Raw genomic sequence first — 144179 nt, forward strand, 5'->3', positions numbered from 1 at the left:
CAACAGCTATGTACAGGGTTGGACACATGCAGGGGAATGCATGTGTGTGCGTGTGTGCGTGTGTGCGTGGGTGCGTGTGTGTGTGTGTGTGTGTGTGTGTGTGTGTGTGTGTGTGTGTGTGTGTGTGTGAGCGTGAGCGTGCGTGTGACAAGATGGCGACGTCACAATCAGTGGAAATTGTAACCAAAATCAGTCACATTCAGATATTACAATACTGCTGACAATGTAGGGCATTACTACAGGCTTGGAGGAAGGCCTACAGCGCTTGGGTTAGGGTTAGGGCTGAAAAGACCAACCAGTTCTCATTTATGCATAGGCTATCATTCATACAACCCTGGAGATTTTTTTTTTGTATCTTTATGTTTCTTGGTTTTTGGATTTTATGTCAGCATGAAATAGTCCATTCAATCAGAATCTGTTTTTTTTAGCCAATGCAAGCATACAAAGAATGTGTCCTGGTGTTTGCTCACAAAAAACTCAACACAGAAGAATAAAAATAGCAAGGTAAGGTAATAAAAATAATAATAATGAAATAAACAAAGTAATGTTAAAACTGAAATTTTAAAATCTATTTACAGAATGGAATAATAAAAATAAATGGGATATAAAACTTGAAATGAAATATTGACTGTACAAAGGAAACAGTGTTATCAAACAAACAAAATGAAATGAAAATGAAATGCACATTGTCACACTGCCTCACCAAAAATGTTATCAAATTGCATTTTAATGCCAAAGCTATCTTAAAATATTGCATTTTCCACTGAGAATAAAATGAATGGCAGCCATTTTGTTTGTTTGAGCAGACAGAAACTTCAGTCACATGACGTGGACACAGGCCAATAGAAAAGAATGGGCCAAAAAAACGTATGCATCTCATACTCTTAGAGCTGTTATTGTGAAACTAATATGTTTTGTGCTGTGGATCAACATAGCTATTACACATTTTGATGTAAAACTGGGTTACATCATCCTGCTGCCAGAAATACTCACTAGGACACATGTGGATTAATCCACCGCCGAAAATAGTCCCCAACAAATGCCAGACCAACACATAGTTGGTTTGAGTCTTTTCATACATTTGACAAGAAGAAAAATACAGAATATCACCAGCCTTATCCTTTAAATGGAAAAAAAAATAAAAAATCACTGTAACTGTCAGACTGTTATATACTCTCATGAGTACAATTACCTTCTGTTTTATGACCTAATCATACTGGTTCATCTAAAGAATATTAATGGTGACTGTGCTGATTCACTCACTGTTAATCCCTCAAACTGTCTGAGAAATCAACTCATCCCCTCCACCAGTGCAGGTTCCTGCTTATTTGCATGGGTTTGAGCTCATGCTTTGCATTTCATATTGTTTCCCCTGACTGACTTACCCTGCCAAGGCCTTTCCTTCCCTGTTCTTATTATCCACTCTCTCACTCTGGGTCTCTCCCTCATTATGAAGTGTTAGAAAGTTGCTGAAGTGAGAAATGAGCCTGCAAAACCTTGTTGTCCTAATTAAACTTTGACATGAAGAATGACAAGAAGCAATGAAGGGGAAACAATAGCAGACTGTGTATGAGTGCAAGTCTGGAACAAGCAAACAGCTTTGTCCCCAAGAACAAAAGCATTTGTTTGCATGTGTTCAATTCCATTCAACTTCACCAGGCCTAGGTGCAAAAACTAACTTTGCAAAGAACATCACAACTCATAACACCTTTGCACCGTTGATGAACAGTCTGCAGTCAGTCCAAATAGGCCAACAGGAGCAGATCAAATCTCTTGTGTTGTAATGTAAATATTTTGCAGGAGAATGAATTCACTCTCATTACTTTCATTGCCTGGACTGAAAGACACAGCCAAATAACTCAGGTGTGAAATTATACTCTTGACTCTCCCTTTGCTATCTGTGATATCTCACACACATATGCATACCCACACAGCAGCTCATGAATGCATGCTCACTCTGTCAACCCACCAGTCTTAATGAAAAAAAATTAAAATGCATTTAATCATCATTGTAATGACAGAAGTAATGGTGAGCAGTTGCTGGATCACAACTTTGCTTACTATATAGGAAAAATGTAACAGCAGGTAAACCCAGCTGTGCCTCATGGCCACTCTTCCACACTACTCACATAGTATTAGTAAATACAATACATGTTTCAGGATGTTTCCAAGCTGCTACAAGAACAAGATTCCCCTCAGATAAGGACCCTTGTTATTTTGATAGGGGCGGAGTTGGGCTTTCCTCAACTGCTGTGTGAGGAGGGAGGAACTCCACATTCTTATAAAAAGCCAGTAGATGGGCTGACACTGTTTAGTAGACGGAGCTGACAGACTGGCTGTGGACTGTACTGCTGACCTAGAATGGCACAAAATGGAACAGAGAATGGAGTGGCCGATGGGATCCCAGCTATGCCTTTTCCCCAGCCTATCAAAGTCCAGGAGATCAGGCACACCAAGGTAAGGGTGCACTACATAGATACCAAATTCAACTGTTGCGGGTAGGGTTTTTATTCACCATGACAGTCAAAGCATTTCACTCTCATTGAGCTTTTTAACTTTGGTGATAGTGTAAATCAGGTGTCAATTGAGGCAAAACCAAAGCTATAGGTGTCTGCTGTCAAACATATAAGAGATTATAATACATGTCTGCAAACACTTTCCACTTTCCACAGATTTTTATAAACAATGAATGGCACACATCCAGCAGAGGAAGGAAATTTCCAACTTTCAACCCAGCAACAGGTGTCAAAATCTGTGATGTGGACGAAGCAGACAAAGTAAGAAGACATCAATTGCAGCTGTGCATGCTGTATTTTGTTATACAATATTATTTATATGACATACTTAAATGTAGGCCTTCATACTGTACCACTGGATAATCAAGACTTTAAATTATTTTGCCCCCCATTTGCTTTGACTCTAAATCCATTCAATCCAATCCAAACAATTGCCAAATTTCATTCAAATATCTGTTGATTTCAGGTGTTTGTGTCTATATGAAGAAATGTCTAATCTAATACAGCAGGCATAAGAACTTAATCAAATAGACACAGTCTTTTTGCCAAATCTATATGCCAAGTCTATATATTATCCACAAAGTGTTGTTTTAGCTCCACAAAATATCTTTGACAATAGAGTTCACACTGCTTTCTACTGCCCATGTAAATAAATAAAGGTAACATGGGAACCGAAATATTTCAAAATAAATGTAGGCTACTATTAATATTACTCCTCTTACCCCTTCTGTTAATATAATAAAGAAAAACAGCTGGTAGAATTTTTAAAACCTTTTGTCATACACGAGACCTTGCCCTGTGTCCTGGTATGTCCTGCTTTATTCTAATTTTTGTTTGTGCAGGAAGATGTGGACAAGGCGGTGGAGGCAGCCAAGGCAGCCAAGCAGAGAGGCTCTCCGTGGCAGAGAATGGATGCGTCCAGCCGGGGCAAAATGTTGCACAAGCTGGCTGACTTGATGGAGAGGGATCGGCTCCTGCTGGCGGTGGGCTCATTCCCCTTATTTTCTATTCGTTACCCACACTAGGGCATAGCTCTAATTAATGATTCTCTTGTAGAATTCCCAACTCCATTTAAAATGTAGTGGAATGCTGTTATCTGCAGACAACTGCTGCATAAATAGGCCTACGTGGAATAACTTGATTTAGGACACTTTTCTGAATTGTACAGATATAACAATACCATTCAATTCCGAATACAGTGCATCAATTTTATTTAAATAAAATTTAAAGTAGTCCTTATTTTTTCCTTGAAAATAGACATTGTGATGGTACAGTTCAAGAATTACAGGAGGATTTTAAATGGTGATTTGAAAGGAAGTGCTGCTGCTGCTGCTGCTGTTATCATCCTGTGGCTCAGTGGAATTATCTAGAAGACAAATTAGACAATCAGAAATATTATTAATTATGGGGTATGATATATATGAGGGCTATGGACTCATTAGTTTTACTTCAAATGAGGGGTTAGAGTATCTTAATGAAGAAATTCCAAAACTTAACTTCCTGACAAAGTAAGATAGGTCACCAAAATACCAGACTGACTACAGAGAAAATTGCCCTGTTCACTGATTTCCAGAAGCAGAAAAATGATAATTATTCAATATCACGTCATTACGAGTAAAAAATCTTGCAAGACCCCTCCCAGACATGTTTTAAGACAAATAACAATATTCTGCTTTGAAAAATGGTTTGTGTCTGATATGTTTTTTCACAAAAGAAGTTCACACAAGATATCTCCTACTTCACTGAAAAGTCCATTGTCAGTGTGTGTACTGAAGGCTTCAAGTTTCTCATCACACTTGTGAAAGTTACATACTGGATTAAAATTGGCTCCAAACTAGCTGTGATGTCAAAAATCATGCTTGCAGGTACTTGTCTTAAACTCAGATTTAAGGTGAGCTCAGAGAAACTTTCCAGCAGAAGAACGTGAACACAAACTCTGCACACACATCATTCTGCACAGTGAAGAGAACAACATCACAGTGATGGAACAATAAGTAAAACACATTTTTGAGTGGAGGAGGACTTTAAGTAAAAGTACAAGCAAATGTACAAAAGTCAAAGTATTCATTATGCAGGGACTGCACAATGAGTAATACGCCTGCATAATACCCCTGGATAGCCCCTGTCAGAGATTAAGTATGTTATTTTATTATATTTGATTATTATTAGTGATACATACATTTATAATCGGCCTTTTAATGTTGTATCTGCTCTAAGTGGAGCTGGTTGTAAACATTTTACTGTAGGGTTGTTTACTTTACGTTATTTTACTGTATAACAATGCATCATATTTCATATGGTTATCATTGATTTTCTTTCAATCTTGACCTTCAGAGTAACTATAGCTTTCAGATATATGTGGTGGAATAGAAATATAAAGTGTCAGAAAATGGAAATTTCCAAGTAAAGTACAAGAACATTAGTACTTCCTGTGTCTGTTCTTGACAAACACTGGGCATTAAGATATTCTCTTTGTGACCAGTCCCCGCAATACACGAGTAACTTATGCTATGTTTCAACTGACTGCAGTTTCTTTTTGTAGTGTTGGTTGTTATTTAGATATTATTCATAACAAGATATCTCAGTCATAAAAGCTGCTTTCATGAGCAGTAAACTTTGGGATTTTCCTGCAGCAGAAAAATGCCCATGTGCTGTCATGATATTGACTTATTTATATCGGAGATTGGCCTATATTATTTCATGACATCATGACACTGTGACACCACCCTAATCTCTCTCTCTTTCTCTTTGTAATGATTGCTGGATGTTATGTTCCCTCTCTGTCAGATATTGTTTGGAATGAAATCCCCATTGCTGTGCCTTTTCACTCTGTTTAGCTGCCAGCTTGCATTAAGACTTAGATCTGTAAACGAATCCTTACAGATGTGAGTGAAGTAATAATGCAAGATTGCATGTGACTGCTAATTGCAAACATGCTCTGGTAAGGTAGTGTGCAGGGTATGGCTAATTACACTAAACTCTCAGCTATGTTTGAGGAAATAAGGACCAGATTCAGACCATTTAAAGGTACAGTGAGGTGGTACAGTGGTGTCAGTGTCTGCAAGAGCTGCAGACCTTCACTTCTTTTTTATTTTCTGTTTTATAATAAAAGTAACTCAAGTAAATATGGAATAGATGTTGGAGAGGAGAAGGGTACGCAATACAGTGTCAATCATGTTTGACACATTCATAAATTATCATTATTATGGCTTAATATAGTCAATTGTAAACTCAGTTTTACATGCCTGGTGTATTGCATTATTTAGCGTATTGTATTTATTAAGATAATGTACATTGCAAAGGACCATTGTGGCTGACATCCCACTGCACCACCCTTGGCTCCACACAGAAATGACCTCGCCAGCTATTTCTACCTCATACAACTCACTCCCTTGTAAGGCCCTAGATTAATTCACCATTATTGTAGTTATTATTATATCTAGAACCAACCAAGTATAACATAATATTAAATCCCTTTAATATTGTATAACAGAGAAATACAACAGCTTGTAAATTGATGGCAACCCACACTCTGCAAGAAGAGGCCTGGAAGGTACCAGGGATTACAGAATCAGAATCAGAAGAATTTACAACAGAAGAAAAATGTAAGATATAAAATATAGAATATGTTCTGGTGAGAGGAGCAGCTACTGATTGAATTTTAAATATTAAATAGAAGAGAATAGGCTGAATGTACAGAGTATTGACCAGGAATAAACAGTATAGGGAATATTCATTATTTATAATAACACTAATACAAGTTGCGTTAATGTAACGCACCATGTAGGATCAAAGATGATGTGCAAATGAGAGATTGTGGTGCATTACGTTAAAATAACATGCAATGTCCTTGGGGGGCATAAAGTCCATGTCAGTGGGGGTCACAGGCCTTGTTGATGAGATTGGCTGCAGACAGAAAGAAACTGTTCTTGTGGCGTGAGGTTTTGGTCTTGATAAACGTCAGCATCTTGCCAGAGGGGAGTGTTATGTCTGGGGTGGGAGGGGTCGGCCATGATCCTTTCCTGCTGTCCTGGAGGCATGTAGGTCTTGGAGGGATGACACGAGGGATGATATGCTGCAGTCCACTTTTGTCCTTGACACTAGTGTACCAGACACTAGCAGTGTACCAGATGGTGATGTAGGAGGTGAGGATGGACTCAATGATGGCGGTGTAGAAGCGCACAATTATTGACTTTGACTGGTTGAACTTATTCAGCTGCTGCAGGAAGTACATCCTGAGCATTCTTGGTGAGGTTTCTAATGTTCTGCTCTCACTTGAGGTCCCGGCTGATGATGGTTCCCAGGGAGAGGAAGGACTCCACAGTGTCAACTAGGGAGTCACACAGGGTGATGGGGGCAGGTGGGGCTGCACTCCCTCTGAAATCCACAACCATCTCCACTGTCTTTAGAGTGTTGAGCTCCAATTTCTGTTGTCTGCACCAAGTTACCAGATGGTCACAGGGGACAGGGATGATGGTCTTAAAACAGGCTGGTACGTGGCATATCTCGAGTGAGGTGTTAAAAATTTCTGTGAACACCAGAGACAGCTGATTGGCACAGTGCTTCAGGGTGGAGGGAGAGACAGAGTCTGGTCTGGCTGCTTCGTGGGGGCTCTGTCTCTTGAACAGCCTGTTGACGTCACTCTCCAGGATGGAGATATAGATATTTATTTAAGGATTACTCCAGTTTAATAGAATGTTTAACATTTCTATCAGTTGTGATAACATGAGATAAGATACAAGTTGTAATAAACTATAATTACCCTTTCAGTCAAAGCTATAATTGGGCTTCTTTCAGGGGGCCTGAACACCTCAGCATCATTTACAGTTCCTGTAACAATCCCTTAGAGTACTCAGTATTTTGCCCAGATTTCAACTTAAATTGTAAAAAAGTCAAGAAAAGTGTTTTGAACTGTGCTAGTTTTGCTGTTCCTTTAGACTCTGGAGACTCTGGACACAGGGAAGCCCTTCCTGCAGTCCGTCTTCATTGACCTGGATGGTAGCATCAAAACCCTTCGTTACTACGCTGGCTGGACTGATAAGATCCATGGCAAAAGTCTGCCTGTAGGTGAGTGACACTTTTTTATTAGGAATTCTAATTTTTTATAATGCTGTTATACTAATTTTACAGTAATTTGAGAGCACAAATTAGTTATTTGTTCTCCCAAATTACTTAATTCAAGCCATCACAAATGAATTAATTTGTGTTCACAAATTACTTTCAAGTTGATGTAACAGCAGGAAGTGAAATTAAAAGCTGTTGTTTCCTTCCAGTCAGGTAGGGAGGAGCACCCCGAGTGTTTTGGTATTGTGGCACATATAATTGCTTATAATTCAGTTATTCATTCAATCATAAATTAGAGAGCATGAATTAATCATTTGTGCATATGAATTAATAATTTGTGCTTACAAATTAATAATTTTTGCACACTGTCTGAGCGCCATAAAAAAATAACATCTCACATGTCTCCTCAGGGGCTCACATAACCTGTGCACCATTAGGAAACATGTTAATTACTATAGAGCCAAGCCAGTGACTTGGCCTGGATCAGGACTGCACACAGCCCTGAGCAGTATCTCATCCAGCCTCTTAATACCTCCCCACTCTTGTCTGATCCTACTTTGTGTCTCCTCTACCTCTGCAGATCAGAATTTAGACAAAACTGCCTGCCTTTTCCTCCTGATTAGATCCCAGTAGAGTGGAGAGAGACAAAGGGCATGGCAGGACAAAAGGAAGAGGAAGAGGCTGAGATAGTAATCAGTGAAGTGTAACAGTCTATGAGGATTAACAATCAGTGTCGGCTCAACGCCTCACCAAGCTATGAGCCACTCAGGCAGTAATCCACAGGTTTATACCAGAGCACTCTCACTACCAGTCACCAAGATGAGACAGATAACCGAGTTGTAGTCTGATATAAAAACGGTTGTAGGATACACACTGTGAAATGCAGACTGGAATTTTAAACACATTGTAGTGGTAGAGACTGTATAGTCTGTGTAACGGGGGACTATATTAACCTCACAGTTTATAATGCCCCCCTTAAGTTTCTTTTATATTGCTGATGATAGTGACAGCCTACAGTCTCTGCGTTGTGTTATGATGATGATGGTGGACTAACAGCTGACAGTTAGTAACGTAAGTTGACTCCAACGAAGACACCCAGACAGGTCCGATGTCGATTCAGTGATGACTGTTTATTGCTTACATGCACCTCGGAATCTGGGGGATACAAGCCCGGTCTCAGTAAAACAATTTAATATAAATAAAATCATAATCAAAGGAAACTTAACAATACAAATATATGATTTCTGTGACAAAGCTTAATAACTGTTAAATAACAAATTACATGGCCGACGGTCTAACCTTGACCAGGATCAAAGACTTACTATATTACAAATTACATAAAAGACACTATTAATACAGATGAATCAGTACACATAGATAATCAATAGTCAATATAGTCAATATAGTCAATATAGTAATAATTAGTAATTAATTCTCTCTCAGATCAGCTATACATTAATATTTACAGGTTTCCATTTAACAGTCACACACTCACCTGGGGGATACAAGCCCGGTTTGACTTGTTCCCCCGGTGATGCGCTTTATAGCTTCATCATTACCTTGGATACTGTGTAGGCAAGTATTAAATATGAAATATATATAAATAGATAACAGCATAAAATATGAAAATAACACAAATATGTGCACCTTACAACTATTAAATAAAGGTAAAATTACTGACAAAATTATATTCTATATTACAAGACTTTACTATTAGACACAGTGACCATTTAAAGCTCAGCTGATGTATTTAATATAACATGCAAAAGGCATATGTTACATCTGCTAGCATCATCAGATGCAGATGAAGCCAAAGTAACCTTTTTTCCGCACACACTGTTGTGTAGTGGGAACTTCAGTAATGGTCAAAACCTTATCCTTTTTCCATTTGAATATACCTGGCATGTTTCCACCACCTCATGCCTGCTATATATAGCAGAGATACAGATAATGTGACAGTAACTACGGATCCTGGACAGATTTCTCCCTTGTAAATTCAAAATAACAACAAATGCAATCAAGTATAAAACTGCTTTTTTGGTCAGCACTGTCTGTCATTGACAACAACTCGGTCAGTAGACACAGTGAGGCAAACATGGCTGGGCAAATAAACCAAAAGTGTCTGCAATGCTAGATAACACGAGAGGAAGAAGAAACAGTTTCATTTTCATTTTATTCATTCTTCTTTCCAGAAATTGAAATGTATGCATGTAGTATGTATGTATGCATATATGTATGCATATTTGTTGCCTTGAAAGCAGCTGAGTCACTTGTACTGCAGATGTAACAAGTGGTTGCTTGGCTACTTTAATTTTATGTATTACAGAAAATGAAAACATTAGCTTATCTGCCTAGCTGACTTTCCCAGGTCAAACCAGTCATGGTGTGTAAACAGTCTGCCCACCCTCAAAGCCCATGCCATGATCAGAAATAAGTGCAATAGTTCGCAGTTGTTTAGTTTATTTAATATTATAAAAAAAATGCTACATATTAAACATTTCCATAACAATTACCAACATTATCATCAATAAAATCACAGTCAAAAAGCCAAATTTTTTTTTTTTTTTTACATACAAACTATAACTCGGATGATCATCTTACAAAAGTTTCCCATCAGCTATATATTTGACTTTTTTTAAAATTGTGATGGTTACTCTTTATTTTAAAGTGCAAAGGTAACTTATTCCATTTCTAACACCACAAAACCTGAAGACACAGGTACCCATGTCAGCAAGCACAGGTCAGCAGCATTAGCCCTGCTCTGGTGGGCATGAGGTCTTTCAAGGATAATGCTGGTGATTTTCTATATTTTTTTCTTATTGTCAACAAATCTCATATTTGGACCCAAAACAACAATGAACTGATCTACTAAAAAGTATTGTGTATCCAAAACCTGGTATATCTTATTCTTCTGTGTCATAGAGTGCTGTTGTTGTCCAAAAACAATTAAAAACACATCAATGAACCACACCACTGCACTGGGTGACATGTTCCTTTGCCCCTGAAGAGTGTGATTCTGTGATTCAACTCGCAAGTTATCATGGTAGCAACTGTTTTATTGTTATTGCAATGTAAACAGCAAAAACAGTGTTCACATTACAAAGTAATCTGGCAAGAATGTGTGGTTGCATATATTTGACTGGCCGGCGCAGCATCTTGGTAGATGACATCAAATCCCCTACTGCATCAATGCACTGCCCTCATTCAAATGAATGAGAGGGCTGCATTTTTTAATGTTGGTCTGAACACTGCAGTAGACATGACATGACAAAAGGCTCCAATTAGATGGCTTTTTTTAAGGAGTCACAAGCCAAAAATGTTGGGAACCACTGGTTTAATATTTAACAGCTTTTATGAGCTCATTTATGTTTTTTTATGTAAAATCTGAAAAGTAACTAACTGTGCCTGTCAATTAAGTGTAGTGCCGTAAAAAGTATCATACTTCCCCCTGAATTGTAGTGAATATAAGTATAAAGTGGCACAAAATGGAAATCCTCAAATAAAGTACAAATACTGTACTTAAAGGACCGGTGTGTAAGATTTAGGCAAATCTATTGACAGAAATGGAATATTTCACAGCGACCGTAGGTTCTCCTACATGCTTGGAAGGTGCGGGTGAGGGAAGGGGTATTGGTTGCAATCTGCAACCTCACCACTAGACGCCACTAAATCCTACACACTGCTCCTTCAAGTACGGTACTTAAGTAAACTTTCTTAGTTACTTTCCACCACTGTTCAGTGCTGATGAGCACAAACCCATTGCTGTCAGCTTCTTACAATCACTGTGGTCAATAGTCTCACATGCTTTTTGTTGGTCAATTAGAATCATTCCTCTTAATTTTCCAAAATTAACGTATCTTTTCATTCATTTAAATGTTTTATTTGAACCAGTACTCTTTCTTTCCATTCAATTTTACTTTACTTTATACAAACTCAGAAAACAGTGTTTCATAGCTATGCCCATTACAATATAACTCCATCAGAACTGTAGAATATATTAATGCCTTGAGTTCAGCTCTGCCTTTGATATGAGTTTACAGAGGCTGACATGCATTTTGCCAGAGTATCATTGTGTGTCAGTTTGGAATGAGGAGTGTTAGTATAGTAGAGCTACCATTGGCCTGAGGCTGCTCGTCTGACTGTAAGAATCTTGTGTTACACACTGATTTCTCCCCCCAGCATGTTTTGTACGACGACCTTCCCCACTAACTTCCCCGCTGAATGAATGTAACCTTCAGTAAGCTGTGACTGAAAATGCACTCGCCCAGTGACTCAAAGATAAAGGCAGCTGGAGATGAGTTCTGTCGTGGAGGAATCTCCCAGTGTGTGATTAGACACACAGGAAACTGGAGAAGGTCAGGGTGCAGATTGGGAGGCCAGGTTTGACCAGTTATCTGTTGAGCCTATGACATGTACGCTAAACCTTGACACGTGTACATGTAGTGTTGGCAGGACTTTCTAAAAGACTGAAAGTGAACAGCTTTACAGTGCAACTGAAATATGTCTAAGTCTGTCTGATTTACATTATTATCACATAAAGGGTAAAATGGGATCTGGCAATGATTTAAGGGAAACTGTTTTAGACATTACTTTGATTAATAAAATGCCCAAATTGTGGCTTAAAGCCTACTTTCCCAAACAGCCATCCAAATATTTTTGAAAAGGTCATTAGCCCTGTAAAGCCCAAATATAGAAATAAATGAGCAAAAAAAAATTTCACCTTTCTGATGTTGTTGTCAGAGGCCTCTGATGCAGAAATTAAAGGGTTTTCACATTTTTTATGTTTTAGTAAGTTTTTAGGGAAATGTTGTAATATTGCAATGTTGGCCCTAGTTGGGAGCAGAAATTCTATATTTGTATTCAATTCAATTCAATTTATATAGCACCAAATCACAACAAAAGTCATCTCAGGGCACTTTTCACATAGAACAGGTCTAGACCATAATCTTAAATTTACAGAGACCAAACAGTTCCCCCATGAGCAAGCACTTGGTAATAATGGTAAGGGAAAACTCCCCTTTAACAGGAAGAAACCTCAAGCAGAACCCAGCTCTAGGTGGGCGGCCATCCGTTTTGACCAGCTGGGTTGAGAGAGAACGGGACGGACAACAGAGAAGCAGAACAACAACAGTAACAACAACAACAATAGATACATGACTAGCAACATAAACAGCAGCAACGGCTGGAGAAGGACATCCCCACGGCCAAGGGCCAGAGCCCAGTCCCTGGGGTTTCCTGCGGATGAGAAAGCACAAAGGACTCTGGGGAAGAAGTCAAGTTACATGCAGTAATGATATATGAAAACATACAGATGGAGAGGAGGAGAGAGGAGCTCAGTGCATCATGGGAAGTCCCCTGGCAGTCTAGGTCTATAACAGCATAACTAAGGGCTGGTCCAAGGCGAGCTTGGTTGGCTCTAACTATAAGCTTCATCAAAAAGGAAAGTTTTAAGCCTACACTTAAATGTAGAGAGTCTGTACCCTGGACCAAATCTGGAAGATGGTTCCACAAGGGAGCTGAAGGATCTGCCTCCCATTCTACTTTTGGAGACTGTGGGGACCACAAGTAAGCCTGCATTCTGGGAACACAGTGTTCTAGTGGGGTAATAGGGTACTATGAGCTCTTTAAGATATGATGATGCCTGACCATTAAGAGTTTTGTAGGTGAGGAGAAGGATTTTAAATTCAATTCTTGATTTTTTTGGAAGCCAATGCAGTGAAGCTAAGATGGGAGAAATATGATCTCTTTTTCTAGTTTTTGTCAGTACACGTGCAGCTGCATTCTGGAGCAGCTGGAGAGTCCTTAGAGACTTGTTAGGGCAGTCTGATAATAATGAGTTGCAATAATCAAGCCTAGAAGTAACAAATGCATGGACTATTTTTTCTGTATCTTGTTGAGAGAGGATGTGCCTGATTTTTGCAATATTACGTAAGTGAAAAAAGGCAGTCCTTGAAATGTATTTTATGTGGGAGTTAAAGGACATATGCTGATCAAAAATAACTCCCAGATTCCTTACAGTGATGCTGGAGGCCAGGGCAATGTCATCCAGAGTAGCTATATCATTATATAATGTGTTTCTAAGGTGTTTAGGGCCAAGCACAATAATACTCAGTTTTGTCTGAGTTTAGTAGCAGAAAATTGCAGGTCATCCAGGTCTTTGTCCTTAAGGCATGCTTGGAGTTTAGTTAACTGGTTGGTTTCATCTGGCTTCATTGATAAATATATGTGTTTCCGAATAATTTTGCCCAAAGGAAGCATATACACAGTGAATAGTATTGGTCCAAGAACAGAACCTTGTGGAACTCTGTGTCTAACTTTTGCCTTCATGGAGGATTCATCATCAACATGTACAAACTGAAATCAATCTGATAAATAGGACTTAAGCTTAATCAGGCTCAGCTTAATGCAGTTCCTTTAATACCAATTAAATGTTCCAGTCTCTGTAATAAGATGTGATGATTAACTGTGTCAAATGTGGCACTGAGATCTAACAAGACAAGTACAGAGAGAAGTCCTTTGTCCGATGCAGTCAGGAGGTCATTTGTGACCTTCACCAGTGTTGTCTCTGTGCCATGATGCGCTCTAAATCCTGACTGAAAATCTTCAAATCAACTATTGTTATGTAGAAAGTCACATAACTGACTAGCAACTGCTTTCACAAAGATCTGGGAGAGAAATGGAAGGTTAGATATAGGTCTATAGTTGGCTAAGACACCTGAAGAGTAGGCTTCTTAAGAAGAGGTTCAGTTACAGCTACTTTAAAGGACTGTGCTACATAGCCTGTTACTAAAGACAGATTGATCATATCTAGTAAAGAAGTGCTAATTCAGGGTAAGACTTCCTTAAGCAGCCTAGTTGGGAAGGGGTCTAAGAGACAGGTTGATGGTTGGGATGAAGAAATTGTTGAAGTTAATTCAAAAAGGTCAATTGGAGAAAAACAGTCCAAATATATGTCAGGTTTCACAATTGCTTCTAAGATTCCTCTGTTTGTGGATAAACTGGTGCCTGTTAAGGGCAGAAGGTGTCGAATTTTATCTCTAATAGTTAGAGTTTTATCATTAAAGAAGCTCATGAAGTCATTACTACCGAGAACCACTGGAATACATAGATTGTGTGATTAGACACACAGGAAACTGGAGAAGGTCAGGGTGCAGATTGGGAGGCCAGGTTTGATCAGTTATCTGCTGAGCCTATGACATGTACGTTAAACCTTGACACGTGTACAGGTAGTGTTGGCAGGACTTTCTAAAAGACTGAAAGTGAACAGCTTTACAGTGCAACTGAAATATGTCTAAGTCTGTCTGATTTACATTATTATCACATAAAGGGTAAAATGGGACCTGTCAATGATTTAAGGGAAACTGTTTTAGGCATTACTTTGATTAATAAAATGCCCAAATTGTGGCTTAAAGCCTACTTTCCCAAACAGCCATGCAAATATTTTTGAAAAGGTCATTAGCCCTGTAAAGCCCAAATATAGAAATAAATGAGCAAAAAAAAAATTCACCTTTCTGATGTTGTTGTCGGAGGCCTCTGATGCTGAATTTAAAGGGTTTTCTTTAAATTAAATTTTTTATGTTTTAGTAAGTTTTTAGGGAAATGTTGTAATATTGCAATGTTGGCCCTAGTTGGGAGCTATAGATGCTATGCTATAGATCAATAGAGTTATGACTCTTTGTCAGCTTGGCCAAAGTACTGAAAAGAAACCTATGGCTGTTTTTATTTTCCTCTATTAATGATGAGTAATAGGCAGCTCTGGCATTACAGAGGGTCTATATGTTTCAAGACTATCTTGCCAGGCTAAGCAAGATTCCTCTAGTTTTCACCAAATCCTTTCCAATTTTTGCAATGTTTGCTTTAGTTTGCGGGTTTGGGAGCTAAACCATGGAGCTAACTTCTTATGTTTTATTATTTTCCTTTTTAAGGGGCTGACTGCAATGAGCCTGCAGCACTATCAACAAGATTTTCAATTTGGGGGGGACTAAAATTAGCATGGGAGTCGTCTGTAGTATTGATACATCAATACTACATCATCTGCCTCTTCATCACTCACATAAGTATTGTCTGATTCCATTTCAGAATCACTCTCTCCATTTTGGATGGCAACAATCACATCCTGCACGCTGTATAGAAGATCTCTCTTTGCTGGTTGCATTCATAAATGGAAAAAGTAAAAACAAATAATAATAAATATATATGTATTAAAAACACATATAAGTTGGTGCATCCCCCCAGAACATTTACATCCCTACATTCAGAACCATTCTCACCTGTCCCTGAACAGTGCAACAACCATCCCCCAAAACATTCCAGAACATTCATAACCTGTTTCTAACTAATGCAATAGACAGCTATTTGGGCAAACAAACAAAGCCAAGTAAAAAGCCCTGGATCAATTAAATGTATTTTTCAATTGGTAAGATACAGACACAGTTTCAAATACTGCTACAGATAGAGTTTCAAATACTGCAACCAGAGACAATTTAATCAGTTATTCAACTCTAATCTGAACTCAAAATTTTAACAGAGAAAACAAATTTAGAACTTCGCAACAGTGAATCATCAAAGACATTATATTTCTATTAGTATTTTTTTCCATAAGTGAACATGTGAGAAGCGCAATGTCCACATGTAATGTGTAAGGTGCACATGCTATTTTGACTACCAACCTCACCTACAGATGTAGAATTGCAACATAAACATAACAAGCTCAAAATCAAATTTGATGAATGTATTCCACAAAAACTAAGTTATAACTAAAATGTTCTAGACACTGTAATAGTCACAAAAAATATAAATTAATGAATAATTTAATGAATAAATTAATAAGAAATATTAATAATAATTAATAATTAAAGCTGCAAGCAGTGATGATTTGGCCCTCATGCCCTTGCGTGCGTCGTGTCGGGCGCAGTCGAAGTGCTTCAGTCAGTTTGATCACACACTAGTGTAGATGACACACACTGATTTTGAAGTCGTTATGATGAATTCTGTAGGAGGAGTTCGTTAAAATACAAGGTATGCGAAATGGCCAAAAAAACGTGAAAAATGACCACTTTTATCAAGATGGCCGACTTCCTGTAGGACTTACAATATGGCTCCAAGAGGCTTTTTTGTGCATCTTGACATGATACATAAGCCTCCCGAATTTCATTTTCCTAGGTTAATCTGGAAGGCGGGGCTACAATTTTGAAATTTTCAAGGGGGCGCTGTTGAGCCATATTGTCATGTCTATGCAAATGACCTATCCAGGATTTTAACTGGTGTCGCTCCAGACATGTGTGCCAAGTTTTGTGACTGTCAACCCATGCCTTGTCCCTAAAATACAGCATCGTATTTCATGGCGAAGGATGTGTCGCCATGGCAACGGCGTTTGGTCATGGGTCATGTCCTGCTAAATGTAGCATCACCAAGGTCTTACATCTTAGCTGAGTCAATTTCAGATGCATCGGCCAAATTTCCTAGGAGTAATACAACAAAGAACGACGCATGATACTTCCTGTTGCCAGTAGGTGGCGCTATGACTGTCACTAAATATGGGCCTGACAATGTGTTCAGACCGGGACTCTTAACAAGCATATGAAATTTGGAAAAGATCAGACCATGTGGAGTCAAGTTATAAGGCTTTGAAATTTCATGGCGAGACATCGAAATTCGCCGCGTCGTCATGGCAACACCTTTCGACAAAAAGTCACCAACTTCATAATATACGATCTCCAAGGTCTTTAGGCTATTCTGAGTAAATTTGAGGTGGATCCCATCACCGTGCCACCCACAGAGCGTCAAAGTGTAAAACATGTAACTTCCTGTTGCCAGCAGGTGGCGCTATGACTTAGATCCAATATTGACACATGGATGTGTTCAGGACGGGACTCTTTCCAAGCACAAAAGGTTTGGGTCTCTTAGGATCGTGCATGCCGGAGTTATGGCCGTTTGAATTTTCACGGCGAAGGATCGAAATTCGCCGCCCAACCACACCCCCTCGGCAATGTCGAAAACTCACCGTTTCGACATTGCCACGGCCACACGCTTCAATGATAACTAAATCTTTTGATAACTTTTGATCACACACTAGTGTAGATGACACACATTGATTTTGAAGTTGTTACGATGAATTCTGTAGGAGGAGTTCGTTAAAATACATGGTATGAGAAATGGCCAAAAAAACGCGAAAAATGACCACTTTTTTCAAGATGGCCGACTTCCTGTAGGACTTACAATATAGCTCCAAGAGGCTTTTTTGTGCATCTTGACATGATACATATGCCTCGTGAATTTCATTTCGCGCTGGTCAGCGCTCGGGCCCTAATAATTTCTTTGGAAACAAGAGGGCTTCGCGCTGGTCAGCGATTGGGCCCTAATTAAAGCCGCAAGCAGCGTTGAACGGGCCTTCGCGCCCTTGCGCATGTCGGGCCGCGGCGCAATTGAAGGGCCTCTGTGACGGGCATGTAGATGTCTTCAGACCCGGGCTGTTTTCAGACAGTGCAAGGAGATAAACATCACTTCCTTCGTCCACTATTTTGCCCGCTGTTGGGGCTGCTTTACTGAAATTTCATAGGGGGTGCTATTCAGCCAGTTTGCATCACTGATGGAATATTGTCATGTACACGTGTTCAGGCCAGGAGTCTTATCAAACATGTAAAGTTTGGTGCAGACTGGAGCATGTACATTAAACTTATAGCAACTTCCTCTGTCATGGCGAAATATTAAATCTCAACAGTGTAAGGATGAGAATTTTCTGCAGGGTGAGACATGGCTGCCTTCCTCACACCTGTGTCATAAAAATCATGCAAGTTTTGCGCCCATTCACTTGAATTTCAATTAGTAAATTAGTCTATTTTTAGGAATGTAAAGACTTTTAACTAGGGATGCACGACATTGGATTTTTGCCGATATCCGATATGCTGATATTTCCAAATCATTGTGGCCGATTGCCGATGCCAATATATGCACATATTTTTACCAGCTGGCTGAGGAGGCAAGCACAGATTATACTATGATCAAGAAAGACAATATATGAAGGAAGAATTTAGGAAGACTGGAGTTCAGTAGCTCAGCATTGAAGTTCTTCCCTCATATAGGCCATAGTCTTTCTTGATCATTAGTACTGTTCTGCCTTATTAGTTTGTTAATTTGTCAGCAGTTTGTATTTTGTTTAGCACCATCTTCTGGTGAGTTTTATGGCAGTACTTTGCGGCACATGAGGTGTGTCTCTAGCTGATGACATCATCAATGTGCAGCAGGGGCAGTACTTCATGTTAGAGCCAGGAAAAGCACATGCTCCATCTGCACATCTTGAGCTTTGAAAGCATCGTCGGTATGTTATAACAGAGTTTGGGTTCATCATTTGTTTATATATAAGTATATTGTCACAATTGTATATATTTTGTATGGTATGTGTGAAGTTTGGAAATCTGGAAAATGTGTTCATGTCAGCCACATGTTCTGGCTAGCTTTAATGGAGGAAATATACATGATATACATTACAGCCGTAATATGCTTCCTGTAGCATATCTTTTAGCACATTTAGGAGTTATTTGTAAGGTTTAATATAGTTATTATTTCTGATTTAGACTACTGATTTTATCTTTCTTATAACAAGATTTTTGACTCTTTGTTGATTGTATGTTTTTTCTTTGCCAGTTTTACCCTACTGCCAGTTGCCACATTAAAGAGCATCGGATTCATCGCTGTCTGTGTGGTAATTGGGGATAGAGTTATCTGCCTGTCAATTCATGCAAGGCGTGTAAAGAGGACAGGACAGTAAAACAACGCTTTCTGGAATAAAAAGGGCAAGTCTTGCTCCAAGATGTCAGACAAAAAATCATCAGGCTCTCAGTCATTACGGACAAGGTCTCAAGTCTCAGGTTTATCTTCATCGAAGAGATCACATGGCTCTGCCACTCGTGCAGCTGCAGCATTAGCTCGTGCAGAGGCAGAAGCTGCCAAAACAGAAGCAGCATTTGTGGAAAAGGAAAGCCAAATCAAAATGGAACAAGCACACTTCGAGGCATCAGTAAAGGTGGAGACAACGCGTTTAGAGGTGTCACTGGATGCTCTTAAATCGGAGAAAAGAGCCGCAGCAGCGGTGGCTAAAGCCTAAGCATTAGAGGCTGCCATAGATGAAAGTGAGGACCTCAGCTCCAAAATCAATCTGCAAAGCCATGATCCAGTGGAACGCACAAAAGCATATGTGGCAGCGCACGCAAAGCACACCACCTCTCAGTCTACACCTGCATTAGAAGGAGCTTCAACTGACAGTTTTGTCAACCAGGCACTGTTGTACAGCACACATCCATAGCTACTATACAGTCTCATGTTCAAGATGAGAAACCTACTCACGACCATCATCCTCAGGTGCGTACTTCCTTAGCTGGAAGTCAAGAAGGGCACACCAAAGCCCACATTTCACAAACTTCAGACAGAAAACCCCAGAAACTGTGGAGTCCTAAAAGAGACATGGATTACAAGGCTTACACAGAGATGTGTGACCAAAATCATCTTCATCCTCCACTTCAACAGTGCACAGGGGCTAAACAGGGTAATCCCTCTGAGAGTCAGAGCATGTCAGACTTCGTCAGGTTTTTCGCGAGACGTGAACTTATGACGTCAGGGCTTCTGCAGTTCAGTGATCGTCCTGAGAGTTACAGGGCGTGGAGAGCATCATTCCTGAACGCCATATGAGGTCTAAACCTTACAGATAGTGAAGAGATGGACCTCTTGTTGAAGTGGCTAGGTGCTGAGTCATCTGAACACGTGAGAAGGATAAGGCTTGGGACAGGCTTGATGAGTGCTATGGGTCGCCGGAGGTGATTGAGAATTCACTGTTTCAGAGAGTGGATAGCTTTCCTAAGATATCTAACAGGGATCACAGAAAGCTGCGAGAGCTAGGTGACCTGTTATTGGAGCTTGAAGCTGCCAAATCTGATGGGGATCTACCAGGACTCGCCTACTTAGACACAGCCCGGGGTATCAACCCAATGGTGCATAAGCTGCCCTATAATCTGCAAGAGAAATGGCTCTCACATGGCTCTAAGTTCAAGGAAGAGTATAAAGTTCCTTTCCCACCGTTTGGCTACTTTGTGGATTTCAATTGCCAGCAAGCCAAGATGCGAAATGATCCCAGCTTCTCTTTCCTCCCCAGTGGCAATGACCCTCCACTGTTGAGAAAATCAGTCCCTAAGTACAGTGGTCAGAGGTCTCCTATCATCGTGCACAAGACTGAATTGTCTTCTCATACTTCTTCTCTTACACTATGTGCAGGAGTAAAGTGGATCCTTCAAAGCAATGCCCTGTACACAACAAACACATCCCCTCCAAAAGTGCCATGGATTTAGGGAGAAATCCATTGAGCACAGGAAAGCACTGTTAAAGCAATATGGCATCTGCTATAAATGCTGTGCTTCATCAGCACATCTAGCCAAAAACTGTGACAACAACATAAAGTGTACTGAATGTGGAACCAAAAGCCATATCTCAGCCCTGCACCCAGGACCTGCACCTTGGTCCTCAGAGGGCCAAACCTCTGCACATGCGCATGGCTGGGAGAAAGGAAACAATAGTGAAGAAGCTACCATTTCCTCAAGCTGTACTCAGGTCTGCGGTGGAGATCTCACTGAAAGGTCCTGCACAAAGATTAGTCTTGTCAAAGTCTACCCTTCTGGCCAGCCAGAAAAGGCTATACAGTTATATGCTATATTGGATGATCAGAGCAATCGGTCATCAGTAAGGTCTGAGTTCTTTGACCTCTTCAACATCAAAGGTCATGACTCCCCTTACTCCCTCAAGACATGTGCTGGTGTTGTTGAGACAGCAGGCAGAAGAGCTCATGGTTTTCAGGTGGAATCCATTGACGGGAAGGTTGTGCTCTCTTTACCAACACTGATAGAGTGTAACACCATTCCAAATAATCGCTCTGAAATTCCCACGCCGGAAGCAGCACTGCACACACACATCTGAAGACTCTGGTGCAAAAGATCCCAAAACTTGACCCTCAGGCTCCTATCATGATTCTGCTAGGCAGAGACATCATAAGGATCCACAAGGTCTGGAAACAGATAAATGGGCCACATGACTCCCCCTATGCTCAAAAACTGGACTTGGGATGGGTAATTGTTGGCAATATCTGTTTAGGAGATGTCCATAAGCCAGCTACTGTGAACACCTACTACAACAACACCCTGGAAAATGGTTACTTCTCTGTCTTCAAGCCATGCCCTAATCACTGTGTCGTGAAGGAAAGTGGTACAGCAGCAAGGCGCACGGGCTTCCTCTACCTGCCTATGTGGATGGTCCCACATGTGAGGACCATGGAGAGCACCTGGGATGTAGTGTCTTTCAACAGACAAAGAATGATGATAAGATAGGCCCTTCGATTGAGGATATGCTCTTTCAACAGTTGGGTCGCTCCTCTTCCATTCAGCGAGCCACGACCTTGTCTTCCAAATAACAGGTCGCTAGCAGCAGACCGTCAGTTTTCACTATGCCGCTCCTTTAACAAGAAACCTGAGATGAAGGAACATTTCATCTCATTCATGGAGAAGATATTTCATGGTGGACATGCAGAGGTAGCGCCTCCCCTTGAGGAAAATGAAGAATGTTGGTACCTCCCCTCCTTTGGGGTGTATCATCGAGTTTGACACTGTCACCTTCTATACAGACAGCAAAGTAGTTTTAGGCTACATTTAAAATGAGAAGCAGAGATTCTACGTTTATGTCAACAATTGGAACCAAAGAATCAGGAGAGGAACACAGCCACAACAAAGGCGTTACGTGTCCACTGAACACAACCTTGCGGACCATGCCACAAGGTTCATCTCTGCAGCCCACCTGGTTTACTGGGCCTGTGTTCTTATCTCAGCTGGAGAAAGTTCTTTACAAAAAATCTATCTTTGAACTACTGGACCCAGAACAGGATAAGGACATTCGCCCACAAATGACAGTGCTTGCCACCACCCATGAAAGTCATCTAGGCTCGCAGCACTTTGAGCGCTTTTCGACCTGGAAGGTTCTTCTTCGTGGCATATCTCGTCTCAGACATATTGCATGCCTCTTCAAGAAGACTTAAAAAGATCCAGCGAAAAGCTGTAAGGGATGGCATCATTGCGAGACACCGTATATGGTAGAGGAACTTACTCAGAGCAGAAATGTCATCATTCGGTCTGTGCAGCAGGAAATGTATGCTGAAGAAATACAGTGCATCAGGAGCCAAAGAGATATCCCCAAGGACAGTTCTCTGTGGAAGTTAGAACCATTTATTGATGGGGATGGCCTACTGAGAGTTGGAGGATGCATACGGGAATCTAAGTTGGGATATGAAGAGAAAAGGCCTCTAATCATTCCTGGACGGAATCATGTTGCATCCCTTCTTGTGCAACATTACCATGTTGAGTCACAACATCAAGGACACCATTTTACCGAGGGTGCTCTTCGCTCAGCTAGTTACTGGATTGTGGGTGCCAAAAGGTGTGTAAGCAGTTACATCTTCAAGTGCATCATTTGCCGTAAGCTTCGGGGGTTTTGTGAGGTCCAGAAAATGGCTGACTTACCTCTTGATAGGCTCAGCATGGAACCACCTTTCACACATGTTGGTGTTGATGTATTTGGACCCTGGACTATCTCAGCACATCGTACAAGGGGTACATCTCGAGGTCATAGAGTCCATGGACAGCTCAAGTTTTATAAATGCTCTGAGACGGTTCCTCGCAATCCGTGGGCCAGTCAAATACATCCGTTCTGACCGGGGAACAAATTTCATTGGAGCATGCAAGGACCTAGAGATCTCCTCAAATGTGGACGGAGATGCGGTGAAGAGATACCTTGCAGAAAAGGGCTGCACCTGGACATTCAACCCACCTCATTCCTCTGATGTGGGAGGAGCATGGGAGAGGATGATTGGCATCACCCGCAAAATCCTTGACTCGATGCTTCTCCAGTCAAGGCCTTCCAGGCTCACTCATGAGGTGCTCACCACTTTTATGGCTGAAGTGATGGCCATCGTGAACAACAGACCTCTGGTGCCTCTGTCCACAGATGCCAGTGATCCATTTATTCTCACTCCTGCCACACTGCTGACACAGTAGTGTGGCTCTCATCCCATTATTCCAGGTGAGTTTGACAGCAAAGACCTGTACAAGAGACAGTGGCAGCAAGTGCAAAGCCTTGCTAATACCTTCTGGGACAGATGGCGTAAACAGTACTTGTGTACCCTGCAGTCACGGAAGAAATGGACATCCAGTAGGCCAAACATTGTACCTGGATCCAAGGTGCTCATGAGAGATAACCAAGTAAAAAGAAATGACTGGCCTTTAGGAGTGATAACTCAAGTATATCTCAGCAAAGACGGAAGAGTCCGTAAGGTTGAGGTTAGGATCAATGCACGGAATGGAACAAAGCTGTTCCTCAGACCTGTGACTGAAGTAATCCTGCTACTCTCCCCTGACAGCTAGGAGAGTGTGACTTTCTCCCCAGAGGTGAACTTTGAAAACATTTGTGGTATCTGGGGATACCAGGCGGGGAGTGTTCTGCCTTATTAGTTTGGTAATTTGTCAGCAGTTTGTATTTTGTTTAGCACCATCTGCTGGTGAGTTTTATGGGACTAGTTTGCAGCACATGAGGTGTATCTCTATGACATCATCAATATGCAGCAGGGGAAGTACTCCATGTTAGACCCAGGAAAAGCACATGCTCCATCTGGATATCTTGAGCTCTGAAAGCATAGTTGGTATGTTATAACAGAGTTTGGGTTCATCATTTGTTTATATATAAGTGTATTGTCACAATTTGTATATATTTTGTATGGTATGTGTGAAGTTTGAAAATCTGGATAATGTGTTCATGTCAGCCACATGTTCTGGCGAGCTTTAATTGAGGAAATGTACATGATATACATTACAGCCGTAACATGCTTCCTGTAGCATATCTTTTAGCACATTCAGGAGTTATTTTTAAGGTTTAATATGTTATTATTTCTGATTTAGACAACTGATTTTATTTTTCTTATAACAAGATTTTTGACTCTTTGTTGATTGTATGTTTTTTCTTTGTCAGTTTTACTCTACTGCCAGTTGCCACATTAAAGAGCATCAACTGGATTCATCGCTGTCTGTGTGGTAATTGGGGATGGACTTATCTGCCTTTTATGCCTTTTATTTACGCAAGGCGTGTAAAGAGGACAGGACAAGTACAATATATGATTGCATGTGTAACAGTCTCCTCAGCCAAGTGGGAAAAAATATGTGCATATATGAACATTGGCAATTGGCAAAAATGACAGTCAAAAAGAAATCGTGTTAAATAATCGTGATCCAATATTGAACATGATAATTGTGATTATGATTTTTGCCATAATTGAGCACCCCTAAAAACAACATGAATTGTGATTTACACACACACACACACACACAAAGAGTTTAAATATGTATGTGATAAATTGTAAATATGTATGTAATGAATTGTTTTCTTTAAGAAACTGTTACTTGAACATTTTTCAGTGTGCTCCTAAAGTTATATGTGTGCTCCTAATTTTTGTCATTTAGGAGCACGTACTCCTTCAAAAAAAAGTAAGGATTTAACACTGCTGTCAGATGTGTAGAAACACTAAGTAACTGGAGTGTGGCGCAGTCCAAGGGTTTCTGTCACCGGCATGTAGATGTTTTCAGACCTGGGTTGACAGGTCTTACTTTACCCATCGCCCCCTCCCATTCTCTCTCTCTCCCTCTCACTTGGAGAGAAGAATGTCACTCTTCTTGTGAAATATCCTCATAAATCCCATGACTTTGGCCAAATCCTACATAAAAATCACATTTTTTTTGTAGGAATTTTCGTCGCGAATCCATTGATACAGATTTGAAAGTGGTCGGACTTAAAGTTTAGACGTCAGACGCGCCAGTTTGGCACAAAGTCCATGCCCAGAGATTGCCTCCCCATCGGTTGACATTGTAAGGTGCAATGTGGCACTCCAAATTTCGGGGCTTACAAAATCGAAACCCTTCGAGTTATTACAAAGTTTTTAATAACTTTTGTTCAGCACAGTGTGATAAGTCATGTATTAAAGGTTGAAGCCAATACCATTAAAGCCCAAGGAGGAGACAGTGTTTATTCAAGGTCCAAAATTGGCACGAAGTCATACTTTGATGAGCACACTGTAGACTTCCTATCGGATTTAGGTCAGGGGTGTCAGCGTGTGATTTGTAGGTCTTGATGAGACGAATAATTGAGTTTTAGTTCGTTCTCTCTATGACTACCCTCTCTGTTTTCAAGCCATGCCCTAATCACTATGTCGTGAAGGAAAAGTGGTACAGCAGCAAGGCCCCAGGTCTTCCTCTATCTGCCTATGTGGATGGTCCCAACTGTGAGGACTATGGAGAGCACCTGGGATGTAGCGTCTTTCAACAGACAAAGAATGATGATAAGATGGGCCCTTCGGTTGAGGATATGCTCTTTCTAAAGACCATGGAGAAGGGAGTCTATAAAAATGAGGACAACAGTTGGGTCGCTCCTTTTCCATTCAGAGAGCCACGACCTCGTCTTCCAAATAACAGGTCGCTAGCAGCAGACCGTCTGTTTTCACTACGCCGCTCCTTTAACAAGAAACCTGAGATAAAGGAGCATTTCATCTCATTCATGGAGAAGATATTTCACGGTGGTCATGCAGAGGTAGTGCCTCCCTTTGAGGAAAATGAAGAATGTTGGTACCTCCCCTCCGTTGGGGAGGTACCAACCAATTATTTGAGATTTCCTTAGTACGAAGACAACAACCTGGAAAATGACATCACAGAATATTGCATGAAAGTGCACGTCTTCGAAAATAATCCATCACCAGCTGTCGCCATCCACTGTCTCAGACGGGCTGCTGAGGCAGGGGAAAAAGAGTTTGGTGATGACACAAGGCAGTTCGTTGATAGAGACTTTTATGTTGATTGATGGGCTAGAGTCCCTACCCACTCCGGAGGCTGCTATCGACTTGCTCAAAAGAACATGGAACATGCTGGCATGTTCCTACCTGAGACTACATAAAATAGCCTCAAACAGCAGAGATGTTATGGAGGCTTTTCCCATTGAGGACCGCGCCAACGACCTTAAAGATCTGGATCTTGGCATTGACTCACTACCCATTCAGCATAGTCTTGGACTCTGCTGGGACTTGAAGACAGACACGTTCCTGTTCTAGGTGGCGGAAGAAAGGAAACCCTTTACTCGCCGGGGAGTGTTATCAACAGTGAACAGCTTGTACGATCCATTAGGATTCGTAGCACCTGTCACCATACAAGGCAAGGCCTTACTGAGAGAACTCTCAATGGAAACAAGTGATTGGGATGCTCCGTTACCACCAAACAAAGAGAAACAGTGGGAAAAGTGGAGAGAATCCTTGAAAGAGCTTCAGCACCTCAAGATGCCAAGGCCATATACAGGTGTGTCTCCTACAGAGGCCCAGCACAAAGAACTCTGTCTTTTCAGATGCTTCGGAACAGGCAATAGCTGCAGTTGCCTATTCAAAAATCTCAGATGCAGAGGGGAACTGCCACACGGGCTTTGTATTAGGCAAGGCAAGATGGGCTCCACGTCCAGAACAAACCATACTTCGGTTAGAGTTGTGCGCTGCAGTGATGGCTGTGGACATGGCAGAGATTTTAACCTCTGAGACTGACATCAAGTTTGACACTGTCACCTTCTATACGACAGCAAAGTAGTTTTAGGCTACATTTACAATGAGAAGCGGAGATTCTACGTTTATGTCAACAATTGGATCCAAAGAATCAGGAGAGGAACACAGCCACAACAATGGCGTTATGTGTCCACTGAACACAACTTTGCAGACCATGCCACAAGGTTCATCTCTGCAGCCCATCTGAAAGACACCACCTGGTTTACTGGGCCTGTGTTCTTATCTCAGCCAGAGAAAGTTCTTCACAAAAAATGAACTCCTGGACCCAGAACAGGATAAGGACATTCGCCCACAAGTGACAGTGCTTGCCACCACCCTTGAAAGTCATCTTGTCACATATTGCATGCCTCTTCAAGAAGACTTAAAAAGATCCAGCGAAAAGCTGTAAGGGATGGCATCATTGCGAGACACCGTATATGGTAGGGGAACTTACTCAGAGCAGAAATGTCATCATTCGGTCTGTGCAGCAGGAAACGTATGCTGAAGAAATACAGTGCATCAGGAGCCAAAGAGATATCCCCAAGGACAGTTCTCTGTGGAAGTTAGAACCATTTATTGATGGGGATGGCCTACTGAGAGTTGGAGGACGCATACAGGAATCTAAGTTGGGATATGAAGAGAAAAAGCCTCTAATCATTCCTGGACGGAATCATGTTGCATCCCTTCTTGTGCAACATTACCATGTTGAGTCACAACATCAAGGACGCCATTTTACCGAGGGTTCTCTTCGCTCAGCTGGTTACTGGATTGTGGGTGCCAAAAGGTGTGTAAGCAGTTTCATCTTCAAGTGCATCACTTGCTGTAAGCTTCGGGGACTTGTGAGGTCCAGAAAATGGCTGACTCACCTCCTGATATGCTCAGCATGGAACCACCTTTCACACATGTTGGTGTTGATGTATTTGGACCCTGGACCATCTCAGCACGTCGTACAAGGGGTGGCCATGCTGAGAGTAAGAGATGGGCCGCCTTATTTGCCTGTTTTAGCATCAGAGCTATCCATCTTGAGGTCATAGAGTCCATGGATAGCTCAAGTTTTATAAATGCTCTGAGACGGTTCCTCGTAATCCGTGGGCCAGTCAAACACATCTGTTCTGACCGGGGAACAAATTTCATTGGAGCATGCAAGGACATAGGGATCTACAGGTTTGAAAGTGGTCGGAATTAAAGTTTAGACGTCAGACGCCCCAGTTTGGCACAAAGTCCATGCCCAGAGATTGCCTCCCCATCGGTTGACATTCAATCAATCAATCAATCAATCAATCAATTTTTATTTATATAGCGCCATATCACAACAGAAGTCATCTCAAGGCACTTTTCACATAGAGCAGGTCAAGACCGTACTCTTTAATATACAGAGACCCAACAATTCAACAATTCCCCCATGAGCAAGCACTCGGCAACAGCGGTAAGGAAAAACTCCCCTTTAACGGGTAGAAACCTTAAGCAGACCCCGGCTCTTGGTGGGCGGCCATCTGCTTTGACCGGTTGGGTTGAGAGAGAGAAAGAGAGAGGAAAAGGGGGAGGGGGGACAGGAGAGCAACAATCACAACAAGTATAAGCATCAATAGACAGGGAAGGATGCCATCAGGACTGTGAAGGACCGCAAAGGTTCGGCCCGGGACTCAGGTTTTCCTGTGAGATGAGAAAGCACAAAAAACTCAGAGGAAGAAGCAAAGTTAGTGACATGCATTGATGTTACATGAATGCATACAGATGGAGAGGAGGAGGAGGAGAGAGGAGCTCAGTGCATCATGGGAAGTCCCCCAGCAGTCTAGGCCTATAGCAGCATAACTAAGGGCTGATCCAAGTTGAGCCTGGTCGGCCCTAACTATAAGCTTTATCAAAAAGGAAAGTTTTAAGCCTACTCTTAAACATAGAGAGGGTGTCTGCACCCCGGACTGAATCCGGTAGATGGTTCCATAGAAGAGGAGCCTGATAGCTGAAGGCTCTGCCTCCCATTCTACTTTTAAAGACTGTAGGGACCACCAGTAAGCCTGCATACTGGGAGCGCAGTGTTCTAGTGGGATAATACGGTATTATGAGCTCTTCAAGATATGATGGTGCCTGACCATTAAGGGCTTTGTAAGTTAGGAGAAGGATTTTAAATTCTATTCTAGATTTTACAGGAAGCCAATGTAGTGAAGCTAAAATGGGAGAAATGTGGTCTCTTTTTCTAGTTTTAGTCAATACACGTGCAGCTGCATTCTGGACCAGCTGGAGAGTCTTTAGAGACTTGTTAGGGCAGCCTGATAATAAGGAATTGCAATAATCCAGCCTAGAAGTAACAAATGCGTGAACTAGTTTTTCTGCATCTTTTAGGGACAGGATGTGCCTGATTTTTGTGATATTACGTAAGTGAAAAAAGGCAGTCCTTGAGATTTGATTTATGTGGGAGTTAAAGGACATATCCTGATCAAAGATAACTCCCAGATTCCTTACGGTGGTGCTGGAGGCCAGGGTAATGCCATCCAGAGTAGCTATATCATTTGATAATGTGTTTCTAAGGTGTTTAGGGCCAAGCACAATAACTTCAGTTTTATCTGAATTTAGTAGTAGAAAATTGCAGGTCATCCAGGTCTGTATGTCGTTAAGGCATGTTTGGAGTTTGTTTAACTGATTGGGTTCATCTGGCTTCACTGATAAATATAATTGGGTGTCATCTGCGTAACAATGAAAATTTATGGAGTGTTTCCTAATAATATCACCTAAAGGAAGCATATATAAGGTGAATAGAATTGGTCCAAGTACAGAACCTTGTGGAACTCCGTGTCTAACTTTTGCCTTCACGGAGGATTCATCATTAATATGTACAAACTGAAATCGGTCTGATAAATAGGACTTAAACCAGCTTAATGCAGTTCCCTTAATGCCAATTAAATGTTCCAGTCTCTGCAAAAGGATTTGATGGTCAATTGTGTCGAATGCAGCACTAAGATCTAACAGGACAAGTATAGAGACAAATCCTTTGTCCGATGCAGTTAGGAGGTCATTTGTGACTTTCACCAGTGCTGTCTCTGTGCTATGATGCGCTCTAAATCCTGACTGAAAATCCTCAAATAAACTATTGTTATGTAGAAAGTCACATAACTGATTAGAGACTGCTTTCTCAAGGATCTTGGATAGAAATGGAGGTTAGATATAGGTCTATAATTGGCTAAAACACCTGAATCAAGAGTAGGCTTCTTAAGAAGAGGTTTAATTACAGCTACTTTAAAGGACTGTGCTAGTAAAGAGGTGCTCACTAAGGGTAAGGCTTCCTTAAGCAACCTAGTTGGGATGGGATCTAAGAGACAGGTTGATGGTTTAGCTGAACAAATCATTGAAGTTAGTTCAGACAAGTCTACTGGAGAAAAACAGTCCAAATATATGTCAGGATTTACTGCCGTTACCAAGGTTCCTGTGTTTGGGGAGAGAATGGTGCCTGTTGAGGGCAGGAGGTGGTTAATTTTGTCTCTAATAGTTAGAATTTTATCATTAAAGAAGCTCATAAAGTCGTTACTACTGAGAGCTATAGGAATACATGGATCAGTAGAGTTATGACTCTTTGTCAGCCTGGCCAAAGTGCTGAAAAGGAACCTAGGGCAGTTTTTATTCTCTTCTATAAATGCTGAGTAATAGGCGGCTCTGGCATTACAGAGGGCCTTCCTATATGTTTTAAGACTATCTTGCCAGACTAAGCGAGATTCTTCTACTTTGGTGGAACGCCAAATCCTTTCCAATTTTCGCGATGTTTGCTTTAATTTGCGGGTTTGGGAGTTATACCATGGAGCTAACCTCTTATGTTTTATTATCTTCTTTTTTAAGGGGGCGATGGAGTCGAGTGTTTGTCTTAGTGAGCCTGCAGCACTATCAATAAGATTATCAATTTGGGAGGGACTAAAGTTAACATAAGAGTCCTCTGTAGTATTGAGACATGGCAGTGATATCAGTACTGATGGAATTGCTTCCTTAAATTTATCTACAACACTATCAGAGAGACATCTAGTGAGGACATGGTGTATAATCCAGTAATAGGAATTCAAAAGTTATTAAAAAATGATCTGATAAAATAGGATTTTGTGGAAAAATTATTAAATGTTCAATTTCAATCCCATAAGGTCTAGGGTGTGGTTAAGGCGGTGAGTGGGATTATTTACACACTGAGAGAAGCCAATTGAGTCTAATAATGAGATAAATGCAGTGCTGAGACTGTCATTATCAACATCCACATGAATATTAAAATCACCTACTATAATTACTTTATCTGTACTAAGGACTAAATACGACAAAAACTCTGAGAATTCAGATAGGAATTCAGAGTACGGGCCAGGAGGACGATACACTATAACAAATAGAACTGGCTGTAAAGTTTTCCAGGTTGGCTGAGAGAGACTAAGAACAAGGCTTTCGAATGAGTTATAATTAAATTTAGGTCTAGGGTTGATGATTAGGCTTGAGTTGAAAATGGCTGCAACTCCTCCTCCTCGGCCAGTGTCTCGAGGAATATGAGTATTAATATGACTGGGGGGAGTGGATTCATTAAGGCTGACATATTCTTCATGACACAGCCAAGTTTCAGTGAGACAAAATAAATCAATATGATGATCTGAAATTAAATCGTTTACTAAAACAGCTTTAGATGAAAGAGATCTAATGTTCAAGAGTCCACATTTAATTATCTTATTTTGTTGTACTATTGCAGTAGTGGTTTTAATTTTTACTAGATTTTCATGAATGACTCTTCTTTTGTTTACTTTGGATTTAATTGATTTATGTGGTCGGGGGACAGACACAGTCTCTGTGGTTTTGGGTGGGTAACTGCTCTAATGGAAGCGCAGAGAAGCGTGTAGGACTGCAGCTCTGCCTCCTGGTCTCAACTCTGGGTTGTCATGGTTTTGTTTTACTAATAAACTTGGCCATATTTCTGGATATGAGAGCAGCTCCATCCAAAGTGGGATGTATGCCGTCTCTCCTAATCAGACCAGGTCTTCCCCAGAAAGTCTGCCAATTATCTATGAAGCCCACATCGTTTGCTGGACACCACCTCGACAACCAGCGGTTGAATTGTGACATGTGGCTATACATGTCATCACTGGTGAGATTAGGCAGCGGTCCAGAGAAAATTACGGAGTCCAACATAGTTTTTGCAAATGTACACACCGACTCAACATTAATTTTGGTGATCTCCGATTGGCGTAATCGGGAGTCGTTGCCGCCGACATGGATGACAATCGTACCATATTTACGTTTATTCTTAGCCAGCAGTTTTAAATTTGACTCAATGTCGCCCGCTCTGGCCCCAAGAATACATTTAACTATAGCTGCTGGTGTCGCTAACTTCACGTTTCTGACTATGGAGCTGCCAATAATCAGAGTTTGTTTCTCAGCGGGTGTGTCGCTGAGTGGGGAGAACCTGTTAGAAACATGAACTGGTTGGTGGTGAACCGTGGGCTTCTGCTTAGGGCTATGCTTCCTTCAGACAGTCACCCAGCCGCCCTGGCTTCCCGGCTGCTCGGGAGCTACCGGGGGAGTGGGAGCTACACTAGGTCGGCCCGCACCGTATACTAGGGGCTGGCTAACTATATTAGCAGCTGATTGTTTTTCCATGGTGCGGAGCCGCGCTTCCAATTCACTAAGCCTTGCCTCCAGTGCTGCAAATAAACTACACTTATTACACTTACCACTATCACTAAAGGAGGCAGAGGAATAACTAAACATTTGACACACCGAGCAAGAGAGAGCAGGAGAACGAGAGGGAGAGAGAGAAACCATCGCTAACTGCTTAGTTTAAGTTAGCTGCTAGTGCTAGCTGCAGAGCTAAAGTGACTAACAACTTGTGCGATTAGCGAGAAAAGTCGCTAAGAGAAAAGCACTGAGAGTGCTTGTGTAAAACTAGCGAAAGTTTAAATATACAGCAGATATTAATCCACAGTAATGTGATATATATAGGAAAATCAACTGAGATGAGAGCAGCAACAACGCTATCAGTAGACACAGTCGGCAACCGGAAATGATACAATACGCTTACCGTAGCACGTCAGCACGTCAGTGTAAGGTGCAATGTGGCACTCCAACTTTCGGGGCTTACAAAATCTAAACCGTTCGAGTTATTACAAAGTTTTTAATAACTTTTGTTCAGCACAGTGTGATAAGTCATGTATTAAAGGTTGAAGCCAATACCATTAAAGCCCTAGGAGGAGATAGTGTTTATTCAAGGTGTAAAATTGGCACAAAGTCATACTTTGATGAGCACACTGTAGACTTCCTGTTGGATTTAGGTCAGTGGTGTCAGCGTATGATTTGTAGGGCTTGATGAGACGAATAATTGAGTTTTGGTTCGTTCTCTCTATGACTACCCTCTCTGTCTTCAAGCCATGCCCTAATCACTATGTCGTGAAGGAAAAGTGGTACAGCAGCAAGGCCCCAGGTCTTCCTCTACCTGCCTAAGTGGATGGTCCCAACTGTGAGGACTATGGAGAGCACCTGGGATGTAGCGTCTTTCAACAGACAAAGAATGATGATAAGATGGGCCCTTCGGTTGAGGATATGCTCTTTCTAAAGACCATGGAGAAGGGAGTCTATAAAAATGAGGACAACAGTTGGGTCGCTCCTCTTCCATTCAGAGAGCCATGACCTCGTCTTCCAAATAACAGGTCGCTAGCAGCAGACCGTCTGTTTTCACTACGCCGCTCCTTTAACAAGAAACCTGAGATGAAGGAGCATTTCATCTCATTCATGGAGAAGATATTTCACGGTGGTCATGCAGAGGTAGTGCCTCCCCTTGGGGAAAATGAAGAATGTTGGTACCTCCCCTCCGTTGGAGTGTATCACCCAAGGAAACCAAGCCAGATTCGGGTGGTCTTTGATTCAAGTGCTCAACACAAGGGAGTCTCATTGAATCAGATCCTCCTGACTGGCCCAGACCTCAACAATAGTCTTCTTGGGGTACTTATCCGCTTCTGCAAAGACTCCATTGCCATCACAGCGGACATACAACAGATGTTCCACTGTTTTGTTGTCAAGCAAGAAGACAGAAATTATTTGAGATTTCCTTAGTACGAAGACAACAACCTGGAAAATGACATCACAGAATATTGCATGAAAGTGCACGTCTTCGAAAATAATCCATCACCAGCTGTTGCCATCCACTGTCTCAGACGGGCTGCTGAGGAAGGGGAAAAAGAGTTTGGTGATGACGCAAGGCAGTTCTTTGATAGAGACTTTTATGTTGATGATGGGCTAGAGTCCTTACCCACTCCAGAGGCTGCTATCGACTTGCTCAAAAGAACACGGAACATGCTGGCATGTTCCTACCTGAGACTACATAAAATAGCCTCAAACAGCAGAGATGTTATGGAGGCTTTTCCCATTGAGGACCGTGCCAACGACCTTAAAGATCTGGATCTTGGCATTGACTCACTACCCATTCAGCGTAGTCTTGGACTCTGCTGGGACTTGAAGACAGACACGTTCCTGTTCTAGGTGGCGGAAGAAAGGAAACCCTTTACTCGCCGGGGAGTGTTATCAACAGTGAACAGCTTGTACGATCCATTAGGATTCGTAGCACCTGTCACCATACAAGGCAAGGCCTTACTGAGAGAACTCTCAATGGAAACAAGTGATTGGGATGCTCCGTTACCACCAAACAAAGAGAAACAGTGGGAAAAGTGGAGAGAATCCTTGAAAGAGCTTCAGCATCTCAAGATGCCAAGTCTCCTACAGAGGCTCAGCACAAAGAACTCTGTCTTTTCAGATGCTTCGGAACAGGCAATAGCTGCAGTTGCCTATTCAAAAATCTCAGATGCAGAGGGGAACTGCCACACAGGCTTTGTATTAGGCAAGGCAAGATGGGCTCCACGTCCAGAACAAACCATACCTCGGTTAGAGTTGTGCGCTGCAGTGATGGCTGTGGACATGGCAGAGCTTATAACCTCTGAGATTGACATCAAGTTTGACACTGTCACCTTCTATACGACAGCAAAGTAGTTTTAGGCTACATTTACAATGAGAAGCGGAGATTCTACGTTTATGTCAACAATTGGATCCAAAGAATCAGGAGAGGAACACAGCCACAACAATGGCGTTATGTGTCCACTGAACACAACTTTGCGGACCATGCCACAAGGTTCATCTCTGCAGCCCATCTGAAAGACACCACCTGGTTTACTGGGCCTGTGTTCTTATCTCAGCCGGAGAAAGTTCTTCACAAAAAATCTATCTTTGAACTCCTGGACCCAGAACAGGATAAGGACATTCGCCCACAAGTGACAGTGCTTGCCACCACCCATGAAAGTCATCTAGACTCGCAGTGCTTTGAGTGCTTTTCGACCTGGAAGGTTCTTGTTCGTGCCATATCTCGTCTCAGACATATTGCATGCCTCTTCAAGAAGACTTAAAAAGATCCAGCGAAAAGCTGTAAGGGATGGCATCATTGCGAGACACCGTATATGGTAGAGGAACTTACTCAGAGCAGAAATGTCATCATTCGGTCTGTGCAGCAGGAAACGTATGCTGAAGAAATACAGTGCATCAGGAGCCAAAGAGATATCCCCAAGGACAGTTCTCTGTGGAAGTTAAAACCATTTATTGATGGGGATGGCCTACTGAGAGTTGGAGGACGCATACAGGAATCTAAGTTGGGATATGAAGAGAAAAAGCCTCTAATCATTCCTGGACGGAATCATGTTGCATCCCTTCTTGTGCAACATTACCATGTTGAGTCACAACATCAAGGACGCCATTTTACCGAGGGTGCTCTTCGCTCAGCTGGTTACTGGATTGTGGGTGCCAAAAGGTGTGTAAGCAGTTTCATCTTCAAGTGCATCACTTGCTGTAAGCTTCGGGGGACTTGTGAGGTCCAGAAAATGGCTGACTTACCTCCTGATAGGCTCAGCATGGAACCACCTTTCACACATGTTGGTGTTGATGTATTTGGACCCTGGACCATCTCAGCACGTTGTACAAGGGGTGGCCATGCTGAGAGTAAGAGATGGGCCGTCTTATTTGCCTGTTTTAGCATCAGAGCTATCCATCTCGAGGTCATAGAGTCCATGGACAGCTCAAGTTTTATAAATGCTCTGAGACGGTTCCTCGTAATCCGTGGGCCAGTCAAACACATCCGTTCTGACCGGGGAACAAATTTCATTGGAGCATGCAAGGACATAGGGATCTTTTCAAATGTGGACGAAGATGCGATGAAGAGATACCTTGCAGAAAAGGGCTGCATCTGGACATTCAACCCACCTCATCCCTCTCATATGGGAGGAGCATGGGAGAGGATGATTGGCATCACCCGCAAAATCCTTGACTCGATGCTTCTCCAGTCAAGGCCTTCCAGGCTCACTCATGAGGTGCTCACCACTTTTATGGCTGAAGTGATGGCCATCATGAACAACAGATCTCTGGTGCCTCTGTCCACAGATGCCAGTGATCCATTTATTCTCACTCCTGCCACACTGCTGACACAGCAGTGTGGCTCTCATCCCATTATTCCAGGTGAGTTTGACAGCAAAGACCTGTACAAGAGACAGTGGCAGCAAGTGCAAAGCCTTGCTAATACCTTCTGGGACAGATGGCGTAAACAGTATTTGTGTACCCTGCAGTCACGAAAGAAATGGACATTCAGTAGGCCAAACATTGTACTTGGATCCGTGGTGCTCATGAGAGATAACCAAGTAAAAAGAAATGACTGACCTTTAGGATTGATAACTCAAGTATTTCCCAGCAAAGACAGAAGAGTCCGTAAGGTTGAGGTTAGGATCAATGCACGGAATGGAACAAAGCTGTTCCTCAGACCTGTGACTGAAGTAATCCTGCTACTCTCCCCTGACAGCTAGGAGAGTGTGACTTTCTCCCCAGAGGTGAACTTTGAAAACATTTGTGGTATCTGGGGATACCAGGCGGGGAGTGCTCTGCCTTATTAGTTTGGTAATTTGTCAGCAGTTTGTATTTTGTTTAGCACCATCTGCTGGTGAGTTTTATGGGAGTAGTTTGCAGCACATGAGGTGTATCTCTATGACATCATCAATATGCAGCAGGGGCAGTACTCCATGTTAGACCCAGGAAAAGCACATGCTCCATCTGGACATCTTGAGCTTTGAAAGCATCGTCGGTATGCTATAACAGAGTTAGGGTTCATCATTTGTTTATATATGAGTGTATTGTCACAATTTGTATATATTTTGTATGGTATGTGTGAAGTTTGGAAATCTGGATAATGTGTTCATGTCAGCCACATGTTCTGGCCAGCTTTAATTGAGGAAATATACATGATATACATTACAGCCGTAATATGCTTCCTGTAGCATATCTTTTAGCACATTCAGGAGTTCTTTGTAAGGTTTAATATAGTTATTATTTCTGATTTAGACTACTGATTTTATCTTTCTTATAGCAAGATTTTTGACTCTTTGTTGATTGTATGTTTTTTCTTTGTCAGTTTTACCCTACTGCCAGTTGCCACATTAAAGAGCATCAACTGGATTCATCGCTGTCTGTGTGGTAATTGGGGGTGGGCTTATCTGCCTTTTATGCCTTTTATTTATGCAAGGCGTGTAAAGAGGACAGGACAAGTACAATATATGATTGCATGTGTAATAGTCTCCTCAGCCAAGTGGGAAAAAATATGTGCATATATGAACATCGGCAGTTGGCAAAAATGAATCGTGTTAAATAATCGTGATCCAATATTGAACATGATAATTGTGATTATGATTTTTGCCATAATCGAGCACCCCTAAAAACAACATAAATTGTCATTTACATACACACACACACACGCACACACACACAGAGTTTAAATATGTATGTGATAAATTGTAAATCTTTATGTAATCAATTGTTTTCTTTAAGAAACTGTTATTTGAACATTTTTCAGTGTGCTCCTAAAGTTATATGTGTGCTCCTAATTTTTTTTTCATTTAGGAGCACGTACTCCTCGAAAAAAAGTAAGGATTGAACACTGCTGTCAGATGTGTAGAAACGCTAAGTAACTGGAGTGTGGCACAGTCCAAGGGCTTCTGTCACAGGCATGTAGATGTTTTCAGACCTGGACTGACAGGTCTTACTTTACCCATCTCCCCCTCCCATTCTCTCTCTCTCCCTCTCAGCTGGAGAGAAGGACTTCAGAGTACTCTTCCTGTGAAATATCCTCAGAAATCCCATGACTTTGGCCAAATCTTACATTAAAAATCACATTTTTAGGGCCTGAGCCCAAAGGTCGAAGACCCTATTGTTTTTCGTGTGTTTGTTTCTTTCCTATTATTATTTTTTATTAATACGCCACTTCAACTCTAAAATTGACCCCTAAACATGCTCAAAAACTCACCAAATTTGGCACGCACATCAGGTCTGGTGAAAAATTTGATAAAATGTAAAAATTAACCCCCAAAGTGCCAAAATGTGCTTTTTGCTTTGTTTAATAAACACTGTTATATCCTTGAAGAGAAGTTCTTTTGTCATTATTGTGTGTAACATATTGTGAAAAGTGGCTGATTGAAGGAGTTAGAGCTCGAATTCAACCCTTCTTTGTTCACTCTTGAATGTTTATCTCTCAGATAACATTCTAGGCGAACTCTACCTTGTTTGGTTATTGGTCCCAGTTTCCGGGTGGTGCCCCATATTTGTTAGTTCATATTAATAATTCTATTAATTGTTATAATTAGTTAATTATCCTTGATAATTGATAATTATTGCAAATAAACAACTGTGTTCCTCACAGATCCAACAGTTGGTGCCCGAATTATTGATTAAGGTTAACAATAGCTTGATTTCATAATTCATAATTATCTGTGATAAACAGAGGGGTGGGTTCACAGAGAGAAACTGGTTAGTATTGTGTGTCAAAAGGCTCTCACACTGATCATCTCCAAACGTTTTCTTGGTTCCCAGAAGCATAGGTGACTGCACCGCGGCCCGATTTGTGCAAGGGCGCGAAGGCCCATTCAACGCTGCTTGCAGCTTTAATTAGGGCCTGAGCCCAAAGGGCGACATCACCCCTTACAATGTAAACCAATGGAGAGGCAATCTCTGGGCATAGACTTTGTGTCAAACTGGGGCATCTGGCGTCTAAACTATAAGTCCGACCACTTTCAAACCTGTATCAATGGATTCACGACGAAAATTCCTACAAAAGGCATGATTTTTAATGTAAGATTTGTAAGTCATGGGATTTATGAGGATATTTCACAAGAAGAGTACTCTGAAGTCCTTCTCTCCAGCTGAGAGGGAGAGAGAGAGAATGGGAGGGGGAGATGGGTAAAGTAAGACCTGTCAGTCCAGGTCTGAAAACATCTACATGCCTGTGACAGAAGCCTTTCAATTGCGCCGCAACCCGAAGTGCGCAAGGGTGCAAAGGCCCATTCAACGCTGCTTGCAGCTTTAATTTGGGCCTGAGCCCAAAGGGCAAAGACCCTATTGTATTTCGTGTGTTTGTTTCTTTCTTATTCTTTCTTTATTAATCCGCCACTTCAACCCTAAATTTGACCCCCTAAACATGCTCAAAAACTCACCAAATTTGGCACGCACATCAAGTCTGGTAAAAAATTGGATAAGATGTAAAAATTAACCCCCAAAGTGCCAAAATGTGTTGAGAGCACCACCTATGTATCTAAAACGGCCGCCACGGCCCGTAGGAATGTCGTAGAGAGATCGAACAATGAAATCTGCGATTTTCACCAGAACTGACGCGCACGCCAATTTTTGTGAGTTTTGGTACACGTTTGTAGAAGTTATTTGAGGTCAAAGAGTTGTAAGAATAATAATAATTAAAGCTGCAAGCAGCGATGATCGGGCCCTCGCGTCCTTGCGTATGTCGGGGCTCGGCGCTGGTGAAGGGCTTCTGTCACGGGCATATTGATGTCCCCAGACCTGGGGTCCGTTTTACAAAGCAGGTTTAGTGAAAACTCAGAGTCTGTTAACCCTGAAATGAGGGAAACTCTGAGTTTTCAGTTTCAAAAAGGGAGGTAACTCAAACTAGAGAAAGAGGGATAACTCTAGCCTGTTTCAGAGAGAGGGGTAACTTAAGCTCTCGGTCAGTTACCGTAGCAACAGACTCTATGAATCTAACCTGGTCGGGACCAGGTTTTTCTCAATGAACCTCGAGTTTCTCTCAGTCTCCGCCCGCTTTCAGAGCCACACACTCCATTTGATTTCCTCATTCATTCAGGCAGCAGGCGAGTTTTGGCGTAGCCTAGTTCTGCCGTCTGTCATTTAAAGAAATCATTAAAAAAAATAAAAAAATAAATAAAAAAAATCAGAGTCAGTATATTAGAAGTCCATTAGGCACAGTAAGTGGCGACTTTTTTCACTAACATGGCATGTCCTTTTGATAACGATCCCGTGGATGAAGGTGCAGCATTACTGCGCAGAGAATTAAATATTCGTCGAGAGATGGTTATCAGACTGCACATAGATGTTCTAGCATTTCCAGCCATTATCTTTTTGAGCGGTACCATTTCACGTCACAGTCCATCATCTACATACACAACCTAAGCCGTCTTTACATTTGCAACATTATCAATCGTAGTCATGCTCTCACATCCCAGCAGATATTGTGTGTTGCGCTGCGTTTCTTTGCAAACCAAAGTTTTTTATACAGTGTCGGGGCCAGCCACTGGCCTACCTAAATTCTGGCTTAGGGCCAGCTCTAAGACTCCTAGACGTGTTCAGGCTGGGAGTCTTATCAAACATGTAAAGTTTGGTGTAGACTCGAGCATTTACACTAAACTTATAGGACTTTCACCTGTCATGGCGAAACATCAAAACTCAACGCCACGCCACGGCCACACGCTTCAATGCTAAGTAAATCTTTTGATAACTTTTGATCACACACTACTGTAGATGACACACACTGATTTTGAAGTCGTTACCATGAATTCTGTAGGAGGAGTTCGTTAAAATACAAGGTATGCCAAATGGTCAAAAAAACGCGAAAAATGACCACTTTTATCAAGATGGCCGACTTCCTGTAGGACTTACAATATGGCTCCAAGAGGCTTTTTTGTGCATCTTGACATGATACATAAGCCTCCCGAATTTCATTTTCCTACGTTCATCTGGAAGGCGGGGCTACAATTTTGAAATTTTCAAGGGGGCGCTGTTGAGCCATATTGTCACGTCTATGTAAATGACCTATCCAGGATTTTAACTGGTGTCGCTCCAGACATGTGTGCCAAGTTTTGTGACTGTAAACCCATCCCTTGTCCCTAAAATACAGCATCGTATTTCATGGCGAAGGATGTGTCGCCATGGCAACGGCGTTTGGTCATGGGTCATGACCTGCTAAATGTAGCATCACCAAGGTCTTACATCTTAGCTGAGTCAATTTCAGGTGCATCGGCCAAATTTCCTAGGAGCAATACAACAAAGAACGACGCATGATACTTCCTGTTGCCAGTAGGTGGCGCTACGACTCTCACTAAATATGGGCCTGACAATGTGTTCAGACCAGGACTCTTAACAAGCATATGAAATTTGGAAAAGATCAGACCATGTGGAGTCAAGTTATAAGGCTTTGAAATTTCATGGCGAGACATCGAAATTCGCTGCGTCGTCATGGCAACACCTTTCGACGAAAAGTCACCAACTTCATAATATACCATCTCCAAGGTCTTTAGGCTATTCTGAGTAAATTTGAGGTGGATCCCATCACCGTGCCACCCACAGAGCGTCAAAGTGTAAAACATGTAACTTCCTGTTGCCAGTAGGTGGCGCTATGACTTACATCCAATATTGACACATGGATGTGTTCAGGACGGGACTCTTTCCAAGCACAAAAGGTTTGGGTCTCTTAGGATCGTGCATGCCGGAGTTATGGCCGTTTGAATTTTCACGGCGAAGGATCGAAATTCGCCGCCCGTCCACACCCCCTCAACAATGTCGAAAACTCACCGTTTTGATAACTTTTCATCTCCCAGGTCTGTAGATGATACTGACCGAATTTCAAGTTGCTCAGGTCAAATCCCTAGGAGGAGTTCGTTAAAGTACGCGGGCTAAAAACGGCAAAATTGGCCTGAAAATGGCAACTTTGAACCAAAATGGCCGACTTCCTGTTGGATTTAGGGTATGGCTCCAAGAGAGTTTTTGGTGCGTCTGGTCATGATATATAAGCACACCAAATTTCATTGTTCTACGACGATCTGTATCGTGGGGCTCGCTTTTCTTAATTTTCTAGGTGGCGCTGTCGAGCCATTTTTCCCCGCATTTTTTGCGAGACACATAAAATCTGCGATTTTCAACAGAACTGACGCGCACGCCAATTTTGGTGAGTTTTGGTACACGTTTGTAGAAGTTATTTGAGGTCAAAGAGTTGTAATAATAATAATAATAATTAAAAAAAAAATAATAATAATAATAATAATAATAATAATAATTCCTTTGGAAACAAGAGGGCTTCGCGCTGGTCAGCGCTCGGGCCCTAATAATTCCTTTGGAAACAAGAGGGCTTCGCGCTGGTCAGCGCTCGGGCCCTAAAAATAATAAGAATAATAATAATTAAAGCTGCAAGCAGCGATGATCAGGCCCTCGCGTCCTTGCGTATGTCGGGGCTCGGCCCTGGTGAAGGGCTTCTGTCACGGGCACATAGATGTCCCCAGACCTGGGCTGTTTTCAGACAGTGCAAGGGGAGATTAACGTCAATTCCTCAATCACCTACTCTGCCTGCTGCAGGGGCTGCTGCATTGAAATGTCTTAGGGGGCGCTATGGAGCCAGTTTTCATCACTGACTGAATATTGCTATTTAGACGTGTTCAGGCTGGGAGTCTTATCAAGCATGTAAAGTTTGGTGTAGACTCGAGCATTTACACTAAACTTATAGCAATTTTGCCTGTCATGGCGAAACATCAAAACTCAACACTACGCCACGGCTACACGCTTCAATGATAACTAAATCTTTTGATAACTTTTGATCACACACTACTGTAGATGACACACACTGATTTTGAAGTCGTTACCATGAATTCTGTAGGAGGAGTTCGTTAAAATACAAGGTATGCGAAATGGCCAAAAAAACGCGAAAAATGACCACTTTTATCAAGATGGCCGACTTCCTGTAGGACTTACAATATGGCTCCAAGAGGCTTTTTTGTGCGTCTTGACATGATACATAAGCCTCCCGAATTTCATTTTCCTACGTTCATCTGGAAGGCGGGGCTACAATTTTGAAATTTTAAAGGTGGCGCTGTTGAGCCATGTTGCCACGCCTATTAAAATTATCTACATAGGATTTTAGCTAACATCACTCTAGACATGTGTGTCAAGTTTCGTGACTGTAGAGCCATCCCTTGTCCCTGAAAAACAGTATCGTATTTCTTGGCGAAGGATTTGTCGCCATGGTAACAGCATTTGGTTTTGGGTCATGACCTGCCAAATATAGCATCACCAAGGTCTTGTTTATTAGCTGACTTAATTTCAGGTGCATCAGTCAAATTTCCTAGGAGTAATTACACAAAGTACGACGCATGTTACTTCCTGTTGCCAGTAGGTGGCGATACGACTTTCGCTAAATATGAGACTGAGCATGTGTTCAGACCGGGACTCTTAACAAGCATATGAAATTTGGAAAAGATCAGACCACGTGGAGTCAAGATATAAGGCTTTGAAATTTCATGGCGAGACATCGAAATTCGCCGCGTCGCCATGGCAACATCTTTCAGCGAAAAGTCACCAACTTCATAATGTACGAACTCCAAGGTCTTGAGGCTATTCTGAGTAAATTTGAGGTGGATCCAATCACTGTGCTACCCACAGGGCGTCGGAGCGTAAAACATGTAACTTCCTGTTGCCAGTAGGTGGCACTATGACTCAGATCCAATATTGTCACATGGATGTGTTCAGGGCAGGACTCTTAATCAATCACAAAAGGTTTGGGTCTCTTGGGATCATGTATGCCGGAGTTATGGCCGTTTCAAATTTCATGGCGAAGGATCGAATTTCACCCCCCAGCCACGCCCCCTTGGCAATGACGAAAACTCACCGTTTTGATAACTTTTAATCTCCTATGTCTGTAGATGATACAGACCGAATTCCAAGTGGCTGAGGTCAAATCTCTAGGAGGAGTTCGTGAAAGTATGCAGGCTGGAAATGACCAAATCGGTGTCAAAATCGCAACTTTGACACAAAATGGCCGACTTCCTGTTGGCGTTAGGGTATGTGTCCAAGAGACTTTTTGGTGCGACTGGTCATGATACATATGTATACTGAATTTCGTTCTCCTACGACAATCTGTATCGAGGGGCTCAATTTTCCTAATTTCCTAGGGGGCGCTATCGAGCCATTTTGCCCCGCCTTTTTGCGAGACCCATAAAATATCAAATTTTTCACCACTTCTGATGTATGTGCAAAGTTTAACAACTTTTCGTGCACGTTTAGGCCCTCAAAAATGCGTTTGTTTCGGAAGAATAATAATAGAGAAGAATTCCTTGAATTACAATAGGGCTTCGCACCGGTAGGTGCTCGGGCCCTAATTAAAGCTGCAAGCAGTGATGATCGGGCCCTCGCGCCCTGTCGTACGTGGGGCAGGGCGCAGTCGAAATGCTCGAGTCACAGTCATGAAGATTTCTCCAGATCCAGGCTATTTTCAGACAGTTTAAGGAGGAGATAAACTTCATTCCTTGTCCACTATTTTACTTGCTGCTGAGGTTCCTTTCCTGAAATATGTCATAGGGGGCGCTATGGAGCCAGTTTGCATCACTGATTGAATATCGTAATGTAGACGTGCTCAGGCCTGGACTATTATCAAACCTGCAAAGTTTCAGGCAGATACGACCATGTACACTAAAGTTACAGCAATTTCCTCTGAAATGGCGAAACATCAAAACTCAACGCCACGCTACGCCCATACGCTTCAATATAAACTAAATCTTTTGATAACTTTTGATCATACACTAGTCTAGATGACACACACTGATTTTGAAGTCCTTACGATGAATTCTGTAGGAGGAGTTCGTTGAAATACAAGGTATGTGAAATGGCCAAAAAAAGGCGAAAATTGACCAGTTTTTCCAAGATGGCCGACTTCCTGTTGGACTTACGATATGGCTCCAAGAGGCTTTTTTGTGCGTCATGACATGATACATAAGCCTCCCGAATTTCATTTTCCTACGTTCATCTGGAAGGCGGGGCTACCATTTTGAAATTTTCAAGGGGGCGCTGTTGAGCCATATTGTCACGTCTATGTAAATGACCTATCCAGGATTTTAACTGGTGTCGCTCCAGACATGTGTGCCAAGTTTTGTGACTGTAAACCCATCCCTTGTCCCTAAAATACAGCATCGTATTTCATGGCGAAGGATGTGTCGCCATGGCAACGGCGTTTGGTCATAGGTCATGACCTGCTAAATGTAGCATCACCAAGGTCTTACATCTTAGCTGAGTCAATTTCAGGTGCATCGGCCAAATTTCCTAGGAGCAATACAACAAAGAACGACGCATGATACTTCCTGTTGCCAGTAGGTGGCGCTACAACTCTCACTAAATATGGGCCTGACAATGTGTTCAGACCGGGACTCTTAACAAGAATATGAAATTTGGAAAAGATCAGACCATGTGGAGTCAAGTTATAAGGCTTTGAAATTTCATGGCGAGACATCGAAATTCGCCGCGTCGTCATGGCAACACCTTTCGACGAAAAGTCACCAACTTCATAATATACCATCTCCAAGGTCTTTAGGCTATTCTGAGTAAATTTGAGGTGGATCCCATCACCGTGCCACCCACAGAGCGTCAAATTGTAAAACATGTAACTTCCTGTTGCCAGTAGGTGGCGCTATGACTTAGATCCAATATTGACACATGGATGTGTTCAGGACGGGACTCTTTCCAAGCACAAAAGGTTTGGGTCTCTTAGGATCGTGCATGCCGGAGTTATGGCCGTTTGAATTTTCACGGCGAAGGATCGAAATTCGCCGCCCGACCACACCCCCTCAGCAATGTCGAAAACTCACCGTTTTGATAACTTTTCATCTCCCAGGTCTGTAGATGATACTGACCGAATTTCAAGTTGCTGAGGTCAAATCCCTAGGAGGAGTTCGTTAAAGTACGCGGGCTAAAAACGGCAAAATTGGCCTGAAAATCGCAACTTTGAACCAAAATGGCCGACTTCCTGTTGGATTTAGGGTATGGCTCCAAGAGACTTTTTGGTGCGTCTGGTCATGATATTTAAGCACACCAAATTTCATTGTTCTACGACGATCTGTATCGTGGGGCTCGCTTTTCTTAATTTTCTAGGTGGCGCTGTCGAGCCATTTTTCCCCGCATTTTTTGCGAGACGCATAAAATCTGCGATTTTCACCAGAACTGACGCGCACGCCAATTTTGGTGAGTTTTGGTACACGTTTGTAGAAGTTATTTGAGGTCAAAGAGTCGCAATAATAATAATAAGAATAATAATAATAAATAATAATAATAATAATAATAATAATAATAATTCCTTTGGAAACAAGAGGGCTTCGCGCTGGTCAGCGCTCGGGCCCTAATAATAATAATAATTCCTTTGGAAACAAGAGGGCTTCGCGCTGGTCAGCGCTCGGGCCCTAATAATAATAATAATAATAATAATAATAATAATAATAATAATAATAATAATAATAATAATAATTCCTTTGGAAACAAGAGGGCTTCGCGCTGGTCAGCGCTCGGGCCCTAATAATAATAATAATAATAATAATAATAATAATAATAATTCCTTTGGAAACAAGAGGGCTTCGCGCTGGTCAGCGCTCGGGCCCTAATAATTCCTTTGGAAACAAGAGGGCTTCGCGCTGGTCAGCGCTCGGGCCCTAATAATAATAATAATAATAATAATTCCTTTGGAAACAAGAGGGCTTTGCGCTGGTCAGTGCTCGGGCCCTAATAATAATAATAATAATAATAAAAATAATAATAATAATAATAATAATAATAATAATTCCTTTGGAAACAAGAGGGCTTCGCGCTGGTCAGCGCTCGGGCCCTAATAATAATAATAATAATAATAATAATTCCTTTGGAAACAAGAGGGCTTCGCGCTGGTCAGCGCTCGGGCCCTAATAATAATAATAATAATAATAATAATAATAATAATTCCTTTGGAAACAAGAGGGCTTCACGCTGGTCAGCGCTCGGGCCCTAATAATAATAATTCTTTTGGATACAATAGGGCTTCGCGCTGGTCAGCGCTTGGGCCCTAATAATAACCCCTTTGGATACAAGAGGGCTTTGCGCTGGTCAGCGCTCGGGCCCTAATAATAATAATAATAATAATAATAATAATAATAATAATAATAATAATAATAATTCCTTTGGATACAATAGGGCTTCGCGCTGATCAGCGCTCGGGCCCTAATAATAATAATAATAATAATAATAATAATAATAATAATAATAATAGTAATAATAATAATAACAATAATAATAATAATTCCTTTGGATACAATAGGGCTTTGTGCTGGTCAGCGCTTGGGCCCTAATAATAATAATAATAATAATAATAATAATAATAATAATAATAATAATAATTCCTTTGGATACAAGAGGGCTTCGCGCTGGTCAGCGCTGGGGCCCTAATAATAATTCCTTTGGATACAAGAGGGCTTCGCGCTGGTCAGCGCTCGGGCACTAATAATAATTCCTTTGGATACAAGAGGGCTTCGCGCTGGTCAGCGCTCGGGCCCTAATTAAAGCTGCAAGCAGCGATGATCGGGCCCTCATCTCCCAGGTCTGTAGATGATACTGACTGAATTTGAAGTTGCTGAGGTCAAATCTCTAGGAGGAGTTTGTTAAAGTATGAGGGCTGGAAATGGCAAAATTAGCGTCAAAATCACAACTTTGATCCAAAATGGCTGACTTCCTGTTGTACTTAGGGTATCTCTCCAAGAGACTTTTTGGTGCGTCTGGTCATCATACATGAGCATACCCAATTTCATTCTTCTAAGACAATCTGTATCGAGGGGCTCAATTTTCCTAATTTTCTAGGGGGCACTGTCAAGCCATTTTGCCTCACCTTTTTGCAAGACCCATAAAATATAAAATTTTTCACCACTTCTGATGTCTGTGCAAAGTTTAACAACTTTTCATGCACATTTAGGCCCTCAAAAATGCATTTGTTTCGGAAGAAAAATAATAGAGAAAAAGTCCCTGAGTTACAATAGGGCCTTCGCACTGTCAGTGCTCGGGCCCTAATAATTCCTTTTGATTCACGTTGGTAGGCGCTCGGGCCCTAATCAGAAAGAAACAAACACACGGAGTACAATAGGGTCTTCGCCCTTTGGGCTCAGGCCCTAATTAAGTTCTAGCAACTTCCTCTGTCATGGCGAAACATCAAATCTCAACAGTGTGAGGATGAGAATTTTCTGCAGGGTGAGACATGGCTGCCTTGCTCACACCTGTGTCATAAAAATCATGCAAGTTTTGTGCCCATTCACTTGAATTTCAATTAGTAAATTGAAAACCCTTGATGAGTTTGTGTGTAAAACAAATTAATTTCCTAATTTTCATCAAGTCTATTTTTAAGAAAGTAAAGACTTTTACTGCACGACATGGGATTTTTGCCGATATCCGATATGCTGATATTTCCAACTCATTGTGGCCGATTGCCGATGCCGATATATCCACATATTTTTACCAGCTGGCTGAGGAGGCTATTATGCATGCAAGCATAGATTATACTATGATCAAGAAAGACAATATATGAAGGAAGAACTTAGGAAGACTGGAGTTCAGTAGCTCAGCATTAAAGTTCTTGCCTCATATAGGCTAATGTCTTTCTTGATCATTAGTACAATATATGATTGCATGTGTAATAGTCTCCTCAGCCAAGTGGGAAATATGTGCATATATGAACATCAACTGGAGTGTGGCGCAGTCCAAGGGCTTTTGTCACAGGCATGTAGATGTTTTCAGACCTGGGCTGACAGCTCTCCCTCTCAGTTGGAGATAAGAATGTCACTCTTCTTATGAAATATCCTCATAAATCCCATGACTTTGGCCAAATCCTACATTAAAAATCACATTTTATGTAGGAAATTTTGTCACGCATCCATTGATACAGGTTTCAAAGTGGTCAGACTCATAGTTTAGACATCAGAACCATTTGTTTGACACAAAGTCCATGCCTAGCGATTGCCTCCCCATTGGTTTACATTATAAGGTGTGATGTCGCACTACAAGTTTACAGTACAGTTTTTAATAACTTTTGTTCAGCACAGTGTGATAAGTCATGTATTGAAGTTTGAAGCCGATACCATTAACGCCCTAGGAGGAGATAATGTTTGATCAGGTTCCAAAATTGGCACAAAGTCGTACTTTGATGAGCACAATGCGGACTTCCTGTTGGATTTAGGTCAGGGGTGTCAGCATATGATTTGTAGGTCTTGATGAGATGAATAATTGAGTTTTGGTTCGATCTCTCTATGACATTCCTACGGGCTGTGGCGGCCATTTTAGATACATAGGTGGCCCTCTCGCACTTTGGGGGTTAATTTTTACATTTTATCAAATTTTTCACCAGACCTGATGTGCAAGCCAAATTTGGTGAATTTTTGAGCATGTTTAGGGGGTCAAATTTAGTATTGAAGTGGCAGATTAATAAAGAAAGAATAATAAGACAGAAACAAAGACACAAAATACAATAGGGTCTTCGCCCTTTGGGCTCAGGCCCTAAAGAAGAAGACGAAAGAAACAAACACACGAAATACAATATTATTATAATAAAGAAACAAACAAACAAACAAATGAACACACGAAAACAATAGGCTCCTTGCCCTTAGGCAAGGACTACTGTTTTACAGTAGTCCTTTGCCTTTTGGGCTCAGTCCCTACTAATGTTATCATTATCCGCCATAGCTACATTGATTCTGATCTTTAATACAAGTGATATACCTATTAAACATATTATATATTGAGCTTTAAAGTTCATTCATCTTGAAAACAGTACACTGTAAAAATTCTTAACTCAATGTTCATTTACTACTTTTTTCTTCAGTTATTATCCTAATCTCACAGTCATCATCACTGAATGGAGTTTACTCAGTTGTCATAGAGTTGTCATCACATAACTCTAGTGTGGAACTTGATAGCACTTCCTGTTCTAACAACTGAGCCATCTCCATCTCCTGGTGAAAAACATTAGGTGCAGGTCAAAGCCCCATAAAAAGTCGTTAAGTGACCGTGAGTTAAGATCTTTTTGTCAGACATTTACTAGTTGATATGAATGGACCAGAGGATTCCAAATGTTGTCATTATTTCAGTACAGTCAATCAGTACTTAGCTGTAAGCCCACCGAGTTCTCAGTATATACAGGATCACTGTTTTAACTTGACACTAACTGAAAATTCTTTTGCGCAAACAACTACATGACCTCAGTTTACCTTGAGATTTTAGCCTCATAATGGTACCCTAAAGCAATAGCAAAAACAATCAGCGATGAAAATAAAAAAGCATATATTAGCAGTATCTTAATAAAACCTCCATCTAGAGTACAGTAGATCAAACTGAATATGTTGAACTCTTTCTGTTTTTTACAGATGAAAGCTTCATGTGTTTCACCAAACATGAACCTGTTGGTGTATGCGGAGCCATCATCCCAGTAAGTCCAGAGGAGATCTGATTTGAATTTATGAGCAATAATGTATAATAGAAATTATAAAAAATTATATATCTAATTTCTGAGACAATTAAACACACATACACAACAGAATGCATAAATAGAATATAACAGCATAACATTGCTGTTCATATACTGTTACAGTGTGTGTGTGCGTGTGTGTGTGTGTCTTTGTTTATGTGTATCAAATATTCCTCATGTTGTAGGGACATACAGCTGTTTACGCAGTCACACTGTGGAGTCAACTCCCTTTTGAGGACAAAAAGGAAGTTCCCTTAACGTAAATCATTACCTTTTAGGCTGAAAACCTAAGGTACTTTAAGGTAAGGTTAGCGTTAGGTTAAGGTTAGGGTAAGCACTATTTTGTTGAGGAAGTTCCAGTGAAAGGTACTCCAGGATCATTCTGACCATTCTGCAGTAATACAATCTGTTCTTAATAAGCGTTTCAGCTGTAAGGCTCTGTTGTGGTCTGGCTTACTGTATGTCTACATATGGATAATAATCTTCACATGTGTTTCTATGACATACAGTATGTCGTAAGTATGGCAGCAGAGTGTTAAAGGAATTCTGTGACATTTTGGGGAAAACATAGATATCAGTTTTCATCTCTGTGGATCAGTGCAGAGATAGGTTCAGGCTCCCAGGAGCAGAGCTGAGCCATGTGGCAATTTTGGCACAGTCCTGATCACATGATGCCTGGTAACCCAGTAAAACCTTTTGCCATACACATCCATTCCAAAAGAAACAGCTATACAAAATATAAATATCCAAATCATGACTCACATTCAGAAATACTCTTTAAATTAGTAAAATTTTACCCGTTAGGCTAATAAATCCACAGAAGAAATGGGAGAAATGTGTTTGGAGTATGCGCTGGATGAGCAGCTCTCTTTGGGATGAATGGACCACTATGTTTGGATTCATTATCCATTGTTTAATACATCTATGGATTGACCCTAGAGACTCAGGTTAGTACAAAGACTGTAAGAGAGGAAAGGAAAATTGCTAGATAACATCTGTCATAAGTAAAAAAAACCAACTTGAGTGTTGTCTTTTTTGCTTGTTGTATCTATATAACACATATAGAAACATTGTGGTTTTAACTGCTGAGTTCAATGACTATATGCAGGTTTGAGTTCTGTCCTAACTTTGAACAAACCCCTGCTGATTCTTAGATGCATTTGCCTGTAAGCTAAAAAATAAAAATAAAAATACTACCTGTAAATGAGAGTCTCAGAGTTGCTTGAAGGTTAGTTATTTTTATATTGTTATAGCAAAACCTTGTAGGGTGGAGATTGGGTTGGATGGATGGGTCAAGTCAGTGTGTGACTTTGACTCATCAAGAGCCAGCATTGTTTTGATTTGAACCCTGACTATGATTGTTTACTAACCATAAACAAGAAGGGTTAGTTGCCTAAACCTAACCAAACTTTAACTATAGATATGACACATCAAAATCAAAAATTTGAATCATATGCATATTGGAAAGCATTGACATACACTGACATAGTGACAATAGGGCCCAGACCAGAAAACAATCACATACGCCATTTTGGAAGGTAATGACAAACATAAACATAAAGTATTTTGTCATTTATTTATTAAGTTTCCCCCTGCTTCCAATCATTGAGCTAAGCTATGCTAAACCAGCTCAATTGAAGTCCATGGATGTATTAGAAATAGAATCTGGACTCTAAGATAGTGCCCATTCATAACCATATTTTCTGTCCTTCTGGTTTGCTCCAACTCTATGCACCACAAATGCTCATTACAGTCTCTTTCCCTGGCCCCACCCACTTGTTTTGCTGGCTTTACATTGAGATTACATCATGCCTATAAAAAAAAACCCTTTTGCCTCAGGGGAACATTTTAGAAATAATAAATTGTCATGTATAAAAATTAGAAGTAACTTGTGGCTGCCTGAAAAACTGATAAAACATAACTTATGAACAGAAGTTGTTGTGAGAAATTCATGAATTTCTTGGAATTTATGTAGTATCCAGTTTTCTTAATACAGCTAAGAAACTCATTGACTATTTATACATAGACACTAATTACAATCAAACAAGTCACAGGTGTGGAAACATACCTTTCATAGCCATTTAAACCTGTGTGCATCAACTTGTGTGTTTATTATCAGGCCAAACATTTAAGGGTATGTAAACTTTTGATCAGGGCCATTTTGGTGATTTTAGTTATCATTATGATTTAAAAAGGGCAAACACAATTATGTGAAAATAAATGGCTTCACCTAACCACTATCCCAAATAAAACAAAAGTTTTCAGCATGATCAGTCATATTTTCCAAAAAATGGCAAATATTTCACAAATTCTACCAGGGTATGTAAACTTATGAGCACAACTGTAAATGTTCGGGAGGAAGTTAATTGAAGACCAGTTGTTTTTATGGGTGTGGTACTGGAAGAGCAGCAGTGGGGTAATGGAGGCCCTAGGGACATGGGCTGGGACATGTTTTAGTAGCTCTGCAATACAGGCCATTTTGGGTAAGCCATTTAGTGCTTTGTAAACCATTAAAAGAATTTTAGGTAAGTGGGAGCCAGTGTAGAGTAGCTAAAATAAGTGTAATCTGATTGTTTGGTGGCTGAGTTCTGGATGAATTGTCGCTGTTTTACAGATTATTTTGAGAGTCTGTTAAAAAGTGTTATGCACTTTTCATGCACTAAAGGTATGACTGAATGTTTCTGTTCTTTTTTTGGGGGGGGGGGGGGTAAGTAGTTGGATTAGTGCTAAATCATTTTCTGGAATCATTATTATTATTATTATTGTTATTATTATTATTATTATTTTCTGTGATAATAATTGAGAAGTATGTTAGAAGTATGGCAGAACATAAAGCATTAATATAGTTGCAGTACAATAGTTAGCCACTGGGACAAATTAGCAGCAAGGCTGACTCTCCACATTGTACTCAGCTCTCTTAATTCATCCAGGCACTGGACACTGAGATGAAATTGATATGAATCTTCTCATCTGACTCTGGGCACAAGTGTATTTCCCAAAATGTCAGTGTTCCTTGAACACAGCAGGAGCCTTAAACTTCAGCAGGTTACAGGCTTTTAGGGAATGGCTCTATCATTGCATTACTCACAGCTCAGACTTTATGGGAACTTTATTCAGGCTTAATTGGAACCACTGAAGACTGGACTTTCCAGAAAAGCGATGATCATAAAAGTGTAGTGCTAGCAAAGCAACTGCACACAATTTAAAACCACTACCTGGATGTGAGAATGAAAGAAAATCCTGGTAAATGTACCAGAAACCTTATCTTAATCTTTGCTCTCCCTAAACAAGACCTCCTCTCTCCTAATCCCCTCAGGGCTATTCTTGCAGGAACACACAGCTCAAATCTTGTGCGGCTTGGATCCACTTTCACACATTGAAATATATGTTTTTCTCCTTTGATAATAACTTCATCAGATTTAGGGTGGGGCAGTGTTTGGTGTTACACCATATCGTGTTGCACTTTGTTGTAGATCCAGACAGACTCAAGAGTATAATTTCAACATCTTGACAGAATACAGCCATTCAGTTTTTATCTTTGAGCATAAGCCTATAACCTCTAATCCTGCTTTGGCAAGAAAGGAACAAAATTGCTGTTGTTTGACATGGGAGATTATATCATAAAAATGAAATTTATACTGGAGGATATTGTGCAATTACTGAAAGTACTGCTGGTGCACACACAGCATGAGTAATTGTCAAAGGAAAACAGGAAACCATTCTCTTGACTTGTAATCCCAAGATCCCTTAATGACACAGAGGGTTTCCAAAGTGTTGTAAAAGTTAACAATGCCTAAACAATAAACATGCTGTACTCACATGTATTGCTGTCAAATTTGGGTTTGGGTGCCCGATGATTTGTCCACTGGTTTCCAACATGGAAAGGAGCAACTGGAAAATCAATGACCTCTTTTTCTGAGTTTGTTTACTTTGAATCATCTCCAGTCCTGATGATTTAGAGCTCCATTTATTATTTTGTTTATTTTCTCCAGACAAATATCCAAGTGATAAAGTGGAGTTTTCTCTGGTTTAACTGGGTGAAAACACTGAGCTGATGATGTGTGTGTTGCTTGGATTATTAGCTACAGTTTGTGTCTCGTGTTGTCATTATTTTACACTGGAGATCTTTGTGGTGATTATAATTGATTATAATTACAATTAAATACAACACAGTCACACAAATAAGCTTTGTTTACACTATAAAAAATGAGTAAACACATCAGATCATTGAAAAAACTCAGAACTTCCCTATTTGTATACAGATATATCTTCAGTTAAGTACTTTTCATAGTACTTTGACTCTGTATATTGTCATAGCCAGATTTACTTGATAGGGCAAAAACAAGCTGATAGTCTCCTATTTACTCCTGAACCCCCCTTTTCCCACCTTTTGTACAGTGTCTACAGATTTTTCACAGGCCTCTCAGAACTGCCCTGACGCTGCTACTTAGATATGCCCAGAAAATCTCTAAAGGAAGGTGTCATATCAGATGCCTGAATCACCTTAACTGGCTCCTTCCAATGCCAAGGAGGAGTGGTTATACTCTGATTCCTTCTGAAAGTCTGAGCACCTCGCCCTGTCTCTTAAGTGCTACACAAATTGGTGGTATCGCATAGCATTACATCATTTTATGTCCATGTTTAATTTGTCCTGGGAATATGCACCATTACACAATATCTGACATTTTAGGGATCTTAAGGTGGCTCCTACTTCATCAACTTATCTGTCAGAGTTTAGTTTTAAATTCATTCTTTCACCTGATATTGTGTGGGGCATAAGGCTAAAATACTTTGTGTTAAATCAGATTACCACATAGAAAACCTGGGGCCATGTCGTATTCCAGCAGAAGATAAATGTAGTGGAATCCTTTCTGCTAGTAGCTAATTCATCTACTCATCTTTTCATGTGTTGTGCAAGAGTTACATTAACTCTGACTGGTTTTGACTAGTTATTGCACACACACAATGTCAATGTAGTGTACTTGAGTGTGTTCTGGAATTCCCATCAAACTAGTATAAATATATATAAAAAGTCAATTATATATGACTGAAAATGGTGTACTTGTAAGCATGGTGGTCATTTAGAAGTCACTGTTGCCAGAGCAAAACAAAAGAGCGAATGACTCAAAATATTTGGTCTTCTGCCATGCACCACAACACTGGTGTCTGTGACATTCCTAATGAATATTGGTCACAGCCAGGCCACACCTATGAATGAAAATTGTTTGGCTCCACCACTTGAGGAATGGGAGCCCAGCAGCAGTGGCGCAACCAACCACATATAATATTGTTCTAGTAAAAAGCAAGATATTTGGTATATACAGTACTGTGATTTCATGAATGAATTCTCATCAGCCTTAAAGACAGGGGTAAATGAGTTTAGATCATTATCCTTCAGTATAGTATCCTTGAATTGCAGTCTATCTGCCTTTGTTTGAATCTGCTCAGTTGTATGTTAAATGGCACTCAACTAATGTGTTCTTTTGTCTGTGCCAGTGGAACTTTCCTCTGTTGATGTTCATGTGGAAGATAGCACCAGCCCTGAGCTGTGGAAACACCATGGTCATCAAGCCAGCAGAGCAGACCCCCCTCACAGCCCTCCATGTTGGATCACTCATCAAAGAGGTCTGATGTCGGACTCAACATTTACTCTGGGCCTTTATTCCTATAGAAAATCCTGCTACTTATGTGATTAGACCGCTCTGCTTTTATCATGTTCTGGTAGTGACTGTTCCCAGCAGGGAAGACTTGGACGCTTCCACTGGGTTTTTAAAGTGCAGTTCAATGACTCCCAAGGGAGCCTGAATTGAATTCACTAGACATGATCCCAGTTTAAGAAAGATTTTAATTTGACTGTTGTAACTGTAGGTCTCATTGTCAATACTATGACCTGCTAACATATGGGACAAAGACTGTACACACAAAGTGTACATTTATTTACATTTTTATTTTTCAATCCTCATCCGCAAAACTTGTTATGCACATAAAATTCACATTTAGCCCAATCGGATTTTTTTTTTTTTTATTCATTCATTGAAGCAATGCTGATTATGTTACTTCTAAGAAGAAAATGTGTCAAGAGCTGCAGAATCACAAGGTTTACTTACCAGGAACCCAAATTAATACACTGGTAATGCTAAAAACTCACGTCAGCCAGGCCACAGAGTTCAGCTCTTTTGAGCCTTTTGATACAAACAACATTAAATTTAGTTATATTTGCTGTACATTTTATTTGTCTAATGATCATCTGTTTTACAGCATTCTCCATACAACATAACATATAGGTGGGGAAATACTGAATCCTTCATTTGTATCTTTTTTGTTGGCCTAGAAGCAGTACCATTTAAATATACTGAGTCTAAAAAGACTGGATTGAGCCTGTAAAATCATGTGTAAGTTTCAGTTTAGGATGTTAATGTCCTGAAATACCCAAATTCCCCAGAGTACAGCGGACATGACCTTGATGTACTCAGTGGTAGCTATGATGGTAAGAGCAACATCAATATGTTACAGTAAAACATGACCATGAACAAAACCTGTGACACAAAGTAGCATGTCATGTAATAATGATACAGAAAGATGATAAAGGTACTACCACTCAGCCCTACCCTGATCTGAATTCTTAACTCAGGTTGATATCGGGTCACAGGCTGTTATGGGGTAAAATGTCTTTTGACCTGATATGTGGGGTCTTTTGCTGTCCCCTGGGACATGAAATCATCAACATGCTCTCTGGGTTGCCATGTCAGGCAGGGTTCCCTCCTGGAGTTGTGAACATTGTACCAGGGTTTGGTCCTACAGCAGGAGCGGCCATCGCCAGCCACATGGACATCAACAAAGTAGCCTTCACTGGTTCTACAGAGGTAGGCGTCTTAGGTCTGACAAATAAATGTTTGATATAGAATCCAGCATCCAACTGACCATTTCTTTGTTTTACTAATATAATGGAGATTCTGGTGAATTCTAGAATTAAAGCAATGCAGGTGTTGATATAGTCATAAACTATGGAATCTTTTATATTTGAATTTGAATTGCTCAACTTGAATAATTACAGAAGAAAACTGAATTTGAATCACATAATTTTTAACTCATACAGATACCCAAGGGTTAGCTAATCTATCTATCTATCTATCTATCTATCTATCTATCTATCTATCTATCTATCTATCTATCTATCTATCTATCTGTTGGGACGGGCAGTAGTGTGTTTGGTTATTAGCAATAATTCATAGTTATCATAGATAATTATGAATTATGAAAATAAGATATTGTTAACCTTAATCAATAATTCAGGCACCAACTGTTGGATCTGTGAGGAACACAGTTGATTATTTGCAATAATTATCAATTATCAAGGATAATTAACTAATTATGACAATTAATAGAATTATTAATATGAATTAACAAATACGGGGCACCACCCGGAAACCGGGACCAATAACCAAACAAGGTAGTCTCATAAATGGGAGTTCACCTAGAATGTTAATATCTGAGAGATATCAACATTCAAGGATGAACAAAGAAGGGTGAATTCGAGCTCTGACTCCTTCAATCAGCCACTTTTCACAATATTACACACAATAACGACGGAAGAACTTCTCTTTAAAGATATAGCAGTGTTTATTAAACTTAGCAAAATTAACAAAATTAACAAATGCTTCAGTCAATAAACAACTATTCTAAAATCTAATTCTACCAAACAAAACACAAAGCTATGTACAGGGTTGGACACATGCAGGGGAATGTGTGTGTGTGTGTGTGTGTGTGTGTGTGTGTGTGTGTGTGTGTGTGTGTGTAAGTGTGTGTGAGAGAGAGAGAGTGTGCGTGTGTGTGACAAGGTGGCAACGGGGCCTGACGTGATGATGTCATCGGTCTGCGATGCGGACGTGACTATGGGAGGAAGTCACATCGCGCGAGAACCGGATGGCAGAAATGTGGCGGTGTCTTAGTTAGACAGAAGCAAGACAGCGCCCTCTGGCGGACGGCGTCTCGCACTCACCCACTTCTCAGAAAAACACACGTGTCTGATGGCGGATAAGGAAAGACAAAGCGAAGCTTTGTCCGACGTTATCTGACCATCAGACGTGCAAAAGATGACTGTGCGTGTATGTGTGTGTATGCACGCGCGTGTATGTGTTAGTCAGAAGAGAGAGGGAAGAAGGAAAGAAAGCGATCGTGAGAGGAAGGGCAGCGGCTTTGTCCACAGACAGCGTGTGTACGGACGGCAGTCTGTAACGCACGTTGTCTGGTTTCTGATTGACAAAGCAACTTACTTTCTGACTCACGATAGCACAAACACAGCAGTAGTCCCGAGCGGGACAAACACAAAACAGTCTAGCGTGGTGAACACAACTAAACAGGCAGCAAACTTAAAATACTCCTAAGAGTAAACAGAGGAAAATGGACTCGGCGGTCCAACAACAGCACAACAAAACAATAGCAATAAAGCTAAAAGCTCAATGCTAAACAACAGCAACTGATGCTGATAAGAAACACACAATTAACACTGCCTCTGCCCAGACTTATGCCTCTTACTTGGGTCGCTTCAGAAAGCGAACTGGGTTTGTGTGTAATCCGTCGTTATGTCCGGCTTTGTCCTAGGCTCAGATGCAGACGGTGGTCGTTCTCGCATGGTCGGCGAAAAACACGGCAGCTGGCTCTCGGCGGCGTGGCGGAGAGAACAGCAGAGTCGACTCGGTGAAGAAGCATTTCTTCCGTCTCGAGGAAATTTGAGGACGCTGGTTGCAGAAGCGGTCTTTCTCGGATCCGGGAATGTGTTCGGGTGAACACGGGCGAAGTCTCGTCTCGTCCGGCGAGGGGAGTCTTCAATGAGGGGAAAACACGTGCGTGGGGTACCCCCTTTAGTCAGCTGATTCAGAGGAACTGAAGTTACCCCTACCTCAGTGACATGGGAAAGGCGTGTGCTTCAGGGCACGTTCAGTTTTTAAAGGGGCGGTGATGTCATGGCTGCGTCATCAGGACACTCCGCTGTGCAGGAGCGTCTCCGCCAATGAGACTGTATGTTGACTGCTCCCTGCTGAGGTGTGAAAATTGCAAAGCATCCTTGGAAATGGAGTTTGTAATGGACTCCTATTGTCTAAGCAGCATTTTTGGCGCTATTCCTTTGTCTTGGGGAAAACAAAAGAATAAAGCACCTCGTGGTCAGGCCTCACAGGTTACATGTAGGCCTTCTTTGTGTGACCTCATGGTTTGAGGCCCAACATATCTATCTATCTATCTAGGCCATAGCAAGCATAGCCAATGACAATGTTTTTGTAGAGATGCAGTAGGGGCAGATAATATAGTTATATAAAAGTGAAAAATAAATTGTTTTCTGGTTTTGGTTTAATTTGTATTCCAATTGCTGATTTGAGGATGAAAACTAGAAAAGCACGAGGATTTCCATTTATTTTAATTCACACAAAAAACAGAGAAACAAAATAATGCATCATATATTTTCTTATCCTGTTATCAAACAAGTTGAACACAGCTTTGGATAGAGGGTACATGGACCAAATCTGAATAGCATCATTTGAAACTGAACTTTTTTGTTTGGAACTTAATTCCAAACAAAATAAGCTAAATAAACTTGAAACTGAATATAATATGAAATTGAATTCAGTTGCTGTGAAACTGTATTTGATCCTCACTGAAAATTCAACTCTCTATACACTGCTACATTCAGTTCTCACAGTTTATTTTCAGTTCTTGCAATTCAATTTCAGTTTACTGAGACACACATCTGGACTTTGAAGGAGAACAATCAAGTTCAGATTCACAGAACTCCTTTTCACGTCCTGTAACAACTATTTCTCTCAACAATATCAGTGACCAATGTGAGCTAGATATTTCAAAAGCCAAAAGTGTTTTCTCTATTCTATGTAAAAACTGTGTTTTGCACCTGATCCATCGCCATGGCCTAAGTGTGTCTCAATCAATCAATCAATCAATTTTTATTTATATAGCGCCAAATCACAACAAAAGTCATCTCAGGGCACTTTTCACATAAAGCAGGTCAAGACCGTACTCTTTAATTTACAGAGACCCAACAATTCCCCCATGAGCAAGCACTTGGCGACAGTGGTAAGGAAAAACTCCCCTTTAACGGGTAGAAACCTCAAGCAGAACACGGCTCTTGGTGGGTGGCTATCTGCTTTGACCGGTTGGGTTGAGAGAGAGAAAGAAAGAGGGAAAGGGGGGGGGGGGGGGCAGAATAACAACAATCATAACAACAACGACAACAGCAGCAGCAACAGCAACAGCCAGGGAAGGATGCCAACAGTACTGTGAAGGACCGTGAAGGCTCAGCCCGGGACCCAGGGTTTCCTGCGAGATGAGAAAGCACAAAAAAACTCCAGGGAAGAAGCAAAGTTAGTGACATGCATTGATGTTACATGAATGCATACAGAGGGAGAAGAGGAGGAGGAGAGAGGAGCTTAGTCCATCATGGGAAGTCCCTCAAGCTAGGCCTATAGCAGCATAACTAAGGGCTGATCCAAGGTGAGCCTGGTCGGCCCTAACTATAAGCTTTATCAAAAAGGAAAGTTTTAAGCTTACTCTTAAACATAGAGAGGGTGTCTGCACCCCAGACCGAATCTGGAAGATGGTTCCACAGGAGAGGAGCCTGATAGCTACAGGCTCTGCCTCCCATTCTACTTTTAAAGACTGTAGGGACCACCAGTAAGCCTGCATTCTGGGAGCGCAGTGTTCTAGTGGGATAAGATATCATCAAGATATGATGGTGCCTGGCCATTAAGGGCTTTGTAAGTTAGGAGAGGGATTTTAAATTCTAGATTTTACAGGAGGCCAATGTAGCGAGGCTAAAATGGGAGAAATGTGATCTCTTTTTCTAGTTTTAGTCAGTACACGAGCCGCTGCATTCTGGACCAGCTGGAGAGTCTTTAGAGACTTGTTAGAGCAGCCTGATAATAAGGAATTGCAATAATCCAGCCTAGAAGTAACAAATGCGTGGACTAGTTTTTCTGCATCACTGCAATGGAAAAGCCCTATTACATGAAAACTACAATCAAAACTATATATTGTATTTCATACTACATGTTCCAAAATCATGGATTATAAAAGTTACTTTATTCAGCTGTAAGACGTTTATTTTTTAGCATATAGAAATCTGATTTGCCATTATGTCATGAATTATTAGTGATGTACTGTAGATAAAGCATATTGTGTAAATACACTGCAAAAATGCAATTGTTAAAATGAGAAAACACATCTGTTATCAAGAAAAAAGTTTGTCAAGTTATGAAATTAAAGAAGCTTTAAAATACACCTTCCTGAAAATGATTATTATTCACCCAAGTTCTTTTTTTGAACTGAAGAAAACTGTTCATCATCATTCAATCATCCAGAGCAATGATTCCATTACCATGAATGTAATAAGACATTGAAACAAATACCTATCATTAAATTCAGACACCAGCCCTATCACTCACATTCAAAGTATGTAAGTGCAGTATTACCTATGATGCCTTGAGGTATGAATCCTAATTGCTAGGTTCTGTCATGTGTGTAGGTCGGCCAGCTGATCAAAGAAGCAGCAGCCAAAAGCAATCTGAAGAGAGTGACTCTGGAGCTGGGAGGGAAGAACCCCTGCATTGTTTTTGCAGACTGTGACTGTAAGTACACTGTTGTGCTCTGTGTCTCTCTTTTTTGAATATATAATGTAACATCAAAATGTCGTATTTTGATTATTTCAGCATGCAGTGCAATCACAATACCTATTATATGGTTACTTTATGCCTTTGCAGCCTCAGACGTTAATGAGAGGCAGAAAGTTTAACTACACAATTTATCACCCAGAAATGCACCTGTCATGTCATCTCACCTGTGCAGCTCACGTTTTTGTGCTTTTGGAGTCTCAAAACTATACAGTGAAGAGCTCACAGACTAACACTATCAAAGAAAATATACTGTAGCTCAGTGGTAAAATGTCAGGGGACGGCAGAGAACACTGCCTGGCTTCAGTTTCTGTGCTGCTGACAGTGCAACAGCAGGAAACTAACTGAGTAAACTGGCCAGTACAATATAGCCACTACTGAATCATTCATGAGTTTCACTGATATACATATGTGTTTGTAGCTCTGATAAAAACTCCAATGTCAGATCCTTTAAACAGCACCTGTTAAAGAAATAACAAACAACAATGTACTTTGCAATCCTGGGTCCAATTTTATGTGTATGTACAGTATATATGCACAGACTGGTGACAAATTAAAGGAAATATCAGTACAGGTCTGAATGCTTGACCCCTACAGTGAGGGGATCTGGTGGCTCTGTTATGCTGTGGGGGGCATTTTGCTAGCATGGTTTTGGTCCACTTGTCCCCTTAGAGGGAAGGATCACTTCAAATCAATACAAAGTTGTTCTGAGTCACCACTTTTATCCTATGATGAAACATTTCTATCCTGATGGGAGTGGTCTCTACCAGGATGATTATGTCTCCATCCATATGGCATGAGGGGTCACTGAATGGTTTGATGAGTATGAAAATAATGTGAATCATATGCTATGCCCTTCGTAGTCACCTAACCCTAACCCTCCAGAGGAATTCAGAGACTTGTATGCCAAGGCACATTGAAGCTGTTCTGGCAGCCCAACACCTACTAAGACACTTTATGTTGGTTTTTCCTTTAATTTGTCACCCATCTGTATATATGTATATTTTACTTTGTTTTCTTTGCTAGACATAAACAGGTAAAAACAACCTAATGTCAGTATGAAATATGTTCATATGGAACTATTTTGCAGTAGCAAATATGTTTTTGGTTAAATGTAATTTTGCATGTATGAAGTTTTTCTCACATTGAAAGTACAGTATCTATTGTTAAGGCCAGGGCTGTAGCAACCACTGAGGACACTGAGGTCATGGCTTCAGTATTTTATCTGGGAATGTGTAAGAGGGTTTAGCTGGCAGCTTGAAGACATCTGCCACAGAGTTTTCAGTATTCAAATAGATCTGGTGTTGTGCGTACTAATAGCTGTAAGTGAGCCAACCTGAGCTTTGTTTGTGGGATTAAGAAGGGGACATCGACTTCCTGTGCCAGAGACAGAAATATAGTGACAAAAAAACTGTCACAAAATGTTCAAAGTGTGATGGACATAGTTGTACAGCTTGTTGTCAGCTTTGATTGACATGACGAACGCTAACAGATTGGTAGTGTCTGTCAGTGCAGTCAACTGAAAACAACAGCACAGATACAGTGCGTCAGTTTCAACTGATTAGTTAGAACAAAACAACCCCCTTCCCACACAAAGAACAGCTAACATGAACACTATGTCAGACAAATTAATGAAGTAAAAAGTAAAAATGAAATGGAAATTCAGGCTGATTATCACGCTAGGTATACTATAAACTAAAGTGTATTATTTCCCATTGTTAGACCCTTATTAGACTTTATTACAGAGTTATTTGGGACACATTACAACAGAACTGTACTGTAAACTAAAGTGAAACCACAAATCTCCTACTTGAGATATACCTACACCTTCTTTAGCTTGTCCCCTGCTGGGCATCCCAGCAATGTTGAAATATGCTGTTACCATCATCAACAGGCCTATTCAGCTATTCTGCTGAATTTTATGAACACAGTGTCCTTACTGCATATTTATACATCCTATATGTACACATTAAAAACTCAATATAATTTACGTTCTGAAATGGTCTAACCAACGTCCTGTCTGACTCAGACATCTGTTATACATTTTAACATGTCACTTTCAAGAGGATGATAATAAATGATATATAACCAAACACACAGCAAACACATGAAGTACTAGTTAATACAAGACATGCAATCATTTTTACAGAAACACACAGTCAATATTAATGTGCAACAATATTTTATTTGAATAAATAAAACAGAAAAGGATAATCATCAGAAATACAGCTTCTTGTAGATAATCTGACAATTTGAATTCTTAACTCTAATAATTAACTAATTCCATCTGATGCACTTTTCTTCAGTTTCCATCGAGTCGCTGCAGAAGGCTAATGCTAATCCTAACTCAAGGATGTAAATAGCTGCTGACAGTCCTCATCAGAACTCTGTGAGGAAAATTTTTTTCCTTTAAATCACTGAATTCTTCATCATGGTTTCTGACCTCTTGGTCTGGGTTGTGAGCAGCATGTACATCCTCAGCTCTCAACTCTCATGGTGAACTATATGTATTCTCACAAGACGGGGGTGTGTCTCTGCTTCATCAAACGTGAATTATACAAAAAGTATGAAGATAATACATCCATGATGAAGATATGTGACTCAATAATAAACCCTTCATAACTTTTAATAACCCAGATAAAGCTCACAGAATTGCTACACTGTTAAAAATGTATGATTAATAATATTAGGTTTCTAATTAGAGCATAATTTGGTATAGTAGTGTCTAAGTATAGTATATTTTGGGTCTAAAGCAATATTATATGCGGTTTCTAATTACAGCACAATTTAGATTTATGGTGTCTAATTAAGTTATAACTGAGTTTGTTTACTGTCAGTAAAGAACATATTATTTTTAGTGTTTGTCTAATTTGTTTCATTGGCTGCTTCCAGTATTTTTAGACCATATGTATAAATTTGACTACATTTAGACCAGCAAAAGGAATTTTCTCACCATAATTGTAAAAAAATGATGAGTAAAATGAAAAATCCAAAGAATTGAAGAATATTTGATACTTTACTTTTTTGGTGTCTGTTCAACTTTCCCATCTATGTGTGTGTGTGTGTGTGTATGTGTGTGTGTGTGTGTGTGTGTGTGTATACAGTGCAGCTGGCTGTGGAGGAAACACAGAAAGGTGCTTTTTATAACCAGGGTCAGTGCTGCACAGCTGCATCACGTGTCTTTGTGGAGGAAAGCATTTATGAAGAGTTTGTGCGCTGTAGTGTAGAAAATGCCAAGAAGATTGTTATAGGAGACCCGCTGGACCCTCAGACATCACACGGACCACAGGTGCAGTCAACATCATAGAACACAAGTTCACAAGCAGTGCTCAAGTCCAACATTGAAATATCTACAGTAGTCTTTACTATAGTGCCACTTCATTCTATTCTAACACTTTAGGTCACTCATTCACTTTCTTTCAAGAAAATCTGCCATCACGCTAACGTGTGTATGTTAAATACAGAGTTGGAGTCAGGACATGGTTAGTCTATCTAAGTAGAAAGATTGGAACCTGGCTCTGTTCAAAGTTAAAAAACACACCTACCGACACAGCTCACTGATTAACAGTTGTATCTCATTTATTAAACCTATACACATTTGAGCTAAGGAAGGCTAACTGGTTTTTATCTTACCACATCATCTGGCTCAAGTAAATTTTCCAAAAAGTGTGATTGTTCCTGTATTATTAATCTGTCTCCTTCCCTTGTCTATTTGTCTGCTTGATGTTGGCTCCAGATTGACAGACAGCAGTTTGACAAGATCATGGATCTGATAGAAAGTGGGAAGAAGGAGGGAGCTAGGCTGGAGTATGGAGGAGCAGCTGTGGGCGAGAAGAGCCTCTTCATTCAACCCACCATCTTCACTGGGGTCAAAGACCACATGCGTATTGCTAAAGAAGAGGTTAAAGCATGTTTCACTTCACTTCACAACTGGTGAACCTGACACACACGGGATAGGGGATGGTGTTAGTGTGTGAAACTAAAGCCTGACACCTGGAGGAATTGTGCATTAATTACACCACAGACTGTGCAGAAAGGCAGGCTGCACACTGGTCAGGAGCTTAACACACAGGAGGTCAAAGTCAAAAAAAAAACATGGGTCCTTTCTCTAATGACAAAATTTAATATTATGAGTTAGTTAATTAGTAACATAAGTCCCAAAATTATACTGACTTATAATTTTAATCATCTCATAATTTTCACCCTGCAATGCAGTTTTACTGTAATTTAGATTACCATAAATCTGAAATATAAAATGTATATAAAGGACTACTGTGGTTTTCACAGCTCCTTTATCTCACCACATACAGTCTAGACAGTCTATTGTCATACCTGTATGTAGGTCAGTGGCCCTGTTTTTTGTATTTGAGGCTGATGCCTGATTTGTCCTTAAATTTTGCCTAATTTGTCTTTATCTTGTCTGTATCTTCACACAGATATCTTGTATTATTTACTTGTTCTGGCACTTCATCAAGGCTTAGACAAACCAAAATACTTAGTCCAAGACACTGTGTTTTTATCAGCGTTTAACACAGAAATTTCCCAAATACTGAAAGTGACAAGTTCCACATTTCTTTGGCGCTTACTGTGCCACTTACAGTTAGGGTTATATAAACTTCATCATTCAACCTCAGCACTCAACAAGTTCCAACCAATTAATGTTGTCACAAGATAAAAAACAAAAATCCATAGTAATCTACATTAATGTAGTTCCATAGACTCCCCCTTTAGTCAATATTTATAGCTCCCCATACATTACACATTATATTTTACATTATATATTATATTTTTGTTACTGTTGCCTATCAGCTTCAATTTCTTTCAAAAAATACACATCTGATAAACTTCTTTTCAAATCCATTTGTTGTAGCCATCATAAAAGTAGCAACCACATGCATTATTAATGTCTGTTATAATATCATTAATAAATAAAATGAATAATAATGGAAATATATTTGTGAAAAAGCATAACTTTCTTGCACAGAATTGTACTTCCTTTTTATAATGGGTTAACTGTGCAGATTATATTTATTATATTTTACTCTGTTTTTAATGTAGTCCAATTATTATTTCTTCTATTTACTTTACCTTTTCTGTTTTTTTATTTATTTTTTATGGATGGCAGTCATTTGTGTAGTGTGACTCACTTCTCTGTTTATGTGATTGATCTTTACTGGATATCTTCCCCCTCTTAGATCTTTGGTCCAGTGCAGTGTATATTCAGCTTTAAGAGCCAGCAGGAGGCCATAGAGAGAGCAAACAGCTCTCAGTATGGCCTGGTGTCAGCAGTCTTCACTACAAGTATGGACCGAGCTCTGTCTGTGTCTGCAGCCCTGGAGACTGGCAGTGTCTGGTGAGTCTTCATTCATAGCCCTGACACCAGAGGAACATAAAGACATTTGATTTCTCTATTCATGATTCATTAAAAAAATGACATTTCCATTTTCTTTCAACAAGATTTTTGGATACAATTTTTGAATAAATGACTTCATCATGAACCAATTAAGTAATTTAAATATTCTAAGGGGCTGCTACACCTGCTGCATGGTCATTATACAAGATTTACAACATGCGCCTTTCTTGCTAAACCAATTTCTGCTGCCCATATTCACATACCAATCATGATATGCATTAAAGAAAAGGGAGGCCCACACCCCCTGATTCTCAGCACCAGTTGATTAATGAAAGTCCTGCCATTTTGCCTGCAACAAATGCTCAAAGCTTCACTCATAAGTCTATTGTATCATAGTAGTCTATTGTGTAAAAGCCTTCACCAACATATGAACACCATGAGAATGAAATTAAATGCGGCATTTTCCATCAAAAAAGAATTTCCCAGCACCTCTCTGAAGTTCTCTGAAATTGTTTCTGTAGCTTTTGCAGTCTTTTAATGTTTTTAACAAGGAGGTAAGGTACCGTGAATACCAGCTGAACTGACATCGTTGCTTTCAGTTACCAGTCAGAAGCTCCACTGCTGAAAGCTACTGATTTGGTCATTGACTGGTGATTCAGTACAGTCAGCTCACTTTGAAGATTCTTTGATAAAGATTGTTCACACATGTACAGAACTTAAAATACAAACACAAACCAGGTGTTTTTTTCTCATCTTCCTCTGCACAAACACATGCTGTCCTTTATCAAAATCCAAGACAGACATTTTGCATATGTTGGACCTGGGACAGTTCTGTCTTATCTTGGTTCACTCTTCATTTGTCTTGACTTGAAAAAGCAGCACACTCCCTCACCAGTTAGTATAAAACTCAATGGGTTAGGAAAATGAGTGGGTGTACACTCATCCTAATGTATTGTTATATTGTACTAGATATTTGTGTTTAAAAAAACAGTTTAATATCTTCATTTGTTGGATAGTGGTCAACAAGGCTAACATGACTCACTGCTCAAACAAACCTAATCAAGCTGCCACAGTGGCTATGGCAATGTGCTTGAGGATTACGAAAACACGTGCTGTGTTGTTTTTACATTTCCATTTGTGTAAAGACTAAACAAATAGATACAACATGTTGACTAATGAGCCTTAGAAGTGCATAGGTGTATTTTATGTCTTAGTCTTAATGTTGAGCTAGACTAAACACATCCTTACTCCAGTTCCTTACTGAAAGAGTAACCTAGCACTAAATCTACTTTTTAGCTTTTAGTACATTATACGTATTCACTTTTTTATACTATCAATTGATTCTGGTTCCAGTCTGTAGTGTTGATTGCAGCAGTGGTTATTCACTTTTTGTCAGAGAAAATCCATTAATTCTGCACTGCAAACCAAAAATAAAATACAAATCTGTGACAAATTCATGACATTGCCACATATTCCACACCCCTGTAGTAGAAAGCAATATTGGTACTTACCTAGTACCAAGTGGCAGTGGTAGTTAGAAATAACGCAAGGAGGAATAGTACAAGCAAAAACAGCCACAGTGATGATGATGTTTGATGAAGACCTGCAGACAACCAGCACACCTCCAACAGGTAAACTACTTATTTTACTTTGCTGTGCTGTGTAATGGAGTCGTGCCAGGGCATGACTACCCCCAAAACAATGGAAAAACACCATCATGTTAGCGGAGCGGAGCAGTGAACTTGCGCGCTGTGCGTGGAGCAGATGACCATATAATGAAAACGAGGCAACATCAGCTTCGGCTGAAAGTAGAAAAAACTGTTGGAAACCAAGCATTCAGAGCAGTCTGAAGCCCATGATTTTTGCTCACAGGGATTACTGCTTCATATGGTTACCTTATTATTCGACACACCAGCCACTTTTGACATCAACATCTGACATTGTGATGTCATATATATGTCTGAAAATAAGGCAAAGCATAACAGGTCTCCTTTAATCTTCTGGCCTTGCTCTTAAAATGAAACCAAAATGCCGAACTATTCTTTTACAATATAAAGCCCTTCATTCCACTGCTGGTAAATTTATTTGGTTTAAATTTTGTAAATCATTTAATGTATGTTTAGAGCTGAAATTAAATACAATCAACCCATTTCTCTCTCTCTCTCTCTCTCTCTTAAGGGTAAACTGTTATAACGCCCTCAATGCTCAGACTCCCTTTGGAGGGTGTAAGATGTCAGGCTACGGACGGGAGCTGTAAGAACCGTCACTGTTTTTTAATATTTCATATTCATCAGTTATCCCTGTTTACTGTGTATGTCCTAACCTGCTTCATGTGTTGTGTCTGTCCCCTCAGTGGAGAGTATGCTCTGGCTGAGTATTCGGAGGTAAAAGCAGTGACCATTAAATTGATTGGAACACTGTGATGAACTGAAACTCCAGCGCTCAGCACTTCCCATCACATCGGGCTGTATAACAATTCTCTACGACCCACATACACTACCTTCTTTGTCCTCAGTCATGGTTGTGGTGTTGAGATTAAGGTTAGGCCTATATATTAATTAGCTTAACCATGATATCAGACTCCTTCAAAAAGTTATAGTTTGTTCACCTTTTATATAATATACTGTAGGTGAGGATTTACTCAACAGCTTCTGTAGTTTCAGTAAAAAAATGTATAACTGGTAAAGCTTCATTTTACAGTTTTGTATTTTCCTAAAAATGTATTCAGAAGTTCCCCAGAAATAAGCATGTGAAAATATAGTGAAAATATAGACAGTTTTCAGTTGGTACATTTCCTATTAATTAATGCCAAGTAATTGCTGGTGTAATCCATAGGGCAAAAAAGGTGGATAGTGTGCAGATCCAACCCTAGATGGGTACAGACAAACAAAGGAAAAGGAGAGGTCTGTCTGCACTGACATTTGCAAGCTCCCAAGTATATTGCAATGTTTCAAACTGCAAGGTCTTCATCAGGCTGGTTTAGCCTGTGTGCAGACAGCCTCTCCTTTCCATACAGCACTCAGGACAGCTGAACATGCAAAAATATGATATTTTGTCTACAGCCAAGCATACAATTCAACATATATGAAGAATAATATTTCCAATAATAAATGAATACTCAATGAATATTTACATTGGTTTAAACAAAGCAGTTCTTTGTAGAAAAATACAAAAAATTAAAAAAACCCTCAAGGTCCTATTATTGGGAACATATTTAGAGCTTTCACCCACATCTTTGGCCTTCATCAGTGTAAGGAATTTGTTCAGACAGCTGATGTCTGTTTCTGATGTTCATTCAGTCTCTTGTTTGGGGTCCTTGCTGTTTCGCTGATGTAGTGTGACACATGTGATGTTATGATGATGTCATACACAACTCCAGTCTTCCTCTCAAGAGCGTTCTGTCTTTAGGGTACCAGCAGAGATGTTAAGGTGTTGCATGGTTTGTGGTAAGTACTGACTCCTTGAGACTTGAAGACTTTGATTAGATGTTCTGACAGTTCTACCATGAAAAAAAGAGTCCCACTTTAGCCATCTGTCCACTGCAGGAACTTTCCCTAGAGGACCAAAAACCATTTGAGGAACTCAGTTCCCCTACCTGTGTTTCCACCTGAGAGGCCATGGTCTAAATTAGGTTCTAGGGAGGTTGTTGTTACCCCCCAAAAAGTCCCTGCCCGGGAAGGATTACTTTCCAAAAGTATAGGATGTTATTTATATTTGTTTATTTGTTAGGATCCCCATTAGCTGTGCCCTAAAGCACAGCTGGTCTTCCTGGGGTCCACATTTAAAAACATACATTAAACATTACAGTCAACACAACTGACATACATAGACATATTTTAGAGAATACAATAAATATATGAGTACAACTTACACAGCAAAAAACTACAAATCAGCATAAGCATAGCATTCTACAAATATGTTGTTCCTAGGTGTGTCCTTATTTGCTTTTTAAACATTGATTTCTGTGTTAATTTAGTCAGTAATAGTGGTAAAGAATTCCATGTTTTCATTGCTCTATATACTACTGTGCATTTAAGGAAATTAGTATTTGCCTTAGGAAGTGAAAACTGGCTTTCTGTTGTCTGTCTGGTGGCATATGTGTATGACTCTAAATTGTGTTTTAATTGACTGTACTGATATGGAATTTTGGATTGTACAACTTTCCATGTTCAGAGCAGAAGTGCAGTGATCAGTCTGTCTTCAACTTTTAGCCAGTTGAGATGGGAGTGCATGCTATTGATGTTAGTGTTGTACAGACACTGGAGAGCAAGGCGTGCTGCCTGGTTCTGTACTAGCTGAAGTTTGCTTATATCTTTTTTGTGACATTCGCTCAATTATTGCCAGTTATTTGGCAGTAATCAAGCTGCGAAAGAATAAGAGTACTTAAAACAAGTTTAGTTAAATCCGGTGTAAGATATATTCTGGGTCGCCTTACTACACCTAATGTCTCGCCCAATACTTTTGACCAGGACAATTTGTCAAGGGTGATGCTTAAAAGCTTGGTTTCCTTTACTTTCTGGAAAGATGTTTTATTTATAAAGAGTTTAAACTCTGGTTCTCACCTTAGAGAAGGATTTGAACCAAATGCTATGCTTTTTGTTTTGGATAAGTTAAGTATCAGTTTGTTTTTAAAGATCCACTTTCCGATAATATCTAGCTCCCTGTTCACAATGGTAGTCAAATCAGCAGGTGTTGCTGCTGATGCATGTAGTCCTAGAGTTGGGGGTACTCCCCAGATATAAAGCTAAGCTACGAACACACTCCATACTCCATAACCTGTTGTTCTCCTTTCCACAAAGTTATGTTGTAAAAAATAGGCAATAAATGAAAAGTGCAAAGCAACAATCGCCTTTGAAGTTCTTCCTTACATGTTACATGGTGTGTTGTCTGTGTTATGGGTGTATAAATTGGTAGAGGTTTGTCTGCAATGAGGCAATGAGTAAAGTTTTAGCTCAGTAGTCAGCACAGTCATCTATGATCTGAGAGACTCCAGTTCAAGACCTGGTGTGGGGACCTCCTTCATAAGATAGTTTATTCATGAACACTTATTGTAACACTTACACGTAATAAAAACAAAAACAGGATTTTTAAGCCTCTACCCACTTTTATTCAAACAAGTAACAAGTAACTTCCATTAAAGAAGACTCTGTGATCTATTTACCAGATAGCTTTCCATCCAGGCAACTGCAGATGGTCTAAATCCACTCAAGCTTTTCAAGAAGGAGCTTGTGGTCAATAATATCAAATACTGCCATAAAATCTAATAGGACTGCTCCACAGATCAGTTTGTTGTCCAGATCTCTGTACCAGTCATCTGTCATTTGCACTAGAGCTGTGCATGTAGAGTGTCCCTTTCTGTAAGCATGCTGGAAGTTTGTTATCAGATTATTTACTGAGAGGTATTCTTGTATTTGATCAAATACTGCTTTCTCAAAGATCTAACTTAGTGCTGATAACAAGTATTAGGGCCACTAAATGATATTTTCCTGTCTTTGGGCAGTGAAATAACTTTTGCTTCTTTACAAGCCTGTGGAGAGATTGATTTTTTCAGGCTCATATCTAGTATGTGATAAATTGGGTGTGCAATATAGTTTTTAGCCATTCTAATCAGTTTACCATCTATATTATCAATCCCAAGTTGTTTATCATTACATATTAACTTTATTAATCTATCAACTGTTTCTACTTTTAATTCACTGAACTCAAAATGGCAGGGTTTACCTATCATATATTTTTTTTATGTTAAAAATGGATAAGCTATTGTTTGTCCCATGTGATAATTCTCTCCTTAATTTATATACCTTGCATCTTAAGTAATCATTCAAGTAATTTGCAATTTCTTTGGGTTTTGTAATAAACACTCGATAAATGTAGGTTGTGGAGAGGTGTTTCTTCCCATTAAATTATTTAGTGTACTCCAAAGCTCTTTCCAATCATTCTTTGATCTGCTTAACTGTAGAGCATAATGTTGTTTCTTTTCCTATTGATTAAGTTTTGTGACAAAATTCCTCAGTATTTTTGTCAGTTACATAACCACTTTTTTGTGCTGTTTTCTTTCTTTGCCCTTTAAATCCTCATCAACCCATGGCACTCTACAAGACCTAACTGTCAGTTTCCTAATAGGGGCATGTTTGTCAATAACTGGACTGGTTTGGGGATGGAGTTTGCAGGGCTGACCGTCACTAACTGGGTGGCTGCTTCATCTTGTGCACTGCTTCATTCATAAAATAGACTGCAAATTGACTGCACTTATATAGCACCCTTTTAGTCTTCTGACCTCTCAAAGCTCTTTACAGTACATGTCAACATTCACTCATTCACACACACATTCATACGCTGATGGCAACCTGCTCATCAGGATCTAATTTAATGGACATTTACACACACACACTCACACACCGCTGGCGCAGCCACTGGGAAATGAAACCATCAAACACTCAACAGATGATTTACTGTGGAGACAGATGCTCTTTGTTTCTGTTTTATTATCCTCCTCTGCATTTCTCCTTTTCATTTATTCATTACATCCAACTCATACAGCAGTAAATACAAAGAACAACAGGACAAATCTGTGTTGCTTTTTTCTTCATGTGTGACTACTGCATTTCAAGCATGGCTGTTGATAGAAAAATCCATGTATTAGTTAAGTAGTTATGCATGATCTACCTGGTTCCTCAGATGCAGTGGAAACACAAACAGGATGCACAACAGTTCCAAGTTGAGCTCCTGAGATTAGTTCCTCTGGTTCCAAAGTACCTGGAACTGCTGGTCAAAACAGGGCTTAAGATGTTTCTGGTGGTCCTTGTTGATTTAGCAGTCTATCCTGGTCTTAAGTGGCAGTGGGATTCTCATGATTCCCTCCATGTACCCATTGGCCTAACATGCCCCTGGACCTGCTGCACCTCATCTTCCTCTTTCTTACTTCCTTACTTGTTTACATTTGGCTTCCTGGAAATCATTTCCCTGACTCTGTGTGTGATTTAGATACATAATCTTTGAAGAGAGGCAGGGGTTAAAATCTCAGCTCAATATACAATATATTAACCAAAATGAGTGACCACAATTCCATATGAGAGAACAACTGAACCATGAACCATGAGGCCAATGGGATGTGGCTGAAAGCTCTGAAAAAATTCCAGTAAGTGGACCTTTTATCAAACTGTCTAGTGTCAGTAATGAACCCTCAAGCTCAACTGATATGGTCCTCTGATGAGCGGCAGACCCACTGGCTCACCTGAGAACTGAATTAATATTTCTTTTGGCTGCAGAGTTTTAGTGCCCCAGTCTTCCAGGGCAATAGTCTGCATGGGCCCCTATGCAGAAGTCAATGAGTCTCTGAGGTTATTTTCTGTCATGTTGACTGACTTTGATGTTCCACATCCCAATAGTGTGCCTGTATAGCCAGGTACTAAACATACTGTGGGAAGGTCAGAGAAAGAATACAGTGTATTGCTGTTTTTATTGAGTAGTTTTGTTTCTAATAACAGTTCTAACCTGATGTTATCTAATATTACTGTTCTTTCTGATGAGGAGAAAGTGCCTTCTCTTTCAAATGTTGGAAGGAACTCTGTTTTCTGTCCCAGGTAAGGTAATATTTATCTTGCCAGTAAAAATGTTTTTATTGCATGGATAGTGTCAACTTAAATGTTTTTTGTTTTTTTTACCAACATATAGCATGTGTATTTGTTTATTACCACACATGGAAATCATGTCTGTCTCTGCATATTTCTTACATTAGGTTTTTTTATTAAATAGAAATTCTAAAGAAAAAAAAAAAAAAGGTTCATGTGTCATTCTTTGCACCTGATATATAAGGCGTATGTGCTAATTAATACAAGGAAAGCCCAATGAAGTTGCTTACTGAATGTTCTTTCAATGCCTGCACAGGGAAAGTGAGAGAGACAACCAAAAGGTTGTGGGGAAATTATTGTTCGTATTCTCTCCAAGTCGACCATCTAACATCCTGTCTAGATGTCTGATGGATGATATAACAGGAAATATACATTAGTTAAAATATTAGCATTATCACAACCACACTGAATTACTATTCAGCAATAAAATCCAAATCAGTAGAAACTCACAATTTTCAAGGAGGATCATTATTGCCCCCATGTTGAACCAGTTTAATACAAAGAACAGTAAAAAGAAGTAAAATACATTTTGATAAAATGTTTAAATTGTATTTATGACAAGAAATGGATTAACTAAATATGTGCAGAAAGTTATCCATCCTGCTTTTATTGGTGATTAGGGAATGTAAGTTGGCTTCACTGATGTCTTCAGTTCTCTTAGAGGTGATGATATGTGCTTTAGCTATTATTTGAATTATATGTTCTTATTGTGTGTAGAGTTTTGAAAAATAAGATACATTAGTTTAAAACACTGCAATACATTATCTTTTCTGAACCATTGTCTACTGACTGAACATTTTGAAAGTAATATATTCTCTGTTGTCGTTTGTGAATTGCTGTTGTTTTAAGCATCTTCTCTGTCTTATTGCAGCTGCCCATTTTATTTTGAAATGTATTGTGACTATCCATTTTATTTTGAAATTTGTATCTGGATGGGCTGTATAATTAAGTGGGCTGGTGGGCGTAATTTTGAAAGTTATTACCAGAAATGCCTATATTGTCCAGTCTGACTTGACAGTGTGCGTCATGTTTTATGTTGTTTACACAAATTAACATCAGTTTATCTCTATACAGAGAACCTTTAGAGAGAGAGCCAGAATTCAAATATTTAGGGTTATGGTTTGATGAAAAGAACACGTGGAGTTCTCCTATAAAGCACATCTGTCTTCTCTCTATGTAAAACAAGGAATCTCTCTCTGTCTGTCTGTCTGTCTGTCTGTCTGTATGTATGTATGTATGTTTGTCCTTCACATATCTTGAGAACCGTTCATCCAATCTATTTCATACCTGACAGATGGATTGCTGGGGAATCAAGGAAGTGCAATGTCAATGTGTGAAGTTGTTTGGATGAGCAGTTCTCAAGAAATATATGAAAATACCTCATAAACAACATTGATTAGCTTCTTCTTCTGCCCGTAGAGTAAACAAGTGGAAATATGGAAAGCGCCACTCTGCCATTACAACCTACATTGTGTTCAGAGATGGGATTACATCTGTAGTTATAAGAACTACTAAAAGGAATTAATTGAAAAAGTTTAGAGTTAAGCTCTAAGGCTAACCCACTGCTGCTAACTTTAGAGTTAACCCCCTTAACTTTTCCAGTAGTTGGGGAAACAACAGACAGGTCTTTTCTTGGTCTTGACAAGCTGTAGCATTTTTTAACTGACACACTGTGGCCTATTTTGTACATTTACTGCCAGACTGACAATTTACTGCTAACCTTTTCCTCTGCTGCGCTCGCATTCACTGTCACTTTTCTGCCGCTCTCTCACTCAACCACTCACTCACCTGTCACGCACACATATTACACACTGCCCTATTCCTTAAAAGGAGCTACACTACCAAGAGTTTCCTAAGCAACAACATAGAAGTTAATGAATGGATATTTGGCGTTATTTTTGGCAGGGGTTTTCATTGGCCTGGTGGCCCGCCAGCCTGTACAATTATAGGGGAGACACTGAGTTTCCACTGCGGCACAACTAAACTGTTTCAGTAACAGTTATGGTCAATGGGCCACTGTTGAATGTTTACATTTTTGAAAAATTTTTTCATGCTGTACCGAAATTGTACTGAACCATGACCCCAAGACCGAGGTACATACCAAACCTTGAACTTGGTGTATCGTTACACCCCTGATAGATAATACCGGAAACGATTTCTGTTTTACCTGTAGCTGTATATTTTACTTTTATGTAAATGTTTGATCAACAGAAGTGACTCATTAAAAAAACTTGGTGAGTGATAAGCACCAATAATGCATTATAAAATGATTGATATGGTACTTGACCCTATAAGTCATTATATAATGCTTCATAATGTATTATGATCATTGTTATAAAGCATTATGAACATTTATGAGTGCATAGAACTATAATTATACAGTGCTATAAGCAGATTATAACACAGTATAAGTATATTTATAATGCATTATAGACATGGGTGTCATAGAAACTGTTACCATGTTTATTGTAACACGATCATTATTACATTGACTATTATTACAAGGACTAATTGTGGATGCAAATTTAATTCCTGTAATTCTAATTTGATGGACAATGAAACAAGGAAATTCAGACTGTGTGATAACTGCTCTGCACACTTGTGTTCAGGCTGTTCTGTGTTTTTTTGAGGGACGCTTCTATCTGTGAGTGGAGCTTGTGAAAGAAAATTGAATAGTAGGTTGTCATTTTATAAATCTTTTGTATATATGTTACAAATGTTTTCAAACTAAGGAGTCTATGTTTGTTATCAACTGAATGTGATGTAATGTCATTGTCATTTTGGGGACACATGTTGGTGAAGAAATCCTACTCCTAGGCTAGTTGAACTCTTGAACCTGTTTCTATCTGAGGGTTGCTTGCTGACGTCTGGGGTTAGCTAGAGATATCTTTGTCTTAAGCCTGCTGTTTTAGAGACCATACTTGTTTGTAAGAAGGTGTAACGGTTTGTGGAAGTGTCCATTTAGGGACCAGACTGTTTTTAGCTTTGCTTCTGGAGAGGTATAAAGCTGTCTAGTTTGAGTTCACAATCTTTAGAGAAAGGGCTGGCTTTGGGGAAAGGGCCAGCTGAACAACATGCTTTCTCTCCAAAAATACAAGATGATTGTATTTTTGTTTGTGTGTGGACATTTGTATAATTGTTACTGATGATGTGATGGATTGTACAGTGTTTACAACTGCTTCAACAAGTAACAATGTTTAATGCTTTCTTTATGTCTCCATGTGCCTCTTTCTTGAGAGAAAATTTCCACAACAAGCTCCTTTCTCTGCCATCCATATCATCATCGCTGCTCGTGGATACGTTCATCTTGGCGGGATGCTGACATGTGGATGTTGCGCCATTCCAAAGGGGCAATAGGAACCAAATCAAACTATGGAGCATTCTATTTTATTTTTATTTTTCTTTTTGGAGATTTTTTTTCTTTTTGGGCCCAAGACAGACTAAAAACTGACTACAGCTGACGTCATAAAGAAATTCAAAGTTGACAAACATCGTTAAAGGAACATTTGAAGTGAAGAAACTGAAGACCAAATAACACTAATAACTTTAAGGTAACTTAAGGGAAAGGTCAAAGAAAGAACAAAGATTGTCAAGAACTGATAACTGATAATAAGTGTATTTTGGTCCAGCAGAGGATACATTTAATTTGTGTATCAAGCACTGAGAGTTGAACACTTCTTGATTTCTAATTTACTGCATTTTTGGTTGTACATTAATTTGCTTTTAATTTTATTTTTTGTGGTATAATTGAGTTGAAGATTTGCATCAAACAAAGAAATTTGTTTTTTTCTCAAGAGATGCTTTGAATGTAAAAAAAAGAAGCTATCAGGAAAATGAAACAGGACAAAATGCCTTTATAAATATATTTCCTATTATTTTTCCTAAGTCAGCGGTCATGTGTGTTTTGTGTGGCTACCACCAATCTTCTTACTGAAGCTAGTGACTTTGGTGAACCCAGGAAACTGAGTGAACCTGTAGACAAACATATATTCAACACACAGAACACACTATGCAAAATGCAATGCTTCACACAACAGCACATCACATACACCCACAATTGTAGTGTTATCAGTTGTGTTCTGGTACATCTCTGCCACCTATTGGTCAGAGACTAGAAGTGTCCTGTAATAGGGCATATAAAGTTACTTAGAAGAAAACACAAGACATGCTGTCGGGCTCTCATATGTTTCCCTCCATCACCACATAACATGGTGTCAGAAGACTTTGTATAGTCCGTGAAGAGTCATCTGAGAGTTTTTTTTTTCTCACGGAGGACAAAGTGAACCTGTGAGTTTTTTTGTGTGTGTTGCAGCCATGCTCATTGCTAAACAGAATTAAGCTAATGCTAACGAGCCGACGAGCTAACCCACCGGGCGCAACAGGTGAAGGGAAAAAAGGACAACGTGAGCGGCCATGGATCATTTTCGAGTACCACCACCACCCAGATTCAATTTCACAAAGCCAGAGGAGTGGCCCAAGTGGATAAAAAGGTTCAAGAGGTTCCGGATAGCTTCTGGTCTGGAATAACAGGCGGAAGAAAACCAGGTAAACATTCTAATCTATACCATGGGAGAAGAAGCTGAGGATGTGATAACTTCACTTCGCTTGACAGCGGAGGAGATGAGTGAGTACAGCACAGTCAAAGCTAAGCTGGAAGGACATTTTGTAGTTTGCAGAAATATTATATTTGAACGAGCCAAGTTCAATCAGAGACAACAAGAGGCAGGAGAGTCTGTGGATAGTTTTATCACAGCGCTTTATTGTCTGTCCAAACACTGTGGCTATGGAGAACTACACAGCGAGATGATACACGACAGGTTAGTTGTGGGCTTGAGTGACAAAAGACTGTCTGAGCAACTTCAAATGGACCCAGAGCTAACAGTGGAGAAAGCTGCCACTCGTGTCCGCCAAAGTGAACAAGTAAAAAAACAGCAGGACATGCTAGTGAGCAACTTCAAAAGTGCAGGTCTGGGACTGTTGGAGAGCTCCATGCTTCCGGCGAAGATGCTACGGAGGAGGACATTGCCTTTTTGGGCTCAGTGTGTGCAGGGGGTGACAAAAGCTGGCTCACAAAAGTGAAAATAAATGGCCATGAATCTGAGTTCAGAATAGATACAGGCGCTGACGTAACAGCCTTACCTGCTTCTGAATACCAAGCTTACGGACAGTTTCCTGAACTGAGGAAGTCAGATAAAGCTCTCTATGGAGCTGGAAGGAACCGCCTGCAGGTGAGAGGAAAATTCACAGCCACACTGAAAACACACAACAAGAGCACAGTGGAAGATGTGTATGTAGTCTCAGGTCTGAAGTCAGGTCTTTTGGGGGGTACAGCAAGTGTAGCACTCGGACTGGTAGCCAGAGTGCATGCCATATCCCTGGACTCCACTGCATCAGTGAAAGAGCAGTATCCTAAACTTTTTGAAGGGCTTGGCAAAATGGAGGGGGAATATAAGATTGAACTCAAGCCAGATGCGAAACCATTTTCCCTGACCACTCCAAGAAGAATCCCTTTACCTCTCTTGCCCAAAGTGAAGCAGGAACTGGCCCGTATGGAAGACCTGGGTGTAATCTCAAAGGTTGAACAACCCACAAACTGGTGCGCCGGAATGGTGCCTGTACCCAAACCAAATAACACAAAAGTGCGCATATGTGTCGACCTAACAAAACTGAATGACTCAGTCAAGAGAGAGAGGCACATGCTCCCCTCAGTCGAGCATACACTTGGACAACTAGAGGGCGCTAAGGTGTTTTCAAAGCTTGATGCCAACTCTGGATTTTGGCAGATCCCTTTATCCAAAGAATCTGCGCTCTTAATGACATTTATCACGCCATTCAGCAGATACTGCTTTAACCGCCTGTGTTTCGGCATATCATCTGCACCAGAGCATTTCCAGAGAATGTCTCGCACCCTGGAGGGCTTAGAGGGAGTATTATGCCAAATAGATGACGTCCTGGTGTACGCACAATCACAGACCCTTCACGACACACGCCTGCATGCAGTTCTCAAGAGACTCGAGGAAGCAGGAGTCACACTGAAAAGTGAGAAATGTGAATTCTCAAAAGACTGTGTCAAGTTTCTGGGGCAGATTATAGATTAGTCTGGGGTCAGGGCAGATCCGGATAAATTGCAGGCTGTCACCGACATGAAAGAGCCAGCTGATGTGGGCGGAGTCAGACGATTCCTGGGGATGGTAAATCACCTTGGCAAATACCTTCCACATCTGGCAGAGAAAACACAGCCTCTCAGAGATCTGTTGAGAGCAAAGAACATGTTCACATGGGGAGATAAACAACAACAAGCATTTGACAGTATCAAAAAGGATCTGAGCACGCCACCTGGACTGGTACTCTACAGCGCCAAAGCCCAGAGGCAAGAAGACAGCCAACTCAAACCAGTAGCGTATGCCTCTAGAGCACTCACCAACATAGAGCAAAGATATGCTCAAATTGAAAAAGAGGTGTTGGCCATCACATGGGCGTGTGAGCGTTTTTCTGACTTTCTGGTGGGACTTAATTTCCATGTTGAGACTGACCACAAACCTCTTGTCCCACTACTGGGCTCAAAGAACTTGGACGAGTTACCTCCTCGTATTCAAAGACTGAGGATGAGGTTAATGAGGTTTGCTTACTCCATCTCCCATGTAGCAGGTAAAAACATTGCCACTGCTGATGTCTTGTCGAGAGCACCTGTGGGGGTCAAAGGGGACACAGGGCTGCAGAAGGAGGTCAACCTGTATGTGAACATGGTTATGTCAAGCCTGCCAGCAACAGATAAGAAACTGCAGGAAATCGGGGAGCCCCTGGACAAGGATGAAATTCTGCAGCAAGTGAAAAAGTACTGCACTGAGGGGTGGCCACGTAGACACACCATAGACAGAGCTTTTCTACCTTTCCTACAGTTTGCAGGCGAACTAACTGTGGAAAATGGACTGTTGCTGAAGGGTAGCAGACTAGTTATACCGAAGTCGCTACAAACTGAGATGCTACAGAAACTGCATGTTGGACACCAGGGCATAACAAAGTGCCGAGAAAGAGCCAAATTCTCGGTCTGGTGGAGGTTGGTTGAGAACTGTGACACCTGTGCGAAGGAGAGAGTCAACTTTAAAGAGACATTACTGCCGACTGAGTTTCCAGACAGGCCATGGGCTATGGTCGGTGCAGATCTGTTTGAGTGGAACAGCCACCAGTATTTGGTGGTAGTAGACTACTTCTCCCGCTTTATGGAGATTGCTAAACTCACTTCAACTACAGCGGCAGCAATGATTGAACACTTTAAATCCATCTTTGCTAGGCATGGTGTTCCATCTGAAGTCAGAACTGATAATGGGCCACAGTTCTCTGCAGATTGTTTCAGACAGTTTGCTGCAACGTGGGGATTCACTCACACCACATCCAGTCCCCACTTCCCCCAAAGTAATGGAGAGGCGGAGCATGCAGTGAGGACAGTAAAAAGCCTCCTGCAGAAAGGAAAAGATCCGTACATGGCTCTGATGGCTTACCGAGCCACACCCCTGGCCAACGGGTATAGCCCCGCAGAACTGCTGATGGGCAGGCGCATAAGAACCACTGTTCCTGTCATACCATCTTCCCTCGATCCAGCTTGGCCGGATATCTCTAAACTGAAGGAAGAGGAACAAAACAGCAGACAGAGAGAGAGGAAAAACTTCAACAGAGGGCACAGAGCTTATGACCTGCCAGGACTGAAACTGGGTGATCATGTTTGGGTCACTGACACCAGAGAAAAGGGGACAGTGATGTCAAATGCAGACACACCGAGGTCTTACGTTGTTGAGACTTCCAGGGGAAAACTGCGTCGAAATTGCAGCCACCTTGTCTCCACACAAAGGCCTGCACCCACACCAAGTGTCCCATCAGACACAACTCATCCAGACACCACAGTTGGTCATCATCCAGATGAGCAGAGTCACTCTGAGCCACAGAGTCCTCAGGCTGAGAGACGCTATCCAGTAAGGGTGAGAAACCCTCCAAGGTACCTGAAGGACTTTGATGTGGGACTCTAATTAGCTGAACATAGTTATATGTTCATATGTTCATATTTGACTGTACAGTACAGTACAGTACCCAGAAAGGGGAATGTAGTGTTATCAGTTGTGTTCTGGTACATCTCTGCCATCTATTGGTCAGAGACTAGAAGTGTCCTGTAATAGGGTTTTGTGGCATATAAAGTTACTTGGAAGAAAACACAAGACATGCTGTCGGGCTCTCATATGTTTCCCTCCATCACCACATAACAACAATGTCAATTAGAAATTAAAAATGTAAACTTGTCAAATTAAAAGCAAGACTACCTGCGCTAATGAGAAGACCATAGATGAAGTTTAGACTCAGTAGTTACAGAGCTGATTGGTCTTTAGCAGATTTTTTAACTTGGCCTTGAATGTATTGATTGAACTGCAATTCTTCATATCATCAGGTAGGGCATTCCACTGAGTTGTGGCTTTCACAGAGAAAGCAGACTGCCCAAATGCAGTGCGACAAAATGGTATGGTACAATCTTTTATAGAGGATATTCTGGAGAATCTAATAGACCTTACTGAATGAGTGTACACAAAGTCACATAGTGGAGGAGGGGCCAAACCATTTAAAATTTTATAAACTAGGCACAAATTTGGGAATAATCTAAAATTCTCAAAGCTCAGTAACTTGTATTCTCCAGTACCCTACAGTGATGGAAATGCATTGGCTTTTTGTCCAGAGTTTTTAGAATTTGTTTGTATAAGGGCTCAAGAGGTTTTATGGCTGTTTCTCCAGCCTGACCCCAACATGTGATACAATAAGACATATGAGAAGGAATCATAGTATGCATGCAATATCTTGGCTGCGTCCAAAGACCGTTTCTAATATGTCTAAAATTTGCTAAGTTGTACTTTATGGCTTCAATTGTTTTTTTAAACATGTTTCTTAAAGTTCAAATTTGAATCCAGTGTCACACCAAGATATTTAAAATAAGTAATTATGTCAATCTTTTCACCTTTGAAAATATCAGCATTGGGAGGTTGTACCATGGCTTTAAAGAAAAACATACCTTTTGTCTTTCCATTTAGACTCAGACATGATTGATCAAACCAAGGTGTAATCCTTTCCAATGCAATTGTTAGCTTAGCAGCAGCTAACTCAGCTGTTTTTGCATGCGTGCACACAACGGTGTCATCTGCATACATTTGTAGTTCTACATCATGACACTGTTGAGGGAGATCATTAATATATAGGCTAAATAATAGGGGACCTAACATTGACCCTTGTGGAACACCCATTGTGCACTTCATGTTACTGGACAGTGTGTCACCAACTTTAACATATTGTATCCTATTAGATAAATATGAAGACATGCATGCCAGTGCTCTAGATGAGAAGTTAAATTTAGAGAGTTTCGATATAAAAACATCATGATTGACTGTGTCAAATGCTTTACGCAGATCTGAAAATATAGCACCAACTACTCCTCCTTTGTCAAGTCTTGATTTAATTTGCTCTATTAAGCTCAAGGTAGCAGTTTCGGTGGAATGATTTGCTCTAAAGCCAAAGTGCATACAATGTAGATTGTTTGTTAAATTGCTTGTATTAAGAAATGTTGTCAGTTGTTTAATGAGAATTTTCTTAGCAACCTTTGAGAGCACTGGCAGTATACTTATTGGTCTGTAGTTACTGGCTTCAAGGTGGTCTCCAAATTTGAAAAAAGGCGTGACAATGGCACATTTCCAATCATCAGGAAAGGAGCTGTATTTAAAAGACAAGTTAATTAAATGAGCAATAGGGGGAGTTAAAATATCATGGTGCGAAATTGGAAAGCATCTCTACTTTTGGAGCTTTTTAAGGAGCTGATGATTTTGTTTAATCATTAGTCTCTACCAGCCCGAAAACCTGGCCTTTAGCATGTATAGGAGCAATACCCGTTTCCTTTTCGTAAATTTTTTCCCTAACTTATATACAGACTCAAGAAAAAAAACTATTGAAGACAGAAGCAACAGTAAGATGATCTTCAATTAACTTTCCCTATACTTTGAGTGTAAAATCTCCTAAAAATGTTTGGTCCCTCCTTGTGAGATTATCAATGTTTTTCCAGATCAATTTACTGTTGCCTTTTGCCTCATTCAAATTATTGGGATAAAAATGAAATTTAGCTTCTCTTAGCTCTTGGATAAGTTTGTTCCTTAAACCTTTATAAATCAGCATGTCAGTGTCTCTTCTAGTTTTAATTGCCTTCCTTAGTGCAGCATCTCTAGATTTCATTAGTTTCCACAAATTTTCATTTAACCACAGGAAATTGTTTTTATTTTTAGATTTTATCTGTATCCTCACATTAAATCTTTCCCTCACAGAGCGGATTCTGTGAGTAAAAGGACCACAGCCATAGTCCAGATCATCAGAGTCATCATCCCAGTTCAAGCTGTTAATTTCATTGATAAATGTAATTGCTCTGGGTATGCATTGAAGCATCATTGTCTTAGTTGCCGTGATCTTAAATCTACTTTTAGTCAGTTTTCTTGCACATAGGATTAGGTTATGATCTGATAAGCCAGTGATGAAATTATAACTTTTAGTTATTCTTTCCGGTTTGTTAGTAAATATCAGATCAATTTGTGTACTGGAGTATTTTGGAATCCTAATTGGGCATTTTACTAGTTGTTCTTGTTGGAATTTCTCTGTGATCATTTTTAGTTTTTTCCTCTTAGTTTATCCTTCCAGTTCACATTAAAATCACCCATAAGTAATAATTCTTTGTTGAGACTACACTCTTTCAAAACCTCTGTGTGCTGATCATAGAAAGTGTCATCTGCAGAAGGGGGCCTATAGACACCTATGATGGTAGAAGATTTATTATTATTATATTATTTTTATCCCAACATATTCTAACGTGTTACCTGCATTGTAAACCACATGTTTGTTTGGATTTGATGTTGAAAAAGCACCCCTCCTCCTCTTCCACCAGATCTGTCTCTTCTGAAACATTAGAGAAAGTCCAGATTTGAGTCAGACAGATGAGTTAGCTGATTGCTCTTTGCAGTAATTCTTCTGATGTTAAAAAGTCCACCAAATAGCCCCTCAGTTTCAGCTTCAGGTCCCATAAGACGTTTGCATGATTGACAGTTTGGAAGATTTTGAATAACCTCTGCCTCCTCACTGCAGGGTTTCGACACACAGTGGTGTCAGCAGCAGGTTTTGTGAGAGAGACACTGGACCTATCAAGATTTCCACAGCCCAGTAGCGAAAAGTTATTCATTGAGACATCATGCCTGGTGTTAACAAAGTTTAGTCTGTTATGGGAGTCACTGGCACCAGAGGAGTCCCAGACATACTCGGGCACAAATCAGCATCGAAGTTCTGCAGCGCTCCGAGGGTCAGTGGTCCAGGATTTAGCTGAACATCTCCAGAGAGCAGGATCACCGTACTACTTTTGGATGTCATGTCCAATTTGGTTTTTCTTTAGTTTAATTTTCAGCAGTTTGTTTTCATTAGTTTTGTTTTTATCACAGATTGAAGAGCATATCAAAGACTATCACATGATGGTTACATCCATTATCGTGTCAACCATAGGCAACACTTTGTGTATCCACAGACAGGGTCTCATACACAACATATAGAGAAAGCGTGGCATTCTTGTAAGGAGAACATCTACTGCCTCAGAGGGAACCAAACGGCCACAGCTCTTAGGATGAACCTCAGATTTATCGAGTGGAACCACTGGTTGGCCAAAAAACACTCAGTAGAAATTAGACAGAAACTAGATGGAAGTAAAGCTGGCATGATCCACAGAAATTAAGCAGAAATTACTTGGAAATTAGGCTGCAACAACTCAATTCAATTGAAGGGTCCACTCAGTAGACATTAGACAGAAACTGCTTGGAAATTAAGCTGCAGCAACTCACTTACCATGAAATTTGAGGTAAATGCTGGGGTAATGAGGTAATTTCAGGGTAATTTCAAATAAATTTCAAAGAAGTTACTTGCTAACCTGATTACCATGAAGTTCAAGGTAAATTTTGGGGTAATTTCAAAGACATTTCAAATAAGTCACTTTTTAATTACTACCTATTTACCATTTCTGTAAAATGGAGTGTTACTGAGTTATTTTATGAAAAAAAGAAGAAAAATTAAAGGATCCTTGCTGGTAATGTAACCCACACATGCTGGAGCCTCTCTATGCGCCCAAGAAGGTGTGAACCTCTCTGTCAGCTTCGCTAAATTTGTGCACTTCTATAAACTTTTTGTGAATAATATTGGACATTATTGGGCAATGATAACATATGACTATGAGCCACTCATCAGGATAAGGAAATGGTCAGCTCACCCCCCTGCAAACTCTGCTACCAGGCTAGTCCAGGTTTTCAAATGTAGACATCAGATTAAATATCAAGGAGAATGTGGAGAGGATAAACACCAACTGCGATTCTGACCATATGGACAAGTAAGACGGTAACGGAAACGGTCCTAGCCACATGGCCACGTGGTGGCCTTTTCTCCCTGCTGAGGTCGAGAGGAGGTTCTGGGTGCACTGGGCTGGTGCTTAGAGGCTTAAGAGGAGCCTCTACCCTCAGGCCACTGGGATTGCTGTCTAGGACTGTCCTCTGAGGCCTTCATTGTACCACGGAGCATGTCTGTCAAAAACTGCATCAAGTTCGATGAAGTTTTTCATCAGCAAAAAGACCTGGGCTGTGTTTTATGGAGTGCTTTTTGGACTACTGTTGGTACTCACTGCTGTATTGCCTGTACATGTCTGTCTGGCCAGAGCAATCAACGTTGATGGAAAACAGCTGGGACACCGAGTGATTGGGCTTGGCATAAATGCTGGCTCATGGCCAGTTGACGCTCCTACAGTGAGTTTTCATTATAACTTACTGGGATATTTTGCAATCTATTCCTCTGTCACGGACAAGCCCAGGTACTAGAACGAATTACAGATCCAGTGGACCGGTCATCTGCCACCGCAGTTCGAAGAGTAGCAGGTCTCCTCTTCATGTTGCTCCTGCTCTCCAGAGATGTTCAGCTAGATCCTGGACCAGTGACCCTTGGAGCGCTGCAGAACTTCTAAGCCAGGCTTCTCCTTTAACAGACTAAACTTTGTTAACACCAGCCATGATGTCTCAATGAATAACTTTTCAGTACTGGGCTGTGGAAACCTTGATAGGTCCAGTGTCTCCCTCACAAAACCTGCTGCTGACACCACTGTGTGTCGAAACCCTGCAGTGAGGAGGCAGAGGTTATTCAAAATCTTCCAAACTGTCAATCATGCAAACGTCTTATGGGACCTGAAGCTGAAACCGAGGGGCTATTTGGTGGACTTTTTAACATCAGAAGCATTACTACAAAGAGCAATCAGCCTTGTGTTTGACTGAAATCTGGACTTTCTTTGTCTGACTGAAACATGGTTGAAACAAACAACTCCTGTGAGTGTGTTCATGGTGCCCGAATACAAATGTTTTAGAAGAGACGGACCTGATGGAAGAGGAGGATGGGTGCTTTTTTATGTAAGAGACAACATCAAATGTGAATGTGTGGTTTACAATGTGGGTAACACAAATATGTAGAGAATATGTCGGGATAAAAATAATGTTATCCCAACAAATGTCTTTTAACATCATAAACATAGCACAAAAAGTAAGGAAATTTGTGTTTGGTAGATTATTTCTTTGTTGTAACAATGCTTCTTGGCAATAAATCTTACACCGTTGGAAAGCCTGTTTATTTCCGTTTTAAATGGTGCCACATTTGTAAGGAACATGCATTTGTGGATGATTGGCACGTGATTGGCAGCACCTGTGAGCATGGGCCCTGCTACAGTGGTCAGTAGGTGTCTGCTCCAAGAACCGGCATGCCACGTTTGACTGATCTGGATAGGGCCCGTGCGATAGGGCAACTTCAAGCTGGTGTTCCGCAAAACCAAGTTGCGGCATTATTTGGAGTGAGCCCTACCATCTCCAAAGTGAAGGCCAAGTTCCATATAACGGGAAATGTCAGAGACAGGCCATGAAGTGGGCATCCCAAGAAGACGACACCCCAAGAAGACAGTTTCCTCACCCTGTCAGCACTTAGGTACCGTAGGCTGTCTTCTACAGATTTGCAATCAAGGTTTGCAGGACGATATGGCCGACGGTTCTCTGCCCAGACAATCCGGAGCAGACTGCACACAGCCAATCTCCAGTCTCATAGAGCTGCCAGGAGGCCTGCCATGACTGCCCTTCACCGTCAGGCCCGTTTGCGCTGATGTTGGCAACACATGCACTGGAACCTGAACATGTGGAGGAACGTTATGTTCAGCGATGAGTCTAGATTCTGCCTATAGCAGTTGGATCGTAGGGTCAAAGTGTGGAGAAGACGCAGAGAATGCCATGCTGATTGCTGCACCGATAGAGTAACATCTTTTGGTGGAGGCAGTGTGATGGTGTGGGGCGGCATCTCCCTCACTGGAAAAACAAGGCTTGTCATCATTGGAGGCAATCTTAATGCAGAGAGATATCGAGATGAGATTCAGCAACCAGTGGCAATCCCATATCTCCACAGTCTGGGACCGAACTCTATCCTCCAAGATGACAAGGCTGCCCCTACAGAGCGGGATTTATCAGAGACCACCTCCAGAATTTGGGAGTGGAGAGGATGGAATGGCCTGCCAGCAGTCCCGACCTCAACCCCATTGAACACTTGTGGGATCAGCTTGGGTGTGCTGTTCGTGCCACAGTGTCCAACACAACCATGTTGGCTGACTTGCGACAAATGCTGGTTGAGGAATGGGATGCCATCCCACAGCACTGTGTGACCAGGCTGGTGACCAGCATGAGGAGGAGGTGCCAGGCTGTTGTGGCTGTGTATGGGTCTTCCACACGCCACTGAGAATCCTGTTTGTTAAATGAATTAAATGTTAAATTGCCAATATGTCTTGTTTCTTCAAACTTCAATCATCCAATCCACCAAACACCAAACAAGAGTCAATGGCAGAATAAGCTGTTTGGCATTGGCAGAGAAGATTTGGCAATTTTTTCATTGGCACAACCCACATACTCAGCTCTGCTGCTCATCCCACAAATGCATGTTCCACCATTTAAAAGGGAAATAAACAGGCTTTCCTACGGTATAAGATTTATTGCCAAGAAGCATTGATACAACAAAGAAATAATCTACCAAACACAAATTTCCTTACTTTTTGTGTTATGTTTAGGTGTCTATAGGTCCCCTTCTGCCGATGACGCGTTCTATGATCAGCTCACAGAAGTCTTGCAAGAGTGCAGTCTCAACAAAGAATTATTACTTATGGGTGATTTTAATGTAAACTGGGAGGATAAATCTAAGAGGAAAAAACTAAAAATGATCACAGAGAAATTCCAATTAGAACAACTAGTAAAATGCCCAACTAGGATTGCAAAATGCTCCAGTACACAAATTGATCTGATATTTACTAACAAACCGGAAAGAATAACTAAAAGTTATAATTTCATCACTGGCTTATCAGATCATAACCTAATCCTATGTGCAAGAAAACTGACTAAAAGTAGATTTAAGACCATGGCAACTAAGACAATGATGCTTCAATGCATACCCAGAGCTAAGCAAGAAGAATTTATCAATGAAATTAGCAGCTTGAACTGGGATGATGTACTGTTCTCTGATAATCTGGACTATGGCTGTGATACTTTTACTCACAGAATCAACTCTGTGAGGGAAAGATTTAATGCGAGGATACAGATAAAATCTAAAATACAATTTCCTGTGGTTAAATGAAAATTTGTGGAAACTAATGAAATCTAGAAATGCTGCACTAAGGAAGGCATTTAAAACTAGAAGAGACACTGACATGCTGATTTATAAAGGTTTAAGGAACAAACTTACCCAAGAGCTAACAGAAGCTAAATCTCATTTTTATCCCAATAATTTGAATTAGGCAAAAGGCAACAGTAAATTGATCTGGAAAAACATTGATAATCTCACAAGGAGGAACCAAACATTTTTGGGAGATTTTACACTCAAAGTATAGGGAAAATTAATTGAAGATCATCTTACTGTTGCTTCTGTCTTCAATAGTTTTTATTCTTGAGTCTGTATATAAGTTAGAGAAAAAATTTACGAGAGGGAAACTGGATATTGTTCCTATAGATGCTACAGGCCAGGTTTTCGGGCTGGTAGAGACTAATGAGTTACAATTAAACAAAATCATCAGCTCCTTAAAAAGCTCCAAAAGTAGAGATGCTTTCCAATTTCGCACCATGATATTTTAACTCCCCCTATTGCTCATTTAATTAACTTCTCTTTTAAACACAGCTCCTTTCCTGATGACTGGAAATGTGCCATTGTCACACCTATTTTTAATTTGGAAACCACCTTGAAGCCAGTAACTACAGACCAATAAGTATCCTGCCAGTGCTCTCAAAGGTTGCTGAGAAAGTTGTCATTGAACAACTGACGTTTCTCAATACAAGCAATTTTGGTCTACATTGGCTTTAGAGCAAATCATTCCACTGAAACTGCTACCTTGCACTTAATAGAGCAAACTAAATCAAGACTTGACAAAGGAGGAGTAGTTGGTGCTGTATCTTTAGATCTGTCTAAAGCATTTTACACAGTCAATCATGATGTTTAATATGGAAACTCTCTAAATTTAACTTGGAAGGATGTTTTCATATTTATTTAATAGGATACAGTGTGTTAAAGTTAAAATGTTAGGTCTCGTATTATTTAGCCCATATATGAATTATCTCCCTCAACAGTGTCATGATGAAGAACTGCAAATGTATGCAGATGACACTGTTGTGTACACACATGCAAAAACAGCTGAGTTAGCTGCTGCTAAGCTAACAATTGCATTGGAAAGGATCACACATTGGCTTGATCAATCATGTCTGAGTCTAAATATAAACAAGACAAAGGGTATGTTTTTCTCTAAAACCATGGTACAACCTCCTAACACTGATATTCTCATCAAAGGTGACATATTCACTGATTTTAAATATCTTGGTGTGACACTGGATCCAAATTTGAATTTTAAGAAACATGTTAAAAAAATTTAAAACCATAAATTGATTAAAACCATAAAGTACAACTTAGCAAATTTTAGACATATTAGAAACTGTCTCTCTTCGGACACAGCCAAGACATTTATGCTTTCTATCATTCTTTCCCATATGTCTTATTGCATCACATGTTGGGGTCAGGCTGGAGAAACTGCCATAAGACCCCTTGAGTCCTTATACAAACAAACTCTAAAAACTCTGGACAAAAAGTTAATGCATTTCCATCACTGTAGTGTATCGGAGAAATACAGTTTAGTTTTTAGATCATTCTCAAATTTGTACCTAGTTTATAAGATTTTAAATGGTTTGGCCCCTCCTCCACTTATTGACTTTGTCTATACCCGCTCAGTAAGTCCTCTTAGATCCTCCAGAATATCCTCTATACAAGATTGCATCATACCATTTCGTTGCACTGCATCTGGGCAATCAGCTTTCTCTGTGAAAGCCACAACTCAGTGGACTGCCTTACCTGATGATATGAAGAGCTGCAGTTCCATTAGTACGTTCAAAACGAAATTAAAAAAATCTGCTAAAAACTACTCAGCTCTGTAACTGCTGACTCTAGATTTCATCTCATGGTCTTCTCATGAATGCAAATAATCTTGCTTTTAATTTGACAAGCTTACATTAATAATTTCTAGTTGACATTGTGAGTGTATGTGATGTGCTATTGTGTGTACCTTTGTATTTTGTATTATGTGTCATGTGTGTTTTTTGCTTTGTACTGTTTGTTATTGTGCTGTTATATGTTTTAATTGTGATCTGCCGAAGGGACTGCAGATGAAAGCTAACTCTGGTAGAGTACATCAAATGGTAAAATTCACATTTAACACTGTACATGGTGACAGTAAATACATAAATAAAATAATACATAAATATTATACAGAATCGGGAAAGAGGATCTGATTTATCATTTATTTATTTTTGGATTTTCTGTAGACAATCATCATTCAGATGATCCAATTTATTTTTGGATTTTCTGTAGACAATCATCATTCAGATGATCCAATATCATGAATCTACAATTCCGATACAGCAGGTGGCGATATGAAGCTTTAAAGTTGGTTTGCGATCCGTCAATAAAAACGAAGGAGAAGAAGGAGGAGGAGAAGAAGGAGAAGAAGAAGAAGAAGAAGAAGAAGACTGAGCATTTAGATGGGAAAGTTTGCATCGTGGAATAAGGAAGTTCAGTGAAATGCTAGTGCTAACAGTAATGTTTGGCTGCCTCTGAAAAGCACTTCAAAGCTTTGAGACCCTCCCATCATGGTCACTGGACTTCTAAACCCTGCGGTGAGTTGGATAATAACAACTATTGTGTCATCATATTTTATGTGACAACTTTGAGCACAACAAGTGCTCACATTTGCTGTATTAGATCTGGTATGTAACGATGTCATCAGAGAAAAACAAGTCTGTATGTAAAAATAATAGATTTTAGTAACGTTAATTTTTTTTTCTTTTGGAGAAAAATAGCCGATTGGAACATGTGAAAGTTCAGAATATGTTCCACACGACTGCATGCTGCAACAGCCCGCTCACCGTGCTGCAGCTGCTACAGTGAAATGAAGCTCATGGGAATAAAAGGCGAAGGAATTTTAAAATCGTAGTTAAATCAGAGGATTGTCGCATTAGCCACACACAGTGGAACACATCATTTGGTTTTCTGGGGAACAATTATAGAACCTGTGTGTGTGTGTGTGTGTGTGTGTGTGTGTGTGTGTGTGTGTGTGTGTGTTTGAACATCCATCCAGGAAACACTGAGTCATGTCACTTATATGAAGCACGGTTGTGCGTTTGCACTATAGCCTCTTTCCGCGCTGAACTATAACGTTAGGTCCGGATAACTGGCATTCTACATTTGTTAGGGTTTTGGTCAAGTCTTCAGTGTTGGCCAGACAGAATCTCCTCCAATATTTTGACAGAAACACAACAATTTAGAAAACTAATTTACGGAAAACACAACCAGAAGAGATGAAGTACCTTTACTGTCTTCAGTAATTCTGATAGGATGTTTGTAATGTGCACTTTAAAACCTTTCAACAGCATGTGCCACATGTGGAACAGCTGAATGGATAGGTTGCATGCTAAGGACAACAAAGAATAATATCAATGATCAGCAGTTCATTTATTTCTTATAGCTGAGGTGACCAATACTCTTGAACCTGAGAAAATCAAAATGCAAAGGGAAAAGGTAGATGGTATCCAGAGCTGCAACAACAAATTGATCACCAACTATTTTGATAATCGATTAATTGTTTTGAGTTCATTTTTTTAAGAAATGTCAAAATTCTCTGATTGCTGCCTCTCAGATGTTAATATGCTCTGGTTTCTTAAGTCCTCCGTGACATTAAACTGAATATCTTTGAGTTGTGGACCGTTGTGAATATTGGTCACCTTGGGCACTCGGACACATTGATTGACATTTTCCTGCATTTTCTGACTAGTTATGGACCGAACAACTAATCAGTTCATCGAGAAAATAATGACAGATTAATTAATAATGAAAATAATTGTTAGTTGCAGCCCTAACAGTGTCCACACTGGATTATAGCTCCCAAACTTGTTTTAGAACTGAGCAGGCAACACGTTCCACCTTTTCCAGGCCTTCATCATTGAAATGGTTAGCATGAGAACTGGCAAGATGTATATGTGATTATATCATGCTGTTATGATGATCAGTCAAAACAGTTTAGATAAACAGTTTCAATAAGACACTCAGGATATATTGTCAAAAAAATGAATGGATGCAAAAATGGGTACCCATTTAGATTTAGATATGTATTTATAGCATTTGCCAGTCATAGACCTACAGAAATGCATGTAACACACTTGGTGAGAGAAATGTTATATATTGTTTTATGTGTGCACATGTATGTATTCTGTATATGCCTGTCCATATCAACATACAGTGTATTCTATATATTAATTTTCTATTTTCTCTTTTTATGTGTATTTTGTTGTGCTGTTAATTGTGTTTGTGTATGATAGTATCTCTTGGGAGCACTGGGTGTAGGGATGTTTTGTAAATGGCGAACAATGAACAAACAGTGGTAATAAGATGAGGTATACAGCATAATATGACAAGTTCACTGACATTTCTAACCTCATCTTTCTTCATCAACCTAATTTTTTGTTGCTTTGTCTTAAAATCATTATGAAAGCATTGTAGATGATTCAATAGATTTCACAGACTAGAAAATATAGGTAAAGGGAGGAAGAGAAGAAAAAAAAAGTCACAGCTACAGACAGCTTGGTAAACGTATCTGTTATATGGCTTATCATATCCAAATGCAAAGGGATTCATTTGCCAGCACCTGCACATTGTTTAATGATGAAATTAAAGTTTGCACTGAATGAACGCCTTCATTTGATGTACATACAGCACACCAGCATGGCTAAATGAAGCACAACTAGAAACAGATAATCAGAGGAAGTAGGATGTAGGACGAGTTGAACTTGTTTTTAGTTGTGTGCTGACCCCATGGTCACGCTAACACGGTTCCACCCGCCCTCCAGGAAACATTCTGCCCTTCCCTGAGTGACTTTTGCACAAAGAGAGAATGAAACATGCAATAGAACTCAGTGTTAAACTGGCTTGAATCATGACATTAAGCTAACCTCATAAAGTACAGTAGTATAGTGTAGTACCTGAATATCACATTAAAGGATTTGGCTGGCGATTTTCTGTATTTTTCTCCTTGTCAACAAATCTCATGAACTGATCTACTAACAAGTATTGTATGTGTATCCAAAGCCTAATATAACTTATTCTTCTGTGCTGTAGACCTCTGTTGTTGTCCAAAAATGATAAAAAATGGCTATAAGGACAGTAACAGTGATCACGTTTTCATTCTCCAGAAGAGAGGTTGGACTTGTTCCTTTTACGGCAGATACCACTGAACATGTGCAGCAACCTGGTTCTGTATACAGAACTTTGCTAGCTTATTGTGCTACATATCACGACCTCTGGACTTTGTACTGAAGTTCTTTGAGAAATTTATAATGTAGTACAAAGTCCAGAGTGTGTGATATGTAGCACAACAAGCTAGCAAAGCTGTAAATGTGCTCAGTGGTGTCTGCCATACAAGTAACAAGTCCATTCTCAGTGTATGTGTGCGCTGGAAGCTTCAAGTCTCCACATCACACTTGTGTTAGTTGTGTATCATTCCATGATTGGCTTCAAACTAGTTGTCATGCCACAAATCATGCTCATAGTAACACGCCTTAAATTGAAATTTAAGGTGAGCTCAGAGAAACTGTCCTCCTTCAGCAGATGAATGTGAAAACAAACCACACATATATTATTCTACACAGAGAAGAGAACAACATCACAGTGACGGAACCATAAGCAAAACACATTTTTGAGTATCATATTGTCTCAGTTAATAGATTTTAAATAAACATGGTACTGTTTTGACTGTATAGCTTACAGCAATTATGTCTATGAAAGTGGTAGAACAGGTTGTATGGCTCCAGAGCTGTGTACGTGTTTCATCAGTGCTGCTTTGTCATTGTGCAGGATGACAGCTCAATCCAGGCCTTCTCTTTGTGGAGGAATCTGCCCTAATAGCAGTTAACCAGTGACTCCAGTAGGAATGTCCTACTGGTCTGTTGGCCTTCCCCAGGACTCTGGAGACAGTAACAGCGACATGGAGCAGCCGAAAAGTGAGTAATGTTCCTGCATCTCATGCAGCTCTTTCTAAATCCTGTCACTAGTCACCACACTACCTTGATTTCTTGCTGAAGTGTTCAGGCATCAGGGTGCTTCACAGAGGATGTGACCACTCACTGAAATGTCTTGATGTGTGGAGTGACTGCAGCACTGGTTAAATTTAGCAAAACGAGAACTGAAACCATGATTGTTGTAGAGCTGCAAGCCTTATCTGTTACTGTACAGTATGTAGGAAGCAGACTGTGCTCAATGAACACAGGGAGAACATTTTAGTCTCATAGCACGCACACAAGCCTTTTCCTGCTTCTCTTCCAGCAGATTATAGTAGATTGTGGTACAGTTGTATGATAAATGTTAATAGAGACAGTTTATTGTTTCCCAGAACAAGAAAACTGTCATGATCTGCTGTGATATTTTATCTTTTAACTTCCTGTCTATGTCAAAAGTGGGGACATGAATCATAACTAAAGGGCAAGTCAAATCTTCAAATCAAAACTAAATCAAATAATTAAATGAAAATTCTTGAAATAACAAAGGAACTGGTTGCATTTGCACAATGTTCATGCACTTTCTGAACGGCAACAACTATTAACTAAATGCATCCAAAAACTGAGAAAAATCCATGGATCACCTGTATAGTAGGTTAGCTTATCAGCAACAGGGAAGAACTGCTTAAAGTGTAAATATTAAGACGGTAAAGACTGAGACTGTTATAAGAATAAGGCCAGGTAGTGATTTTATATGTGGATGATTTGTTTTATTTACAGGTGCATACATGTGGATTTTTTTAAGCATTGTAGCAATAAAAAGCTGTTAGTTTTGAAGGAGAAGGCGATTTTCCATATTTTGCAGAAATGTGGTTCTGTTTACAGAGCTCGTTGTGCTACATATCACATCATATCAAGTTCTTTGAGAAATGTATAATATAGCACAAAGTCAAGAGGTTGTATGTAGCACAATAAGCTAGTGGAGCTCTGTAAATGGAAGTGCATTTATGCACATGCTCAGTGGTGTCTGCCTCACACAGAACTACTCTTCTGGAGATCTATCAGACTTTGGATACACACACAATACTCGTAAGTAGGATCAGTTAATTGTTGGTTTGTCTCTGCACATGAGATTTGTTGACAACAAGAAAAATATAGAAAATCACCAGCCAAATCTTTTAAAGTGGGACAGTTAGTGCTAAATATATACTGTAATTGTAAAACCAGTGATGGTTAGAGGGAGCAGATCACGTTCTTTTTTTTTAACCAACATTCTTTTTATTGTTTTCACAACATAACAAAGAAATATCAAGTAATACAATTACATGCATTGAACGAACATGTCAACCTCCCACCCTCCACCCCCCACCCCCCACATTATTCCAGGTCTTGGTTGGGGGTCAGGACAATGCTTTATAGTCAATTACCTTGTGTAAAAAGGAAGAAAAAAAGAAATATATTTCTACAATATTATTTACTGCAAAGAGCCACTGTTCACACGTCCCCAGGTTCTTCCATCACACTTGACAAGTCTGTTCTTGATACATAGTAAATGAAAGGGTCCCAGATCTGCTGAAAATGATGTTGTTGATGTTTTATGGAATAGGTAATTTTCTCTAATGGGAGAGTTATGGATAGCTCAGAAAACCACCTGCTTATACTTGGTCTCCTGGTGTTCTTCCATGAGAGAGCTATTACTCTTTTTGCCATTAACACACTTAAGTCTACAAATATTTGTTGATTCTTTTTAAGTTTCAAATTATACTAACCTAATATAAACAGCTGTGGAATTAAGGGTATTTGAATCTGTAAAATATTTTGAGTACATTGTTTCACTTCTTGCCAGAATTTTTGTACTTCTTTACATTGCCAAGTACAATGGGGAAAAAAAGTACCTCTTTCCTTCTCACATTTAATACAAATATCAGGTATAGTGCTGTTATATCTGTTTAGCTTTTCTGGAGTTATATATTTTTCGCATCAACCAGTTATACTGTAGCAATTTCAGGCAGGTGTTAGTAGTTCTTGATTGTGCTTTGGTGCATGCCTCCTCCCACTTTTCTATTGGGATGTCTTCCTGTAGGTCCTCTCTCCATGCCTCCAGACGTCCTGCAGATGTTTCTCGATTTACCAGGCATTTATAAATTTTAGAAATTAAACCCCTCTCTAAGCAATTCATGCTCATTAATTTTTCTACGGTTGACATTTCTGGGACGCATAATGTTTGTTTTGGTGTGTTCTAATGAAATTTCTCAACTGTAGGTATTTAAAAAATTGATTACAGGTTATGTTAAATTTATCAACTATTTCTCCAAAAGTCATCAACACCTTTTGTGAGTTGTAGAGAACTCCTATTTTCCTCAGCCCCTTAGTAGCCCAAGATTTAAATTCCCAGGGGGTGTGGTCGGGCGGCGAATTTCGATCCTTCGCTGTGAAAATTCAAACGGCCATAACTCCGGCATGCACGATCCTAAGAGACCCAAACCTTTTGTGCTTGGAAAGAGTCCCGTCCTGAACACATCCATGTGTCAATATTGGATCTAAGTCATAGCGCCACCTACTGGCAACAGGAAGTTACATGTTTTACACTTTGACGCTGTGTGGGTCGCACGGTGATGGGATCCATCTCAAATTTACTCAGAATAGCCTAAAGACCTTGGAGATCGTATATTATGAAGTTGGTGATTTTTCGTTGAAAGGTGTTGCCATGACGACGCGGCAAATTTCGATGTCTCGCCATGAAATTTCAAAGCCTTATAACTTGACTCCACATGGTCTGATCTTTTCCAAATTTCATATGCTTGTTAAGAGTCCTGGTCTGAACACATTGTCAGGCCCATATTTAGTGAGAATCATAGCGCCACCTACTGGCAACAGGAAGTATCATGCGTCGTTCTTTGTTGTATTACTCCTAGGAAATTTGGCCGATGCACCTGAAATTGACTGAGCTAAGATGAAAGACCTTGGTGATGCTACATTGGACAGGTCATGACCCATATCAAAACGCCGTTGCCATGGCGACACATCCTTCGCCATGAAATACGATGCTGTATTTTAGGGACAAGGGATGGGTCTACAGTCACGAAACTTGGCACACATGTCTGGAGTGACACCAGTTAAAATCCTGGATAGGTCATTTGCATAGACGTGACAATATGGCTCAACAGCGCCCCCTTTAAAATTTCAAAATCGTAGCCCCGCCTTCCAGATGAACCTAGAAAAATGAAATTTGGGAGATATATGTATCATGTCAAGATGTACAAAAAAGCCTCTTGGAGCCATATTGTAAGTCCTACAGGAAGTCAGCCATCTTGATAAAAGTGGTCATTTTTCGCGTTTTTTTGGCCATTTCGCATACCTTGTATTTTAACGAACTCCTCCTACAGAATTCATCGTAACGACTTCAAAATCAGTGTGTGTCATCTACAGTAGTGTGTGATCAAAAGTTATCAAAAGATTTAGTTATCATTGAAGCGTGTGGCCGTGGCGTGGCGTTGAGTTTTGATGTTTCGCCATGACAGGCGAAATTCCTATAAGTTTAGTGTAAATGCTTGAGGCTACACCAAACTTTACATGTGTGATAAGACTCCCAGCATGAACAAGTCTAAATACCAATATTCAGTCAGTGATGCAAACTGGCTCCATAGCGCCCCCTACAACATTTCAATGCAGCAGCCCCTGCAGCAGGCAGAGTAGGTGATTGAGGATGTGACGTTAATCTCCCCTTGCACTGTCTGAAAACAGCCCAGGTCTGGGGACATCTATATGCCTGTGACAGAAGCCCTTCACCAGTGCCGCGCCCCAACATATGCAAGGACTCGAGGGCCCGATCATCGCTGCTTGCAGCTTTAATTGGAATTATTTTATCGAGTCTCCTGGCTAATATTTTACTCAAGATTTTTAAGTCCACATTTAAAAGACTGATTGGCCTAACGTTTTCACATTTGTTATCTGGTTTGCCCAATTTCGGCAACAAAGTAACTAACGCTCCCCTTAGGGATGTTGGGAAGATCCCATTGTGAAAAGATTCATTAAACATTTCCAATAATGGTGGCATCACTTTGTGCTTGAACATTTTATAAACTTCAATGGGTATCCCATCTGGCCCAGGGGTTTTCCCACTTTTGATGCTGTCAGTGGCCATAGATAGTTCCGCTACAGTTATATCTTTATCTAGTTCTCCCTTAGTTACTTCTGATATCTTGGGAATGTAGATGCTGTCCAAGAAATTATTCAAATCAGATGTATTTAAATCTATTTCTGAGTTATAAAGCTTTTCTTAAAATTTCTTGAAGTTTTCATTTATTTCATTTGGGTCCACAATATTTTCATTATTGTCATTTTGAAGTGAGGTTATAAGTCTGTCATTCTGAAGTTGTTTGATCCGCCATGCCAACACTCTGCCAGGTTTTTCTCCTTGATCATAGAATGTCTGTTTAAGTCGTAATAAACCTGATAGAGCTTTTCTTGTAGATAATTCATTATATTGTGTCCTTAACAGAAGTAATTTTTGGTGAGCATCTTGAGAACCTTATTGGTGGTATTCTTCTAATTTCTTAATTTCTGTTTCTTATGATTTTGTTTTCTTGAAAGTTTCTTTGGCTTTAGAGCTTGTAATGTTAATTATTTGCCCTCTAATAAAAGCCTTAAATGCTTCCCATCTGATACTTCCTGAGGTTTCTACTGTATTTGTTTCAAAATAGTATTTAATCTGTTCATCTAGGAATGTAACAAAACCAGTATCTGCCATCCATTTTGTTTTAAATCTCCATTTGGGAATATCACAAGTCATTTTGGGATCATAATAAACTAAAGAGTTCGGAGCGTGGTCTGACAGGAGTATAGCATCATAGGAAACCTCCTTTAATTTACATTGTAGGACTGCTGAAACCAGAAAGAAATCTATGCGGGACTATGACTGGTGTGTATTGGAGTAACATGAATACTTTTTCCCAGTGGGATTATCTTCCCTCCAAACATCAATTAGGTTCATTTCTTTCATGAAATGATGAATTGCACCCCTGCTTCTCGGATGAGATTGGTCCACTCTCGAACTTTTGTCCTTCTGTGGATCTAAGGTGCAATTAAAATCGGCTGCCATAATACAAGCGCCAGGTAAAGAAGCAATTGTAAGAAATATGTTTTGAAAAAACTTGGGTTCATCTGAATTTGGAGCATAGACATGTATCAGAATTAATTGTTCCCTAAGAATTCTTCCCTGAATAATCAAGTATCGTCCTGCCTTATCCTTGATAACTTTATGAATTTGTAGTGGAATAGAATCATGAATTAAAATCATAACACTCCTTGCCTGAGAGGTAAAAGGGGCTGACAGAATTTTTCCTTCCACCTCCTCCTCACTTTAAGCTCATCTTCATGTTGTTATACGAGTGGCGTAGTTTCTTTAAAAAATAGCCCAGTACATAGGAAGTGCGCATGACGCATGTGTGTGGTTGAGTGAGAGTGGTCGAGCGAGCGGGTGTCACTGTGTTGGCAGCGACCGGAGCAGAGAGAGAGAGTTAAGTCAGCAGTTAGCTGTGACCGTAATAGTACAGTGTATGTACAGTTTGAGCTGTTCTGACAGAGAATAAATGCTGCAACTCCTCAAGATTGAAGCTGAGTTCCCGTTTCTTGCTTGCTACCTGTTGATAAAGTGGAGGGAGTTCGGGACTTCGGCCCTGGAGTAGTAAACAAGTCTCCCCTGTGCTTCCCGACCACGGTCTGGGTGCTGAAGCAGGAAAGGTTAACAATGTGTTAAATGGGTTTCTTGAAGGAATACTATATTAGACTGTAATACTTTAATCCTGTTCATAACTTGTTAAACCTTTTTTGTCTTTTGTAGCCCTCTATAGTTCCAGGAAGTAATTTTAACTTTTAGATCAACAGACATATGGACAAATGATTTTAAATTTCCCCAACACTTTGAGTAATTTCAGACTAAACAAAGAGGGAAAAAAAGAACAAAAACCACAATTATTTCCCTCTGTCATCATCAACCCACCTGAATAAAGTCAGGCCGCCCCCCTCCCCTTCGTATATTGGACCTCCGGAAAGCAAAAAGCTGGTCCACACCACATGAGGAACAGTATAACTATGCTGATGCCAAAAATAATAACAGAACCAAATAAACCTAACCTAATTGCTCTGCCACCATAATTCACTTTTTTTTTTTTTCGTATAAACAGCCCAACAAACAAAAAAGGCACCCATATATGGTCAATTAAAAAGTGCTTATTAAATCATAAAATTGTTCCTAATCAATAGACCGGGGAAGGAGAGAGATCAGAACACAGTGTTGCATTTAACCAACTTTCACTCTGCACTCCACTCCTGTCTCTAGTATCAGGGTGTCAGAATATTGTTCAATAAGCAGTTTTGGATCACGTTTCCAACGATGTCATCTGCTCATCAATAATGTTACCTCAGACTGGTTGATTATCCGATTGGATCTTCTTAATGAAATGTTCGGCTTCGTCGGTGCTGGTGAAGATGTGTGGGCGTTCCTTGTAGGTAACTATGAGCCGGGCAGGAAGGATCATACGGTACCGGAGCCCCAGTGATCAGAGTTGTCGCCTTGCCACCTCGAACTCCTCCCTCTTCTTGTGCGTCTCCGCTGTTGTGTCCTGGTAAAACCTCACCGGCTGGTTCTTGTAGGGGATCTGCCTTTTCGCCCTAGCTGCTCTCATCACATCATCTTCCTTGTCTTTATAATTCGGGAATTTCATTATGAGGGTTCTAGGTGTGGAGTTAGTGTCATGTCTTCTTGGTCCCAGTCTATGTGCTCTTTCCACAGTAATTTTCCCCCGGAGAGGCGCAAACTCCAGCGCCTCCGGTAACCAACTCTCCAGGAACCCACAGGCGTCTTCACCCTCTGCGCTCTCAGGTAAATTTACCAGCTGTACGGTGAAGCGACGTGAACGAGCTTCCAGGTCCAGCACTTTCTCTTCCAAGTCTTTATTTTTCCCCTCCAATTTTTTCACCTTCTCTTGGAGCGCCGTCGCATCGTCCTCTGTTGTTGATATTCTTGTCTCCCTCTGTGTGACTCTTTCTGAGCAGTCTGTAATGTCTTTCCTCACCTTTTCAATCTCAGACAGAACACCATCAAATTTGGATGAAATTTCAGTCTTCATGGCATTAATAGTTGCTAGTATTGTTGTCAAAGAGGTGCCAGACTCTTCCCTGGCAGTGGTAGTGTCATCCTCTGGCTGTTTTTCGAGGCTAACGTTATCAGCTAGCTTAGTTTGTTGTGTCCGACCGTGAGTTGTCTTCCTTTGTTTCGTACGTATTTCTAAACACTAGAGTTGTAGTTGGGCTGAATGACGTTTATGAATTGAGTATTTTAGAAAGGATTTGGAGGTTTAAGTAGCAGAGCAGTCTTGCGTACGTCTCTTCAGCAAGCCGCCATAACCGGAAGTCACAGCAGATCACTTTCTTTTAGAATTCCCAGAAGCTTTGAGCAGGGAAGCTCATTCTTGACTTTTGAGAACAGAAAAAAAATTTCAACTAAAAGGTTTTAAACTGCATCTGGCAGTAAATGGAACTGGTTCAAGTGTCATTATGTGACCTATGGAACTTCAGCCACATGATAACAGTTGGTTGTATATTAGGAAGATGTGAATGTCCTCCTTGATGTTTCTCTGGTCGTCCACTTACTCCTGGTCAATGAGCTTTGACCTCTTCTCAGTGGATGCTGTTCATTCAGTCTCTTGTTCAGGGTCCTTGCTGTTTCACTGATGTAGTGTTCACCTCAGATGACACATGTGATGTTATGATGATGCCATACACAACTCCAGTCTTCCTCTTAGGAGGGTTCTGTCTTTAGAGTACCAGCAGTGATGTTAAGGTGTTGAATGTTTTGTGGTAAGTGCTGACTCCTTGATACTTGAATACTCTGGTTAGATGTTCGGGCAGTTCAGCCATATAAGAGCAGGGGTGGATTTAGTTATTTGGGGGCTGCAGGCAAATGGTACTGTTTTATTTTTACCCTGAATGTTTGTGAATGATTAGATTTCCTCTGATGGGCAGGTTGGGATCTTGCATAGTAGCCCCTTTACCCATTCAGCCTATGAACATGTGTGAATGGGTTAATGTGATTTGTGGTGTAAAAAGCGCTTTGAGTGGTTGGAAGACCAGAAAGGTGCTATACAAGTATAGCAGTTGATTTACCATTCTTTCTCTAACTGGGAACGTTGGTACTGGCAGTGATAGAAGAAGTACTCAAAACCTTTTTCTTAAAGTTGCAATAAATGACATTCAGCCACTAGATGGTGCGCTATACCACCAGAATCTCAGACCAAAACAAATATGTGTGTCATTTACTCAATAAAGGTGGAGGAAAAAAAAGAAAAGAAAGCAAAAAGCTTACGAAATTCAGATCAAACTCTCAAACTAGGCAGTGCTGATCAAGATTCTGTTAGTGCATTGCCTATTTCTTGCTTCAAATGCATTCAGAAACATATTTTAGTATACTGTTTAGCTGTAATTTGAGAATGTTTGTGACCCGGCTGCCATCTTGGAAATGGACATGGAGGACACTGAGGAACTCACATGCACGCTCACATGCTCTAACATGCATGCTCACAGGCACGTTCACCTGCACGAACCTGCATGCATGGCTGGTGTGGCTACCAAAATAAAGAGAAGCTAAACAGAGAAGCTCATAGCAACACACACAGAGGGAGTGTGACTTCATTCACTGCTCTGGTTGCCATAACTCAACATTACTATTACTATATCCTTACATAACAAATAGTTGTTGACATCCAGTGACGCTCAGTGTCATTTAATGTACCTTTTAAGTAAAGCTATTAATACTGCACAGTAAAATTACTGGAAAAGTAAACGCCCTGCATTCAAATTTTTACTTAAAAGTGAAGAGTGACAGAGAGTTATTATCAGCACACTGTGCTTAAATTTACTTAACTTGTGTTCAAGGTGGAGCTTTTAATTCTTATATAATGCTGGATAGTTTAATCAATAATAATGCATGATATTGTAATTGCTTAAAATATTTTCTGAGTAAAATCTGAATCTGCAGCATAACCAGTAACATTTATCTGTCAGGTAAATGTATTAGCACAATGTTTTCCTCTGAAGTAGAAGTACACAGTTGCATATTTTGTAAGTGCTTTGGGGCCTTTTGTAAGTTTCTTTCAGGGTACAATGAGTAAGAATAGTAGTAAATAGCTTTTTTTCTCACTCATCTGATCCAGCCACACTCACTGAATGAAGGCTGTTAGATGTGGCTGAAAGCTCAGAAAAGATATTGGATCTTTTGAGCTTCATTATTTTGTTACACTGACAGAAGTTTGTTTTCATTTGAGGCAGCAGTGACAGAGAAGACATCAAGGTAGGGCCATGGATATATTATAAGAGCTGGATATCAGACCAAATATGGTGCCCATTCAGGCCAATGAGAATTGCTTGGCTGGTGCATACACCAAAAAAAGTTTCTAGCTTCCAGCTTTGCTTCTTCATTGTGCAGTCCACTGAATATGTGCAGTGGTGTTTCCCCTGCTGGACCGACCAGCGAATTCCCGCTCAGCCCATAGACTTTACATTGTCACGGATTTTTAAATCGCTTTTCTTGGCTTGAGGAATGTTTTACAAATATAAAACCTCCCTGGATCAAAAATTCTTAATAGAAAGTCATGATTGACCTTTTTTGCAGTTTGAGGTCAACAGTTTTACTACACAGTTTTTACTCATGATAAGTTGATCGTGGTGAATTTCCATTATTGAGATAAAGGTGAATATCCTCATGAGTAGCTTGAAAAAGTTGTCTAGCTTGCTAACGTACGGCCCTATATTGATTTACTGATTTTATTTTGAATTGTCACAAGGGGGAGCCCGCAATTTTCCAGCAATTGTTTGAATGTTTGTTTTTCACTAAAAAGGATGTTCACTAAAAAAGATGTCGGATTTGTGATGCAATAAAAATATTTGTGTCTTAACAAATTGTTAGCTAAAGTGATTCTAGTATGTTTTAGTGCCATTTTAGTGCAGATATACCATCCCCAGACTTTAAAAAAGCTTCTTGGAGCCATACTCTTAGTCCAGCAGGAAGTCAGTCATTTTGAATCTACTTTGCATTTTCTTTGCAAAGTGAAACCATTGACAGATGTTGTATTTTAATGAGCTCCTCCTAGAGATTTAACTATAGTGACCTCAAATTTGGTCTTAACACCTTTGTGATGCTAAATTGGGACACTTTTTAGTTTTCGTGGAAAACCATTGGCGTGGCTAGCTGGGCAATTTTGCCCAAAACATGTTTGGGGCATTAAACAGGAAGTTGTAATTTGGCTGTACATTGTCCAATGTGCCCCATGTTTATCATGCTTGATAGAGTCCAGGCCTGAACACATCTATATGTCAATATTGCGTCATAGTCATAGTGCCACCTTCTGACAACAGGAAATTGGCCTTACGTCAGAAACATCATCCATTTTACATGAAAATTACATGATGTGGTCTACACATGGTATACAGCAACATGACATTGAATTAGTGGGTGTTCTCTAGCACCACATGAGGATAGAGGAAGTGATTGTTATCTCCTACATACAATGTCCAATATTCATGAAAATGTATATCCATGTCAGGTGCCCTCTGGTAAATGTATTGCTGTATTGTGTTGCTCTGCAATAACAGCAGTTCAACTGCGGCGTAGTTCGACTGTAGTGCACCCCCTACATGAGCGAAGGAGCGAGGGCCCGATCATTGCTACTTGCAGCTTTGACCCTTGGACCTCGCTTTAAAATGGTATCAATAGAGCATATTAGGGACCTAAAAGGTCCCCATCAAAAACTGCCATAAAAATATTATAAATTAATATTTTTTTCCACTCTCACTGAGTTAAATTTTTTAACCAACATCAGTCTTGATCATAACTACTAAATATTCATTAATTTTCATAGTTTTAACCTTTTTAAAGGCCAGTTTTTGTGATGATACCACTATTTTTTTATTTTAAAAAAACACAAAAATTTAAATATTTTCTATATACTGAAGGCAAGGGGGATTTTTTTATTATTATCGCAGTCTGGGATAGGTCAGTGATTAGCAACAACATTGAAATGTATGCATTATTATTTTCTTGTGCAGTATAAGATTAAGATATAGAATCTGACCTGTTAATTTATAGTGTATGTTAAGTGTCCTATTATCCTTCAAAGTTTTTACTTTTTAATAGCATATTACCTTATTTTGCTCTAAAAATATAGCATAAATACATCACTTCAAACAACATTTATTTTACAAAATTTAACAAAATTCAACATTTAACATTCAAAAATTCAGAACAGAAATGAATGAATGTGTGAGTGAGTTAGTGGGTCTGTGCATGTGTGTGTGTGTGCGTGCATTTATACGTGTGTGTGTCAAGGGAAAGAAATGCATAGCTTGAGAGCTGGCTGTATTTGTAAGTTTAGCTATGACTGCAGCTACATAAACAAACAGATGGTTTGGGGTGCCTTGTTTGGTTTTTGCCCCACTGTGCCTTTGCGGCGCAGCAGGTTTCTTTGTCTAGGAGTGTGTGTATGGCCAACTATGTAATCGGGGGGCTTTGAACTCACTTTTATCTCTGTATTCCAAAAACATATGAATCAGTATTTAAAAGACATATAAATCAGGGCAAATGAAAAAAAAAAAGCCATGGGAGTCACTTGCCCTCTTGTTTCGCACACACACACACAGACAGTGTAGAGTGACAGATATGCACTTGTTCTGTCACTCCAAGCACACACACACACACACACACAAATACATACATACCTTCAAAGCTCAGTAGCATATACTGTACTATAACCCATGTAGGCATCTGTATCAAGTATAATATCCTATAATTTATTGAGTCAGAAGGCCTACTCATGCATGTGCGTGTGGGCAGGAGGGTGAAGGTGTGTGTATATGTGTGTCTGTGAGAGTGAGGGAGGAAGGTGTAATGTGACCTGCAGCCCATATAAATGACCTCTTTTTAGGTGCACACACACACACACACACACACACACACACACAGTTTTTCCATACACACACATACACCACCCTTGGACATCCATGTAAATACAAACAAACCATTTTAGATGAATAAATTTGCTACAATGTCCGTAATGTAACTTGGTAATACATGAAATGTCCCTGGCATAGCCTCTAGTGGAGAGAAATTATAATGGTATGCATTTGTTCTTCAGGGCAAACAGGATAAAATTGCTCAGTCAGATGGAAAATAGTAAAAACTACAATTTTGAAGCCAGGGCCTCAGTTTTAAAGCTTAATAAAATAGAATTCATGGTTATACAATATTGTGGCCATGGGATCAAAAAATACAGTTTTTATGGGTTTACATTGGGCTGTTTTTTTTCTATAAGGATTTGAGTGTCTGTATTTTGACTACACACACACACACACACACACACACACACACACACACACAGACAGTTGTGTTTCCATCACTTTAGAGGACATTACATTGACTTACACTCATTTCCTGGAGATTTATCCTAACCATAACTATAACCACCACAAGCCTAACCCTAACTCTTACCCTAACCTTAACATAACCCTAAAAGAACCTTAACTTTAAACCAAGTCTTCACCCTAAAATTAATGATTTATGTTAAGGGGACTTGCTTTTTGTCCCCATAAGGGAGGCAAGTCCCTAGTGTAATCAGATTTACATCCCCACAACGTAGGGAATACCAGGACCACACACACACACCAATTTCTCCATACACACACATACATCACATTTAGACATTCCTACCCACACATACAACTCATTGAAGCTGTAGTAATAGAGGATTAATGCCCCTAGTGGAACCAGGAAAATAGCATGCATTTTGCACTGTTGAAGAAAATTCACTCAAGTCCTTGTTCAAAGTTTGCTGTGGTGGAAGTGGTTTAATAGCATTCCGGAAATGCGGTGAGCTTAGTGACACAGAGCTGGTCTGATACAGTAGACTGACCCAGAGCAGAAGAAATGGAAAGACTTTATACAGTAAGGATCAAAGTAGTGATCAACAAATGGTAAACAAAAGATAGGAGGGGAGGGCATTTACATACAAGATCAAGGCAAATCCAGGGGCAAGACAGGAGGGGTCAAATCAGCAGGGGTCAGGAGGTGGAAAGGACAATTGGCATATATGTTTGATCAAAGAGTTGTCTCAGACGTCACTTGATTATCAAGTCTCCAAACCAAATGTGTGTTCTCCTTTAATTATTAAGTCTGCTCCCAAAAGGGTATTCTTCTTCAGCACAAAGGGTTAAAAAAGAGAAAATGGCTCAATCAGCTGGAAAATAGTAAAAACCAAAATTTTGAAGCCAAGGCTTCAGTTTGAAAGTCTTACACAGAATGCATGAATTTATGCAGTGGCAACCACAGGATCAAAAAATGTGGTTTTAATGTGTGTCAATGGGACATAAAAGGGCCTGAAAGTTAGTATTGTTTCTACACAGTGTTTTTTTAGGGGTTTAGGATACTCAAACTCATGAAAATCCGATTTAACATCTTCAGGTTAGGCTAACCCATTTTTGCTAACTTTGCTTTTCCAGCAGCTGGGGAAACAACAGACGCAACTACTATAGTCCAATCTATAGTGATTGGGCTCGGCCGTTGCCAGTTGGCCCCATAGCGCTCCCAAACGTAAGGCCATTTTAGAACAGAGTTTCTTTCTTTGCCCCCTAGAAAATTTCAAAGTCAAAGCCCTCGCCTTTTAAATTTGACATAGATATTGGTACGAAATTTGGTAGGCAGGCAGATGTGCCGTCTCCCCACTTTAGAAAAAGCGTCTTAGAGCCATACCCTAAATCCAACAGGAAGTCCGCTATTTTGAACCTACTTTACATTTTTTTGCAAAGTGAAGCCATTGACATGCGTTGTACTTTAACAAACTCTTCCTAGAGATTTGATCTGAAAGGCTTCAAATTTGGTAGGTGACATCTTAAGACCTTTTGTGATGTTAAATTGCGAAGCTTATTCGTTTTCATGGAGCGCCCTTGGTGTTGCGTGCTGGTGAAATTTGCCCAAAACATGTTTGGGGCATTAAACAGGAAGTAGTTCTAACTCCACTTTACATCGTCCATTCTGCCCCAGATTTCTCATGTTTGATAAGAGTCCAGGCCTGAACACATCTACATGCTCTTATTGAGTCATAGTCATAGCGCCACCTAATGGCAACAGGAAGTCAGCCTAATATGACAAATGTCATCCGATTGATATGAAATTTACTTGGTGTGGTCTACACATGATATACAACAACATGACGTATAATTAGTGGGTGTTCTCTAGTGCCACATAGTGGACACAGGAAGTGGTAGTTATTTCCTACATGCAATGTCCAGTCTTCATGAAAATGTATATTCCTGTCATTTGCCTCCTGGTAAATGTATTGCTGCATTAATATTTCACTTATGTAGTATTGCCTACGTGCAACAGGAAGTGAGCCTTAAATGACACATAGTTCATCAAAAATATACACAGTTTCCAGTGAGTCATCACTAGTGCCACATACTGTAGGAAATAATATTTTAGCCATTCACACAGTGTCTGATGATCCTGTTTCTGAAGCTTTCAACCACATCTCTTGCCATTCCTCGGGGGATGGCGTCGCTCAGTTATGTTCTGACAACCAAGTGCTACATTTCATAAACTTGAGTGTAATTCTGTACCTGTTAGTTATTTAATTAATTGGCAAAAAATGTGACTGCAAGCAGCATTGAGGTAGAAACTGGTGTCTCTTTCAGGGATGGATATATCAGGATGGATATAACAGGAGAAAAACCAACTCACGGCATCATGTTAGTTTACACTAGTTGGCTACTCATCTCTACTTTCTTATGTTCAAGTTATGTTATGTTCTTATGTTCAAAAGCAAGGCTGTGCAGAGACCTTTAGAGGGGCAGGTGCTCAAAGTTACAAAGGGGGACATGGAATAAATTTTAAGACAAGAAAACACCATACACCAACATAATTTATAGCATAACCTGTTGAATAGCAGCCCATATTGAAACAGAATGTAACATGGAATCTTATAACAAACTGCATTTTACTATATCATTGTCCCTCACCTGATGAAATGAGTAGTGAAAAGGCTGCTCCTTTAAAGCTATTTATACATATTGTTTCTAAACAAAGAAACGCCCATCCTAGCCCTGGAGTGGTTCAGATGTGTCGTTTTACCAACAAAGTCAAACGAAGTTAACTTCAGATTTATAGTATTGTGACTATTGTGACAACAGATTCTCGTCATGTTCTCATCAAAAACAGATAACATATATCTCAGTTTCTATTATTTGTGCTAAGCAAGGCTAAACATGTCCTGGATCTATGTCTGTACTGGACACACAGAGATTAAGCTGATATTGATCTGCTGTACTAGTGTGATAATTAGTTAATTCATTGATTACTTGATTAATAGAAAATAATCTCCAGACATTTGGATATTCAATTCATTGTTTGAGTCATTTCTCAGACAGAAATACCAATCATTCTCTGGTTGCTTATTTTCTGTTCTGATTATCTTTTGGACTGTTGGTCAGACATTTGAAGACATAACCTTAGACTCTGGGGAAAGTGTGGGCATTTTTCTCAATTTTCTTCACATTTTATAAACCAAGTGATCAATCTAACAAAGGTTCCACTGGAGAGGGTGTGATTATAGTAGATGAGAGCAGAGACGGAGTGAGGGAGAGTGAGAGAAGAAGCTGCAAGGCTGGGATGGCTCTCAAACAAAGGAGCTTCATTCCCTGCCTTCTCTTCTTCCTACACCCTCCTGTTCTACTGCCTCTCCCTCTTCCCTCCTCCCCCAGCTTGTCAGAGGGTTAGAGAGGATTGAGAGCATCCAGGGAACACAGCCAGGCTGGCTGAGGAAGCTGGGTAGAAGCCACACAGCAGCTGAAGGGAAGTCATGACAAGAAAGCGATCAGCTTCAGATGTGATGGAGGCAGGAGGAAGATGAGCATTTGCTGCTTCGCTATAAGCAGGTTAGTAGGAGAGAGGAGCAGAGGGGCAGAGCTAAACGCTGACTGGAGCCTTGTTTACATGCTGCACATGTCGGACTGACCGACTGCAGAGTAGCTTTAAGGCTCAGACTGCTAGCAGTTTACTGACATCATCTGTGACTCAGCCAGTATGGTGTACAGATGACTTCTACACTGAAGAGCTGATGAAAACAGCATTGGTTGTTTATGAGAATCCATTAACCTTATTTTGATGTCACACTCTGAATACATTTAACTTAGGAATGTGTGTATGTATTACACAAGGTTTTCATGGAGGGTGAATGTTAGTGGGTCTTTATTAGATGCTTCAAGAAGAAATTTCACATCTCAGGCTAGAAGCAAGTGAGAATCAAACCCCAGGTGGTGGGCAGCAATTTTGCTCTTGCGCCACCTGTGCACTGGAGGAATTTTATTTTATGTAACTACTGATACTGGTATGAATTTTTAAAATCAAAATGATAGTATTGCTTTTGTAATGATTAGAGAAGCCAGCTGATGTGATTTTGTACATTGAAGATCCCTCCAGACATGTTGTAAGGCATTTAAAAATGTTTTTCCACAAAAAAAGTTCAATTACTTCATTAAAATCCTTAAAATTTAAAAATCCAGAATCTATGAATATGCATACTGTTTATTTCAGAAATGTAACTGCTGGACACAAGATGTCTCCTACTTCACTGTAATGTCCATTCTCAGTGTATGTGCATTGGAGGATTAAAATTTCCACATCACACTTGTGTAAGTTGCATACTGGCTCTCTTTTGGCTCCAGACTATTGTTATGTCACAAATGAGCACAGAGAAACTTTCCTCCTTCAGCAGAGTAATGTGAAAACAAACTCTGCACACACATCATTCTGCACAGTGAAGCTCAAACATCCAACCAGTGTTTCCCCTATAATTGTAAAGGCCTGGCCAACAAGAACCCCCGCCAGGCCAATAAATATATATATTTTTTAATGCCAAAAATGACACCAAATACCCATTCATTCAGATATCAATAGCGGAGTCTCTGTGCAACGCTGTACCAAAATGTGAGTTAACCTCTGTGTTGTTGCCTTGGAAACTGTTGGTAGAAGTTGAGCAAGTGTAAGCATTAGAGAAGTGACAGTGAATGTGAGTATATTGGTAGCGTAACGCCGTTGAGGAATATGGCATTGCGTAGTGTGTTTGCCTAGCGAGTGGGAAAGAGCGAGCGGCAGAGAAGTCACAGTGGATGTGAGCGGAGCAGAGGAAAAGGTTAGCAGCAAGTTGTCAGTCTGGCAGTAAATGTACAGTACAGACTACAGTGTGTCAGTTAATAAACGCTGCAGCTTCTCAGACCAAGAAAAATCACATCTGTTGTTTTCCCAACTGCTGGAAAAGCAAAGGGGGTTAGCTCCAAAGTTAGCAACAATGGGTTAGTCTAACCTGAAGACATTAAACAGAGAAATAGAGAACAGAGAAATTTGTGGCTGCTGAGTTCACTCTGTCCCATATCATCCAACTATTTTCACCCATCTCCCGACTGGAGTTGGACCAACCGATCAGTTTTCTTGACTTGCAGTTCTGCACAGTGTATTGTCAAGATATGGGAACATGACAGTTCCTCTGTGAGCCTCTGCAACCTGTCATTACCCATAACTGTCTACATTGACAACTGGGGGAAGGCAGCACTGGCAATGGCTTACTGTCTAAAAGTATTTTAATAAATTGTCATCCACAAGATTTCAGTCTGGGTTGATTTGACAACAGCCATGGTTATTGGTGGTAACAGCATACACTACTTTGTGTATGTAGCTACTTTGTCAGAAATACAACTAAATAGCTACTTGTGTATCAGTTTACATCTCACGTTGTTTTAATAAAGAAATCAAGCAATAATTGGCCTTTTTCCGTCATGCCAAAAGCAGTCGTGATCTGATTCCTTGCTGTATGTAGTGCAAGGACACAGTAAAGTTGGTTGTCTTGCTTAGGAGGTGTGCAGCCTGTTGCCTGCAGCTCTTCATCTAACAACTCAATGTGGCTGCTCAAGACTCTTCCTTTACTCCGACATATTTGAAAATTATAAGCTGTTAAAAATGATTTTTTGTAGATGCATTTTTAATGAACGATACCTGTCAGATACAAATACACTGCATATACTATGAGTTTTTCATAATAAAAGTAATTTGTGTTTCACCAGTTGAATACTTTGAATTGCTGTATTAAATTCATTAGCAGTAACTTAATACAGCTCTGACATGGCGTTAGGAGAGTGAACTGTAAACAGTGAGGCTGATATCAGTGAGATAAACATGCAATGAAATGCCACTAACAATGACGGTGACGATTATATAGAGTTAATTACACAATGTATATCGAATGACAATTACTACTAAAAACTGCCACATTGAAATGGGGTTTGATTTAATTCAAATCTTAAAAGTTATAACTTGAACAACATATTTTACACACATAACTTATGTAAAACAAACATCATCCTTTTACAGAACTACTGTAACTGGTCCAATCTTAACTGCAGTGCTTCATGAAAAGAGGAAGCCTGTGGTTTGGTTGTCTGGAAGCCTTTAGGATCACTTGGGTCACCAGACACAAATATGACGCTGTGAAGAAGCTGTTTGACATCTGTGAGAACCTTAATACTTTATAAAATAAGTGATATACAGTATATACTGTATGCATACCTTCCAGTTACAGATTAATTATCAGTCCATTGAGCACTGTTTGTAGCAGAGTCTCCTGTCCAGCAGATTGATGGAAACATTTGAAATGTTTTCAGTTCACCAGCTGCCAAAAGTTTAGTTTTAATTCAATCAGTGTCTATTGGTTGTGTGTGTAGGTGAGTGTGACAGCTGATTTGCTTGTAAAAATTACTTTACCAACTTTTTTGCAACGCCACTTTCAAACACATGCTGTTGTGATTTATATGATAAAAAATATATTAATACACATATTCAATTGTTATTGCTGGCTTCCTTCTAGTCTGTGGTTGAGTTTCAGCGCTTGCTGTGACTGAACAGCCCAACTCTCAAGTGGCAGTCTCTGTTGAAGTTTCTGCAGGTGTAGTGTGCGCCTGACTCTCTGTGGATGCTGATTCTGCCTTTTGTCATCTGCACTCCCTCCTTTCTTCCCACAGTGGTCTAATGGTTTCACTCCCTCAGGCTTTCTCATGTAGCCTCAGCAGTCCAGTCAGACTCTGTGCCTTAATTATTCATAGAAAACCCACTGGGCTGCAGAAAACAGGCACATGCAGCCGAAAGAGGAAACTGGAGTGTTTGCTGGTGAAATTAATAACCAGTCTGACTGACTGCACAGTGAGGGCAGTTTGTGTTGTATTCCATGTTTCACTTGCTTAACTTACGAGCAGAGGTTTCATTTTATTTACCAAGAAATATGTGTACACTATATATGGTATGTTGCGGCACAAAGAACCCTGAAAAGAATACCATGCAGTCAAACAATAACTCACATTACTAACTGCCACTTCTAAATGAACAGGCTTATTCTGTGCAACAACTGCATCACAGGTTTAGAAAACAAAACCAGGATACTGTTGTTGTGGCCTGACTCCTGTTTGCATAGGAGGAAGTGCACTCATGCGTGATGCCATGCTCTGTCTGCACTGTTTATAGTGTCAGGGTTGTAAATGAGTGAACAATGAGTGAAGAGGACCTCTGGTCAGTGAATGAGCTGCAGGCCCAGGTCTGCAACACTATCCTGTGCAAGTAGAAACTGGTCAACTGCCCTGGGGCCCCATACCCTCACCCCAAAGGCCTGAGTGTTCCTGCCTAGCATGTGGTGATTTGATTGATTTTGATTGATTTTGTTATTTCCCAGCAAGGCAATTAAAAAAAAGTGCACAGTTATTTGTGAATATGCCCCATACAGCACAATATAAATTGAAATGATGAAGTCTTAAAAGGTTCCCTGTCAAAGGACCTTTTATTATTTTAAGTCGTATAGTGCTTAGATTTTACGTTCCTAAATGTACTATCACAAAATGACATGAAGCACACCTTGCACAGGTTATTATTCAATGCCTGGTTTCAGAGGCTCTTGGAAAAAATATGCCATCATGTGTAGTCTGCAGTCTGCACTGTACCAGATGGCTACTGAAAGGCAACAATATATGTATACATTGCACAGAGAGCAGGAGAAATGGGGGACAGGCTAGTGCCAGAAAATAGTGAGATTTTAATATTCTGTATTCAACAGAATGAAAACAATTGAGTCACAATGTGTTAGTCATTGCACAATTCCTTTTTGATTGTTAAAGGACATTTTATATCGAAATGCGTCCCCCGACTTGTACTTTATCCTCACATATAAATAATGCAATTATAAATTCCTTACAGTATATTGATCTTTGGATTTCCACTTGTTGCTGTCAGATTAGTTTGTCAGACGTTAAAGTTAACATTGATGCTTTTTATTGGACGGTTAATGTCAGCACTGCCTGTGTGGACTTTTGGGCCCTTACTGTACAGACCACCTTAATAAAATATGGATAAATGATAATTAATAGAGTCAGTGTAGGATTTCGTACATTACAGTGAGGACAATAGGTGCAGGTGCGTTGCAGTGTAATCACCTGAACCCGATAACGCTGTCATCCCATATAGAAATTCAGAGCCCTGCGTCTTCATGTTCTTGTGAGTTTGGACTCCTGAGTTCAACTCTCCATGTCTGAACTGTATTGAGAAAGGTCTACTGTTTTGTACTAAAAAGAAATGATGTAAGATCAGGGCCAACAGCTGCCAATCAAGTTTTTGCATTTGTTTCGTGAGTTGTTAGTTATCACACACCACCATGTTTATTGTTGTCTCACATTGTGATCATCAACATCACACCGAAAAAAAATATTTCTGTCAGCATGCTGACTTTTGTTGAATTGAACTGATTACATTTTCTCTCCTATCTGAATACATTAGTTCAGTTCAACAGTTCAACTCAAAATAACAATATACAGTGGAAACTGCTTATAGTGATCACGTCTGTCTGGGTCAAATCAATCATTGTAATTTATGATTTTTTTTTTTTCTTAATTTCTTATGCAGATAACCATTTTATTGACATTTGTATATTTATAACATGAATATAAAATGATGAAACGGGCAGCTTCGCTATTTACTGAATTTTATTGACTGTTTCAAAATAAAGTACAACTGTTTCAAACACTGGTTGTTTCGCTGTTGCATCTCATTGGCTTGTTTTTGGCAGTTTGTCATAATTTTGAAGGAGACATTTTTTATTGAGAGAATTTCTTTTTCCTGTCATGATTTCAGTGTGCATGCAGCACCTGCCTCAGGTAACCAGGCGGAAGCAGTAGGGCTGTAGTCTGCTGGTCGATTAGTTGGTCGATATGCTCTCGTCTGACTAAATTCTCATTGGTCGAATAATCTGTTATTTTTATAGGGAATGAGGGTGCTACATCAATAGCTCTCCGGGATCAATCCATTATTTCCTGCGGCGGGAGGGACAGACTAACAAATTACCTGTGAAAACGGGGATTTATTCAAAACACCCCCCTTGTTTTCACAACTTTGAACTCGCCCAACCTAATGGAGACTGCTGGGCCTGACTGTACTAAACGTTTACTGAACGTACTGAATGTTTACTGAATCAGTGTTTCTCCTATAATTATCACAACAAGAACCCCCGCCAGGCCAAAAATATATTTTTTAATGCCAAAAATAACGCCAAATATCCATTCATGCGGAAATCAATAGCGTTTGGGAGTCTCTGTGCACCGCTGCTTCGGTACATGAGGCAACCTCTGCGTCATTGCCTGGAAAACTATTGGTAGCGTAACGCTGTTGAGTAATATGGCATTGCGTAGTGTGTTTGCCTAGTGAGTGGGAAAGAGCGAGTGGCAGAGAAGTCACAGTGGATGTGAGCGGAGCAGAGGAAAAGGTTAGTAGTAAGTTGTCAGTCTGGCAGTAAATGTACAGTACCCCCTAGGAAGCAGAGGGGTTGCGTGTTTAGGCTGTGGGGTTGGAGGCCAAAAACATTTGGAAGAAGAGGGGAGGACATTTCTCTTCGTTTGATAACGTTGAAAATAAAGTTTGGCTTTGTTGATGGCTTCCCGACTCATTTTAATAAAGACATGAGAGAGAGAGAGAGAGAGAGAGAGAAAAGAGGGAGAAGCAATGGTCGAGTGAGCTAGAGAGTAGATGAGGAGAGTGAGTGGTGGTAGTGAGAAAGCCAAGTGAAGTGAATGAGAGGAATAAAACTTTATTTTCTGATTGTTTTATGACAGTTACAAATAAATACACCCACACCCCGGACAACCCTGCAGAGGTGCACCTGATAATGGTGACACAGCCACTAAATACACATCATACGTGTATTATGAGAGTAAGATAAAAATAGAATAGAATTACTGTAGTTTTAAATTTTTTCTCCATATGTTTCTATGTATGAAAAGACCCCAAATGAACACTGTCCGCGGTTTACTTCTTTACTGTAAGCAAATTATTTAAATTGCCTTTGTATAGGAATGATTCTGTCCTGAGCTTTTTGATCACCGTGATCACTATTAGCGGTCTCCAATTTAATATGCAACTGCAACACAGTGTACAGTAAGCTCTTACCATGAATGTTATGCATGCTTAGTGCAGATTGAGACCTACCACTAGAAGCTTGGCAAGGGTGTGTTTCTCACAGATGGCTGAATAAATCTGTATCAACATCATGTTGAATTTGATACTGTGCACACCTAATGTGCTTATGCTAATGCAGTGGATAGAATTTGCTCAGTTGTCATGCAGTCACTTTATTGGGCTAATTCTGAGCTTTGATGAAATATATCTGCTACTCAGTGCAGACCATGTTTTATGATTGCAAATGAAGTTTACAGGAATATGTTCACCTGATTTGATTTGAATTATTAGAATTTCCGGTTATTATCCAGGGGACGGATGTAATGTTATTAAATATCAGGGTACTTAATCTAGCTGTACTTCAATATAATATTTCTGTGTCACAACTGAGCACTTTTTAGAGCAAGTGTGTGTTTGTATTTGCTGAACACTTATGTTATGTTTTCATTTATTTATATTTTTACTTTACAAGAGCAGGTTAATTTAAATCCTGTTATTAAAAAAATATTGCACTGATAGCAGAACTGCCTCACTTACCTGATTTACTACCTTTTTTTTTTTTTTAACACCTAAATTCTCAAGAAATAAAGACACTCACCACACATCTGACTGGGAAGCCTAAATGCTTCAAGAAAGTCTAATTCTATCATTAGATATTGGAAACTGGAGCCAAGTACTGCACATTGGCATTTTCAATCAAGTATTACTTCTGGGACACACAGCCTGCATGAGCAGCGCATGTGCGTCACGGAACCTCTTGCTTTTCATTTCAGCGCGCATGTTTACAGGTCAGAGCAGCCACACAGTCCGCGTATTATGCATGGCTGCTGCGTCGCATCATCTAGAGATTTGAGGTCTTGCCTATTTTCTCTATGTGATGTGTGCGGTTCTCAGCAGAAATAGACAGGGAAAACGATCTGTTGACAGTCATATGACCAGTGCCAGCAACTTTACACATTTGACAATTCTTTCAATGTCTATATCTGTAGAATATGTCACAGACATGAAGTGTCACCACTGCGGGTCAGCCTGCGCGGTGTATGCCAGGGCAGGGAGCCTCTCTGGCGGTGAACTCCAGTACGGAGAGTCGGTGACACATGGAGCTTCAGCAATATAATCAATAAAAAAATTTTTTTTTGAAAACCACGTCCTGTTTGAGGAGTGTATGTGGCTGACAGAAGTAGTTCCAGCCATACCCCACCATGCCCATCAGAAAGAAAGCCGTTTTCACCTCATATATCGTTTATTTATTTTTAACAATTGATCACATGCTTCTTAATTGTTTTCTGACTAAACTAAATATAAATGAAATTTATAATTAAATGATATGAAACGTGCTATTATTGATGGCCATTATCAAACTCTGTGTAGAAAGATAGAGCTGGCAGCAGAAGCGCCGCAGCAGCAACGCTGTCTGTGTGGATGCTGCAAGCATGTAAGACGCAGCAGTTCAACGATGCACATGCACTCTTGAGGTTCATGCAGACTGTGTGTCCCAGGCGTTAGTATTGGCCTTTAAATACCAATATCAGTGAGGTCAGTGTCAAATACTAATTCCACCTGCCACCACAGGCTCTTACTCTTTCACCATGTGCACTAATCCACTCAGCTGTACTGTTTTTATGGTGACCTACTCCTGGATGTATACTGCTAACAGGACTATAGCAAGACTATGTGTTCTACCTGCAACATGCTGCCACAAGCTTCCATATGATCCCACTCTTCCACAGAAATACTCATTTTAACTCCTGTTTGGCCACAAATTTCCCTCTGCTCTCTGTGGTGTCAGGACCGGGGGATGAAATGGGAGCCAAGGCATCGTTGGTGGAGGGTCCAGTTCCTGGCTCTGCAATGGCACCTTCTCCCACTCTGGAGAACATCCAGGCGGCGTACGCAGAGGGAAAGGAGGAGGCTGCCAGGGAGCTGATACAACAAGCCTGCTGCATGGAGTGCGGTGTGGGGACGAACCGCATTGAAGGGGTGGGTACACTAAAAATATACATGACAGTCCCATTTTAAATTGCATTACTGGTTGAGCTGTCATCATCACTGTAACATTATGAGTTGTAACTCTCTGTGAGGATTTTCTTAGGGAAAAAAACAACTGTTTTTACTCTGATTATATAATAGTCAGTGCAGTACAGTACACACTCTGTTACATTGGAAATAAGAAATCTTAGGAATCTCTCATTAAGATTGGTAACAGGCTTTTAATTCAGGGATCGAAGGACCTTTCACAATAAGTCAGAAATGACATTACAATCTGATATCCAAAACTTAATAAATAAACTCAGTAGCAATCAGAAAAAAACCCTCCCTCGTTACCTCCACCGAGATACCCTTAAGCAAGACACTTGACTCCAAACTGCTCTTGTGGAGCTGCTCAGTGAGCAGCAGATCAGATGGTGGTTGTACTCAGCAGCTTCCAGGTGTGAATATATGGAGCTTGTTTGTGTGAGCAGGGTGGCCATTGCTCTCTGAGAAATTTTCCTGGATAAAGAGTCTAGAAAAGTGTGATTTTTATGCACATATACCTTTCACACAAAATCTAGTATTAGTCTCAAAAGATTTGCAGCTGAAAAACTGAAACCTCTGAGCATACAGCACAGCCATCCTGTGTATTGTGACAAATTTTAACAAGAGTGATAGCAAAGAAGGTTTAGGATGAATTAATGACTCCAGACTAAAGTTCATATCACAACTGAATGTTGACGCCAACTGTTCAAATAAACATTGAATCTTTCATTTTTCCACATTACCACTGAACACCAAAAAATATTTCTTTTTTTCTTTTTTCTTTGTTTCAACCTTTATTCATTCAGGGAAGTATTTATGAGAGAAAGCCTCTCTTTTGCAGGAAGGCCGTGATCAAATTTACACAGTAACACACATTCACACCAGGAAGCTGCCCAGTACAACCACAGTCTGATCTCCTGGCCACTGAGCAGCTCCATTGTTACTTGCAGATATATTTTATCGATAAACAGACATGGCCGACATTATTGGTACCCTTACATTTTATTAAAATAATGCACCATTGGCCCTGAACAATGTTGAAATTAAGAGGTATTTTAATTCAATTTAATTCAGTGCATGTCTATGTTTGGTTTGCAGTGGAACAAAATAAACAAGTTGTGAAAATAACTGAATTCATGCTCATTCTACAAAGACATTCTGAAATAGCCTGGACAAAATTATTGGTACCTTGTAGAAGTTATAAGAAATAATTGATTTGTAGTGATACTTTAAGCTATTTTAATTAGTATCACAGGTGTTTTCAATCTTATAATCATTCATGTAGCCAGTTTAAAAGAAGAAAATGACTCCCTCTGCTGTTTTGCCACTGTGTGCATCACGTTGAACATGGAAAACAGAAGGAAAACTAGAGAGTGGTCTGAAGACATTAGAAAAAAGGTAATAGCCAAGCATAGTCAACGTAACAAGGTTACAAGACCATCTCCAAAGAGCTTGATGTTCCTGTGACCACTGTTGCCAATATTATTTAGAAGTTAAAGGCCATTGGAACTGTAGCCAACATCTCTGGACGTGGTTGCAAGAGGAAAATTAGCCTGATATTGAACAAAAGGATTGCTTGAATGATCTAGAAAGAACCAAGGAAAACTTCAATACAGATCCAAGCTGATCTTCAAGTTCAAGGTACAATAGTTTCAATTCACACCATTCGTCGCTGTCTGAATGAAATTGGGCTCCATGACAGAAAATCCAGGAAGACCCCACTTCTAAGAGGGAGACACAAAAAAGCCAGACAGGACTTTGTCAAAATGCATGTTGACAAGCCACAGTCCTTCCGGGAGAATGTGCTTTGGACAGATGAAACAAAATTAGAGCTTTTTGGTAAATCACACCAACCTGTTTACAGAAGAAAAAATGAAGCCTTCAAAGAAAAGAACACCATGCCTACAGTGAAACATGAGGGAGGCTCAGTGATGTTTTGGGGTTGCTTTGCTGCCTCAGGCACTGGGTGCCTTGAATCTGTGCAGGGCACAATAAAATCTGGACTATCAAGGCATTTTGGAGCGAAACATAAAGCCCAGTGTTAGAAAGCTTTGTCTTAGTCGCAGGTCATTGGTCTTCTAACAGGATATTGACCCCAAACATACATCAAAAAGCACCCAAGAGTGGATGAGAAGAAAAACGTTGGACTGTTCTGAAGTGGCTTGCTATGAGTCCTGATCTGAATCCCACTGAACATTTGCGGAAAGAGCTGAAACTTGCATTTGGGAGACGGCACCCATTCACTGATATCCCTACTTACATAGTATTCAGCCACAGTGCGATATGATGATATATATTGTGTGACGAGAGAAAAATGTCTATCGTTTCATATAATGCTCTATTGTTTACATCGTTGTGACACAAATCACATTCTTTATGGCAATATTTTTCGTCATTTGGAGTCTCTCCAACTTTTGTGCAGATTACATAGATGAATTACTCTTCTTGGCTTTTTACTCACAAAGCTTTTATTGCACTTACAGTAACATAATGACTTTAGTTGTTGTCAACTTTGAGCCAGACTGTTGTAATTTTCACTCTAGGCCTGTTAATATCTCACTTTATTAAGATTAAATATTTTTTCAGACGAGAAAGTAACCATGTAGATTCCAAATATGTGGTCAGTTTATCCAAATAACACCCATTTGTAAATCTGTTGCGACGTTTTCGGAGATGTGAGGAGCCGCTGGCTGGGTGAAAGCAGCCGGTCATCTCAGCTGCTAGCAGCCCGAGTCCTGCGTCGTCATCCCGGGGAGAAAATGATCCAATGAACTGATCTGTGCAGCTCTTTGGTGATTCACTGCTAGTTCTAATGTCTCTGTAGCATTTTTGATATATGATATAATCCTCCTGGAAGATAAATGTTGGAGTCACAGATTAATTGTAGCTCCCATACTGGCGCCAGAATAGGGAGGACAATGAGACTTTTTGTGTCCCCACTTTCAGGTGTTATGGTAATAAAGTGGTAACATCTAAAGCCAGGTATTACGGTCACAGCGATAATGTCTACTCTAAAATGTTGGACCTTTAAATCCAATCTTAAACAGAACATGGGGGACTGTGAGTAGCCTACGATGCTTGCCAGTTCAGACTAGTTTCAATAATTTATCTACCAAATACAACAGTGGGCCCTATTTTTCTTGATAGTGAAATGACCAGCGCAAGCAGCACACAGATAGTTTGGTATTTCCCTGACCTTGAAATTTGCTTTGCCCGTCTGTGTGGTGTTGTGATGTGCAGCGCTGCACGCACGGTGAATTGCCGGGAGGAGACGCGCAAATAGGCAGCGCAGAACCACATCTGTTTCTGGAGCAAAGTCACTCTGCTGCCACTTGGTGATTTTATCAACAAGAGCAGACTAAATACTTGCTTTAAATGTGCTGCAATAATGGATTAATGCCTAAAATAAAAAACAATGAAACATTCTCCAGCCAAAATGGGCATAGAAATAACGTTTAATGAGGTTAAAGCATCTGTACTGATCTGTAAATGAATCTGGGTGATTCTGACAGTATCTGCTGTCCACAGCTGCGTTATAGTGTATGAAGCCCTTTTCCCTTCAGTTCATTAAGGCAGTAGGACTGATATGTTGATAAATCTGAAGCCTCTGAGGTGCTGCGCCAGAGTGCAGTGCCATTACGCATGTTGGTTCACTGCGTTTACCTTCATTTAATCGTTCATTTACTACCATAAAACCTGAAAGTGGGGACATAAAAAGTCTCATTGTCCTCCCTGTTCTGGCGTCAGTGTGTTGAGCACTGGGCAAGTTCAACTCGGGAGTACAAACCTCTGAGGATGGGAAGACGCTTAATAAAATAAAACAAAATTTAATATTGACTAATCTGTTTGTTTTTAATACATTTATATTTATGTAAATGTGGTGATATCTGTACATATAGAGCCCCAGGGGCAGTGCTGCTGTTCTGTCCAGAAAGAACATGAAGCTTCACTGTAACTTGCAGTCAGACAAACTAATGTAGGAGCTACAAATAATCTGTGACTCCACCATTTATCTTCCAAGAAGATTATATCGTATATCAAAAATGCTACGGAGACATTAGAACTAGCAGTGAATCACCAAAGAGCTGCACAGATCAGTTCATCAGATCATTTTCTCCCCGGGATGATGACGCAGGACTCGGGCTACTAGCAGCTGAGATGACCCTTTCACCTGGCCAGCAGCTCCTCACATCTCTGAAAACGTCGCAACAGATTTACAAATGGGTGTTATTTGGATAAACTGACCACATATTTGGAATCTACATGGTTACTTTCTTGCCTGAAAAAATATTTAATCTTAATAAAGTGAGATTTGTGCATACGCACTGTTTGTGAATGAGGCAGTATGGGAGAAGTAACCAGCATAGCCAGTGACAGTTGCTGATCCAGTAAGTTAAAGCTGTTAGACACTGGGTTCAAACCACAACAATGCTAAACACGTTTCGCAGAGGAATAATGCACACCAAAGTCTGAGACAAATGGTAAGGCTTTATTTTACAGGTCTCTTAATTTTATACTAATTTGCAGATATTTAACATTTAAGTCGCAGTGTGCAGATTTCAGTGGCATCTAGTGGAATGGACATGGCAGAAATGGAATGTAATATTCATAAGCATGTTTTAAGTAGTGGATAATCATCTGAAAATAAGAATTGTTGTTTTTATAATCAACGATTGTAACATCTGTGTATAATAGAATGTTAGTTTCTTTCATGTTGTTCATGTCTATCATTCACATCTCACACCAACTGTATTAATTTTTCTCTGAGTTGAAGTAGTGGCCAGAAACCAAGCCATCAGCTTGGCCCAGCAATCAGCCTGTTCCGAACAGGCACTGTACTAGTAAGAATAATGGGGGGGGTTAAGTTGGTTGAGTTGTTCCATGTGCAGTTTTTTCAGTATTTTTTCAACAATTTTGCATGCTGTTCATTCTTAGGACATTTCTTTGAAAGGGTTATGTTATTTGGTAGTATATGGGAAATGTGCTCATTAAAGAGTTTTAAAGAAAGAATCTAATGTGTCAGTACTAATACAAACTAGGTACTTTCTGTCAGTTAAAAAATTGTTAAGTGTCTGAAGTTTCTTCAAATTAACAACTGGGAACCTGGTGCATAGCTCTGGGTGGGCTCAAGGCAGTCAGTGAATACTGTTTCAATTTGAAATGTGACTATGCGACCAATAAAAATAAAACAATTTCTTGTTTACCATATGATGATGTTGATGGGTCAGATTTTTGGAGTGGCAGCATGTTCCGCAAGTGCCAGATTGTGAGCAGCCCCTCCTCTTTCACTCAGTGACTACAGCCCACACATTGCACAAAGAAGCCTACTTTCCGCTTACTAGCTGCTTAAAATTTAATATAGTAATTTAATGGCAAAACAAAGCACTTTGCTTAAATTTGTCACAAAAATATGTTGTAGAGGAGAAACTGGCGCAGGAGTAGTCTCTTCCTCCTCCTCCTCACAAGTGCCAAGTAACGACACGTGGATGCTAAATCAGCCCTTGACAGCCCTTCTCTGTCAAGGGCTGAATTAGTAGTCAAGTGCCTGTTGTTACTAAGCTGCTGCTGCTGACATCGCCGCATCTGAATTTCCAATCTCCACCCCTCCATGCCAAAGCACAGGTACCTGCAGTGTGCAGCCATGCACTCAGAAAAGCAAATTTAAATATTTTACCCTCCTATTATGTTCGAAAAGGGTTTACACCAATACACCCTTAGTATTTGTGGGTCTGATTTGCGTTTGAATTAATTAACAAGCACTGGAAAAAACACTAATTATCATCCAGTAAAATGTTTTTTCTAAGTAACTTTTTCATCCATAACCATAATATATACAGGTATAATATTATACTATATACACTGGTCAAAAAAATTAAGGGAACACTTAACCGTCACAGTATAACACCAAGTCACTTAAACTTCAGGGATATTAATCTGTCCATTTAGGAAGCACAAGTGATTGTGAATCAATTTCACCTGCTTTAGTTTAAATGAAAGTGACAACAGGTGTAATTGAGAGGCAAAAGCAAGACAAACCCCAAAAAGGAAATAGTTTTGCATGTGATGGCCACAGATAATTGCTCTCTCCTTATCCTTCTTGACTGATTCTTCTCTAGTTTTGTGTTCTGCTAGTGTCCTTGTCACTACCGGTAGCATCAGGCGGTACCTGCAGCCCAATCAGGTTGCACAGGTAGTCCAGCACCTCCAGGATGTCACATCCATACGTGCGGTCGCAAGAAGGTTTGCTGTGTCTCCCAGCACAGTGTCAAGAGCAGAGATACCAGGAGACCGGCTGTTACACAAGGAGACCTGGATAGGGCTGTAGAAGGACATCAACCCAGCAGCAGTACCGGTATCTACTCCTTTGTGTGAGGAGGAACAGGAGGAGCACTGCTAGATGACCTGCAAAATGACCTCCAGCAGGCTACTGGTGTGCATGTTTCTGACCAAACTGTCAGAAACACACTCCATGAGGGTGGCATGAGGGCCCAATGTCCTGTAATGGGCCCTGTGCTCACAGCCCAGCACTGTGCAACCTGATTGGCATTCGCCAGAGAACGTCAGAATTGGCAGGTCCGCCATTGGCACCCCGTTCTCTTCACAGATGAGAGCAGGTTCACACTGAGCATATGTGACAGGCGTGAAAGAGTCTGGAGTCGAAGTGGTGAACGTTATGCTGCCTGTAACATCATCCAGCATGACCGGTTTGGTGGTGGGTCAGTGATGTTCTGGGGAGGCATATCCTTGTAGGGTTGCACAGATCTCCATGTCATAGCCAACGGTACCCTGACTGCTGTTAGGTACCAGGATTAAATCCTCAGAGCAGTTGTCAGACCTTACGCTGGTAGAGTGGGCCCTGGGTTCCTCCTGGTGCAGTACAATGCCCGGCCTCATGTGGCCAGAGTGTGAAGGCAGTTCTTGGATGAGGAAGGCATCGATGCCATTGACTGGCCCTCTCATTCCCCTGACCTAAATCCAATTGAGCACCTATGAGACGTTATGTATTGGCGCATCCAACGCTGCCAAGTACCGCCACAGCCTGTCCCGGAGCTCACTGATGCCCTGATCCAGGTCTGGGAAGAGATCCCCCATGACACCATCCGCCGACTCATCAGGAGCATGCCCAGACATTGTCGGGAGTGCATACAGGCACACGGGGGCCATACACACTACTGAGTCACGTTATGAGAACACTAAAAACATTCACAGATCTAAAAGTGTAGGTTCACATCAGGAAATATTAATGCATGTCTACAAAACTGACATGTTAACACTGGGGTTGTTAACATGAACACAAAACTCAGGGTTCGGATCGTATCACGGATTTGAGTCATGGATCAGATCATTATTAGGATAAGCGGAAAAAAAGGGGGGAGACAAATAAAACTTTGTTTTCTATTTATTCTGTAACACACTTACAGCCAGAAACCGCAAGGAACTTTGGCCCATGCTCTGAAATGAAAACCACATTTAAGATGTCCAATGTTTAAATAAAATAAAATATATAAAATATTCAATGCTCAGTTATTGCAGTATGAGGCATGAAACAGTGAATGAAACAGCCTCTGTCCACATCATCAAAACTTCATGATAACAAACATTCACCGCTAACGTCAGTTAGCAGCTAGATAGCTAATTAGCTGCTCAGCTGCAGCACATTAAACAATAGATAAACATAACTCAAATGTCACATTGGACCCATTAGATGCTGGTTTGATCATTGCTCTTCAAAATCCCGGTTAGCGACACACTGTCTGCCCATGACTTTTACTTACAGCAGTTTGTTTACTTTGTCTTAAATGAGACATTAAATTTTGCAATTAATCCGCAGTTCATATGCCTGCCGAACCAGGGGGGTGATCCGTACGAATCACGGATCAACTAAGTTACGATCCGTTACACCACGAGTTAACACTTGTCATTCAAGTTACTTTAAGCTTATTACTCAATATACAGCTCAGCTTAAAAATGAACTAAAGAAACTGTCAGAGGCAAGCAGCCAGACCTCCTGCACACTAATCATACAACATGAACAAGGTGACTGAACAACCACTCAATTAAAAACAAATGAGTGAGTCCAGACAGCTTACTGTAACTTAAAAAAGCAAACTAATGTTACCCACAACACATATGATTTCTGCTGCATTCTTGTTAAGCAGATAAAAAACACAAAAAAGCCACACTGAGATATTTAACCATCAGAGATGAAATTAGCGACCAAAGAGACAGAGAGAGAGAAGCTGTATCTGACTCACGTTATCTGATGTCTTCTTCTTTCTTTCATGGAGATGAAGTATTCATGTCATAACATCCATTTGTAGCCGTTGGTCATCTTGTATGTTAGTTAACAGAACTTTATGGCTGCTGCTTAACCAGTCTGATATCATTAGCAACAATGACAAACTCTCCTGGTTGTTTCTCCAGTTTCTTCTCTCTCCAGCCTCCCTGGCAGTGTCCTGCTGCTGCTGCACTGCACACTCCAGATAATTTCTCCCATTAGCTTAACAACAGTCCTTAACAGTCCTTCCATGGATGTATAAAGAGTCCTTCAGGCTGCTACAACAAGCCATTGGCTAATGCAAGGAGCTGCTACTCTGCCTTACAGTGGAGAGAATTGAATTCTGGAAAATATCATTGGACCAACTCAATGTCAGTATTGCATTCTGGTTGTTGATTGGTAAGGGAGGACGTCCTCCCTTGGAGCGTCATTTTACGTGTCATGGCCAATCACAGATTAATATGAAAAAAAATGAAATACATTAAGTCCAATGTAAGAGATTCTGCCCTGCGGAGGTCAGCAGGCACCCGTCCTCCTCTGTCCCCCACTCCACCTACACCAATTGCACCCCTTCCACCACTTGACACACTGCCCTTTCTCCTCCCGTCCTGCAGGTGTCGCTGTTGAAGCATTTTAAACAGAATTTCAGTAATGGATTTTTTCCAAAGAGAGAAAACATATTTTATAAATAATACTGAGATTTGTAATGGTTTATTTCAACCAAATATTCTTTTTTATATTTTGATTTCCCTTTTGCCTCTCAAAAAATAGAGGAGGATCAACCTCCTCAGCCTCCACTGTTCCACAAATAACTTGTTTATATTTTCTTATACATTAAAATGAGCAATTATTGTTCAATCAATCAATCAATTTTTATTTATATAGCGCCATATCACAACAGAAGTCATCTCAAGGCACTTTTCACATAGAGCAGGTCAAGACCGTACTCTTTAATATACAGAGACCCAACAATTAAACAATTCCCCCATGAGCAAGCACTTGGCGACAGCGGTAAGGAAAAACTCCCCTTTAACGGGTAGAAACCTTAAGCAGACCCCGGCTCTTGGTGGGCGGCCATCTGCTTTGACCGGTTGGGTTGAGAGAGAGAAAGAGAGAGGGAAAGGGGGAGGGGGGACAGGAGAGCAACAATCACAACAAGTATAAGAATCAATAGACAGGGAAGGATGCCATCAGGACTGTGAAGGACCGCAAAGGTTCAGCCCGGGACTCAGGTTTTCCTGTGAGATGAGAAAGCACAAAAAACTCCGGGGAAGAAGCAAAGTTAGTGACATGCATTGATGTTACATGAATGCATACAGATGGAGAGGAGGAGGAGGAGAGAGGAGCTCAGTGCATCATGGGAAGTCCCCCAGCAGTCTAGGCCTATAGCAGCATAACTAAGGGCTGATCCAAGGTGAGCCTGGTCGGCCCTAACTATAAGCTTTATCAAAAAGGAAAGTTTTAAGCCTACTCTTAAACATAGAGAGGGTGTCTGCACCCCGGACTGAATCCGGTAGATGGTTCCATAGAAGAGGAGCCTGATAGCTGAAGGCTCTGCCTCCCATTCTTCTTTTAAAGACTGTAGGGACCACCAGTAAGCCTGCATTCTGGGAGCGCAGTGTTCTAGTGGGATAATACGGTATTATGAGCTCTTCAAGATATGATGGTGCCTGACCATTAAGGGCTTTGTAAGTTAGGAGAAGGATTTTAAATTCTATTCTAGATTTTACAGGAAGCCAATGTAGTGAAGCTAAAATGGGAGAAATGTGGTCTCTTTTTCTAGTTTTAGTCAATACACGTGCAGCTGCATTCTGGACCAGCTGGAGAGTCTTTAGAGACTTGTTAGGGCAGCCTGATAATAAGGAATTGCAATAATCCAGCCTAGAAGTAACAAATGCGTGAACTAGTTTTTCTGCATCTTTTAGGGACAGGATGTGCCTGATTTTTGTGTTACATTTGCTGTAAGGGTCAAAATTGACCACATACATTTTCCCATGAAAAAAGGAGACAAGTCAATCTAATATCCAAAAACACTTCATTTCAAATCAAGTCAACTCAGTTTTTATTTATATAGCACCAAATCACAACAAAAGTCATCTCAGGGCATTTTTCACATAGAGCAGGTGAAGACTGTAGTCTTTAATTTACAGAGACCCAACAATTTCCCCCATGAACAACCCCTTGGCAACAGCGGCAAGGAAAAACTTTAACAGGAAGAAACCTCAAGCAGAACAAGGCTCTAGGTGGGCGGCCATCTGCCTTGACCGATTGACAGAGAAAAGCAGAATAACAACAATAATAACAATAACAACAACAGTAATAATAAAGACATGACTAGTAATAATAATAGCAGCAATAGCCAGAGAAGATCCCAGGGCAGGGCACCAACAGGTCTGTGCCACCATCCCTGCACCATCCCTGCAAGGAAGGCCCACAGTTTGGATCCTGGAGTTTCTTGCAAGATGAGAAAGCACAAAAGATTCCGGGAAAGAAGCCAAGTTAGTAACATGAATTAATGGTACATCAATGCATACATTTTGGTAATCAAACAGCAAGACTTGAGGGTACCTTTGAGCATTCTGGGGCTTAGCTTGAGGAAATACTAACAAAATAAACCTTTCAACAAAGTTACCTGCATTAAGGTAGATTTTAGTGCTGTTCGTGCAAGAGGTTTTGCTTTTCTCACGAAAGCCTAACACCTGCAGGCTTTATTTTATTATTTTGTTTATTTGTTATACATTATTTTGAAGAGGCATTTGTTTGTTTTTATCGAAGAGGCATTTTTTCATTATTATTGAAGAGGCATTTGTTAAAGGGACATCTTTCATTGTGCAGAAACTTGTGAGGTTGTTACTCCAAGTGAATATTTTTGTATTTTTTTTTTTTTTTATGTTGTTGGGAGCTGGTTCTCAGGCTTCTCTCTGATCAGCTGTAGTCTCGAGAATCAGTACCACAACAGTCTTAATATTTGTGCCAATATGATATTTGATGTTTTAGCCGCCCTAGCAGCATTGCTCCAGGGATGGTAATGTCAGTCAGTACACCACTGTGGTTTAGACTGAAAACTATAATATGCAACTATTCTGCATTGAAATGTCTAAAAACAACCAGACCTATGTTATATTATTTTTAGTTGTGTACTTACATTATCCCAAATGTTTCCAACAATTTTCAAACATCTACCAAAGAGTATATACGCACAAGCGTTGTGTCAGCGTGGTTGTCTGCTACAATTGACTCTACCAGAGAATATACATTTACAAGATAATACATCTGTGTTGTGGTTGTTTGTCACAATGGTGTCTACCAAAGAGTATACCCATACAAGATAATATGTTGGTGTTGTGGTTGTTTGTCAGAAACTGTTATAAATTGACTTTTATCCAGTTTTAAGCCAAATTTTTATGATAAACTTTTTAGATCTTGTTCATTTTTAACTATATCTTTTAACCAGATGAAGGATTTTAGTCATCGGACGTCTGGATCTTAAGTTATCAGAGAAACAAACTGGGAAAACGTCAGCAGCAGCTCGGCTAGCAGCCCCTCCTGGAAGTCCAGTGCTGGGCAGAATGCACTCTTGACCCCTGCTCTCTCCCAATGACATCTAGCACCATCATCCATTCAAAATTTTAATTTGTCCAATAATTTGGTTTATGACTAAATACCTGTAAAACTAATAACATTCCCATATGCCCCAGCTGTAGTTTAATCAAAAAACTAAGTGCATGATTACAATAAAATAAATGGTTACAGCCCCTCTGTCAAAACTTTTTTATTTATCAGTCTTGTGTCTGTCTTTGTTTGCCTAACTGTGCACCCACACCCCCACAAGTTTCATAAGCAACAAAAGCAGCTGGCATTCATTCATTTTCAATGAAAGCTGGCGATGAAGGGCTTCATATGCCTTGGCAGCAGTGAGCAGCGTGATACCAGTGCCATGAGTGACAAGTTGATGTTGAATTTAACTTTATGCAAATTAGCAGCGACACCGCTGAAGCAGCAATCAATTGCAGATCAGGATTTGATTTTCTTCCTACAGCAACCACTGTACTAAAGTTCCTAGCTAACATCTGTTCCATTCCATATTGACAGTGGAAGAGAAACTGATCACTGCAGTCTCCAGTTTCCTGGAGCTGTACGATTCATCATTGTTTTACCATGACATAAGCAAACAAAAAAAGAAATATGGAAGACAGTGTCAGAGATAGTAGAGATGTCTGGTAATTGATTCCTGCTATGCAGTGTAGGGAAGTAATTACACAAGCTAAAAACAAATACCAACCATGTCTCAATTAAGCTAGGTGAATCAGAAAGTACACATATTGCTTTTTATAAAAAATATACCATTTGAAATAAATAAATTAGCTTTTCCCCAATGGCTTAGTCTGAACTATTTCCAGTATCGGGTAACTGCGGTAATTGTGTATCAATTTATTAATCTTAAAAAATATTTAACTATTAATTATAGGTTATTTTTATTACTTACTTATGCTATTGTTGATATTTCTTTCTGTTGCACCACCGGCCATGGTGCTTCAACGAAATCATGAGTTTTCTCAACCCTTTCATGGAGGAGAGAGCCACCAGCAGCAATATGCCTGCAAGGGCTGAGGGAGCTAACCAGGCAGGTAGCCAGGGCCAGGAAGGAGAGCAAGCAGGAGAAGCTGTTGCAACCACCAGCCAGGTTACCGCAAAACCCTTCAGTGAGGTAGAGGGTGAGGAGATGATTGTTCTCCTAGAGCCTTTTCCCCCAAATCCCAATACCCCAATACCCACACCATCTACCTCCAAGGAGAGGCCCAGGGCCCGGAAGAGGGAAACTGATAGCACATTATGTAAAGCTTTGAAAATCTCTTTGCACCTGCTGGGTTTCTCTTTTATATCTCATCAGTGAGATTGATGATTATGTTCAGTAAGCGCAAATGTTCAGTACCAAAAGTATCAAAATTTTGGACACACTTTCCCATTCAAGCCACTAGGAAGTTGTAACCAGTGAGATGAGAACTGTCACAGGACTATCAACAACAAAAACAGATAATATGAGACCTAAAATTGACCTGGACCTGGCCCTTAGCCAGGAGGAGGAGATGTTTAACTTCACCATCAAGATTGTCAACAACCCTTCTTATCATCAAAAAAGAGGAAATTAATTTCTCCAAAAAATTGAGGGCAAACCTCATTGATAGATATCAAAAATGTAAATTCAGTGGTTTTCGGAAGCAAACTGGACCTGCTGATGAAGACTGAGATGTAGCTGAAAAAGTTAGTAAGTCTTCAGTTAAGATGTTTTTTGTCACTCGTTTTTGTTGATAAACCTACAGATTTAACAAACTTCCAATAATGTCATCTGTAAACTTTATACACAGCATACATCATAGACATAGTATGACGTCATACTTAACAGTTAGCATCAAGCTGGACACAAAACTTTCACACATAGATTAGAAAAAATGAGTGCATGACAACTTCTGGAATATGCCTCTGGACTTCACTCTAAAAATGGGGAATTGTAATTCTGTATAAAAACATTTGAAGTAATTCAATGCAATATTTGTCATACCAACTGAATTAAAGCTCAGAACGAAAACTGATGCCCAAAAAACTAACACTAAAATACTGTATTATTCTGTATACTGCACTAATAGTTTCACAGCATATTAGCCACAGTACAAACCCCCTGCTAGCCTGTACTTTATCCTTCTATATATGTTCTGTATTGCACAGTGTCTCAGTTATAAACTGCTCTGAGTGGGTCACTCTATTAGGACACATGGTTAAGAATTCTCAGTATTTTTCTGACACCAATGATTGATCTCAATGTTTATTTTAGTACCTATAAAGATTAATAACAAATTACACTATTTTAAAGCTATTTAATCTTTTTTATTCTGAAGGCCAGACACTCACTTAAGTGCATAGGAAAAAAACAAATATCCTATCTGGGCTCAACACTGGCTGAGTCAGTATTACATGACCTGGATCCTCATCAGGGGCAAAAAAAGCTTTGATCATGACATTCCTTATCAATTGTATATATTGCTACCAGTCACCATAGGGATTTTCTTATCGTGTGTGTTCTAGGTACGTCTCCTGTGTGTGGCCACTCAGCATGGTGATCTGCAGAGTGTGTGTTATCTCCTAAAAGAAGCTCGTATCACTGTGCCCCAGGAGCCATCTAACAGCAACCCAGCCATCCTGGCAGCGCACTATGGCCACACAAGCCTGGTCAAAGAGCTGCTGGATTCTATACCTGGTAGGAGGAAAAGAAACATTTTCATATATATGCTGTGAGGGACAGGGCTTGCCTTATACTTTTCAATAGCACACAGTGCTGCTTGAAAGTTTGTGAACCCTCTAGAATTTTCTCTACTTCTATATAAATATGACTTAAAACATGAGCAGATTTGTCTTAAAAGGTCCTAAAACTAGATAACAGGGAACCCCATTAAACAAATGAGACTAAAAAATTAGACTTTTCAATTTATTTATTGAGGAAAATTATCCAATCTTATATATTCATGGGAGGCAAAAGCATGTGAACCCTTGCTTTCAGTAACTGGAGTTACCCCCTTTTGCAGCAATAACTTCAACTAAACATTTCCAGCAACTGTTAATCAGCCTGGAGGAATTTTAGCCCATTCCTCCCACAGAACAGTCTCAACTCAGGGATGTTGGTGGGCTTCTTTGCATGAACTGCCTGCTTCAGGTCCTTCCATAGCATTTCTATAGGATTAAGGTCAGGACTTTGACTCAGCCATCCCAAAACATTAACTTTCTTCTACTTTAACCATTCTTTGGTAGAGCAACTTGTGTGTTTAGGGTGGTTGTCTTACTGCATGACCCACTTTCTGTTGAGCTTCAATTCACAGACAGATACCTTAACATTTTCCTGTAGAATTTGCTGGTACATGTCAGAATTCATAGCTCCATCAAGGATTGCAAGCTGTCCTGGTTCAAAGGCAGCAAAGCAGGCTCAAACCATGATACTGCCACCACCATGTTTCACAGATGGGTTAAGGTTCTTTTGCTGGAATGCAGTGTTTGCTCATTGCCAAAAATAACACTTGTCATTCAAGCTAAAGAGCTAGATTTTGGTCTCATCCATCCACAGAACATTTTTTCAATCACCTTCTGGCTTATCCATGTGGTCTTGAGCGAACCGTAGACGGCAGCAATGTTCTTTTTGGAGAGAAGTGGCTTTTTTCCTTGCAAGTCTGCCATGCACACCATTGATGTTCAATGTTCTTCTGATGGTGGACTCATGAACATTGACTGTAACCACTGCAAGAGAGGCCTTTAGTTTCATAGATGTCACCTTGTGGTCCCTTGTGGCCTTTGTAACCCATAATTAAAAGCCAGGAGAATTCACCACAGTTAAACCAATTTATTAACACAAACAACAATAACTACTAACAAAAACTGGTGAGGCGGCCAAAGCGAACAAAAAAGGAGAGGAGACACCCAGACCAACCCACAAAGGGCCATAGGATCTGAGCTCTCCTCTCTAACCTAACCCTACATAAGAACTAAACCTAACAGAAATAAGAACTACCGGACTCACCAAACAAACCAAAAACTAACAGAGGCAAAGCTAAAACATAGCAAACAAACACAAGAACAAAACAGCTGCTGCCAAGGCTGGAAAATGGAGAAGAGAGAGAATGTGAGCCATATTCCTGCCCTCTTTATAGGTCCTCCCTCAATTACTAGATCAGGGCCACCTGAGAGAGAACACAACACATGGTCAATAGAATATCACAGATTATACATATCCCATCCAGGAGGGGATGGTATGTAACATACGATCTGCCTGAAAGTCGACTGGTGGGGTCCAAACTATTTAGAAATGGGTTTGTAACCCTTTCCAGCCTTGTGAGTATCAGCAACTCTTCTTCTAAGGTCCTCAGAAATCTACTTTTTCGAGCCATGACACACTTCCACAAACCTGTGTTGTGAAGCTCAGACTTTGATAGTGAAGACCCAGATTTCTCTTCTTTAAATAAGGCAGGGCCTCCAAGCCTCACACTTGATTATTATCCCATTGATTGAAGCACCTGACTCTAATTTCCCTCTCAAATGAATTGGTAATCCTAGAGGTTCACATACTTTTGCCAGGCACAAATATGTAACATTGGTTCATTTTCCTCAATAAATAAATGAACAAGTGTAAGGTTTTTGTCTCATTTGTTTAATTGATGTCTCTTTATCTAGTTTTAGGACTTGCACAGAAATCTGATCATGTTAATGTCATATTTATGTAGAAATAGAGCAAATTCTAAAGGGTTCACAAACTTTCAAGCAGCACTGTATATTTACTAACTTTTTTAATCAAAGGCCAGCTCATGTCCTGTACCTCTGACATGATGAATATGATACTGTTCATTTATGACATGGTATATTTCTGTGACTGCTATCAGAGTTAATGTTTTAAAACTGTACAATAATTTAAAAGGGAATTCAATTTTCTACATAGTCAAGTCAATTTACTGGTCATGCTTAGAACTGTGTTCAGCCAGTGCAAACGGTTTGCACTGGCTGAAACTCAAGCACACAATTCACACAGAAGGAAAGAGACAAGTAAACTACACACATAGAGGGAGAGAGAACAGAGGTGAGGCTGAGTCTCCTGGAGGATCCATATCCTCGATCTGAAATGACACACAGACAGCCAAGGTAGAGAGAAAAGTCAGGTCAAGTCAATTTTATTTGTATAACCCAATATCACAAATCACAAATTTGCCTTAGAGGGCTTTACAATCTGTAGAACAATACAACATCCTTTGTCCTTGGACCCATGATTCAAATAAGGAAAAACTCTAGCCTCTAAACCTGAAAAACTTTTGTGTACAGAATAGGCCAAGAAAGCAAAATAAGAGAAATACCTCATGGACAAGCAGGATGACAAAATTATAGATGGATTGGTAACATATAAGTTCCCAGCCCAGAGAAGCCTCAATGCTGAAAAGAGCTGAGAAAAGCATCTTCTTCATATTCAAGTTAAACTGCTGAACTGGAAAGTAGAATTTAAGCACACCATTTTAACAGAGATCAATAGCATTAATAGCAATAGCATTTAATGAATACAGAGTGAATCTGTGTATATTTGTTATTATAACCAGGTGCTCAAAATATGGTAGTAGATACATATTTAGCTTTGAAAGAATATAAACAGACAACTCCTGTATGATGTTTGACCTTATCTTAAACACTGAAAGAAAACATCATCGAGACAATATTCTCTCTGAATCTGTCTGAGTCTCATTCAGGGTCTCAACTCATGTCAGGTTGTCATGGAAAGTTGATTCATTAATCATTTAAATGGTTTCTCCCTGTTTGGAAATCTGCCAGATTTGTCGATGGACTAAATGAGTTTTCCTCTGACTAGTGTTGGGTCTCTGGCTCCCTCTCAGGTCCATGTCTGAGGAGAGACCTGCTTAACTGGATGCTGGCCACATCTTGCCAGCAGGGTCACCTGGATGTGGTTAGGCTGCTGGTCCAAGGCTACGATGCCGATGCCAAGAACTGTGCCATCCACTGCGATGAGTTTGCCGTCATCACCGGCCTGCCACTGTACGCTGCCGCACGAGCAGGTAGGGACACATGAAACATCATCAGCGTCATCTCTCAGAGTGGCAGATTGTGAATAGAAACTACTTTAAATTTTGTCTCAGCTGCTTCATTGATACAGCATCCCCAAATCAAAAATATAATTTCTACAGTGCCTTCAAAAAGTATTCACCCCTGTTGTTTTGTTTTTGCAAATTCTGATCTCATGCAGACAGTTTGCAAGGTGCGTACACATTAGTATTCAGTTGTTTTGATCTAGTGATGTTAAAGGGGACATATTATACTTTTTCTGGTTTCCTGCTTTATATGTATATGTATATATATATATATACACTGTTCTGATGTCGGATGTTAATATGGTCAAAAACCATGCCATGCCAAAACATGAGGTTAACATATGTAGGAATGCTGCCTGCAAGTCAAAAGCCAGGGCTTCAACCTGCTCTTAACCCTTCCATTGCAATGTTTTTTTCCACCCGTTTTTTGTTTTTTTTTGTCAAGTCTTAGTTGACTAAAGGTCTGGACATTTTAGTCTTATCTTAGTCAAAGAACTGGACCATGCGAAAAACTACCTCAGCCAAGCCCAGAGGCATCGAGTGGACTCTCTTCACTCAACTAGAAGATCTTGATTATGCCGATGACCTGACTATCCTCTCCACAAATCATACTCACCTGCAAAAGAAGACGGATAGGACTGACAGATTTGCCACATAGATGGATTTGAACATTAACATCTCCAAAATCCAAACGATGTGCATAAATTCAACACCACATGCACCAGTCACTGTGGATGGTAACTCTCTTGATTATGTAGAGGAGTTAACATATTCCTCAGTCTCCTCAGTAAGGACAATGCATGCAGCAAAGACATCAGCATAAGGCTTGGGAAAGCTCGCAGTGCATCTGCAAGCCTTCAAACCATCTGGAAGTCAAAGTAGTACAGCCTTACAACCGAGATCCAATCTAATGACAGCAATGTTAAATCAGTTCTGCTGTACAGCTCAGAATGCTGGTGAGTGGTTGAGAGTGACAGGAGAAAGATCAATACATTCCACAATGGATGTCTCTGAAAGATATGTCGCATCTTTTGGCCAGAAATGATCTCCAGTGAGGACCTGTACAAAAGCATCAACTGGCGCAATGTGGTGCTGGAAATTAAACATCAGCAGCTACAATGGCTCGGACACGTCCTCAGAATGGACCAGGACTGCATTCCTAAAGTAGCCTTGAGATGGACACCACTTGGAAAGAGGAAACAAAGGGATAGTTCACATTTTTTGAAGTGGGGTTACATGAGGTAGTTATCCATGGTCAGTGTATTTGGGTGCAACCTGAAGCTGCCCCAGAAAGAAACCACCTTCAGTGGTGCTGTGGGGGTTAAAAACACATACCACAGTCTTTTCTCAAACCTACCAACCACTGACTACAGCACCTGCGTAACATAAGATGGAAAATGAAACCCACCTGATAACAATAATAAAAATAAGATAAAATAAAGTGAAAATACAATATATAGAATGCGTACTTCAGTGGCGGTAGTTTGAGACTTAATAAGGGAAAACTCAAAGTATTTTGCCATATGTACACAATCTATAAATCAGCGCCTAGGTCTCTCATAAGCAACCAGAACCTCCCTTTTCCCAGCAGACACAGACTCACCACCGGTCTTGATTAACCGAAATAAGCCTCTTTCAGCTTACCCCAGAACATCTTCCCACAGGTTTAAACTCACTGTGGGTCTTATAAAATTAAGTGAAAATAGAATAAAGCCCTCTTGATAGTAAAAATAAGATAAAATAGATAGAGTGAAACTCAAATTACATACAGAATAATAATAAAAGAATAAAATATAATAAAAACATAGTTAAAACATAGAATACATAGAATGTATAAAATAAAGTAAAATACAACATTTTAAAAGAAGTACAGTTGTGCATAAGAAGTACAGTAGTTCATAACTGAGCAAAAAGCTAGTTAAAGGCTAAAGTGAAGAGGTAAGTTTTTAGCTTTCTTACAGGCCCTGTTTACACCTGGTATTAACATCCGTCTTGGGTGATCAAGTGGACAGCTCTAAATACAGGTGTAAATGCACCCAAGACGCATTGAGGACGGATTGAGATCCGATCACTCAGACCACCTTCGGAGGTGGTCTGGGCCACATGTGGCCACATTCATTTAGTAGTGTAAACGCAATGCGTCCTGGGCAACATTGAAGGACCACCTACTCAGCTGATGTCCTCTATTTTCCGGCAGACTAGACACAGGACACTCCGTCCAAAGCTGTTCAACTTGTTTGATAACAGGATAAACAAATTATTTTGTTTTTCATGTGAATTAAAAACGTAATCCACCTCCCATTTTTTCCTGTTTTTTCTCGTTCCCCAAACTGGGTTCCCTCTTCAAATTGACAATTAGAATAGAAATTAAACCATTAATTTTTCACTTGTCTGTCTAAAAAATTATATATATTTCAGAAGCTAAACCTAGCTGGATAGTTTCCTCTGTCCTGTCAAATTGATAACGACAGTTTTTAGTTTTGTTGCACTGCTCGACATAATGAGCTCAGGGTTTATCAGGAGGACGACTGCTTTACTCCAAACCGTTTCACTGTATGAACCTGGACTGTGTGTGTAACAGCTGACCTACTGGATGTGTAGAAGAACACAGAACATTAATTAATATTAGATCCTGACCGATCCTGTACTTTGGCTATGTTTCTATGGTGGAAAAATGATGTTTTCGTCACCTTATTAATGTGGGACCTGAAGCTTAGATCTGAATCTAAGATAACGCCAAGACTTGTAACCTCAGATTTAATCCAGAGAGTCAATTTTCACAGATTAAACAGCATTTCTCTTTTTGTTTTCAGGTTGACTAGTAGGATTTCAGTTTTGTCCTCATTTAACTTTAAGAAATTATTGCTCGTCCATTTATTTTTTTCCATAAGATGGATAGTAATGAAGTTTATAGCTGCAGCATCATTTGGTTCTGTGGAGATGTACAGTTGTGTGTCATCTGCATATATATAGTGAGAATAATAACGAACTAAGGCAGCTCCCTTGTGGAACCTCAAAGCAGTTGTCATATTTGTCAGACACATGATCTCCAAGGCTCACATAAAACTTTGATGTATGTTTTGAACCAGTTTAACACACAGTCAGAAAGACCAACCCACTTTTCCAGATGATTGATTAGGATATCATGATCAATCGTATCAAACGCAGCACTTAGGTTTAAGAGGAAAAGAACTGAGACCTTATTTTCATCAGAGTTTAATATGAAGTCGCTGCTTATTTTAGTAAGAGCATTTTCAGTGCTGTGGTATGTTCTAAAGCCTGATTGAAATTCCTCCAGGATATTGTTTTCTTTAAGAAAAGAGTTTATTTGCACTGAAACTATCTTTTCAAATATTTTACTAATGAAAGGAAGGTTGGATATCGGCCTATAACTGGTCAGTGCATTCCCATCTAGGATGGGTTTCTTCAGTACAGGTTTTACAGCAGCTGTTTTAAAGGCATCTTTGACGAGATGTATTTATAATGTTTAGGACATGACTTGAAACGCTGTCGAACACCCACTTAAATAATGTAGTAGGTACAGGGTCAATACGTGAGGTGGAGGAGTTATAATCAGTGAAAGTCTTGCAAAGCTCAGTTAATGTAATACAGGTGAATTTTCCCATGGTTACATCATTTTTACAGGATTTGCTGAGATCATCTGTGTTTACAAGATAATATATGTTTTTTTTGTTATTGAAAAACTATGCGAGTTCTTCACATTTTGATGCAGAGAACTGCCGGGTGATGGGGGCAGTGTTGAGTGACCACTAATTCCCTTGTCTCCTAACTCCCTGGATCTTCTGTATCACTTCCCCTCTTGCACAATGGCCTTCGCCACCATGCGCATCCTTAATCAAGGTGTGTTGCATAGAGGTTGGAGTCAGGTAATGACCAACAGGACCTCACCAGAGGCATGTGTGGGGACCTTCTTGAGTCTTAATTTCCCCCCTTTTTAACCAAACACTTTTTTTTTTACAAATGCTGGCTGCCTCTTGAGGTTGGATGAGAGAGGATAAGTCAGATGTTGGGCTCTGTTCTTCTGCCAAATCAAACTCAGCTTCAACCAGTTCTTTGTGCATGTCTGGGCGTGGCTTCAGGAATGACTATTTTTGTGCCTCACAGTCATGGGGCGTGCCATCTGTGGCCCACACCATTCATGATGCCGAATTTGTTTTGAGGTATCGTTTGGCTTGATGCTATAGTAGGCTAGTGGCTGTTTGCCAGTAGGCGTGTCTTGTATTAATACTGCATTTGCATATCCTGACCTTTCTGCCACATAGAAGTGAGAAGGTTTACTGTAATTGGGGTTGCCTAATGCCGGTACTAATTGTAATTCCCCTTTAATGGCTTTAAATGCGCTGTTGGCTTCGTCTATCTCCTGCAACTGTGATAAATTATTTATTTGCCCTGTTGCTTTAATCATTGCCCTGAGGGGTGCTGTTTTCAATACATAGTCACACATCCACTGTCTACTATACCCTGCAATGCTCAAAAAGGAAAACATTTGTGTTACTGTTTGT

General features: G+C 40.2%; 3 protein-coding genes across 5 annotated transcripts in view; all 3 read left to right on the top strand.

Moving 5' to 3' along the window:
• The first annotated feature begins 2123 nt into the window (after positions 1-2123).
• Positions 2124-72662, top strand: aldh1a3 (aldehyde dehydrogenase 1 family, member A3). Its single transcript, XM_042415103.1, has 13 exons — positions 2124-2457; positions 2673-2777; positions 3359-3499; positions 7454-7583; positions 50724-50785; positions 56321-56449; positions 57574-57687; positions 62355-62457; positions 65604-65788; positions 66236-66400; positions 67695-67852; positions 70031-70105; positions 70206-72662. Exons 1-13 carry the CDS (start codon positions 2362-2364, stop codon positions 70273-70275), a joined length of 1533 nt encoding a protein of 510 aa, XP_042271037.1. The 5' UTR covers positions 2124-2361; the 3' UTR covers positions 70276-72662.
• Positions 33509-37707, top strand: LOC121899355. Its single transcript, XM_042415117.1, has one exon. The coding sequence runs from the start codon at positions 35673-35675 to the stop codon at positions 36915-36917; it is 1245 nt and encodes a 414-aa protein (XP_042271051.1). The 5' UTR covers positions 33509-35672; the 3' UTR covers positions 36918-37707.
• Positions 72663-93604: 20942 nt separating the features above from the next.
• Positions 93605-144179, top strand: part of lrrk1 (leucine-rich repeat kinase 1) — a 163360-nt gene continuing 112785 nt past the window's right edge. For 2 of the 3 annotated variants that reach the window (XM_042419388.1, XM_042419395.1), the window contains exons 1-5: positions 93606-93791; positions 97021-97166; positions 121529-121719; positions 136115-136286; positions 139444-139623. In XM_042419388.1, the coding sequence (XP_042275322.1) occupies positions 97097-97166; positions 121529-121719; positions 136115-136286; positions 139444-139623 (613 nt within the window). In that variant the 5' untranslated portion in view covers positions 93606-93791; positions 97021-97096. Of the gene's footprint in view, positions 93792-97020; positions 97167-112964; positions 113139-121528; positions 121720-136114; positions 136287-139443; positions 139624-144179 lie in introns of all 3 variants that reach the window. The other variant, XM_042419403.1, reaches the window with a different exon arrangement.

The sequence above is a fragment of the Thunnus maccoyii genome, chromosome 1 (genome assembly GCF_910596095.1).
Source record: "Thunnus maccoyii chromosome 1, fThuMac1.1, whole genome shotgun sequence".
Taxonomy (NCBI): Eukaryota; Metazoa; Chordata; class Actinopteri; order Scombriformes; family Scombridae; genus Thunnus; species Thunnus maccoyii.

Excerpts from the sequence above, each read along its gene's own strand:
- aldh1a3 (XM_042415103.1), top strand. The coding sequence starts at position 2,362 with ATGGCACAAAATGGAACAGAGAATGGAGTGGCCGATGGGATCCCAGCT. Across the intron at positions 65,789-66,235 it reads AGACATCACACGGACCACAG|ATTGACAGACAGCAGTTTGA; the intron begins GTGCAGTCAACA and ends TGTTGGCTCCAG. Across the intron at positions 70,106-70,205 it reads TCAGGCTACGGACGGGAGCT|TGGAGAGTATGCTCTGGCTG; the intron begins GTAAGAACCGTC and ends CTGTCCCCTCAG.
- LOC121899355 (XM_042415117.1), top strand. The coding sequence starts at position 35,673 with ATGGTAGAGGAACTTACTCAGAGCAGAAATGTCATCATTCGGTCTGTG.